Source organism: Acipenser ruthenus, chromosome 35, assembly GCF_902713425.1.
Source record: "Acipenser ruthenus chromosome 35, fAciRut3.2 maternal haplotype, whole genome shotgun sequence".
In the NCBI taxonomy this organism is placed as follows: Eukaryota; Metazoa; Chordata; class Actinopteri; order Acipenseriformes; family Acipenseridae; genus Acipenser; species Acipenser ruthenus.
This window is the reverse complement of record NC_081223.1, coordinates 9,871,227-9,996,492: the sequence shown is the minus strand read 5'-3', so window position 1 is coordinate 9,996,492 and position 125,266 is coordinate 9,871,227. Positions and strand designations below refer to the sequence as shown.

At 40.6% G+C, this 125,266-nt stretch overlaps 3 protein-coding genes across 5 annotated transcripts; all 3 read left to right on the top strand.

Annotated features, from left to right (window-relative positions):
* The first annotated feature begins 6,457 nt into the window (after positions 1-6,457).
* On the top strand, positions 6,458-30,023 carry LOC117970759 (metaxin-1-like). The gene is made up of 8 exons (XM_034918527.2): positions 6,458-6,611; positions 15,301-15,370; positions 17,098-17,177; positions 19,873-19,965; positions 21,867-22,049; positions 27,010-27,086; positions 27,744-27,898; positions 29,048-30,023. Exons 1-8 carry the CDS (start codon positions 6,519-6,521, stop codon positions 29,284-29,286), a joined length of 990 nt encoding a protein of 329 aa, XP_034774418.2. The 5' UTR covers positions 6,458-6,518; the 3' UTR covers positions 29,287-30,023.
* Positions 30,024-42,139: 12,116 nt separating this feature from the next.
* On the top strand, positions 42,140-77,896 carry LOC117395615 (thrombospondin-3a). Its single transcript, XM_059007442.1, has 23 exons — positions 42,140-42,543; positions 46,667-46,873; positions 47,638-47,891; positions 48,617-48,719; positions 49,796-49,822; positions 50,249-50,331; positions 51,086-51,137; positions 51,410-51,558; positions 52,511-52,651; positions 53,074-53,142; positions 53,358-53,510; positions 53,814-53,924; positions 55,489-55,596; positions 57,662-57,821; positions 60,993-61,111; positions 61,712-61,764; positions 63,405-63,598; positions 63,728-63,906; positions 65,158-65,206; positions 67,293-67,489; positions 68,196-68,368; positions 73,541-73,680; positions 74,237-77,896. The coding sequence occupies exons 1-23, from the start codon at positions 42,450-42,452 to the stop codon at positions 74,296-74,298; spliced, it is 2,877 nt and encodes a 958-aa protein (XP_058863425.1). The 5' UTR covers positions 42,140-42,449; the 3' UTR covers positions 74,299-77,896.
* A 5,466-nt stretch (positions 77,897-83,362) lies between these two features.
* On the top strand, positions 83,363-120,163 carry LOC117965081 (mucin-2-like). 3 transcript variants are annotated; one of them, XM_059007668.1, is made up of 8 exons: positions 90,696-90,848; positions 97,267-99,014; positions 99,666-99,739; positions 101,019-101,164; positions 101,724-101,848; positions 104,374-104,526; positions 116,039-116,102; positions 117,086-120,163. In XM_059007668.1, exons 1-7 carry the CDS (start codon positions 90,788-90,790, stop codon positions 116,075-116,077), a joined length of 2,346 nt encoding a protein of 781 aa, XP_058863651.1. In that variant the 5' UTR covers positions 90,696-90,787; the 3' UTR covers positions 116,078-116,102; positions 117,086-120,163. The 3 variants fall into 3 exon arrangements, with proteins under 3 accessions (XP_058863652.1, XP_058863651.1, XP_058863650.1); XM_059007669.1 differs by lacking the exons at positions 90,696-90,848; positions 116,039-116,102 and adding an exon at positions 83,363-83,907; XM_059007667.1 differs by lacking the exon at positions 116,039-116,102.
* The last annotated feature ends 5,103 nt before the right edge of the window (positions 120,164-125,266 follow it).

Genomic DNA, 125,266 nt, shown 5'->3' with positions numbered 1-125,266 from the left:
ATTAACCAATCAGCTGCTATTGACTGACATGTTTTTAACTAGTAACATGACCCAGAAGGCACTGCTGGGGTGCAAGCCTAAAAGAGAATTAGGCATAGAAACTGAAAACTTTCTTTAACCTAAAGTAGTAGCAGATATCCTTTTAAAAAATATACGTGTGTGTTAAAGTGAGTTTCTTTCCAAACTGCACATCTGAGACCCATGTAGCTAATGGAGGTGCAGAGAATGCTGTGGAGTTATTTTGTGAGTTTCAATCACAAACTGAGGTGCATTGGAAGTTGTGGGACAGAAATGATTTACTGAATGCCCTCAATTTATCAAAGTCTGCTTTATCTTTCTGACAGCTTCTTCCCCAAATTTCAAAAATGTGCAAAACACCATGGAGCTCTGTCAAGGATTTTTTTTCTCTTTAAGTTTCCAGTCCTTCCTGAAAAATATTTTTATTTTTTACAACCCTTCAGTTAAAACAAGCCGTGTACTCTGAGCAACTGTCTCCGTCTGGGGAAAAATGGAAGATATCCATTTTATATTATGTTTTTCAGCTCTCTGGTACTGACTAAAAATTAGCCAAGGCAACCAAGCCAAGGATGACAGCTTTATAAGCAATTGAAAGTGACCTAAACTGAATGGAACAAAAACTTTCCACTAAAACGACACGTTCCATTTTCCACTTCTTTGGAACTCTATGATTCCCTATTCTGTTGTTGGATTAGAATGAACGCAACGCACAACGTGGCCACTAGGGGCGCTGTAATTGTATATCGATATCGTGCACGTATTTCGAAAACACAGAAAAACAGAATAACACCATTGCAATATGAAACATATATACATATATAAACATTAACAGATATGTACGCATGAAAAGCAATAACTTACTTTAACTTAGCTTTACTTCACAATATCCATGGAGAAATAAAAAACAAGTCTTGCTATATTGTTTTACTATCCCATCATCAGCCACCTCGAAACCGACATTTCTATACTTCACTGCGCACAGACTTCGGGGCTGTTCACGACACCTCCTAAAAGTATTAATTTCGGTGTCATGCTGAATTTTGCATTACTTTGAGATGTGTTTTGATGTTTTAAAAGTACATCTCATTATAATATCGAAAGTTCACATTTTTAAAATTCATTAATAATAGCGTAAGTAATCTCATGGACAAAATGCACCGCTGGCGCATGCGCATATCTCAAAATAATGCCAATAGTGCTTAATGCAGCATGCAAATAGCGTTTGGTAGCTAAACACCAATCAATGGAATTAAATGGTTAAATAATACTTTAGCGTGTGGTGTTTGCCTATGAGACTGACAATGATAGGTATGTAGAGGGTTTGTTGTATCTCAATATAAACTTGATTATACTGCGTTTGTATTTTTAGCAGTGCTATATTAGCAATGATGGGTATCGCTCTGCGAGCATACGTGATTTTTTTCTTTTTAACCCCACGATATGGAAATTATCGATATCGAGATTATATAAAAATATCGATATTGGTACCCACCCCTGTTATAAACTGAGAAAATGGAAACTTTCAATATAAAATAACAATGGGGACTAAAATGAGTGCTGCACGCCCTCTAGTGGTCCTTTTTCAAACCACAATCTCACTCTACCTTTTTTACAAGTAAAATATACTTGCATTTCCTAGGTCACCTCAGCGTGTCTTCGGATTGCTGGTTGAGCATGCCACTCAATAAGAGAAGCAAAGGAAAGAACACAAAGTGACCATTTCACCCTCCAGGTGACCAAGGAAGTGCAACACTAACCTAAAGCATGTCAAACAAATGTTTCTTTAACCTAATGTAGCACCAGATATCATATTTAAAAACACAAATGTTTACAATAACACGTGTTTCTTTCAAAACTGGACATTTGAGACCAATATAAAATGGTAAGATGTACTGAAGGATTTTGCTAGCTACAAGCACATTCAAATGAAGACACAAACTAATTACAATGAGAAAATGGATGTGAAAAGCTGCTTATTTCAAGGGCAGTGAATATTTACGATGCTGAGTTCTACAGAAAGTCTGCCAGAAGCAATATTAGGCGGGCCATGGATTCCTTAACAAAAACACGATAAGAATTTGCTGTGAATTGTTCTGCAGAACCCCAGAGGCTAAGAAAGTTAACGGGATCCCAAACTGCTGTTAAACATATCTGAACAATTTTATGCTCTTCACAAATATGACAAGGGGGTGAAAAGAGATCTTCTAATTGAACTGTTTTTTTTATTTCTGTCCCCTTACCTTTCTATGATGCTGTGACAGGGTAGATGGGATTATTGAGCTGAAAAGTTCACCTCCCACCAGCAGGGGGAGCAGGGGGACCTGTCCATCCAGCAGGTTCTGGAAACAATGGGGTTAACAAGGTAACAAATGCTTTCGAAGATCACAGAGCAATACCTATGTTGCAGCAGGGATGCCTCATCCTGTGAACAAACAGAGACCTGGTTTAAATACGCTTTTCTACATGTGTGGGCTTCCCTCTTGGGACAGGTGGAAATATTGTAAATAGTCGTCTTTTTGTGAACAGTTTTTGTTTGGTTTGTGTTAATAAACATTTCTGCACCGTTTCAACTAAAAACCTGAACTCTCTCTGTGTGTCATTCTGAGGCCTTCTGTAGAAATGTTCCCAGTATTACAGCACGTTTAGCATAACATGCTGGGTAAACTTCACGGGACAGAATTACAAAGGAGCACCATTTTCATTTGATATTTATAGCCACCAGCACACAGCCTTATTATCTGATAACATGGGATGCACCCAGCAGAATATAAGAACACCCTGCTATGCAAGTAGAAAAACACAACCCAGGTATCTCCTGGCCCCATGCAAACAAAACCAATTTCAACTGTCAGTGGAATTTTACCCACTATATCAATGCATTTTCACATACATTCCCCATTTTGATGTTCCTTATATAGAACATACAAGCTACAGCAGTTAATGTACCCCCCTTCTGCAACTATACAACTTGTTCCATATAAGCTTCATCTTATTGCAAGCTTTTTCTTATCAAGGCCATGCTTATCATTTTGCAGCAGCAAAGGCCATTCAAAATTATCTAGACAGCATTCAGAACTGTTCAGACACATGGCAAATGACATTTAATAGAGAAAAGTGTAAGGTACTGCACGCAGGCAATAAAGATGTGCATTATAAATATCATATGGGAGATACTGAAATTGAAGAAGGAATCTGTGACCTAGGAGTTTATGTTGACTCAGAAATGTCTTCATTTAGACAATGTGGAGAAGCTATAAAAAAAGGCCAACAAGATGCTCGGATATATTGTGAGAAGTGTTGAATTTAAATCAAGGGAATGTAATGTTAAAACTCTACAATGCATTAGTAAGACCTCACCTAGAATATTGTGTTCAGTTTTGGTCACCTCGTTACAAAAAGGATATTGCTGCTCTAGAAAGAGTGCAAAGAAGAGCGACCAGAATTATCCCGGGTTTAAAAGGCATGTCATATGCAGACAGGCTCAAAGAATTGAATCTGTTCAGTCTTGAACAAAGAAGACTATGAGGCGATCTGATTCAAGTATTCAAAATTCTAAAAGGTATAGACAATGTCGACCCAGGGGACTTTTTTGACCTGAAAAAAGAAACAAGGAACCAGGGGTCACAAATGGAGATTAGATAAAGGGGCATCCAGAACAGAAAATAGGAGGCACTTTTTCACACAGAGAATTGTGAGGGTCTGGAACCAACTCCTCAGTAATGTTGTTGAAGCTGACACCCTGGGATCCTTCAAGAAGCTGCTTGATGAGATTCTGGGATCAATAAGCTACTAGCAACCAAACGAGCAAGATGGGCTGAATGGCCTCCTCTCGTTTGTAAACTTTCTTATGTTCTTATGTTCTAATACATTAAGTATTATTTCCAATATATTATTATATCCGTGTTTTACTGGCTCAGTTGAATAAAAGCACTCAAAATTAGTTTGATTAGTATCATCCTTCCATCCACATCCCAGATATGATTTTAATCATCTGGACACATAATTACAGTTAGCCCCTGTCACAAAGATGGCTTGGTGGGGACATCAGACCAGGAAATGATGGATACACAACAGACAGTACAGCGGGTGTGAAGTGCTGGTGCGTGTGTTTATTACAAAACAAAAGGTTTGAACAAAAGAACACTGATACAAAACAAAAACGGCACGTTGGCCAAATTAAACAGACAGTAAATTTAAACAAGCAACATGCTGGTTTATAGCGAGCATGAGTAGAAATTGTTTGTATTCTTACTTTTTATAGATCTCCTGACGTTCCTCCTCTGAACGACCATCCCTGGTCAGCACAAGCTGCCAGTTTTTATATTGTGGCTGAGGGATTAACTGGCCATCAGTTACCTAGTTCATCCCTGGACCACCTTCTGCACGGGTTTTCTCATCTGCGTGGCCGCTGTGAGCTTCATATAGTACAGAATGTTTCAGAACCTTGAAGTATCTCCCCCACGCCTCAGCCTGAAGCCTGTCTGCAAACCGACACATAGCCATGTAAACTTTATTGGTGAGTGCAAAAGCTACCAGGCCACTTTTGACCTACAGTTGTGCACTTCCATTTGTATATAGTTTTGAAAAAAGTTATACTAAACATGCTATATGTTACGCACTAGGTTAGAAAAATCTTGGCTTGCCAGCCATGCTTTTAGTTAAATGTGCACTTCCTTGGTCACCTGAAGGATGAAATTATCCCCACCCCTTTAATGACTTCTTTCCTGTCCTTAATCAATCAGCTGCTGATTGTAGCCACAATACACTGCTGACATAACCCAGGAAGTGCATACAGATAGCCTGAGAATAAGGCATATAAACTGAGAGCTTCCTTTAACCTAAAGTAGTACCAGTTATCATGTTTTAAACTGAAAATACATGTGTGCTATAACTACACATTTGAGAGCTATTTAGTGAATGAAAGTGCAAAACCGGTTAGGTTTATTTATGTATTTATTGCATTTATGTAGCGCTTTTTATACAAAAGTATCACAAAGCACTGTACAGTACATAGCAGAAAAAAAGAACAAACCACAGTACATTTCTATAGCATGTCACACACACAACTGCCACAATCAGACCATTTAAATAACAGATTTAAATAACAGTATACACAATACAAAAGCAGCAATTTTAAAGTTACATTAAAACCCACTAAGATAAGAAAGCCATTTTATAAAAGTGTGTTTTTAGTCTTGACTTGGAAACTGTAATGGTCCCAGCTTCCCTGACAAACGAAGGCAGAGCATTCCATAATTTAGGAGCTCTACAAGAAAAAGCCCTGCCTCCCGTGTTGCTTTTGCTGACCCTAGGAATAACCAGCAGCCTGTAAGGTGCTTTCATCTGAGTTCAGGAACTGCTCTTCAATTCTAGTTGCCTGCTATAGATATATAACATAGCTTAGATCAGCCAGTCTTTATAAAAGTAAGAGCCATTGAGTGATCTGCCACTTGGATCAAGCGTTTTGTTTTACTGGTAATACACACGGATAGGCACTAGATGGCGACAGTGCTTACTGCTGTAGACACTGCCCGCCTAGAGTACATGTGTATACGCAGGCAAATGGAACTGAAGAGCAGCACCTGAACTAAATGTACAGACTTATATATATAAAAAAAAAAACTATATCTGAGTAATTGCAATACACTGAATAATTACAAACATCATAAAAAGTGGACAGAAAAAGCAAGAACGTGAAATTCGGCGCTTACATGTTATGGTTGAAATGCATTTAAAGGGACAACTGGACACTGTCTTAGCAGACACCCGTCAGTTAATAAAAAAGAAAAAAAAACACTTTTAAAAGCTCCTCAACTTTAAATTTAACTACAGAGCTTGCCTTCTAATTAGTTATAAATACACTGCATACATTGCATGTGTTATTACTTATTTTAAAAAAGTGTTCTGTTATTTATTATATTCTTAAGTACTGTCACTTTTCTTTGCTTATTTGCATTTTATTCATATCATTTATTTATTTTGTCTTTTTAGTAAGTGTCATAGTTTATTATAAGGCCACACATCCTGTTTTTTTTTGTTTTGTTCTACACAGCTTTTTCCCCCTTCCATTAGAACTGCACAGATTCAAAATGGGTTATTTTTGTTCTGATGCATCTCAATCTCTCTTTCCTACTTTCAACTGAAGAAGAGACCTTTGAGGTATTGAAAACGTGTGATTAATTATTGTTTAGGTAGTCCAATGAAAAGGTATAGCATCTCCTTCTCCTTGTCTATAATTATTAATTCCTGCCACCCACACAAATGCCAATTCACAGACTGTGTGGGTCAAACCAGACTGTCTGGGTCAGTTGTGCCATTTTTACTTCAAATAAAAAAAAAAAACGTAATGCAATGGAATTAAAACATTTAAAAAAAAATTAAAAATACAAATAATAAAGTAAAATCGTCGAGTGCGGCCTTCCTGGAAGACTGCGGTCGCTAGGGGGCGCGTCCCGTTGCCATGAGCGCAGAGCCGCGAGAGATTCCGGGTGAAGGTTGACATGACTAAAAAGATGTCTGCTCCCTCAGAGCTGTACTGCTGGAAAGGAGAACGGGGTTTACCGTCAGTGGACCCCGACTGCCTCACCGTGCTGGTAAGAGCGGAGAAAACACGGACTGTTTCATATCTGTTTATTTAAATGTATTGTTGTGTGTTTCATTATTTCTCTGAGGAGCGAGCGAGTGAGAAGTCGTGGTTGCGGATGCGGCAATGACCTGTCACCTGGCTGTGCTTTACTACTCATAAATTAAAATAGCTGACTGAAAATAACTACGTGCAGTATTTATTACTGTGTTACCGAACGATTTCTCAATTTTAACACAGACAGCCTCGGTTTGGTTTGGTTTCTTGGTGGTGTGTTCTGTAGCAGACCCAACAACATCCGAGCGCATTTATTTACATGTCTCTAATCTGATATACTGGCTTTATAAAAAATAATACACACAAGATGAGAAGTGTACATGTGTGATGTACATGACAACCTCGGTGATTAAGAAAGTCCAGGGTCTAATATATAAATGTATAATAACTTACAACTGTTATGTAGAGTTTGAGTTTAATTAATACTGTATTATTCTGCCGAACCAAAAGGGACGTCCCTTTCACGTGTTTGTTTTGTAATACAGTTAGTTAATTGTTAATGAATAATGTTCAGAAAGGGCCGTTAAATCAAACAGACCCCTTTGATGTGTTAGCCATTTAGAGGAACGTTATCCTAATAAAAATAATCATTACACAACTAAAACAACGGGACATACAGTAGGCTTGATTTCCATTGAAAGATGCTAGGCTGTGTCAGCCACATAGCAGTGATTGCAGCAGCAGGAGGTTATAATACTTTCCTGAACTATAGTTCATGCATTAAAGCAGACATTTATTTAGTCAGTTGTACTCTTAATATTTTCCTGGTTTATGATCTCGAACAACAATATAGTCTAGTCACAATAGTACCATAATTCAGCAGCAGCATCTGTCTTGATTCACCATTCCATACACTTGTGGTGGACATAAAATTCACACAGAGAGTGGTGAGGAGGGGTTGGAATGGGTTGCCTAGCCATGTTGTTGATGCTGAATCATGTGATCTTTATAACAAGGTTTTGAGATCAGTTGGCTAGTCGGAACCAGACGGTCGCCTCTGGTTGGTAAATTCTGTTCTTGCATCTTGACCATTTCTTTTATGGTTATTTGAATCAATTGGTTCTAGACTATCTACAGCAGGGTCATGGGGACCCCCTGTGTCTGTTTTTTTTATTCCAACTGAGCTCTCAATTACTTAACTAGACCCTTAATTTAACTGATCATTTGTTTAAATAGATCTTTTTTTAAAATTGTTTTCAGCTCTTAAACAGTTGCAGAGGTAAAGTTACTTATCAAATGTTATAGCTAACTTGAAATCTGCAACTGTTTTAATAGCTGAAAACAAGTAAAAAGGTCTAAAGCAAATTCAGTTCAATTAAGGGTCTAGTTGAGTAATTGAGGGCTCAGTTGGAATTGAAACCAGCAGACACACAGAGGGGTCCCCAGGACCAGGGTTAGGAAACCCTGCTCTAGAGGAACATGTTGCCAGTTTTGGGGTATTGCTGATATTCGCATGTTTCTGATGCTCTAAACACAGTATTTTAATATCTGTTATAGATTAAGAGACATTTGGTAGTCAAAAAGAATATTGTTCCTTTCTAACAAAAGCTAATCACAGAGAATTTTCTTGGCATAGTTTGATGTGAGCTACAGAATACATGTAATTGGTTACAGCTCTGTAGCATTATGTTCAATTGCTCCCATAGCCACTAGGGGCACAAAGATTAATTTGAGCACAGACTGGGTCTTTCAGCATGCCTCATGACCTCGGGGGCTTATGGAGAGGCTGAAGGGGACATAAGAACATAAGAAAGTTTACAAACGAGAGGAGGCCATTCAGCCCATCTTGCTTGTTTGGTTGTTAGTAGCTTATTGATCCCAGAAACTCATCAAGCAGCTTCTTGAAGGATCCCAGGGTGTCAGCTTCAACAACATTGCTGGGGAGTTGGTTCCAGACCCTCACAATTCTCTGTGTAAAAAAGCGCCTCCTATTTTCTGTTCTGAATGCCCCTTTAAATCTCCATAAAGTGGTCTAAGGTGCTGTGGAAGGCTGGGTTTAAAACCTATTTTTGACAAGAATTTTTAATTATTTATTTAATTAATAAACATTTTAAAACGTACAAATATCAAGCACTTACTATATTAGATTGTACAGATTTTAAAGAAAGAGGAGTTTAAGGCTCTTCTGTACAGTGTGTTGTTTATTTCAGGTGTCTCTGATACATTGATTTCCTTTGCATGTTATCTGTTGCCTCTTGAGGCCTGGGTTTAAAGCAGGGTGAATTACAATGTAACGATTCATTGTATCAATAAACCTTGATACTTTCTCTGCATGATACATTGTACTGTGTATCCTGTGATAACCAACAGCACTACATATACATGTTCTCTACCAGATGGTTCTTGAATGATAAATAAATGCAATTAAATAATAAATCTTAATTTAATGAACGTAACAAAAAGGTTAAATCACACCAAGGACAAATATCCTCTTTTCTTTCTGATTGCTAAAATCTCAAAAAAACCTTCCCAGCCCTGGGGGTGAGAATTGGCCTGACAGGAGTGGTTGTTGTTCAGTACATTAGCTTGATTCGGTGCAGGAAAACTAAACCAGAAACTACTCACAGTGGAAACTGACAGCAAAAGTGGGTTCACATACCCGTCAACATTTCATTTTCAAAATAAGGGAGCTTTTCTAAACTGAAATCTAGTGGTCTGGATTTAAGTCAATGCCTATGTAACACAAAGGCATACACTGTACACTTTGTGATAGAATGATAGACTGTAATGGCTTTTTATGAGTAAAAAACTGAAACGGATAATAGCAGAGCAATTTATGTTTAAAAAATGGATCTTTGTTTAATCGTTCGGATTATGTGTTTTTTATCGCGTTCAATGATAACACATAGATGATCTATTATTTTCTTGTATCTGGCTTTGTGTACATTTAAGTTTTTGAGATGACAATATAAAGGAAACACTAATACGGTGTCCATGTTAGGACATCCTCAGTCGTCACCCCTCCTCGAGTCAGTCGTCGGGCATCAGTCCTCCTCGAGTGTTTTTTTTTTTTTTCCAGGGAGAGTGAGGGGTTGGACGGAGTCGTCTGATTCCCCCAATCAAACGTGAGCAAAACAACTGTGCTTCCATTGGATGAAACAGATTACAGTGTAGCTGCTGATTGGTGCAACAAGAAAAAAATAAGGTATTTTTTTTTGCTCTTGTTTGATTGGGTGATTCAGACGACTCTGTCCAACCCCTCAGTCTCCCTGAAAAAAACAAAAAAAACCTCGAGGAGGACTGATCCCTGACAACTGACTCGAGGAGGGGTGAGGATTGACTGTGTGTTTGTGCAAATGAGGCTGTGTGGTCCAGTGGTTAAAGAAAAGGGCTTATAACCAGGAGGTCCCCGGTTCAAATCCCACCTCAGCCACTGACTCATTGTGTGACCCTGAGCAAGTCACTTAACCTCCTTGTGTTCCGTCTTTCAGGTGAGATGTAGTTGTAAGTGACTTTGCAGCTGATGCACAGTTCACACACCCGAGTCTCTGTAAGTCACCTTGGATAAAGGCGTCTGCTAAATAAACAAATAATAATATAGGTTTTGAGGTTTAACTCGCTTTAAATAATTCATTAATTATTGGATACTCCACAGCATTTTGTGTTTTGATAGTTAGAGTAGTACAAATGTAAATAAAATAACATGTTCAGTCTTTCTTGAGGTGTTGTTTTTTTTGATAGTTATTTTTTATAAAGTTTTGAAGTTGAATATTTAAATCCAGGTTTGATAGCGCTTACGAGATCCTAGAACACACTATAAATATTTAAATCCAGAATAAATAGAATTCCAAATTTTAAAAAAATCGGTGTGGAGGTATTTTAATTGTGGGTTTTTAAGTTTCTAAATGCAGTGTGTTTACAATTACCATAATGATAGATTGAACAGCAAAAATGAGGTCATCGGCTTGCCACTACTTTCTCTCTTCAGAAGTTGGCATCTCTGCCACAAGTGTCTGAATGGCAGACCGTGTCCTTCACCCTTCATTGAAGAAGTTCATGGGTTTTGCATGCAGGTTTTGTGCACAGTAACTTGTACTGTAAGTGCTGTAGACTCTAAACCCCTGCCTGTGCTGTAGCGCTGTTGCTGTCAGTATCACAGGATTGATTGTTTGAGGACCTCATTGTTCCCCACAACTGTTTAAACAGGACAGTGGCTTGAATAACAGCAGGATGTGTGTTTGCGAAGGGCCCAGGTGCCCCTCTCCCCTCTGCCCTTCCTACCACAGAACACCTTCCTTCTGCTCCCAGATCCCACAAGAAGGAAGTCGGAGTCTCCAGAGCTCTTGTTGTCCTGACAACATCATACATACACATGTACACAGCGGGCCAGAGCTCCTGCTGAAACAATACTGAAAGTTGTTTTTGTGGAAGTTTGTATTTGGGTGGCCGTTGTGGGCTCATCATTTTCTTTTTTGACCCTTTGGACTTGAAGTGCCATAATTAAGGAAAGGACAAGGATCTATAGTTTACAGTGGTAATTTTATAATGACAAAACTAACATTTGCTATGAAAGTTGTTTCATCTTTAATGGGGCTCCTATTGGGTATATCTGAAAAAAATGAATTTGTCTATTCTTGTTTTCTTCGTCTGTATCAAGTCCTATGTAGGCCTGCTTGTGCTATTGGCACTGTAGTTCCATTCAAGATTAACTTCCATAGTAAATATTTCATTTTTGTATGGACTCTTGTCCATTCCACTGTGTCACTCTAGCTCCAGTTCTCAGACTAAAGCTGGTTTTAATCGAACCTGATGCACTCGGACTGTGTTACTGTACCGATCGTTTGATAGTCTAAGACAAGGCTGATTCAGATGTATGCCCTCCTGCAATTCACTTTAATTGCTTCACATTGGCGATTGCATACACTAGCATATTCGACTATTTGATCTGCCCATGAGTATAAATGTAGAGGTAGAAGCATGTGCAGTGTGTGCTTTTACTGTACTGTAATTGCAGACACACTGGAACCTACCCAGGTCCCGACCCATGCCACAGTCCTGTGTAGTGTGGAACCACGTACTTTGCTCGTACCTGGGTTGACCCAAATCACAGCAACCCACCTCAGGATGTGGGTCGACACGCTTTGACCCGGGTCGAGCGAAACAAAATGCATGATGGCTGTTCGTGAGCCGACGCAATAACAAACGGCCACGCCTGCGTGAAGGTTTCACTTCCGCAAGGAACATTTCTGTTTATTCTGTTTAGCCATGTTTGTGTTGATTGAGACGCAACATGTGCCAGATTGCAGCAGGGATGAAGAAACGTTTGCTCTAATCAACATTTGGGCCGACGGTTCAATCCAGAGAAGCTTGGATGGAAGCATCAGTAACAAGCTGCTTCCAGGGCATTGATACGCGTATTGTGTATTTACTTCTGTCACCCAGGTCAACCCTGCTTTATCAAACGCAGTGTGAAATCACGAACCCGACCCACATGACGCCGGGTCCTGACCCTGGTAGAGCATGCCAGTGAGAAAGGGGCTTATGTTAACATGAACCACCACCTCAGCAACATGAATGATGGACAGAAATAAAGGGTAATGCAACATGTTAAATCTGTAGCATTCACTCTGAAAGAACGATGCAAAACGTTTGACAGTTAATCAATCAGTTATTGAGGAACTGATTATCAATGTTGATTTTCCCCTATCAATTTGCTTCATGTAACAAACTAGACACTGAAACAGACTTCTACTCGAAACGTTTGTCATTGAAGTTTCTTTTAGTATTTCAGAATTCAGCACTGTTCAGTGTTTAGTAGTTATAGACAATAAACTATGCACTAGAACAAAAAGCTATAAGTTTGTACAAAGCAGTTGGTGATGATGGAGCATGCTAGCTCTTATTTCACAAATCAACATTTTATTTTAATGTTGGCTCACCTAGTTCTTACCAACATCTCAAAATATCTGTGGAAAAAATGTCCCCTATAACTTCTCGTAAATGAATAAATGCCAGAAATCCTGTAACTATCCTTCTTGTTTTACAAGCACTGCACTAAGTGAAAGGGGTTATTTCAAGTTATATAATTAGTCTGTTTTGCAGACTGTGCTGATTTATATAGACCACAAATCTGTCTACCCCCCCCCCCCCCCCCCCCCCCCCCACCTTCCATTCAGGATTTCCTCAAGGAATGTTCCGATTTCCCTGGAGGGAAACGGGAAAGGGGGGGTTGTCCTGGCAGATCAGAGCCTCATTTTTTCCACTGGATTGCACAAGGTTTATTTTAACTCATTCCAATGAGATCATTCACCACAATTGAAGTATGTTTAGCCCTTGAGGATATACTGCCTTGAGAACAAGGTTTTAAAATCCATCTCCGTAGTACTGTGCCTTACTACTGTATCGGTGAATAGTGACAATATGGAAAGGACAAAGGTCTGCAAGTTGGGATTTTGCCTACAAATGAAAAATTACTGTGCAAGTTGTTTCACATTACATTACTACCATGTGATGTATTTACAGAACTTTTCTATTCAGAACATTCTTTTTTCCATGTGTATAGAATCCTATACGTTGTGTGATTCTAAATGAGTTTTTTCTACTTTGCATTCAGTTATTGAATGCCATCTTTAAACAGTCTGTAGTGTGTTTAGCTTTGAGCTGTGATAAAAACACGAAGATGGTTTAAAAATGACACTTGCATTAAAAATGGTGTGTCGTGATTATCTTAAATCCTGTTCTAACTCGCATTCAGTGTGGATTTTTCTGTCTTTTTTTGCTTTTTAATATGAAGACAGTGGTCTCCTACAATAGTTTTCTGAGGCAGTATTCTACTGGAAGAATTAAGAAGTCAGTAGCAGTGATCAATAAATATTTCATTTTGAAGATATTGAAAAAGCCATTGATTTATTTTGTAAATTCAGCACTATTGAGTGTTTAATAGTTCTGGAAGACTGATCTATTCTTTAGAGTAACATTATACATCCCCACGTGTCGCTACAACTCTTTAAATAACATACTTGTAATTTTCCTTTATATTAACATCTTGACAGCTTTTTACACATAACTTTTTAAAAATCTGTTTCAAAGCTCTTTTCAGAATGGCTTATCTAGTGCACTGGGGTTTAAGATCTGTCCTCTAAATCACTGCAGGAAAAGCGATTTGAAAATCCAAAAAAATTAAAATAAAACATACAAGTGCTCTGGCTTTTCTGTCCCGTACCACATCGTGGATCCTTATTGTGTTACCTGTTTGACAATATGGGCAATAATCCTTACACTATCAGTGCACTAGAGCGGACATTTTGAAAAGAGCTGTAAAAACTATTTTAACCATGAACATATTAAAAAAAAATCCAGACAGCTTTTCAATGGTCCATTAATGCTGGCAGTGCCAGTCTCGTATGTTTTCCTAGCATGGCCGCTGTTAGTCCGATACACTCACAGTGGAGAGCCTGCCAGCTGGCATTCTACTAACTAGACTTAATGTCTGGACACTGTCTATGAAAACTGAACCACTGACCTCCTCAATTCATCAAATAGTTAGATTTAGTATTTACAGTCCTCTTTAGATTTGACTTTTACATGCATTTCAAATTGAACATTGTTTTTCACACAGTATGTAGTTGCAGTGATTTACAGGGCATCAAGATATATATATATATATATATATAAAGTAAATGTTTTTTTTGTAATGGAGCTTGCTGAAGATCTTTCTTTGTTAGCTGGTAGTGTATGGAGGCTGTCTGTCTGCAAGAGTATTTGTTTTCAATATCATCCATCACTATTAAATACTCATTGTACTAAAAGAAACTTGAATTCAGTGACCAACATTTTGACTAGAAGTCTTACTCAATTATATTAGAAATGTTGAGAGACTTTTGAAAGGCTTCTAGCCGAATGTATTAAGTTTTGTTTTTGTACCTCAGCAGGTACCCCAGGAGAGCTCACTGCTTCCTTCCTATGAGACAGTCCAGGTAGCTGACTGGGTGTATCGGACCTGTCTGTGTTTGTGTGTGACTCACTGGGTTTTGAGTCTCTCAGTGTTAATTCCAAGTGAAGCATTTACCTAGGAGACCTGCGTTTTTACATGCTTGGAACAACTTGAGTGTCGTAATGCTGGTGTGTGTGTGTGAGAGAGAGAGAGACAGAGAGCTGTTGTGCTGCTGTGTGTGTGTGTGTGTGTGTGAGAGAGACATGTAGTGCTTTCAATATCATCCACAACAATGCAACGCTTACCCAGTTAAGAGGACTGAAGAGCACCTGTTGTTCCCACTGAGCAGTTTATTTTAAACAGTACCCTTTATGACAACGTTAACCACAGAGCGCCCCACAATAAATCAATTTAAAACTAAAAACATTCAAACCGTTACAGCATCTCCACAAACGTGTCTCGTAACTAGTCTATCATTTGTAATTGGATTCCCCGAAAATATCAATGTAACCACAAGACAGTTAAAGAAAAGCCTGTCGAAGTAGACATGATTTTAAACAGCAGCTGTGATATCCTGGTGCAAGCCAATGTGTGTGCCATGCTGCTTCATGGGTGCAGGAACACATGGAGGCATTGATTCAGACACGCATACAGTATAAAGGCCGCTATAGTAAAATCATTGACTCGGACAAGCCTGTTTTCACATTAAGCAGCAGTGCAGTCTTGCTATCTGTATGAGTTTCTAACTGTATCCCCCTCTCTCTTGCAGGCTTACGCCAAGTTCGCTGGTGCCCCCCTCAAAGTGCACAAGATTGCTAACCCCTGGAGAAGCCCCACAGGTAAAGTGTTTTTCTGAATGCTCTCTTGTAGAATGGCTTTGGGATTTCTTCAGCCATGTTTCTATCTGCACCAGTCTGAAAGGAAAATCAAAGTGCGGCAGCTGCCTGTTCCATCTCCAGTCTACAATCCAGTCTGGCGTTACACAAGTCAAAGATCTGTATGTATCACGTTTTTGTATAATTATCTACTTAACATTTCCTTGACAGTAGATTCTGCCAACATAATTATTTTGTTCTGCAAATTGAAACCTGCCTAAAACCCTGACTTCTGCAATCCTAACTGGCAGACAGACAGAGTCCTGATTGAAATGGATTTGATCTGCTGCCGATGAAAAAGTCTGAGTTCAAATCACTTTCAAGTCAGGCAGATGGAAACGTGGCTTTAGTTCAAATGTTTGGCCAAAAACTTTACCATGAAAGTGAACGCAAAATACTAACTGGTACTGTCTCTAGCACTGACTGAGGCATTAGCCGGAATGTGTGTTTACCTGACAAGAAACGCATCACAAATAGGGAGCTGCTAATCTTAAAAAGATCAGGAGGATGAGTAACTCGGTGTGCTTGCTGTGGTCCTGTGCAGTAGTTTCTGAAAACATTTCCAGGGTTATTCATTTATCAAAACTCTGATCCGTATCTGATTCCCAAGAAACGGAATATTAGACGGTGTTCATTTTACCAATGAAAGAAACTCAATGCTTAAGCACTTTGTAATTAGAATGTGTGTGTGTGTGTGTGTGTGTTGGCTGAAGCTAAGAACACTTCTTACCTATGTTAGTAGTTTATAGTTTAACCATTACTGTTAAATGTTTTTTACTTATATCAAAAATATGTAGGCCATATATAGCTGTTAGCCGTAGTGTTTACATAAGTGGTAAGTGAGACATTCAGTTTTTTTTCATAGTCTTCCATATACAATGAAGTGCTGTACAAATCGTCTCCTATGCAAATGCATATTGCAGTCATTTATAAAAAGTGATAGAAAGCCTCTTAAATGGCTTTTCTAATTCTTTACAAACCTTCCCAATATATTCCACCATCGTCATCGTCATCATCATCGTCATCATCATCATCATTGTCATCGTCATCATCATCGTCCGGTTGCCATGTCCTTGACGTTAATGATCATTTTCCGCCACCTTGTCCTGCCTGCTGCCAGCTGATGTAGTTCACATGCTTTCCATCTCTCTCCTTGGTCCACCAGTATTCAGTCCAGATATTTTTGCCTCTGTCTCCCTCTCGCTCTCTTCCCTTCAGTTTTACTGGTTAGACTCAGGTTTTCCAACCCATTCTTCCTTAACATACATCCTAGAAATGTAAGCTGTCTTGTGCTTATTTGTGTCAAGATGTTCCTGGCGGTGTTTGCTGTGTGAAGTACGTCTTTGTTACTTTTCCGTGATGTCCAGGAAATTCTTAGCATCCTGCGCAAGAACCACATCTCAGCTGCTTCTATTGTACCAATCTGTTTAGACATGTTTAATCCTACTGTTTGGAAACTAGCAGCCAGAAACCTCCCCCATAACTATTCAACAATAGTGCAGAATTAATTTTGAAGACATTGAAAAAGACTTCTAGTTGAAATGCTTGTCATTGAATTTGTTTATTTTAGTGTTTCTTAAGTGTCTTGAAGTGAAGGTGTATGCCGTTAGTGTCTCGCACATTGTATTCACATTTCATGCTGAAGCTGTATGCATGCCATCATAATGCCTGTTTTGAATTTCCCTTGCCAGGTAGTTTGCCGGCTCTGAAAACTAGTGAAGATGGCAGTTTATCGCAGCCTCACAAAATCATCATCCACCTCCGAAAACAGGTAATCTTTTCAAATCTGCCGATGAAATGATGTTGCTGGATTTCTTGTGCCTGAAACTGTGTAGTGTTTGTTTGTGATGTGGAATGCACCAGTAACAGGGGTGTCAGACTCCAGTCCTCGAGGGGCGCAGGGTCTAATGGTTTTTATTCAAACTCAAGCTCTCACTTAACACAATGATCGAATTATTTGTTCAATTGGACATTTCATATTTTTCAAGGTCTTTTTACAGTTGATTTAATAAATGCACTTAGGCCTGGAGAGAAGTGTTACATTTGTCAAATTAATCAAATAATTGGACCAATTAAGTAATTGAGAGCTCGGGTGGAATGAAAGCCAGAAAACACTGCAGCTCTCCAGGAGCTGTTTCACACCCCTGGCTCAGAATGTGAAAAAATGTACAAACGAGAGGAGGCCGTTCTATAGGAAGTGTGATGCAAAACTTTGCCATAACTGTAATGCCCCCCCATGTAATCGGCTAAGAAAACACTGGTTTGTTTATCAGAGTTGTTTCCCTGTAATCTGTATGCGGGTATATGAAATGAGCCATCAACTTGGCATAGAAACATATAATACATTACTGACAGCAAGTAGCCTACTATCACTGAAGTGATACATACACATTTTTACCCTCTCAGCCAGTTATTTAGTAAAAATAGTAGCGAACTACAGAAATAATTTCACCCCAGCTGTGTCTTCTGAGTCATGTTACTGGCTGAAAGTAGGAAAGAAGCCTTTGAGAAGAATTTCACCTTCCAGGTGACCAAGGAAGTGCAATGCGAACTGAAAGCATGGCTTGCAAACACGCATGTCTTTAACCAAGTGTAGTACCGGGTGGGTGTCATGTTTGAAAAGGAAACTGCACACGTGAGATCTATGTGAAATATGGCAGTGCATGACCTGTTCTTTTCCGGTTTTGTGCTCTCTCCACCTGCCATGAGAATGCGTTGCGACCCACTCTCCACACTGAGAGCGACATGAACCTGCTTGCAGAGGGAGGACAGTCAGTGGAACAGCACAGAGCTCAATGGGGTTCCGAACTGGGTGCGTGGCAGGGCTCATCTTCATTTCACAATAGGAAACTGGCCCATCTCTCCAATGAAACAAGCTTACTGTGTCCCTCCCCTACTCTATTTCTTTATGATTTCCATTACGTATCTTGCTGGAATTGGTGGCAAACTGTTGGTCATGCTGCGTTTTTCTTCCAATGCCAAACATCGCAGCACCTGGTCATGACGCCAAGTAAACCGTCCTTGGCTAAGACCCACCTTACATCCTGTACATAATGTAGCTGGCGATGAACACAAAGAACACCACGGATCCTCTCCTACCCATAGATTAAGGTTCTGTGGTGATGGGAGAACATCATATGTTGACCAGATGAGGAAACTGATCCTGCTCTGTTCCATTGTCCATAGATCTCGCCAGCCGATCTTGTGTTGGTCCACACTCTCCCATCTTGTCCATTCTCCCTGCTTAGCCTGGGAAACTGCCTTTACGCATCCTCTCCTCCTGCTTTTGTACCTCGTTGACTACCAGCTTCCTCCGTTGAGCTGGGGCTGCTTTGTGCCATGTAGGAGGAGCTGAACTGAGACCAAGGCCTCCTCTTCTATGCTGTAATTGCCCCATGATATCACCGATACAAAGGGCAGCCTTTGCATCCTCCACAGCTTCATTTGCCGCCCACTTTCTTCCAGTTTTCAACACAGCTGCTGCCTCCCTCACACTCTACCAATGTCATTTCCAATCGAACCTTGGCACATTTAAACTCCTTGGTTAGAGCTGAGACTGGCAGCTGCAGTATCCCTTTACCATACAATCCCACTCTGCTGAGGCAGCGTGGAACTCCTAACCATTTCCTGACGTATGAACTGATTAACGCTTCGAGCTTCTCTACTGTTGTCAAGGAAACCTCATACACAGTGAGTGGCCACAGAAGTCTTGGCAGTAGACCAAACTGAAAGCACCAGAGTTTAAGTTAAACTGTAGCAAACTCATAACTCTGTAAAAAGACCCTCACTGAGATGTCCAGATGGAATCCATCAACACACAATCTGCGTTATTGTCTAGGTGCCAGAAATTGGAACGGGAACAAAAACAATTGATAAAAATGTTGCTGGAAATAATTAAGAGACGTGGGCAATGAAGTCATCGCTGTCCTAGAGTGTGTGTGACTGACTGCCCAATAAATATTGTAATGCACTTTCCAAGCCAGCTTCTGGGGTTTCTGATTATTTACAAAAATGAACTGATCGCTGTCTGGCATGCGCATCCGCAACGCACAAGAACAGCTGCATGGAATTTTATTTCCAACTAGAAACTAAAAGAAAATCTCCAGGAAAGATCTCTCTGATCCCTGACTGACTCCGCTGGTAAAGTGGTGTGTGGATACTCTGCTTTTCTGAGTAATTCTCTGTAATGTGCGTTACGCTGTTAGGTATGAATTTAAAATGCAATAAAGAACACAAAACGAACCTTTCTCTTGTTTGCTCTTGTCTACACAATTACTAAGTGACAATCTGACTGATTTTAAAAAGAACCTATCATGATTAAACTCCCTAAAACTACTCCTGTTTTGACTTGCAAGACCACGTCTGTCTGGAAGTCATGCAATCTGGAGCCTGGTAGTTAAATCCTGGTTGAGCAGATCCTCTACTAGTGATTGACAGTGTTTTTGTTTTGTTTTGTTTTTTTTCAGAAATACAATGCAGACTACGACCTGTCGGCTAAAGAGGGTGCCGATACCCTGGCATTCATCTCTCTGCTGGAGGAGAAGCTGTTGCCTGCACTGGTGAGTTGCTTAATACCATCAAAACTATTCTGAAAATAGAGTCGGCATTATGTTTAGAAATCGAACACTGTGATACAGACAGCACGGGACACAGCAAAGGTAGCATAATGCATTTCTTGAAAACGTTGTAGGGTGTTCTGTAACACTTTAAGCTTGAATTCACTGAAAAACAAAAGTATTGTGCCATATCCATAAAACAAATCTCTCTCGGGAGTAGAATAAACCAGGGGCCCCATCAAATGGCCTTAAAGAAATGCTTTTCTGTACAGTAGAAATGTTATTTCAGACTTTGTCATTTCAAGCTGCATTTGTTACAACATTTTAATACCAGCTATAGTAGTATTGCTGATCACCCTGCAGAGAAACTCATTGTTACCTTTGAGTCCCGTGTTGTCCGTATCGCAGCGTTATATATTTAAACCTATCGCGACTCCATTGACATTTTTTTTTTACCCTACATCATAGGTCGTAAAACATCTGGGGAATACATTTCTCAACATCTACTCGGGAGCGTTCGCCAGGACAGAAAAGAAAAGGATCGCAGTGTATCCAGATCACGCTCCCTCCTCTTGTAACAATGCTGGTGTTCTTTTCCCACAACACGCCACTCATTTCAATCAGCAGCATTGATACAGGAGGGAGCATGAAGTGGATACACTGCGATGAGCAGAAGAAAAATGATCTTTCTGCTGGCGAACGTTTGGGAGTTGGGTGTTTGGGGCGTAATTCCGTAGTTGATTTCAATGTGTGAATAAAACAAATCAATACAATCGAATGTTGAGAAATATATTGCTGCGATACGGACAACATGGAACACAGCAAAGGCAAAGAAAAGCGTTTCTTGTAAACACTAAGGAGCGTGTCCCTAGATCTGTCTTCATATCTCAACGTTCTTCAGTCTGTTTTCTGTTACACTCTGGCCTTTCTTAACAGTAGGGTCGCTTGTCTTCACAATCTGTTCTGCCAGCTTCTATTAATTTTTGCGGTTCTTTTAATGATAGACAAGCTAGTGGTTTCAATAAAAACAAATCTAAAGGGTGCACTTCTTTAAATCGCTGCCAGTTTGCAAAGATTGCTGGGTTACAGGCAGCCCTGTGAATGCACACACACATGCTTCTGTGCAAGAATGCCTCAGGGTCTTTCCTCGTAGCAAAACTGGGAAAATAAACACCACTTAACCATAAGTGTACCCTAAGTGCATGAATGATATCTATCAGCACAGGGATAGGTATTATGTAACCACTGCAATGGAAGTGTTCTGTACACTGTTTGCTGCTTATTGTTTGGAATTGTAATGCTAAATATTAGTGGGATTGTTTATGTAGAGGTTGATGTGGTAAACTTACTTTCTAATCGCCCTGTAGAGTACAGATTGTTAAACTACTTTGAGTACTAACTTTGCAGTACAACACGTATGCTATATACAGGGTGATTTTCATAATTCACACAATATTGTTGTTTTTACATTGTTTTCAGTTCTATCTAAATGCTCACATTATTGAACAAGCCTCTGGTGGCCAAACGGTGCGTCAGTGTCTCTGTCACAGACACTTCCCCTTGCATATCATCATCCACGTACCCTCCGGTTTTCGCGATGAATTGTGTTGTTTTACGCACATACGTAGTACAGGGGTACCAAACATTTTCCAACCTGATAGTTTCTGTTTTTAGAACTAAAAATGTGATCCCTATCGAGTACGAAATGTAACGATTCCAGCATGCGTCACATTCTCTATGAGCAGCTTTGATAGATCTTATTCAGGTTTCAGGTCTTTAAGAGGTAAATACCCATACGGTAATGGTTATTATAATCATCATGATAATAACCTAATGTTATCTGGTGTACACTTCCGGTGCTTTTCATAACATTTGAAATAATTAAGAAGTTTGGTTTGTTTCAGATCTACGCCTTTTGGGTGGATTCCAAAAACTATGTGGAGGTGACTCGGAGATGGTACGCGGAGAACATCCCCTTCCCTCTCAACTTTTACCTTCCCACCCGCATGCACAGCCATGCCCTGGACCGGCTGAGACTCGTCCGGGGAGACAGCGGCCTGGAGCCTGGGGACGAGGCTGAGAAAGAGGTGAGCGAGCGCTGTGAAGGGAGGGGTGAGATGCATCATCCATAACCAGGGCTTCATTAGAGAAGAGTGAGAGATGCATCATCCATAACCAGGGCTTCATTAGAGAGGGGTGAGAGAGACATCATCCATAACCAGGGCTTCATTAGAGAGGAGTGAGAGATGCATCATCCATAACCAGGGCTTCATTAGAGAGGAGTGAGAGATGCATCATCCATAACCAGGGCTTCATTAGAGAGGAGTGAGAGATGCATCATCCATAACCAGGGCTTCATTAGAGAGGAGTGAGAGATGCATCATCCATAACCAGGGCTTCATTAGAGAGGAGTGAGAGATGCATCATCCATAACCAGGGCTTCATTAGAGAGGAGTGAGAGATGCATCATCCATAACCAGGGCTTCATTAGAGAGGGGTGAGAGATGCATCATCCATAACCAGGGCTTCATTAGAGAGGAGTGAGAGATGCATCATCCATAACCAGGGCTTCATTAGAGAGGAGTGAGAGATGCATCATCCATAACCAGGGCTTCATTAGAGAGGAGTGAGAGATGCATCATCCATAACCAGGGCTTCATTAGAGAGGAGTGAGAGATGCATCATCCATAACCAGGGCTTCATTAGAGAGGAGTGAGAGATGCATCATCCATAACCAGGGCTTCATTAGAGAGGAGTGAGAGATGCATCATCCATAACCAGGGCTTCATTAGAGAGGGGCGAGATGCATCAGTGGTTCTCAAACTTTTTTGACCTTGCCCCCACCCTTCCTCTTGTCTGTGATACTTGATGCCCCCCCCCCCCCCCCATATGTACTTATACCGGTAAAAAATATCCAACATGGCTCTGTATCAACACTTACTAACGTACACGTCACGCAGTAAGCCAATAAACAATATGCATTACCAGATGACAGCGGACTTCATCTAAAAATATGCAAGCTAAGAGGCACCAGTCGGATGCACAGCGCCATCTACAGCTTTTGACATGCCTGGAGGTGTGCGCAGAAACGTTTGTTTTAAGTTAATATATGTCGTATAATGGGAAATTGTGGCTGGTATTAAATTCGGTGGATTTGCTACCTTGGGATTTTGACGTTTTAATTTGCATTTTTCACTTCACAAGTTCACAAAGAAAAATGCCACATTTATTATTATTATTATTATTATTATTATTATTATTATTATTATTATTTATTTGCCATTTCTTTGTAACATTATTGTGATCTTAGGCTTTATATAAATTTGACAGCCGGGGTATTGAAACTTTGTGCCAAACAGACATGTTCGCTTCTCGTTCTCATTGGTCAGTTTCCCTAGTTACGCCACGTGTAGCTCCATAATTTGATCCAACATCTGTTTATGATCCGACTCCAGTGAATTCGGATCCGATCCCTTTTTTTGTTCTCATTAGTTCTCAAAGTCATTTCCGTGTTTTACAAGCAGCCTGATAGATATATTATGTTTGGATACTCCAGTTCCAGGTTTTATAGGTGGCACGGAAAAACACAAGAAAAGCTGTGTCGATGCTATAGGCTATAACTCCTGGAAAATCATAACAAAATCCAATCTGTTCAGAATTAACGCTCCTGTGTACCCGACTGTCTTTCTTCCCCTAACGGTACATCACAAGGGCAGCCAGCCCCTGGAGCAGCGGGTAGTCCCGTATGTTATTTAGTGGATGGTTCGGTACTGTACATACTCAAAGATGAAACGAAGAAACCAATCTGTAACGCATTTCTTTCAGAAGAAGCTAACTGGGTAAGAACGTTTAGGGATTGTATTTGTTATATTAATATTGTTTTTCTGCTGACAGTCCTGTGCAATGTGATGTTTATCTGCGATACGTTTTCATAAATCAGTGTTTTTCTTGCGCAGCCCCTCACCCGATATAACGATTCATAGCTGTAGTACTTTTCATGTATTGTATTTGATGCCACGGGCTAGAAAACTTGAAGGTAATTCTATTTATAAATTCACTGTTTGGCAACAGCAGTACTGTTACCGGTGTGTATTTTATTATTTTTTTTAATTGTTTTCGGCATCTTTAAACAGCTTGTTCAGTGGTAACAACACACTGGATACTGAAGTAAACTGCAGCTGCGTTCCAGCATGAATGTGACAGCGTGCCTCGTTCAACCTTGACCTCTGTACACCAGAAGCAGTGTAAAGTATAGTTACGTAAATTTAAAGCAACATTGTCTGTGTTGATGATTATATATGATAAGTAGGAGCAGTGTCAGCACCAGTGTTACCAGTTCCAGCAGTAGCAGCACCAGTGTTACCAGTCCCAGCAGTAGTAGCACTAGTCCCAGCAGTGTCGGCACCAGTAGCAGCACCAGTGTTATCAGTCCCAGCAGTGTCGGCACCAGTTCCAGCAGTAGCAGCACCAGTGTTACCAGTTCCAGCAGTAGCAACACCAGTCTTACCAGTTCCAGTTGTAGCATCAGTGTCACCAGTCTCAGCATTAAGTTCAATAGCAGTGCACCAAACGCATGCCTCACTGCAGGTATAAACCCATCTACTGATTCATATTTATAACTTCTATTCTTCCTGCCCTTTTAATATCACATATTTCTAACAGTGTGAATAGGGTAATTTTAGGTTGGTGTTGTTTTTGATAGGAGATTTGTTTTAAAAAAAAATAAAAAGGTGTAATGAAATTTCAAACATCATCCAAGGTGGGTCACTGGGTAAAGAGTTAGCAACTTATAATTAGTTTGCATTAATAGTCTCCAGGCATCATGAACAGGATATGCAGGGTTTTGTTTTTTTTATAGACAAAAATTAGATTTTTGCCTCGGTAAAAATCTGTTCCTAGTTACGCCCCTAGTAACTGCAGCAACTTGGAGAGCAACAAAGAAGGCCTTATAAAAATCAGTTGAAGTATTTATCTTTCTTATATGGCCCTTTAATTTTAAGGTACCAGTAAACTTTTATGATAAGCATTTGCTATCTCTCAGTTTTAAAACTCGTCTATGGTTCACAACAACACAGTGTAATGATCACAGTATCATGTAGTAATTGTAGGACAGTATTGCCACGTGTGAAAACTTTAACAATAATGCTGGAACTAAAATGCTTTAATTTGCTTTGAAATCATTTTAAACTGGGGAATAGTCTTCAGTAATATTTGTATCTACAGCGTATCGACAGTCAACCATTTTGTTATAGACTTTCTAACAAGTCTGACAGAAGCAATTCTGGCGGTTACTTAATTAAACCCAAAAATGCTTAACATAAAACAGAACAGTCCTACTACAGCAGCAGGCACGGTTTACATTGCCTCTGGGTGTCTGATCGCATCATCAATTCCAGATTTTTTTAAATCCATTGATTGGAAATGTCCGGTCTACTTTTAATGTTTTCAAGCAAATTGGCTTCATCACTGCCACTGAACCTCCTCACGCCCCCCAGAATACAGTCTGCTCCCCCCAGTTTGAGAACCACTGAGATACATCATCCATAACCGTTACACACCCTTGCAGTTTAGTTGCATAGTATTTTCACAGTTTTCACCTTGCATTTCCAATGGCTTGCCATGTTTTTAATATGGTTTTCAAAGCTTACCTATAGCTATGGCCAAAAGTTTTGCATCACCTAGAATTTTAGGATTGAGACATAATTAAAAAAAAATAATAATAATAATATATCAATAGAATTTGTATCTTATTTAATCGGTTATTGGGCAAATTAACCAATAACATTGAATGGGCACAAATGCAATTCAAGCCCACTACATCAAGGAGCGTCTCTGTAATTAAAGGTAAAGTAGTAGATAAAAGGTTCTATATTAATGGTGAGGCAATACCAGCAGTGTCTGAGAAGCCAGTGAAAAGTCTTGGGAGATGGTACAACGGGGATCTGAAGGACACAGTTTGTGTGGGAGAAGTTAGACGAAGCAGTGGAAGGGTTGAAGAGCATAGACAGCAGCGCTTTACTGGGCTTGAGGTGTTGTGGGCTAGTCGACGAAACACTGAGAAAGGAAGGTGCCCACTTGAACACCCCAGAGATGTACCCTACTTGGCTCAATCCAGACGGTTGTCATGCTGATGCGCTGGGGAAACCGCACTGTGGTTGATCCCCGGAGCCAGCATCACAGCCGTTACACTTCAGCCATCAACACCAGACAGAAGGATATCTGCATCATCATATGGAAGGAAACGCAGATGGATGGAGACACAGATGGATCACATTAGTTTACTGTAAAGCTAAGTCTTAGTTGGTGCTTATCTTTGGCGAGAGCCAAGTTCTAATCAGTATGAAGTTTTAACATCTACTCTCATGTAATGGAAATCATAACATCATGTAATCAAAGAAATTACCGGAAGCCATAATAGTAGTACAGTATATTAAATCAACAAAATTATATAGGACAGTATCTTCTGTCAACAAGCAGGGAAGCTGGGACCGTTACAGTTTTCATGTCAAGACTAAAAACGCACTTTTATAAAATGGCTTTCTTATCTTAGTGGGTTTTAATGTAACTTTAAAATTGCTGCTTTTTTATTATGTGTATACTATTATTTAAATCTGTTATTTAAATGGTCTGATTGTGGCAGTTGTATGTGTGACACGCTATACAAATGTATTGTGGTGTGTTCTTTTTTTCTGCTATGTACTGTACAGTGCTTTACGATGCTTTCACTATGCTTGATTACTCATTATTGCTATGCTTTTACTATTGGAAAGGGTCAGTAATACTATATTTAGCAATTCTAAAAGAAACTAAATTGACAAAAATTTTGTTTAATAGTCTTTGTCAAAGTTAAAAATAATTTAGATTCACCTACTTGTATTACTAAATGATGTGGACCCCCAACTGACACATGAGATATGATTGTCCACCGTGTCCCACACTTTTAGAACATGTCGAACTAATGAAAAATGACACCTTAGTCCACATAAATAATGCGTGGTGAGGACATTCTTCGGTTTTGAAATATATTACACACTTTTTTTTTTCCAGCTTTACCGGGACGCATATGAGTGCATGACCCTGCTGTCTCAACGACTAGGAACTCAGAAATTCTTCTTTGGAGATTTGTGAGTCAGTTACGTTTTATTCATTTTATGTTTCTTTGTGTGCTGTGTAAATAAGACCAATTGATCTGTGAAGTACTGTTTTGTTAAGATACAGAATTTATATTGGAATCTGAATCTGATCAATAGGGTGGGCTCCTGTAGCTATTGGTAGGGTGCTCTCCTGTAGCTATTGGTCCACACGACAGCATGTCACATTTGACAGTCTTGTACCAAACTTGCTAGAATGTGTCCAACTCTGACATGTGTTTTGGTCCTTCTTTTCTATTTTATTCCAAACATTTGCACAATGTCCATTTGGGCTTCAGCCCAGTGAAACTCCCTTGTCTACACTCTAGCCTTTTTCTACTCTGTTGGCTAGCCTTTTGATTTTGTGTACGGAAAGCAAGCTTGTGGAAATAATTAAATGTACAATCCGTCAGTCTGACAGATTTGTTTGCTGCGTGCTTGCTACAGTAATGTCAAAGCAGCCACTTTGTTAATCGGGGTAAAATCTCTCATATAATTGGACCAAGCCATCGCATCTTTAGAGCCATTTACAGACAGTCGGTTGTAATGATGTAGATCTCTGTTGTAGCCATTTTAAGATTGCTCCAGATGGCCCCTACTGGTAATCGAGATGAAAAGGTTGAAAGCCATCTCTGTGTTCCCTCGCCTCAGCCCTTCCTCGTTGGATGCCTATGTATTTGGTCAGCTGGCCCCTCTCCTGAAGGTCAAACTGCCCAACTGTAAACTGCAACAGCACCTCAAGTCTCTGGACAACCTGTGCCACTACTGCAGCCACATCCTGGACCTCTACTTCCAAAACGAAGCCAGTGAGTGTGCTTGAAACATTCACACACAGGTTTAGGGTCAGTTGCTTGACGAGCCCAGTAAAGTTATGTATTTGTGGAAACCTTGGCCTGTTCTTCAATGGTGTCTGCCAGGACAATACTTCAACATCTTGGCAGTCACCATTGCAAAACTCCCTTTTTTTTAAAGTTAACAAATATACCAGTAACTGAATAGAAAAAAAGACCTGGTACCGTACCGGGTTTGAGAAAGCAGTTTGCGTGCCTTTCAGGGAGTTGTTTAACCTCCTGCCATTTCGCATGAGCAGTGGGGACAGCATGTCAGTCATGAGGGGAAGCTGCAGGTCAGTGACGAGGAGGCCACATGACCAAGGAGTGCAGTCTTGAGAGCTTTGTTTAACCTAATATGCTACCCGATATCATAAGTGCTGCAGCATACTTTTAAAAACTGCATTTGTGAGACCTAGAAGGTACGATTTTATAGAATGTTTAGCAAGAAGTGCAATAGGTAATCCATTTCCTAATTGAATGACGAGAAATGTATACAAATGCAAACAGAAGAGCCTTAGATTAGCAATGCCCAAAGAAAGCATGTGTTTCTGGGTAGCTAGGGATTGATTTAATCATTTTAATGAATATTTAATTGGAGATGTCAAAATAAAAGCCATGATGATCTGATTACTTGTTCTACTCTTACCTAGAAGCACTTGAAAGTAATTGCAGTCAACAAAACAATACCATACATTATTTTCCCAACATGCACATCTATTCATTATATAAGTCTCAAATGTGCAGTTTTAAAAGAAACACATGTTTTAGTTTACTTCCTGGATCACCTGGAGGGTGAAATTGTCCCCACCCCTTCAATGGCTTCTTTCCTGTCGGGAACCAATCAGCTGCTTCCCCTATTGACTGATATCCTTTCAGCCAGTAACATGACCCAGAAGACACTGCTGGGGTGAAATGACCAAGGAAAGTAAAACATTCTTCCTGCAAGGCAGAACTTTCTTTCAGCTAGTACCAGATGCCTGTTTTTTTTCTAAATTAATCTACACGTTTGCTATAACATGCAGTTTCTTTCCAAACTGCACATTTGAGATCTATTGAGCTAGTGCAAAAGGGGAATTATTTTGTAAGCTACAATTACTAACACGTGTCATCATCTCATCGCAGGTGATGGCCCAGCCAGAAAGGCCCCCACTCCACGAGAGGACGGCTCAGATTTCGACAACGAGCCGCACAAGCGCCGCAACCAGTTCCTATCTGTACTGGTGGCACTGGGAGCCATGGTGGGCTATGCATTCCTAACAGGGATTGTGTCTATACAGAGAAGCGATCCTCACAATGCACTGCATGGGAGGAGAGCTCCGCAGCTGGCAGGAGATGAAGTCGACGATGAGGATGGAGAGTAGAGCCCTGCTAGGGGGCCACTAGGGATGGATAACATAAAATCCAGTATTCCAAGCTCAAACTTAACTGCAGGATTTGAGAGTTCTGGATAAATAAATGTATATTCAGAATATATTTTGCTAAGGAGTGCTTACTAAGTTTTCCAAATCCATTTTCTTATCTCTTATTAACCCCTGCATTGACTGGGATATAGTGGAGGCGGTCTTTCGTACGTCACCCTTTATATTTTTCCATATGTCTGGAAAGCCATTTTTCCAAACTTGTTAACATTATTTTGCAGAATGTATGTGCAGTATCAGGTTGTGGGGGTATCTCTGTCTGTACATAGACATGTCAGTCTTTAATGTTCTGTACATATTGTTGATATACGTGTGTCACACTTAAAACTACTTTTGAATTTACAGCTCTGGCAAGGGATCGATGTTTCTGACAGCAGTAGAATTATTATTATTATTATTATTATTATTATTATTATTATTATTATTATTATTATTATTAGTAATAGCAATAGTATTTTTGTTTTGTTTTTCTTTTAAGTACAATGCTATAGCTGACCCCATCCTATGCTGTGTGGTTTATTTGCAGCTGGCAAAAACTGCAACTCAGGAAGCAACAATTAATCTGTAGTGCTGTATTTAAAACATATTTTGCATTATACTAAAATAAGAAAGATCTTCAGCTGAAGAAAAAGGGGAGCCTGTAATATTGCTGCCAGTGCTAATAAAGGGAATACAATGGATTTGAAAAGCCTCCGTTCACACTTAAACTGCAGCATCAATCATAAGAAAGTAAGAAAGGTTACAAACGAGAGGAGGCCATTCGGCCCATCTTGCTCGTTTTGGTTGTTAGTAGCTTATTGATCCCAGAATCTCATCAAGCAGCTTCTTGAAGGATCCCAGGGTGTCGGCTTCAACAACATTACTGGGGAGTTGGTTCCAGACTCCCACAATTCTCTGAGTAAAAAAAAAAAGTGTCTTCTATTTTCTGTTTTGAATGCCCCTTTATCTAATCTCCATGTGTGACCCCTGGTCCATGTTTTTTTTTTTCAGGTCAAAATAGTGTGGGTCGACATTTGTCAATACCTTTTAGAATCCTTTAACACAGGGGTTCTCAAACCCGATCCTGGGGACCCCCTGCGTCTGCTGCTTTTCATTCCAACTGAGCTCTCAATCACTTAACTAGACCCTTCCTTGAACTAATAATTTGCTTAATTTGACCTTTTTAATTGTTTTCAGCTCTTAAACAGTTGCAGAGTTCAAGTTACTAGTAAAATGCAGACACAGAGGGTCCCCAGGACCGAGTTTGAGAAGCCCAGCTTTGCCACCTTCCAGGATCCCTTTGGAACAGCAGCAAGGTCAAAGGTGCAGCTGTTAGTACAGTAGTTATGACCTCTCCTTTCTATTTGGTAGTTGGTTCTTTCCCAACAGATATGCAGGGTGTTCAATCTGGGATACAACAGTGTTGCATTAAAGTAAATGCAGCTAACTTCATTTCATAAGTCTTGTGTGTTTTGCATTCCCATTCTCTAACATGTACCTGTATTCATTTTAAAACATCTGATACTCCAATCAGGTTAAAGAAAGTTCAGCTTCCTGCTTTACTCTCAGGAATTCTGTTACACTTCCTAGGTCACCTCAGCAGTGTCTTCTGGGTCTGGTTACTGGCTGATCAGCATGTCAGTCAATAGGGGAATTAGCTGATTGGTTACTGACAGGAAATAAGACTTTCAAGTGGGTGATTTCGCCCTGTTGGTGTCCAAGGAATTACAGCACTATGGGAAAGCATAGCTTTCACCTTTTAAAATAAAAATTCATTTGTCTAACATGTGTTTCTTTCAAAACTGCACATTTGAGACTTGTGTGACATGGAATTTTCAGTTCACTGATTCATTCCCTACAATGTGACTCTATCAGTTTGACTGGATGTTGAGAGATTTGTATATTCCAGACAGTAAAACTGCTACTATCAAAAGGTATCGACCAAAACTAGCTGCTGTAAAATTCGATTTGTTTTCTGCTTCTGAATATCCAGTGAAACCGGTAGAAGGTGCTTGCCAGTGGCCTGCAGAGTGCTAGATGTGCTTTGTGATTGCAGGCCAGTTCAGGTAATAAAATGAGTTTGAAAGAAGACCCTGAAAGAGGTGGGGACAATTTCACTCTCCAAGTTCTCCAGGAATCTGGAAACATGGCTTGCAAACAGATTTCTTTATCAGCTATCATGTATATATTTGTAAATGTTTGTGTTTATTTCAAACCTTGCACATTTGAAACAGCCATAGTGAATGAATGTGCATGTATGGAATTATTCAAAAGTGCCATTCTCTTCTGCTCGGCCAGTGCGTAACCTTTATTGATGCAACCACGGTAAGGTTAGGCTAATTATCTCTCCAGTGTGTGTTGACTAATCCTTGACAGTTGTGATAAAACTGGAATGAAGAGGGATTTAAACATTAGTGCCAAATGAAGAGAAAAGCTCTTCAGTGCGAACTCAAGTTCCCTTGCGCTGATCAAATAGAATTAAATGCACTGTTAAACACACCAGTGTAAGCAGTCTGACTGTGCTGGACCAGTTCCTAACTGTGAGAGACATGCACTGCAGTTTAACTGGGAGGAAAAAGTGAGTATTGGATTTTAGAAAAAAAAGTTTGAAAATGTTATTTAAGCACAATTCAAAATTAGATTAAAGGGATTGTAGTAAACAATAATTGCATACGTTTTCTATGGACAGACATTCACTATAGGTTTCTTTTGGAAAGAAACCTGTACTTTCATTACAGAACATCTGGTACTGCACTAGGATGAAGAAATCTCTTGTTTGCAAGTCGTTCTTTCAGATAGTCTTGCACCCTTCAGGGCCTTCGTTCCTCCCAGTAACCAACCAGATACGTCCCCTAATGATTTGACGTGCTTTTCAGCCAGTAACGTGACCCTGAAGATTAGATAAAATTACAGAGGCAGTGTAACACATGTCCTAGAAGGCAAGCGAACTGAAAGCCTCCTTTTACCCAGTGTTGAACCACGTTTTAAAAAGGGTAATACCTGTTTACTATATCATATTCAATAGAACACATTTACAGTGCATTAAAGTGCACCACTATTATTAATTTTTTTTTAATAAGTTTTGTTAGAAACTTTCAAATAGAGGAAACATATAGAAGCAGTAGGAAGTGATTGTTAATGATATGTAGTACAAGTCAGGGACAGCAGAGTCAAGTCTTACAAGTTTTCAGACCCTGAGCAAATTGAAAGTGGGAACGTAGCCAGGATGTGGGTTTAAAAAGCTACGCAGATTAGCTCATTGTTGGCAACAGGGCTTAGCAATGCGTTGCAGCTTTAATATGCTTCACTTGACCAGTTCTTGGATATTATTGGGAGGAAAGTATGCGCCATAGATAATTGAAACTAGTCTGGTAGCAACTTGTTTGTAATCCTGCCTTGCCTCTGTATCGCATAAAATCATACTTTTATTCACACATTATAGGTAAATCAGGGCACGGGTTCCCGACTCCAGTCCTGGAGGGCCATGTCCCTCCTGGTTTTTGTTCCAGCTGTACCCTAAATTATTTATTTTGACAATTACTTACACTCCTGAGTAAATGTTGAGACATGTTTTTTCTCCAGTTGATTTGTGACCCACGATGAATGATTCCAAATTTTGAAAGAGTCTGCAATATGTTTTAAAAATATAATGCTGCAATACGGACAACACAGGACACAGTTCAAGTACCCAAAACTATATCGAGGTTTTTATTTTAAGCATCTATTGTGTTTCTATTGTACGCAAGACAGCTTGCAGACAGCCTCTGAGAATTTAATTCTGTCACCATACAGACCTCTTAAAGAGACCAGTCCTCGATTGTCTCCTGGTAATGGTACAGGCATGTGGTGTGCAGGGGGAGTCATACAGTCAGAGGAGCGCAGGGGTCACCGAGGTTTCCCCTGGTAAAGGCACGGCCGTGTGGTGTGCAGGGGGAGTCATATAGTCAGAGGAGCGCAGGGGTCCCCGAGTTTTCCCCTGGTAAAAGCACGGCCGTGTGGTGTGCAGGGTGAGTCATGCAGTCAGGAGAGCACAGGGGTCACCGAGGTTTCCCCTGGTAAAGGCACGGCCGTGTGGTGTGCAGGGGGAGTCATGCAGTCAGGAGAGGGCAGGGGTCCCCAAGTGTAATTGGACATTCTAAATTGGGAAGAAAACATACAGTAAAATCAGAGCTTTAAGACTCAACACAGCATACCATTTATTGGTGATAGTTTAACAAAATAAGTTTACATCATTGAGTGCAAGTTTTCCCTTAATCCAACGCATCGCAATGCTTTTTTTAAATGCTACTGAATGTATGCTTCTACAGCAAGTCATTTTCTTTTATATATATTCACCTATGTTCCAGTGAGACAGGAGCTGCAACTTGAACTGCTAGCGGTAATGTTAATTTTTGTCTGAAACATACCTGTACTGTCCATCCGTCTCTGTCTGTCACACTCTACATGGTGAACACAAAGACTTTTATCATACACGCCTGGCCTGCTGGACGTTTCAGATTGATTTGACTACAATCCAACACATTTATACATGTGTTTTAGCCAGTGCATGCTCTCTCGTGTTCTTACTTTTGTGATTATGAGGATCCACTGTTTACAAATAAGTGGACACATGCAACTTTATTTATGGAGGACAGCAGCTGGACATGTCATTTACAGGAGGGAGTGGGTGAAAGCCTGACCAAAACTAAACTAAAACAATGCGAAACGTCTTCAACGAACACGCGATTACTCCGTCTCTATAATCTGCATATTAAAAATAATCGTTATAAGAGTTTTCAAAATGTATTAACCCAGACGGGGCATTAAAACAATACAAAACATCTTGAAAACTAAAGCACCCGATTACTCAGTCTCTAGTCTATAAGATTTGTGTGTGCGTGTTATTTTGTAAATCGTGTAGTCATTTATTTAAAAGGGAACACCACACAATAAACAACTTTCATGTTTTTCTAGAAGAAGATGCGGACTACATAGAATCAGAGCAGAGCTATGAAAGACAAAGAAATCAACGTTTAGATTTTTACGTACATAATTTTCTTAAAGGGAAAGGTGTGCACAAATACAGGTGTGTGCATGAGCGATGAGGCAGGTCAAACTAAAAGCTTTAAAATGTACTTCTGCACAAATATAAGCATATGTGTCTATCTCTGAACAAAAAGCAGAACACATATTGGTCAAAAGGCATTTTGTGCTTGTGTTTATATTCACAATAATAGTCTCACTTTCCTTGCACATTTAAATGTCCACTTCTTTACACAGAGATGGATGAATTACCTAGCCATGTTCTTAATGAATCACAGGGATCCTTTTACTGCTATAATCACTCAACAGTGCTGAATTTAGAAATCCTAATTGAAAATTAATTGGAGTTGCTTTCAGTAATTCTAGACAGAATTTTGAGATTAATCAGCTCCTAGGAACCAAATGAGTACTGACGGGCCGAATGGCCTCTCGTTTTATGTAAAGAATTTCAACATAAAAAAGGTGTGCATTTTAAAAGGAACATAATGTTTTAAGATACAGCATCTTTACCATACAGGGTCCTTTCCCAATGCAGTGGAAAGCTGTAAGGTTTCTCTAAAGGAAGGGTTTGAAACCTGCGGTGTCTTGTAATGTACTTTTGATTCCCTCTTTTGAACAGAATTGTAAACGAATCATTATTTTTCTTAATACGAGAATCATAAATGTGGGTTTGGGTATCCTGTTTTATTGATGCTATTTATTTTCAGATGTTCACAATAGAATGATGTATTCCTGTTATAAAAAAAATAATAATTAAAAATCCATTCTGTGTTGCTTGAAGTTCCGTATACGTCTGCCTCGTGCAAATGAAATGTTAAACGTCACGCGATTAGTGGTGTGTCAGGATGCTGTAGTCAAAACGGTCCCTGTGAAAGTTTTAATTTTGAATCAGTCATATGTATTGATTTTTCAGCTCGTTCTTGATCACCTTTACAATAGTTCCTTAATATAAGGCAGTGTTTGCAATGGTAGCCTTCCAATCAAGGTCTTTATACTAACCATGAGTGCTGTTGCTGAAATAGAAAATACTTTTTTGTAAGTGGAATCCCCAGTGAAGAACTTGGCACAGCCAGTAACCCGCGCTCCCCTGACTGTATGTATGTAATTATTTATTTATTTAGCACCTTTCATCACAAGGACTTCAAAGCGTTTTACAACATTTTACAATATTATACAAAATTTAAAAGGCAGAGATAATTCCTGTAAAACAGTTAACAAGACTAAAACGATACACAGTCAGTGTTAAAATTATGGTTAAAAAAAGTCGTTTTATAAAAATGGGTTTTCAATGCGGTTTTAAAAGTAGAAAGATTCCCTGCTTTTTTGACTGAAAATAGTAGAGCATTCCACAATATTGGGGCTTTACAAGAGAAGGCCTCCCTCCAGCACATTATTCACTCGGAACAACCAACTGCCCCACATCCTGTGAACTTAGAGTAGGACTTGGAGGGGAGACCTCCAGGGACCCCTGCGCTCCCCTGACTGTGTGACTCACCCTGCACACCACGCGGTCATGCCTTTACCAGGGGAGACCTCGGTACCCTGGCACATCTAAGTAATACTTGAATAAACTCAGAGTTTTGGAAAACAAAGCCAGTTCAGTGAGCAGTCAAACCAGTCCACGAGAGGAATTAGAAGTTCCAGCAACTTCGATAAGGATCCTGGTGTTCAAAACAGATCAAAGTACTGTCAACATTCGGTATGTTATTATTGATTTCTTAGCAGACGCCCTTATCCAGGGTGACTTACAATTGTTACAAGATATCACATTATTTTTACATACAATTACCCATTTATACAGTTGGGTTTTTACTGGAGCAATCTAGGTAAAGTACCTTGCTCAAGGGTACAGCAGCAGTGTCCCCCCACCTGGGATTGAACCCACAACTCTCCAGTTAAGAGTCCAGAGCCCTAACCACTACTCCACACTGCTGCCCCTATGTGTGCAGCAGATCTCAGAACCATTATAAATATCATAAAAGCATGAGGGGGGGTTAAAAAAAAAACTAAAGATGCCTGCTCTTTAAATGAGCCAGCTGAAGTTCATTATTTCATTATTCATGTTAAAACCTGGAACTGGCTCTCTGATATTTGCACTCCTGTGCAAAACATGTAGTATAACATTGCAGTTCCCCACAGTGTTGCATAATTGTAAATTAATCTGAGTCATGGGTGACTGTTTAATACATTCCTCCATAGAGCCCCCTTCTGTACGCTAGAATTGAGATCTGCTGTTTCTTCCTCTTCTTGAAGGTAGTTTCAGCTGCAGTGTGTGGATACTAGCTCTCTTGTCATTCTGTCACTGATTGGATGGTTCCATGCTGCTATGGTTACCAGGAGGGGGTTCCATGCTGCTAGAGTCACCAGGAGGGGGTTCCATGCTGCTACAGTCACCAGGAGGGGGTTCCATGCTGCTGTGGTCACCAGGAGGGGGTTCCATGCTGCTACAGTCACCAGGAGGGGGTTCCATGCTGCTATGGTTACCAGGAGGGGGTTCCATGCTGCTATGGTTACCAGGAGGGGGTTCCATGCTGCTACAGTCACCAGGAGGGGGTTCCATGCTGCTATGGTTACCAGGAGGGGGTTCCATGCTGCTAGAGTCACCAGGAGGGGGTTCCATGCTGCTACAGTCACCAGGAGGGGGTTCCATGCTGCTGTGGTCACCAGGAGGGGGTTCCATGCTGCTACAGTCACCAGGAGGGGGTTCCATGCTGCTATGGTTACCAGGAGGGGGTTCCATGCTGCTATGGTTACCAGGAGGGGGTTCCATGATGCTGTGGTCACCATGAGGGTGTTCCATGCTACTCTAAACATCACATACAAAGTTCTGTTTTAATAAGAATATATTAGGAGTCAAAAAGTTAAAAATCTTCTTGTTCTTGTTGAAGAGTCAGAACATGTAGTAAAGGAAGGATCTTCATGGAATTGACATGCCTGTAGGGATCAGGGTGAATCAGGGAATGGAATTCAGCATGCTTGCAGGGATCAGGGAATGGAATTCAGCATGCTTGCAGGGATCAGGGAATGGAATTCAACATGCTTGTAGGGATCAGGAAATGGAATTCAGCATGTTTGCAGGGATCAGGGAATGGAATTCAGCATGCTTGCAGGGATCAGGGAATGGAATTCAGCATGCTTGCAGGGATCAGGGAATGGAATTCAGCATGCTTGCAGGGATCAGGGAATGGAATTCAGCATGCTTGCAGGGATCAGGGTGAAACAGGGAATGTAATTTGTTTTTCATGTTGCTGCTCGTTCCTACTGCAATGAAAAGAAAGGTCTTTTACATCTTTACAGGGGTGACCTCTTATAGATACAGTATCGCTATATAACTAGGCCATTATTGTGCATGTGTAAGGTATTGGACTAGAATAGTTCAAGAAAGGCATTGGGCTACAACTGATGTCCAATTTGGCATGTCCAATTTTTTTTCCCCTCACCGCAGCAATTCCCGACACAGCTATGCCCTCCGATCCCACGGCCGAGCCAGCTTCCTCTTTTACACCCTGGAACTCGAGAGCAGATCTTAGCGAGCTACAAAGACCAGCCATGCAGGTGTCCGCTCTGAGCTTACTGGGTGCCTGGCCAGCATGGTTCGCTGTAGCAAATGAGGAGAAGCAGTCCCTGGTTTTGCCTCCCTAACCCAAGGGAGCGCCAGAGCCAATGAGACTCTCCCTCCGGAGTCCCCAGAGAAGACCGGCCACTTCGCACAGCCAGGATGCAAACCCCTACACCCATTTGTTAATGTGAGCGTTCTCTTTAAACAGTATTATCTTTTGCTATGTATTCCATCTCATAATGCTAAACAACGTGCTGAAGTTTAAAGACGGCACTCACATTAAAGCATGGGTGAAAAGCAAGACCTTTAAAATAATTGCAAAGCCTGCATAGGACTCGCATGGAACAATTAAGAATGTGGTGATAAACCCTAACCCAGCAAATACCCGCTATGGTAGATCCATTAAAACTGAAACAATTTCCATAGGAAATATTGCATTTTTTGTCTGTAGCCTTCTAGACCCTTGCCTGTAGGACTTGGTCTACTTTTTTGTTATTGAGGGCTAATGGAAAATAAAATCCCTCAGTCTCCATTCCTAAGGGATCAAGCCCAGACATGCAGCCCTCCGAGCATCGCTGCAGTCCTATAGAGGAGAAAACAACACCTGGGTACACTCACTCAACCTCCCCCATCCATCATAGAAGAAGAATCCTTCAAGAAGCTGCTTGGTGAGATTCTGGGATCAATAAGCTACTAACAACCAAACGAGCAAGATGGGCCGAATGGCCTCCTCTCGTTTGTAAACTTTCTTATGTTCTTATGTTCTTATGTTCAATAACTGTTAGGCAACTGAGGGACTGGGAGGGAGGCAATGTGGCTCTTGTGGTTAGAGCTGGGGGGCTCTAGTGGTTAGAGCTGAGTAACTGGGAGGGAGGCAGTGTGGCTCTAGTGGTTAGAGCTGAGGGACTGGGAGGGGAGCAGTGTGGCTGTAGTGGTTAGAGCTGAGAGACTGGGAGGGAGGGAGGCAGTGTGGCTGTACTGGTTAGAGCTGAGAGAGTGTCAGGGGAGCAGTGTGGCTCTAGTGGTTAGAGCCGAGGGACTGGGATGGATGGAGACAGTGGCTCTTGTGGTTAGAGCTGGGTGAGACAGTGTGGCTCTTGAAGTTAGAGCTGACTGGGAGAGAGGCAGGCAGTGCAGCTCTTGTGGTTAGAGCTGGGGGACTGGGAGGGAAGATAGAAGTGTGCCATTCATAAAATATAACAATGAAGAGTGCTTCTGTATTTAAGCTGACAGTTCTGAATGAACAGCTCTTACAGAGCCTCATTTAGTGCCCGAGGAAGAAGATTAAAAAAAACATCAAACAGCACCTGCTTTTGTTTAATCAAGTTTCCATGGTGACCAGAAATAATAAACGATTTTCAGAGCTGGCATTGAGTAGCAGGGAGGGGACTGTGCTGGTTAACTGAATGTATGCACTCAACACTGAAACCTTTGTACAGGTACACGTGTTGTGAAAATCTTTAGCTTCATGATTTACATACATTGCCTGGTCAGTTTATTAGGACATGTCTAACTATTGGATTTGGTATCACCCGGAATCAGAGATTAAGATTAGGTGAATCGGATGGTGTGATCATTATGAAGCTAGTTTACATTATCATCAAGTCCACCCAACCCTGATGGTTATTTGCTAAAGAATGTGAGGAGTTCCTGAGTGGCTCATCCAGTTAAAGTGCTGCTGCTGGGGGCACAGGATGAGTCACACAGCTTGGATGGCGCCAGTTTGCATTCAGACTGTGCAAAGTGTGAACTTTTCTGGAGACTCCTAAGGGGGGTGTCACATTGGCTCTGACTCTCCCGGGGTGGGGGATGGGAAACCGGCAGGGACTCATTCTCCTCATCGCGCAACAGCGAACCCACCTGGCCAGACATCAAGCACATTCAGAGTGGATGAAAAGCAGGGCTGGTCTCTCTTCTCCAGGATCGGCAGCCCGCCCACCTCTGCTCTGGATTGCTCGGCGTAAAAACGATTCTGGCTTTAGGCTTGTGAGATCGGAGGACGCACACACGCCCTTAGAATGTCTGTGCGGGGACTCGCTGCGGGGAGGAGAAAAAACATAGTTGGATATTCCAAATTGGGGGTGGGGGAGAATTGGTTACTCTAAATTTAAAAAAAGAATGTGAACACGAAGATTCATGTAAAAATGTAAGTGTGACACACACACAGATGTACAGAGAGAGACACCACCATATATCCCCACACTCAGATATGCTCAATAACTGAATGTTTATGCCAACTTTGTACGGTTTTCCAGACAAAATATAAGGATGCGGCTATGCCATACATATGGACAAAAAGACACCCCATATATCTCCAGAATCTAGTACTCCCGATAACTTCCGTTAAGCAATGTTAATACCAGGTTTCATCACAATCAGATAAGTGCATCTCCAGACACATGGAGTGCATCTGCATGACCAGCTCCACTGCAGCCCTTCACTGGGGGTAACACAGCGGTATACTCCTGGTGTACACTGATGGACACAGATACCACTCGTTCAAAGTTTGTTAATTGGTTCTTGTATGCAAGGAGCTTGAGTGGTTTATAGTTAAGTCACTAAAAGCTGAGGAATTGAACCCCCTCCCCCCCCCCCCTCCCCCCCTCAGAACTCCAGCAGATTTCATGTGATCAGAGATGGAGGAAAGATTGTCTTTATCAACATCAAATACTTTCCCCAGCTGTGTGTACACATGTGTGCTTGTGGAAAATGCCTGAGGCTTAAATGACATCAGCTCCTAGCAGTAAAAACAGTGCTCTGGCTCTCAATGGTTTACTTCAAAGTTGATAAGAGACACCTGACCCCAAGCACAGCCCCAGGGCAGAGAGTAAACCGTGTGGAAACGGGGGATATAGGATAAAAGAGAGCTTATACACTTAAGAGTGGATTACATTTACAGGAAATGTGCGCTCATCCTCCTATTCTTTTCAACGCAGTGTATCCGGATCAAACTCCCTCTTGCAACACGCCACTCATTTCAATCAGGAGCACTGCTGCAGGAGGGAGCATGAACTGGATACACTGCGATGGGCAGAAAAAAAAGAAAGCTCTTTACATGAGTTGTTTTCAATTTTAAATGAGTTTGTATATACAGTTGCAGGCAAAAGTATCGACACCCTATGCTTAAAATAATGCAATTCAAGAAAGCACATTAAATAAAAGCATTTAGTGAACATTAGTCACTAATTCATGACAAAATACTACATTTCTAGTAGTTTAACAAGCAATCTTTACACACTTTTTTTTAAAAAAAGAACAAGGGATTTCAAATAGTTGTACATGAAAAAATAATCAGCACCTTGACATTAAAACTCTGCAAAAATGTATAGAACGAATTAAAAATATATATTAATTGATTGAAATCCATTACACAGTAATTAAGCTACATTATAAAGTCAATAGCCAGAAACGTGGTAATTATTTCCAACCTGTAGTGAAAACAAATATAAACAGAATATATCTAGAACCGCTTTGTGGTGAAATGTAGTATTGGAGTTAATTTCAGATTGCATGGAGGTGTCTCTCTGTCTGTATATCAGACTGTATGTACATTTTTACATGTATCATAAGCACAATATCTCGCATACTGTAAATCAGTCGTTTTAATATACTCTACCATGGAAACCCTCATTGCTGACCTAATGACGTTTAGGTCTTAAATACCACTTACCCAATATTATACTATTCATTGGCATTGCTTACGCTTTAGCTAGGAGGCTGTGTGGTCCAGTGGCTAAACCAAAGGGCTTGTAACCAGGCGGTCCCCGGTTCAAATCCCACCTCAGCCACTGACTCATTGTGTGACCCTGAGCAAGTCACTTAACCTCCTTGTGCTCCGTCTTTCGGGTGAGACGGATGTGACTCTGCAGCTGATGCATAGTTCACACACCCTAGTCTCTGTAAGTCGCCTTGGATAAAGGCGTCTGCTAAATAAACAAATAATAATAATAGAAGCATAATCTATACATACCCCGGTGATATACGTCACAGTCATCAACCTTATCATACATTGACAGATCCAATTTTGAATTTACAAAAAGATGTTATAAATAATTAATTACGCACGGGGAATGCTGTTTGTTTAGTAGCCTACGTGTTACTAGAAGGAAGAGGAAAAGCGCCTTTTCATTTCATTCCAATATATTTTTTAATCTCATTTCTGCCATTTCAGTTTCATCCTAGTCCAAGCTCTGTCTCTTTAAAAAAAAAAAAAAAAAACGTTTGGTCGTGTTGTAGCGAATCCCTGAATGGGACGGCTGTCGGTGATTGACATCTCGCTGTGTCTGCCTTTCAAGAGAAGTTTGTCGATGCTGAGTCGGGACGTGTGGAGCGGAGTGGAGAATCATACAGCTCGGAGACGCGCAGAGAGCAGTCCAGGACTCGGCTCAAGACGCTGCACTGTCGGGACGGGACTGAAGGAGTTCGGCTAGTATCGACTGCACAACGGACGAAGAGAAATTAAACACATTTTAAACAGGACTGTTTCAGTCATCGGGACCCCCGTTGTATCTCTGCCAGACATCATCTGTACTGCGCTTCTGATAACATGGAGCGAAGGAGCCTGCCGCTGCCAATTATACTTGCAATCTGTGCGCTGATGCAAACCGGCATTTGCAACATAGATAAGCAAGAAATGCAAGGTAAGGCAAACACACCTTTCAAGATAACCCTAAAATAACGAGTCGAGTAAATATATATGGACAGCCAGTCCAGTTTTTGAGTGGAGTTATCTTTCACAGACTTCAAGTTATGCAGAGTTTAAGAGCTCTATAAACACGTATTTTAAAATAAACAAGTCATTTTATTTAACGGTAATTATTGGAGCTCTTGCTACTACGGTATTGGTTTTGAGCGAACACAAAGTGGTCTGCAATTTTGAAAGAGTTAACACGCATTTTGAAATAAATAAACCATATTAATTGAATTTGTAACTAATTGTATATATCGCGGGAAATATTGGAGTTCTTGTTGACCCGTTATTGGTTTTATTTCGGTAGACAATGATCATACTTTTCAGCTAATTCATGTCTGTATATCGGTGTATTATTGAGAGCTGTCCAGCAAGAATGGCTCCACACAGTCATTCAAATAACAAAGGATGATTTAATTATGAGCTGCCTAGACTGGAAACTACAGAGACGTCGCTTCTATAGGGAACGCTGAATGTTTATACACAAGCGGTGCTGCATTTTGACACAGTGCGCTTGCAGTCCTTTTCAGACTCATTCGGAATTGGTTTTACACGTATCGCCACGAGTTTAGTATGTTCGTTAAACGGTGCTCTGGACTGGCAGATGTCAGGTGGTCTTTGATTCAACGCCAGGTGTCAAAGTTAATAACTAAAAGGTAGCGCTGTGTGTCTGCATTTTATATATGTGTGTGTATATACAATACGACAGCCCTGAGCAAAGAGTTTGTGGAGATTTTATGGAAAACAACTGTATTCTCAAACACCAGATTATTTTTATGGACAAGAAAAAAAAACACCTGCATAAAAAATAACATTCTATATGTAGCACATACTTCTGTGTAAACTTTCGGTCCTCAAATTACTGATTCATTTGTTATGCCAACCTCTGAAAGGTGTTCTCTAAAACACTGGGCCACATCTCCCAGTCAGCATGGGACAGACTTCAGAACATAAGAAAGTTTACAAACGAGAGGAGGCCATTCAGCCCATCTTGCTCGTTTGGTTGTTAGTAGCTTATTGAGCCCAGAATCTCATCAAGCAGCTTCTTGAAGGATGCCAGGGTGTCAGCTTCAACAACATTACTGGGGAGTTGGTTCCAGACTCCTACAATTCTCTGTGTAAAAAAAGTGCCTCCTATTTTCTGTTCTGAATGCCCCTTTATCTAATCTCCATTTGTGACCCCTGGTCCTTGTTTCTTTTTTCAGGTTGAAAAAGTCCCCTGGGTCGACATTGTCAATACCTTTTAGAATTCTGAATGCTTGAAATAAGATCGCCGCGTAGTCTTCTTTGTTCAAGACTGAATTATTTTAGCCTGTCTGCATACGACATGCCTTTAAAACCAGGAATAATTTTGGTCGCTCTTCTTTGCACTCTTTCTAGAGCAGCAATATCCTTTTTGTAGCAAGGTGACCAGAACTGAACACAATATTCTAGATGAGGTCTTACTAATGCATTGTAAAGTTTTAACATTACTTCCCTTGATTTGAATTCAACACTTTTCACAATATATCCGAGCATGTTGTTGGCCTTTTTTATAGCTTCCTCACATTGTCTAGATGAAGACATTTCTGAGTCAACATAAACTCCTAGATCTTTTTCATAGATTCCTTCTTCAATTTCAGTACCTCACATATGGTATTTATAATGCACATTTTTATTGCCTGAGTGCAGTACCTTACACTTTTCTATATTAAATTCCATTTGCATGTGTCTGCCCAGTTCTGAATGCTGTCTAATTCATTCTGAATGACCTTTGCTATTGCAACAGTGTTTGCCGCTCCTCCTATTTTTGTGTCGTCTGCAAATTTAACAAATGTGCTTACTAAACCAGAATTTAAGTCATTAATGTAGATTAGGAAGAGCAGAGGACCTTATACTGATCCCTATGGTACACCACTGGTTACCTCGCTCCATTTTGAGGTTTCTCCTCTAATCAGTACTTTCTGTTTTCTACATGTTAACCACTCCCTAATCCATGTGCATGCATTTCCTTGAATCCCTACTGTCTTCAGTTTAAGAATTAATCTTTTATGCAGGACTTGTCAAAAGATTTCTGGAAATCTAAATAAACCATGTCATATGTTTTGCAATTATCCATTGTCGATATTTCATCCTCCAAAAAATCAAGCAGGTTAGTTAGACTTCTTCTTGACAAATAAAAAAAACATTTGTTCTCCATCACCACACCAAACTTTTCAAATGTTCAGGATTTTTTAACTAAACTAAAAGAAATATGAATTTCTGAGGTGGTTTTAAAAATGACCACAAGGGGGTGCACAACTGTAGAGCTTGGAGAGCTGCAGGTAATGACAGGGTGCAGCGTTGGAGACCTGAGGTAGCGTGTAGACCAGAGCTCAGGGTAATTACTGTATTAAGGTGCAGGATAATGACAGTGCCAGAGAGTTGAGAATGGGATGTTTAGAGTAGTGCTCATTATTATTAAGGTGCAGGATAATGTCAGTGCCAGAGAGCTGAGAGTGGAGTGTTTAGACTAGTGTTCATTATTATTAAGGTGCAGGGCAATGACAGTGTCGGAGAGCTGAGAGTGAAGTGTTTAGACTAGTGCAAATGTGCAGTTTTGAAAGAAACACATTTTATATTAAACTACAGTTAGTTAAATAAACCATTTAGTGTTGCACTTCCTTGGTCATTTCTCTTCACTGGCTTATTTCCTGTCAATAGCCAACCAGCTGCTTCCCCTCTTGACTGACATGCGTTCAAACAGTAACATGACCATGAAGACCCGGCTGGAGTGACCCAGGAAGTGCAAGCAAACAAATATTCAGCCCATCAGGGCTCGTCCAGTTCCTAGTAGCTGATTGACCTCTAAACTTTATCAGCTTGGTTCTGATTGGGTCCAAGTGATTCTGCATCAACAGCATGACGAGGTAACCAGTTCCATCCCCTCAGCACTCTCTGAATCACATCACAGTGATAATATCCCTATTCCTACAAAACTATTAAAAGATGTTCTTGGTGTTATTAATACCCACATTTTAAACATTATAAATGGTTCACTTTCCTCCGGTATAGTTCCCTCAGCACTTAAGGTAGCTGTGGTAAAGCCTATGCTAATGAAATACAATTTGGACCCTAAAGTCCTCAATAACTATAGGCCAATCTCCAACCTACCATTCTTAGATAATGTTCTAGAGAGAGATGTTGCAATTCAATTACAAACATTTCTAACTCTTAATGGTATATTTGAGAAGTTGCAGTCTGGTTTTCGTGCTGCACATAGCACCGAGATGGCTTTTGTCAGAGTTGTGAATGATCTGCTGATAAGCTCCGACTCGGGCTTTCCATCAGTTTTAATTCTTCTAAATCTAAGTGCTGCCTTTGATACTGTAGACCATTCCATCCTACTGAATCGTCTTGAAAGCACAGTGGGACTGTCTCGCCTGGTCCTATCCTGGTTCAAAGCTTATCTTTCTGATAGGTTTCAGATCGTCTCTATTGGGGAGGTAAAATCTGCATTATCGGAAGCTGTCTGTGGTGTTCCACAGGGCTCCGTTCCAGGTCCCTTGCTGTTTTCATTATATATGCTACCGTTAGGTGACATTATCTGCAGACACGGAGTGAACTTCCATTGCTATGCTGATGATACCCAGCTATATCTGTCCCTAAAGCCAGGAATTTCTTCTGCCTGGGTGTTATTAGCTACTTGCCTTACAGACATCAAGCATCGGATGTCACAGAATTTTCTAATGTTGAATTCAGATAAAACAGAGGTTATGCTAGTGGGATCACAGAACCAACTAAAAGGAAATGTGGGATTACATGAGCTTGACCCTTGCAGTCTCTCATCAAAATTTAAACTAGAAATTAAGAGATTGCGGGTCATCTTTGATCCTGATCTCTCATTTGAGACTCATATTAGGGAAGTTACTAAAGTATCTTTTTACCATTTGAGTAATATAGCCATATTTAGACCAATTATTTCCGTATCTGATGCCGAGAGACTAATGCATGCCTTTGTTTCAAATTGATTAATGTTTCATTGAAAATGTAAGCTATGGCAGTCAATAATGGATTGAAGTGAAGGTCCTGTTTTTGTTCTCTCTTGTGGTCAGTGATCGACCTCCTAGGCCTGCAGGACTCTAAGCAGACCGCAGCCGCTGTGGAGAAAGTGTCCTCAGAGATGGGGAGGGTCGACGATCTCTACGTGGTGTCCAGCTTCAGACTGCCGGCCAAACTAGGAGGGGTTCTCATGGGACTCTACTCCAGACAGGACAACAGCAAATTCCTGGAGGTCGCCATCATGGGCAAGATTAACAAAGGTAACCTACACCCCTTGTATAGTCAAGCAAAGCAAAGTGTGAGAAAGCAGTGAAAGCATGGTAAAGCACAGAGAGAACATGACTGGGTAAGCTATGGTCAGTGAATTGTACACTTATCATTGGAAAGGACAGAGAGAACATGAAAGTGTCCATGGAGATGGGGAGGATCAACGATCTCTATGAAAATTTGACAGTGTGCTTATTCCAGATTTGTGTTTGGTTTTATTTTCCAGAGGTTTCATTTTTGATGGTTTAAAATCATGTAATTATAATAGGCGTTATGATTATAACAGATGTTATGATAATGAGGCTCGACAAAATGCTTGTCAAATGAACGTCTTGATTGTTGGAAAGTAAATGTGCCAATTATAGAATGCCTTTAATTAGCACATTTATTGTTATTTATTTCTTGGCAGACGCCCTTATCCAGGGTGACTGACAATTTTTACATTATTTTTTACATACAATTACCCATTTATACAGTTGGGTTTTTACTGGAGCAATCTAGGTAAAGTACCTTGCTCAAGGGTACAGCAGCAGTGTCCCCCACCTGGGATTGAACCCACGACCCTCCGGTCAAGAGTCCAGAGCCCTAACCACTACTCCACACTGCTGTTATAAATTTATGTTGAGATCAGCCAATAGCTTTCGTCTTTACGAAGACCTGGGGAGGACGGAAACCAATAGGGAGCTGACGCAGGGCCTGTATAAGGGACACGCAAGTCCCCCCAGCTATAGCAATGACCCTGTTCAATCCTCTCCAGCTCTAGTGCGCTATGTAAGAGAAGATGGAAAGCTCCACGCTGTCAACCTGCAGAACCCTAACCTGGCAGACGGGCAGAGCCACTCTCTGATCCTGCGAATTGGGGGCCTGCGTCGAGACACCCTCACCATGGAGATGTACGTGGACTGTCGGCTGGCAGACTCCAGCCAGGGTCTGCCCGGATTGGTCAGGCTGCCTGTAGAGGCGGAGTCAGTGGATATACGAACAGGATACAAGTCCTATGCAAGGCTGCAGGTGAGTCCCTGAGTAGCAAACAGTCATTTAAAAACTGGTATGCACTTTCATTAACTGTAGAGGTCTCCAATGTGCAGGTTTGAGAGAGATATGTCACGTTTTAAAATGTGGTTTTATCAGTTTGCCAGCCATGCCTTCCAGGAAGTTACTGCTTCACTTCCTTGGTCACCCCAGCAGTGTCTTCTGGGTGAAAGTTGCTGGCTGAAACCATGTCACTCAATAGGGGAAGCAGCTGATTGGTTAAAGAAGGTCCGGAAGGGGTGGGGACAATTTCACCCTCCAAATGACCCAGGAAGTGCAAGACGATCTAAAGCATTGCTTTTAAACCCAGTGTAGAACCAGACACCATGTTTAAAATGAAAATACATGTTGGCTAAAAAATGTGTTTCTTTCGAAACTGCACATTGACACCTCTATAATGAATAGATGTGCATGGCGGAGAAAATGTAGCTACAGTTACTTTTAATATGAATATTTCATTTCTTACCCGTCAACTCCATGAGAAAGATTCATCGCTGACAGCAAACACACAGTGCAGGGAATCAATTCAAAAAACAAATGCTTGGGTATATAGTGAAGAGTGTGAAGCACAAACAGAATGCTTGGATATATAGTGAAGACTGTGGAGTACAAATCAAAGGATGGGGTTGCATTGGTGAGATTGTTCAATTCTGATCATCACAGCAGTATAACAGACCCCTATGCCTAATGTCTTTTTTCTGCAGGGTGGGGTGGACATTCTGAAGCTTGTCCTAGGGGGGACAGTGTCCAAAGTGGGGGTTCTCACTGACTGTCCATTTCAGGGGGATGCATCAATACACAACACAGGTATGTCCACAGAGATTACCACCTGCTTTTCTTGGTTTTGAAAAAGAAAGTGCTTTAGTGATGGCGTTTAAAATGGGTGCATAAAATTCAGTAATTCTGTTTCAGTTTTTCATCACATCCTTAAAACGTATTTTTAAAAAGTTCAGCAAGGTTCATAGCAATATCTGCTAAAGCCCATTACAAGATGCCTCTAGTTAGTTCCACAAGGGCTTTTTGTGTCATCAATGAATGTATAAAGGTAAGAGAGTGGGTGATAGTTAATTTTGTGGACCCTGATGTATTCTACTTTAATAGCTGTATAACCCAAACTGCGTGTGCCACCTTCAATCTGGAGCTGAATGTTTGCACTGAGCTCCAGTGAACAGGCTCCCTGTTAAATCTGGAGCTGAATGTTTGCACTGAGCTCCAGTGAACAGGCTCCCTGTTGAATTTGGAGCTGAATGTTTGCACTGAGCTCCAGTGAACAGGCTCCCTGTTGAATTTGGAGCTGAATGTTTGCACTGAGCTCCAGTGAACAGGCTCCCTGTTGAATCTGGAGCTGAATGTTTGCACTGAGCTCCAGTGAACAGGCTCCCTGTTGAATTTGGAGCTGAATGTTTGCACTGAGCTCCAGTGAACAGGCTCCCTGTTGAATTTGGAGCTGAATGTTTGCACTGAGCTCCAGTGAACAGGCTCCCTGTTGAATTTGGAGCTGGATGTTTGCACTGAGCTCCAGTGAACAGGCTCCCTGTTGAATTTGGAGCTGAATGTTTGCACTGAGCTCCAGTGAACAGGCTCCCTGTTGAATTTGGAGCTGAATGTTTGCACTGAGCTCCAGTGAACAGGCTCCCTGTTGAATTTGGAGCTGACTGTTTGCACTGAGCTCCAGTGAACAGGCTCCCTGTTGAATTTGGAGCTGAATGTTTGCACTGAGCTCCAGTGAACAGGCTCCCTGTTGAATTTGGAGCTGACTGTTTGCACTGAGCTCCAGTGAACAGGCTCCCTGTTGAATTTGGAGCTGAATGTTTGCACTGAGCTCCAGTGAACAGGCTCCCTGTTGAATTTGAAGCTGACTGTTTGCTTTGTCTATTTTGCAGTGAATGGTGCTTTGAACTCAATTCTGGGTAAGTATCTTATGGACTGAGCTCAAGTAAATTGTATTAAAAAATAAACAGGACAAGAGTCTTTCAAAAAACAAATATTTGCATTTACCAGTCAATACAGTACTACTGTTATAATATGACCTAGTTTATAATTTCTAGTTGGATACAATCCTTTTGTTTAAGAAGGGGAGAGGTACTGATGAAAGATTTAAGTTACTGTTATACTAAACCTCCACTAGAGGGCACATTATGCCATGTAGCAGTGTGGATGCGCTCATACAGAGTTCTTCAGTAAATTACCAGTGTGGTGTGCAGTCATTACAATGCAAATGTTATTTGGGATCCTCATTGGTGGAATAACGACAGTGCTCCATGAACATTCCGGTTCTATGTCAGCTCCAGTACTGTTGAAGAGAAGTGAGGTAATCGCCTTCTTATGTCTCTTAGGTGACCAGACGAAGGCTCTGATTGGTCAGCTCATCTTGTTTAATCAAATTCTGGGGGAACTCCGAGAAGATATCAGGGAACAGGTAACAATCTAGATAAGACGTACTGGGGTCCCCGAGGGTCTCCCCCTGTTCAAGGCACGACAGCGTGGTGTGCAGTGGGGAGTCCTACAGTCAGGGGAGCGCAGGGGTTCCCCGAGGGTCTCCCCTGGTAAAGACACAGCCAGTGACGGCACTAGGATTTACTGGGCCCTGGTGCAAGACTGTGAAGTAGTAATACATCCGCAGCAAAATTTGAATTGGTCAAAAAACTTATTTTAATGTTATTTTAAGATGAACAAGACAAGTAATCAATCAAGTAACAGTATATCGATTTAGTTAATATTGAAACATATTAATCAAATTAGTCACAAACATATTAATTATAGGCAGCAATTTTAAAATTGTGTTATCAAGTACAAAAGTTAGTAGGAAAAACGCCTGCATCTCAAAACTTCGCCCACACTTAACAGAAAACAGAACACTCACGTTACAGAAATACATTTTTTTGTTTGTTTGTTGTCTTTTTCTTCTGTTTTGACACCCAGATGTGTGTTTCTTTTTATTTGGAGCTGGCACAGAAATAGTGCATCTATTTGCAGTTTTATTTCTGAATGTGTGTAGGCCCCGCTCTTGCGTCGTACAGTCAGTGGTCTTCACTGGGGATTCCACAGGGAGAGCTGGGTTCTGAGCTGGGTTCTGAGCTGGGTTCTGAGCTGGGTTCTGAGCTAGGTTATGGAGGTGCTTTGTCACTTCATGACGGATGGCTGTACTGAGTTTTGTTTACTTTGCCCCGCAGGTGAAGGAGATGGCACTGATCAGAAACACTATTCTTGAGTGCCAAGTATGCGGTAAGACTTAATGGGGGGCTAACCAAGACCAAGTACTGGTTCTTGTCCGAAATAAGGGTAGAAAAAATGCTAATCTGACAGAATAGTATAGCAATCGCAAAAAGAATTAGTTTTTTTTCACGTATTACATTTAGACAGGAAACCTATTAAAAAAAATATTTAAAAAAAAATAGAATTGACATGATATTTACCAAAACTGAAAAAAAAAGATATATTAAAAACTATTTAACTATGGACTTGGTAAAGCAGGGTCTTGTCCCCCCTCTCCCCAGGTTTCCACGAGTCGCGATCCCGCTGCACCCCCAGCCCTTGTTTCCAGGGGGTCCCCTGCATGGAGACGTACGAATACCCCGGGTACCGCTGCGGAGCCTGTCCAGAGGGCATGATGGGAAATGGAACACACTGCAAAGACATTGACGAGGTACAGGACCGCACTGCATAGCAAACACAGAAACCTGGACTGGAGTTGGAGAGAGGGGGTATGTGTCTGACAGGGGGTTATACACAAAGCTAAGGACTGAGGGTGGTATTGTCCCCAGGAGTTCACTACATCAACACGAGAGGACACAGAACCCTGAATATCCAGCCTACACACGTCTTATGAAACCCCTGTCGGAGAGACGTTCGGGTCTGGAGGCTTGTGTTTCTCTCAGTCTTTCACAGTGGAGATACTGCTGAATAGATGTTTTTTTCTATAACCTTTTTAGCGTCTTTTTTTATTTAGAATTTGAAGCTTGTATTAAGAAAGTTGAGGAAAACTGAATTATGCAATATCTTTTTCTTTCTGCGCCGTGGTGTGAGCGCGTCATTGGTCAGAGCTGTTGCTATGTATGTGTACCGTTGCTATGGACGGTTGCTATGTATATGTACCGTTGCTATGGACGGTTGCTATGTATATGTACCGTTGCTATGGACGGTTGCTGTGTATATATACCGTTATCAAGGACTTCTGAGGCTATAGTGCAAACTAAAATATGAAGGCATTTAAAAGACAAATTTAATAAAACAAGGTTTGAGAGATCTAGCCTTGAATAAATAGCTTTTTCATACACGGTGGTCCTGAATTATTATTATTATTATTATTTTTTTTTTTTAAATCTCATTTTTGAATTTTCCAGACTAGGCTGCTAAGCTTCTAGGAAAGTGATTCTCTGAATTCAGCTGTTTAATTCTGTCTTAAACGTGACCCTTCAGGGACTCATCCAGGTTATTCATCTCTCCTGCAGTTCTCTGTGATTCTTCAGGGTGTATCTTGTATATGTTAGGTTGTAACCCAGTCTTCGCTCTCTCTCTCTCTCTCTCTCTCTCTCTCTCTCTCTCTCTCTCTCTCTCTCTCTCTCTCTCTCTCTCTCTCTCTCTCCTCCTCTCCGCAGTGCTCTCTTGCCCAGCCCTGCTTCCCCGGGTCTCGCTGTGTCAACATGGCCACTGGCTTCCGCTGTGAGGCCTGTCCACCTGGGTACTGGGGACCAGAACTGAGTGGAGTGGGAGTGCAGTTTGCCAAGACACACAAGCAGGTGAGGACAGAGAGACAGACACACAGGTGAGGACAGAGAGACAGACAGAACAAAAAACACAGACAGAACAGAGAGACAAAGAACAGAGAGGCAGACACACAGGTGAGAACAGAGAGACACACACAGACAGACAGAACAGAGAGACACACACAAACCTGCAGACAGGCAGACACACTGGGAGACTGGTATAAGCAAGCAGGACAGACAGACAGACTGAGCGGTCGTAGTTCTTCCCTCCCTCCCTACCCTGTCCTGCCCGAGATAGTGTGATTAATATTGTTCTCTCTCTCTCTCTCTCTCTCTCTCTCTCTCTCTCTCTCTCTCTCTCTCTCTCTCTCTCTCTCTCTCTCTCTCTCTCTCTCTCTCTCTCTCTCTCTCTCTCTCTCTCTCTCTCTCTCTCTCTCTCCCTCTCCCTCTCTCAGGAATGCGCGGATATCGACGAGTGTAACAATGGAGCCTGCGTCCCAAACTCTGTCTGCTACAACACTGTGGTGAGAAATGCACTGCCATGCGCACAGTAATACACAGAGCACTGCAGTGCACACAGTAATACAGAGAGCACTGAACTGTACACAGTAATACAGAGATCACTTCCCTGTGCACAGTAATACAGAGATCACTGCAAACCAGACACGTCACACTGACACTCTCTCCCTCTTTACACTCCTCTCCCTCTCTCCTCCTCTGCACCTCTCCCCTCTCTCAGGGCTCGTATAAGTGTGGTCAGTGTCTGCCTGGCTTTGTTGGCAATCAGATGGGGGGCTGCCTCCCGCAGAAGTCCTGCAGCAGCCTGACCTTTGACCCCTGCGATGTGAACGCCCACTGCGTGATGCAAAGGAACGGGGAGGCGTTGTGTGCGGTGAGCGAGACCCCCACTCCACTCCGAGACCCCACATTACATACTGCTGTGATACACAATCTGATTATGTTGATATATATTCTATTAAACAATGACAAACGTTTATTTTAGCACTTGTAAATTCTTCAGACACTGAGAAAGACTTCTAGTTGAAATGCTTCTTTTAGTATTTCTAAAGACAGTGAAATGACAGCACTTGTCTTCAAAGGCACTCAACAGTAGCAGTTGTGTTCTAGTTTGGATATGCAGTATATAACTTGCTTTTCTCTGTCGCTCTCCCTCTCTCCTCATCCCCTCTCGCAGTGCAACGTGGGCTATGCAGGTAACGGACACACGTGTGGTCCTGACACTGACATCGATGGCTATCCTGACGATGCCCAGCCCTGTATAGACAACCACAAGCACTGCCGGCAGGTGAGCCCAGAAGGAGCAGACACGCCTCCTCAGAGATCGCTGTGTTCCCAGGGAGGGAATCTGCTCAGCTCAGCTCCGTTTAACCCTGTTTGTTTTTCCCCACAGTAAGGGAGAACCCTTCTAAAAGTTTTTAATGGTACAAGCGAGTGTAATAAAGCACATTGAAAGCATGGTAAAGCACAGCAAGCATTGTAAAGCCCAGAGATATGGTAAAGAATCTACAACAAAATGGCAAACTATGGTAAATGCATTATTTATTTCTTAAGACACCCTTATCCAGGGCGATTTACAATTGTTACAAGATATCACATTATTTTTACATACAATTACCCATTTATACAGTTGGGTTTTTACTGGAGCAATCTAGGTAAAATACCTTGCTCAAGGGTACAGCAGCAGTGTCCCTCACCTGGGATTGAACCCACGACCCTCCGGACAAGAGTCCAGTGCCCTAACCACTACTCCACACTAATGAGGCGGACACAGAGCAGTGCTGCCACTAGGGTATCAGCAATGGTAGCCCTAGGGTCAGATTTAAAAGAAAAGACAACAAACCAAAAATGAAAAGTTTGCCACACAAATGGTGAGCGCTAGTCTCACTAAAATGGAACGTCCCACTCCAGGAACCTGCTATATTTCGCAAACCCTCTCTATAGTGTTTGGAATCCTCATCCTCTAAACTGATCTATTTCTGGGCTCCCGGAGTCCCGCCATCATCGCGGCGACCCCAGCCTCTTCAAACGGCCTCTGGGGCAGTGCTTTCACAAGCAGCGTCTTGCAGTGGAAGGGTTTCCTGTAGTAGTTCTCTCCATGGAGTGGATGCTCTCCTCCTCCATGTCAACACAGCAAGCTTTCTCTCAGCGCCCGTCTGTATGGCTATGACCATGCATTATCCTCGAGCTGTGTGCGCAGGCTCCCTGGGCACGCCCCCCAGCCAATCAGGACCTCCCGATCCGCTCCACATCGGGCGAGTCTACCTGCTCAATTAGTTGCTTAGCAACGCGTCTCCTGCTGCGCGTCCCAGCTGCTTCCATAAAGGCACACATGCACCCAACAACCAGAGACAGAGTCTCCCTGGGACACGGCCCCTTTACCTTTTTCTGATGTTTGCAACCATCCAGATTGCTTCTTATTGCGTTACTCAAATCATTTTATATTAATATCCAATTCCTCCACTCCTATCAATATACTGCAACTACATTTAAACAGTTACATGGATAGAATCAGTGTTCTGTAAAGTACAGTATCAAGTATGGCATATCACTAAAATCTGAATTATACATTTAACTTTAACTGTCTCTAATAAAGACACTGTCTGATACATGCAGTATATCGAATTAAACTAGAACTGAAGAGCAGCTCATAGCATCTTCGCACAGGCTTATAAATAAACACACAGTATTACATTTGATATTACCTACCTGGTTTTGAAAATATACCGTATATTGGCATTGTTAAACAGTCAACTATCTTCTTGCTCTAATGAAAACTCTTTAATATAATTTCGAACTCTGTTCTTCCACTCCTTCAGTGCATAACCCGGGTCTCTCTCTTTGCCCCGCAGGATAACTGCCGTTACACACCCAACTCAGGGCAGGAGGACGCGGACAACGACGGGATCGGGGACCAGTGCGACGAGGATGCAGACGGGGACGGCATCAAAAACGTTGAAGTGAGCGACTCCCTATGTGCTGGACTGAGACTCACAGGCATTCAGAAAGTCAAACTGTACAACTCTGTGTACTAGACTGAGAGTCACAGGCATTCAGACATTCAGAAAGTCAAACTACAACTCTGTGTACTAGACTGAGAGTCACAGGCATTCAGGCATTCAGAAAGTCAAACTGTACAACTCTGTGTACTAGACTGAGAGTCACAGGCATTCAGACATTCAGAAAGTCAAACTACAACTCTGTGTACTAGACTGAGAGTCACAGGCATTCAGACATTCAGAAAGTCAAACTACAGCTCTGTGTACTAGACTGAGAGTCACAGGCATTCAGACATTCAGAAAGTCAAACTGTACAACTCTGTGTACTGGACTGAGAGTCACAGGCATTCAGACATTCAGAAAGTCAAACTGTACAACTCTGTGTACTAGACTGAGAGTCACAGGCATTCAGGCATTCAGAAAGTCAAACTGTACAACTCTGTGTACTAGACTGAGAGTCACAGGCATTCAGACATTCAGAAAGTCAAACTACAACTCTGTGTACTAGACTGAGAGTCACAGGCATTCAGACATTCAGAAAGTCAAACTGTACAACTCTGTGTACTGGACTGAGAGTCACAGGCATTCAGACATTCAGAAAGTCAAACTGTACAACTCTGTGTACTAGACTGAGAGTCACAGGCATTCAGGCATTCAGAAAGTCAAACTACAACTCTGTGTACTAGACTGAGAGTCACAGGCATTCAGACATTCAGAAAGTCAAACTGTACAACTCTGTGTACTGGACTGAGAGTCACAGGCATTCAGACATTCAGAAAGTCAAACTGTACAACTCTGTGTACTAGACTGAGAGTCACAGGCATTCAGGCATTCAGAAAGTCAAACTGTACAACTCTGTGTACTAGACTGAGACTCACAGGCATTCAGGCATTCAGAACGTCAAACTGTACAACTCTGTGTACTGGACTGAGAGTCACAGGCATTCAGGCATTCAGAAAGTCAAACTGTACAACTCTGTGTACTAGACTGAGAGTCACAGGCATTCAGGCATTCAGAAAGTCAAACTGTACAACTCTGTGTACTAGACTGAGAGTCACAGGCATTCAGAAAGTCAAACTGTACAACTCTGTGTACTGGACTGAGACTCACAGGCATTCAGACATTCAGAAAGTCAAACTGTACAACTCTGTGTACTGGACTGAGAGTCACAGGCATTCAGACATTCAGAAAGTCAAACTGTACAACTCTGTGTACTAGACTGAGAGTCACAGGCATTCAGGCATTCAGAAAGTCAAACTGTACAACTCTGTGTACTGGACTGAGAGTCACAGGCATTCAGACATTCAGAAAGTCAAACTGTATAACTCTGTGTACTGGACTGAGAGTCACAGGCATTCAGACATTCAGAAAGACTACCTTATTTAGAGCTTTTTTAAATTAATTGTGGAACATGTTTTTTTTCTATTTAACACATTTCAGTGCTCTGTGTATTACTATACGCAGGGTAGTGCAGTTCTCACCACAGTGTTGTAGCAGACAGAGTTTGCGACGCAGGCTCCGTTGTTACACTCATCGATATCGGTGCATTCCTGAGAGAGAGAGAGAGAGAGAGAGAGAGGGAACAATATTAATCACACTACCTCGGGCAGGACAGGGTAGGGAGGGAGGGAGGAACTATGACGGTCTCTGTCTCATCTGTCTGTCTGTCCTGCTTGCTTATACCAGTCTCACAGTGTGTCTGCCTGTTTGCAGGTTTGTGTGTGTATCTCTGTTCTGTCTGTCTGTGTGTGTCTCTCTGTTCTCACCTGTGTGTCTGCCTCTCTGTTTGTTTGTTCTCACCTGTGTGTCTGTCTCTCTGTTCTTTGTCTCTCTGTTCATATTTCTATTTGATGGTATTTAATTTAATCTAATTTGATTCTATTTAATTAAATGTTCTTCTATTTACTGTAGTCCCGGTAGAGTCAGCAGTCAGGTTAATGGCGCATGTTTAGAGTTGACTGCACTGCATGCTTCACAGACACTGCAGTGTCTTCACTTTGGGAATGTGCTTGTCCTGCCCTCATAGGATAACTGCCGCCTGGTTCCCAACAAGGACCAGCAGAACTCCGACACGGACTCGTTCGGAGACGCGTGTGACAACTGTCCCAACGTCCCCAACATCGACCAGAGAGACACGGACAGCAGCGGCCAGGGGGACGCGTGTGACAACGACATCGACGGGGACGGTGAGCTGCTGTGGAGAAGAGGACCACTGGCTAGCGCATAGATTATTTATTTATTTATTTATTTAATTTTATTTTATTTAGTCATCACCAATGGTTTTTTTACCCTGGTTTTCTCCCCAATTTGGAATGCCTAATTATTATTTTTATCCCGGTTCACCGCTGCAACCCCCCGGCGACTCGGGAAACGGAGGCTGAAACACGCGTCCTCCGAAACCGTGTTCCTGCCAAGCCGTCATTTTTTGCACTGCGGATCCACAGCGAAGCCACCAGACCTACAGTGCCGGAGGACAACACAGATCTGAATGGCTCCGCTGCAGAACCGCAGGCACCCTATCAGCCACAGGGGTCGCTGGTGCGCGGTGAACCGTGGATTGCCCTGCCAACCTAAGCCCTAGAGATGTGCGAACCGGTTCCTTTGAAACCGGGTACCTGGTTTCTGCTTTGGAACCAACGATACAAATATCAAGGATCCGGTTCCAATGAGAACTAATTATGTTTAATAAAACTGATTATTCAAAACATAAAATCATTAAAATGATCAAATAGTTTACATTTCTGTCAAATACATTTGATAACGATAATGGACCCGTTCACAGTTAAACATGCAACTAGACTATATTTGCGTTTTGTTGTCCTTGTTTTGGACAACTGACCGATCGCGGCTGTGATGAGTTTAGTTTGACTTATTTTTTGCTCTGTGATTGCTGTGGTCTTTCTAATGGCTTTTATGCAGACGTAGATCTGTAGCACTGGTGCTTGTTTATATGTATGTAAGACCCCCCCTCGCACATTGACATACTGACATGTTTTTCTAAATAGTTTGGGAACCGGAATCAGACTAATAACACTCAATTACAAAAATCTCTTAAAATGCACATCATTCCAGTTCACGCTGCCTCCTGCATCCACGCTGCTGATTGAAGTGAGTCACTATTGTGGGAACAGAAAGCAAGGAATCTGAATTATGTGCGGAAAACCACTCTGGTGACATTTAGCACCACGGTAACTGGCATCGCACTGAAATATCTTGGCATGGTATGGAGTGATCGATAGTGAATTACGTTTGTTCTATCTATTATGGAGTTCGACATGTATAGAAAAAATTGCTTTATGACATCCTTAATGTTTTAAGAAGTAAGCCACTAGGCAGGTATCGATTTTTGCAGTCAGAACAAGAGTTTAACAGTTTAAACGTTTGGGAATTTTACGGTATTTTGACAGTAACTACCAATGTTAATAAAATATTGTAATGACTCTCTGTCTGCTGTAACCGGGTTCGGGAAGGTTCTGTGACCGAGGCTACTAACGGTTGTCGTGGCAGTCTGGCACTTCCAACACTACCGCGTGGCCTTCCCTTCACCATGCGGACAGACCACGCAGCGCTGCTGTGGCTCCTGACCTTCAAGGAGCTGGAGGTGCACGTCACCCGCTGGATTGAGCAGCTCCAGCCCTTCCACTTCAAGATCCAGCATCGGGCTGGGGCTCGCCACGCCAATGTGGGCCGAAGACTGGCGGCAACAAAGGAGAGGATCCTGACCTTCGGCCTGTCCTACAACGGCTGGTGGACTAGCAGCTACCCATTGGTGGACCCATGGAGAGTGTTGGGGTCGACATCTTGGGCTCATTCCCCCACTCAGACAAGGGGAACCGATCCGTCCTGGTAGCCCTCGACTCCTTTACTAAGTGGCCTGAAGCCTATGCACTGCCTGACCGTGGCTGAAGCACTGCTGGAGGGATTCTTCAGCCGATTCGAGGGTGTTCGCGGAATTGTGCCTGGTTCGGTTTTGTCTCCCTTTCTGTGGATCGGTGTTACGTTTGCAATTCTCCAGTCTGTCTCTACAAACCGTGTGTCAAGAGACTGTTGCATGATCTTAGTTAGCGATTGATAAATAACTTCTTTCGTTTCTTTGAGTACTATTGGGAGGATCTCATCCGACCCAGGGGATTTGTTTATTTTAAGAGCTCCTAGTCCCTTTTAAGAACTCCTGCGCATACAGACGTCGCTTGCTGCCTTCATGTTTCATAATACATGCTTACCCTCTCTGCTAAGTTTTTGTATTTTCAAAACGTACATTACATTGGGAGTGTGTTCTTTTTAATAGTGTCATGTAAATAGTTATTTTTTCACCTGAGATAAATTTTTGTCTCCCAACAAGTTCCATCAATTGATGGCACAGATTGTTAAGTTGTGATCCATAATGTGTGCTACTTAAGTTAAAAAGCTCTATCTTTTTGGTCTGCTTAGCTTATTCTAAGATTAGTATCTGTCTTCTGCCCCGCAACCTAAAGCTTTAAAATGGTTATTTTCCCTATAGTGTTCGTCTGTAAAATAGCAAGAAAAAGCTCATTTGCAATATCAAAGGAATGTTAATGCTTTTGCCAAAACATTAATTTTCAACCAGTACAGTTCGTTTCATATTACATTGTAAAATAATGACGTTATTGAAGTTATGAAGCAGTCATTTCCAAATCCCATATGGGAAATCTAGTTTAAAATCTGTACGTGGTCCGTACGATCAAAATGGAAACCAGGTTATATAGGAGCACACAGCGATTGCTCAATACAAGCTGAATCAAAAACCTTTTGATTTTAAAAATAAATAGAATAATCATTACCGGACTGATGTAAGGGTGCCGTGCTAGGCTTTGCAGAGCACCGACCCTGGGTACCCTGCGATGTTTAGAGGAAATAATCTCTTCCCTGGTAAACGTAAATGTTCAAAAACATATTTCCCAGTTGATTTATGAACCATAAGGTGCGATTTAAAAATGAATCAGAAATTTGGTTAAAAAATATAACGCTGCGATACGGACAGCACGGGACACAGCAAAGGAGATGGAGAGCCTTTCTTGTGAACCTTTGCTGGTTGTTCTGAAACCATTTCATGTCAGTGGATATATAGAACACATTCTTCTCCTACTTGTTTGTTGAAGTGGCAAAACATATTGTAAACGAGATGGGTCTTCCTGAAACTCGGTGTACTTGTAGGGACTGAGCTGAACCAGGGAATGGAAGTTGTTTTGCAAACGGGGACCCCACTTTTTGTTGTTCTCCTTGCTACTAGTTCCTACCCAATAGGAAATGGGGATCCCCGTTTGTGTCTTGTTTCACTGTTTCTGAGGTCCCACAGTTTGTGTGCTTAGTTCTGCTGAACCCCCTCTTCTCCGCAGGGATCCCCAACGTGCTTGATAACTGCGCCAAGGTACCGAACCCCATGCAGACCGACCGGGATGGGGATGGGGTGGGAGACGCCTGCGACAGCTGCCCCGAAATCAGCAACCCAACCCAGGTGAGAGCGGCTCAGCACCCCTCTAAACACCTCCAGGCTTCTTAGTAAAGACTGTCATAAGCACTGGCTTACAAGTGACGGGCAAAAATGCAATGTTTCCTGTGGGAGATGTTTTACCTTTAGTGGAACTGCCACAGGGCGTGTATATTTGCACTACATTTTATGGTTCTGCTTTGTATCCGTTTTGTATTTTGCATGTATCCCTCATTCCATTCACATCATGTGACAATGTGACCTCCTAACTCTGTTCCACTCTCTGTGGAAATGTAGGCGGGGCTGGCAGAGTTGAAAGGTCACATTATCACATGATGTGAATGGAATGAGGAGGGAGGGTAGGGGGTAGGTCGGCCAGGGTGTCCTCGGCTCACCGCTCACCAGCGACCCCCGCAGGCTGGCCGTGTGCCTGAGGGCTTGCCTGTAAGCTGCCCAGAGCTGCGTTGTCCTCCGACGCTGTAGCTCTGAGGTGGAACTGAGCCTAAAATAATAAAAATGGCTATTTCAAATTGGGAGAAGAAGGGTAAAAACCAATTGGCGACTACTAAATTTAAGAAATATATATATTTTTTTTTAATTGCTAAGGAGGAATGTTGTCTCTTTCAGACGGACGTGGACAATGATCTCGTGGGTGACATGTGCGACACCAACCAGGACCTGTGAGTAACAGCCAGCAGCAACAGGCAAACAGGCAATACAGAGTCCTCTGCACAGAACCCACAATCAGCTTGCAGCCCGTGTGAGAGTCAGGCAGAGATTACACCACCCTCAATGATCAATTAACTCGCTTATGCAACTCAAGGTGGAGATGAAAAAGTATGATATTTTGACATTACAGATGCACCCATCAAATTTTGGTAACCTTCAACAGAGAATCACAAAAGGTATGAAATTTTAGACAGTTGATCGGCATCCATCAAATTTTACTACCTTCAATAAAGAACATGATCAAAGTCTGATAAATTTTAGCTATCTATCAATTAGTAGACCTAGAACAATTACCAAAATAGTGCATTTTACATTTTTACAACAGTTTCACAACAGGATTGGGTACATATGAGAACTATTATTTATTTATTTATTTATTTATTTATTTATTATGATTACTATTATTACAGATATTTGCCTGGTGTGAGCTCCCATATTCTTTGTGATGTTGCTGTTGATGTTAGTTTGAAAATAAGTAATGTTAATTATATTGCATTATTTTAGTTCTGCTATATAATTTAGAATCTTTTTAAACTACTCTCTAGATGGGGGTTCCCGAGTGGCGCATCCAGTAAAGGCCCTCCGTGTGGAGTGCAGGATGCGCCCTATAGCCTGGAGATCGCAGGTTCAGATCCAGGCTATGTCACTGCCGACCGTGACCGGGGGTTCCTAGGGGGCGGCGCCGCCCGGGTAGGGAGGGATTAGGTCGGCAGGGGAATCCACGGTTCACCGCGCACCAGCGACCCCTGTGGCTGATAGGGCGCCTGCGGGTCTGCAGTGGAGCCATTCAGATCTGTGTTGTCCTCCGGCACTATAAGTCTGGTGGTTTCGCTGTGATGATAATAAAAACAATTGCTAGTGGGCAATGATAACACCCCTTCACAAATGGGAGTACTGTAGTCCTTCGAAATTAAGACGTAGCCCAAATTTTCCACCCTCAATTTGAGAATTTTTTTTCTAAAAATCTAATAAATCTGCATTTACAAAGATACAACCTCATATGGAGGCAGTTTGCATCCGTCTATCACACAGAGCATTACAGTTATGTGCTGCTTCTCATTTCCAGTCGGGATTACTCACACCTGTTTTTCTCCCAGTTTTTGAACTGTGGTATTGCTTGGCATGTCGAAAAATGCAGGGATCTGATCAGCATTTCCGATCTGTCCAAGCTTCTTTTTGAATTCCTGTGTAGTATGACTCTTCTTTGAAAATGGCTGCCTGTATGTCATGGATGATTCGAGATCGGGCAGTGACGTCTTTGTTCGTCTTTTCTCGGCAGTCAGTGACGTTGTACATGTTTTGTGTACTCGGATAGTCACGTCTTGGCGATTTTTAATACACACATCACTGTACTGTACTCGAATTTAAGACGCAGGCTATTTTTGAGAAGCAAAAAATTGATAGTGTGTCTTAAATTCTAAAAAATATGGTAGTCCTTCTTTAGTGAGCCAGTAAAACAGCAATAATATATTTGTTTCAAAGTCTTTAATTATAATAATACCGGTTAAAGCTGTAAAGGAAACTAGAACAGCTTGAGCCAACATGACTGACGCAGGGCCGCAGTTTCATACCTGTCTGCTCCGCTCCGCAGTGATGGAGACGGACACCAGGACACGAGGGATAACTGCCCAGAGATTCCAAACAGCTCCCAGCTGGACTCGGATAATGACGGCATCGGAGACGACTGCGACGATGACGATGACAACGACGGAATTCCGGACTTTGGAACGCAGGGACCAGACAACTGTCGCCTCATTCACAATCCCAACCAGAAGGACACCGACGGTACAGTGAGCATGGAATAAACTCTCGACTCAGCCATTCCCATGGTTGTACGGTGTTGGTGGTGTCTGTGAGAATGACTGACTGACTCTCTCCTCTCCTCTCTCTCTCTCTCTCTCTCTCTCTTTCTAGGTAATGGTGTTGGTGATGTCTGTGAGAATGACTTTGACAATGACACAGTGATGGATGTGTACGATGTGTGTCCTGAAAGCGCCGAGGTTACCCTGACAGATTTCAGAGCCTATCAGACAGTGGTGCTGGACCCCGAGGGCGATGCCCAGATCGATCCCAATTGGGTGGTTCTCAACCAGGTCTGTGTTTCCATGACAACCAGCCTCCGTCTGGTTAACTTCAATAATAATTATTATTAATATTATTATTATTTATTTCTTAGCAGACGCCCTTATCCAGGGCGACTTAGTCGTAAACAAAAATACATTTCAAGAATCACAGTACAAGTATTAATACAATTAAGAGCAAGATAAAATACAATGACTTCAGTTCTAGCAAGTACAAGTATATGACAAAATACGATTCAATAACGGAGCAGATAACAGTGTCAGTGATAGTTACATCAGGATATAATTAAATACAAAACTACAGATTAAATAACACTTGTGACAGATTACAGTACTCTAAAGAACAGGAATAAATGCAGTAAAATAGGGAGCAGATAAGAGTAAGTAAAGTGCATTAAGGAAGAGTGATAAAGTGTCCAGAGGGAAAAGAGGAGTTCTACAGGTGCTGTCTGAAGAGGTGAGTCTTGAGGAGGCGCCGGAAGGTGGTCAGGGACTGGGCAGTCCTGACATCTGTAGGAAGGTCATTCCACCACTGCGGAGCAAGGGTGGAGAAGGAGTGGGCTCTGGAGGCAGGGGAGCGTAGCGGAGGTAGAGCTAGTCTTCTAGTGCAGGCGGAGCGGAGAGGTCGAGTGGGGGGTGTAGGGAGAGATGAGGGTCTGGAGGTAGCTGGGTGCAGTCTGGTCAAGGCATCTGTAGGCGAGTACAAGAGTCTTGAACTGGATGCAAGCGGTGATCGGGAGCCAGTGGAGTGAGCGGAGCAGTGGAGTTAATAATAATAATAATAATAATAATGCAAAACAAAATGTATCTCCCCTATGTATCATTCATGTTATTAGGTTTCTAATTCTGTTTCCGCTTGGTTCACAGCAATATCTACTGAAGAGCATTACAAGACAGATAGTGGCACACAAGGGCTTTTTGCATCATCAATGTGAAAGTGAGAGAATGTGAAATTTGATGAGCAGTCTCGCCTTCTATACCTGTGTGAGCTTCTTTGCTGACAGTTGTGTGATGGGCTGGCTGAGTTAATTGCTGCTGCTAACGAGATGCGAGGAGTCTGATGGTTTTTTTTTCATTACAGGGAAGCTAAAAATCAAATTAGCCTCTTACCTTTAGTCTCACATTGATGATGTAAAAAGCCCATGTGGGGACCTAGGTAGAAGCATCTTGTAATGGGCTTGAGTAGATTTTACTGTGAAACTAGTGTAGTCATGTTTTAAAATGAAAACACATTTTCCTAAAATGTATTTTTGGATTTTCTAGGGAATGGAAATTGTTCAGACTATGAACAGTGACCCTGGACTGGCCGTAGGTAAATGTTTTACATTTCAAAGCCTCTTTTCAAGCATTTTTATAGGCGTGGTACAGTATTAACATTATGAAGCGTGGTGCAGTATCAACATTATGAAGCATGGTGCAGTATTAACATTATGAAGCATGGTGCAGTATTAACATTATGAAGCATGGTGCAGTATTAACATTATGAAGCATGGTGCAGTATTAACATTATGAAGCATGGTACAGTATTAACATTATGAAGCATGGTGCAGTATTAACATTATGAAGCGTGGTGCAGTATTAACATTATGAAGCGTGGTACAGTATTAACATTATGAAGCATGGTACAGTATTAACATTATGAAGCGTGGTACAGTATTAACATTATGAAGCATGGTACAGTATTAACATTATGAAGCATGGTGCAGTATTAACATTATGAAGCGTGGTGCAGTATTAACATTATGAAGCATGGTGCAGTATTAACATTATGAAGCGTGGTACAGTATTAACATTATGAAGCATGGTGCAGTATTAACATTATGAAGCGTGGTGCGGTATCAACATTATGAAGCATGGTACAGTATTAACATTATGAAGCGTGGTACAGTATTAACATTATGAAGCATGGTGCAGTATTAACATTATGAAGCGTGGTGCGGTATTAACATTATGAAGCATGGTGCAGTATTAACATTATGAAGCGTGGTGCGGTATCAACATTATGAAGCATGGTACAGTATTAACATTATGAAGCGTGGTGCAGTATTAACATTATGAAGCATGGTACAGTATTAACATTATGAAGCGTGGTGCGGTATTAACATTATGAAGCGTGGTGCGGTATCAACATTATGAAGCATGGTACAGTATTAACATTATGAAGCGTGGTACAGTATTAACATTATGAAGCATGGTGCAGTATTAACATTATGAAGCGTGGTGCGGTATTAACATTATGAAGCGTGGTACAGTATTAACATTATGAAGCATGGTACAGTATTAACATTATGAAGCATGGTACAGTATTAACATTATGAAGCATGGTACAGTATTAACATTATGAAGCGTGGTGCAGTATTAACATTGTTATAGGGGTCTCGGATAGTTCCATACATCTCTGCCATGCACATCCATTCATTATAGGGGTCTCGGATAGTTCCATACATCTCTGCCATCTACATCCATTCATTATAGGGGTCTCGGATAGTTCCATACATCTCTGCCATGCACATCCATTCATTATAGGGGTCTCGGATAGTTCCATACATCTCTGCCATCTACATCCATTCATTATAAGGGTCTCGGAAAGTTCCATACATCTCTGCCATGCACATCCATTCATTATAGGGGTCTCGGATAGTTCCATACATCTCTGCCATGCACATCCATTCATTATAGGGGTCTCGGATAGTTCCATACATCTCTGTCATGCACATCCATTCATTATAGGGGTCTCGGATAGTTCCATACATCTCTGCCATGCACATCCATTCATTATAGGGGTCTCGGATAGTTCCATACATCTCTGCCATGCACATCCATTCATTATAGGGGCCTCAGATGTGCAGTTTTGAAAGAAACTGCCCTAGGTTAAATACACCTCTGTCTGCAAGCCATGCTTTTAGACTGTCTGCACGTCCTGGATCATCTGGAGGGGGAATTTGTCCCCACCCTTTTAGTGGCTTCTTTCCTATCATTAACCAGTCAGCTGCTTCCCCTATTGACTGACACCGTTTCAGCCAGTAACATGACCCAGAAGAGAGTGCAGGGGTTGACCAAGGAAATAAAGCAGTAAAGAGACTTCCTGCAAGGCAAGGCAATCTAACTGAGATCTTTCTTTAAGCCAGCGTAGTACAAGATGTCAGTTTTAAAATGAAAATACTATAACATGTGCTTCTTTCAAAACTGCACATTTGAGACCTATGTAGCTAAAATGGGTAAGGTTTCGGGAATTATTTTGTACAATTACTGTAATAAATTCGATGGCAAGCGTTTCAACTAGAAGTCTTTTTCAATGTGGATTTGTCATTGAACCGATTGAGTTTCTTGTCATTTCGAAAGGGTTTGTGTGTACAGCAGGGCATGGAAGCCTCTGACCTGCACTTTTGATTTCCCAGGGTACACTGCGTTCAACGGCGTGGATTTCGAGGGCACCTTCCACGTGAATACGGTGACTGACGATGACTACGCAGGCTTCATCTTCGGCTACCAGGACAGCTCCAGCTTCTACGTGGTGATGTGGAAGCAGACAGAGCAGACATACTGGCAGTCTGTACCCTTCAGAGCCGTGGCTGAGCCGGGGCTGCAGCTCAAGGTCTGGATCCTGCTGGGGCTGCGATAGGAGTGTAACCATGAACCAGGATATAATACATCATGTAATATAATATAATAAGTGTGGGCTTCTATCGCAATACATACATGATTTTGTGTATGGTACTATAAGGAAACTAATTCATTTGATGTTTGTAAAGAGTGCACACAATATCAATTGCTATGTTCGTAAGTTTCCAGTTATTGATTCCACTAGTCAAATGTTACACCATATAGCTTAAACATTTAAAGTTAGACACAACAAATGTGGCAACTAGTTCTAAACAGAAATAATGATCATTTACCTGATGTTCTGGGAGATAGCTCAGATACGGAGATGGTCTGTCATTAGGAGAGGATTCAGGTAGCTTATCTCGCTCTCACTAATGAGTGCCTGTCTTGTATATCTTGCCTAACTGCGTGTGTGTGAAGCTGAACTTTGTGAACTCTGCTTACACTCTGCTTTCCTAACAATATCTATTCATTTCTTGGTGTGAGTTACAATGTTGTTCCAAACACAGAACATACACAAGGTCCAATGTGCCCCAGTTTATCGATTTCTTGTTCCTGTGTCCGGGTCTGGAAAATATCCTCCCGCAACTGCAGCTGAGCTTCAGTGATATTTGTTCAGCTTTCATTGATCCATACAGGACTGATTCTCCTGTCTCCTCTCCTTTCCTCTCCGCTCCCCTCTCTCTCTCTCTCTCCAGGCAGTGAAATCGAAGACAGGCCCAGGAGAGTTCCTCCGAAATGCCCTGTGGAACACGGGACACACTGCGGACGAGGTCCGCCTGCTCTGGAAAGACCCTCGAAACGTGGGCTGGCAGGACCAGACCTCCTACCGCTGGCAGCTCAGCCATCGACCGCAAGTCGGCTACATCCGGTAAGCTCGGGAGAGAGGAGCGCTTGGCTGTCCTGGGCTGCGGTCACCAGGACTGGCTGAGTGCGAGTTCTCTAAAATAAGCAGTCATGGCCAATATGCAGACTGCGACCCACTGATGGATCGTGGGGCAAATCTAAACAAGCATCCACACATACTGTAAGCATACAAGAGTTTTGGGAGCTGGTTGCATATAGAGAGTCCCTGACCTAAGAATGCATACATTAAGGGCGGCAGTGTGGAGAAGTGGTTAGGGCTCTGGACTCTTGACCGGAGGGTTGTGGGTTCAATCCCAGGTGGGGGACATTGCTGCTGTACCCTTGAGCAAGGTACTTTACCTAGATTGCTCCAGCAAAAACCCAACTGTATAAATGGGTAATTGTATGTAAAAATAATGTGATATCTTGTAACAAGTGTAAGTTGCCCTGGATAAGGGTGTCTGCTAAGAAATAAATAATAATAAATACCGATGGTTCTATACTGTATGCAGGCTGTGTGGTCCAGTGGTTAAAGAGAAGGGCTCGACACCAGAAGGTTCCCGGTTCAAATCCTGGATCTGCCACTGACTCACTGTGTGCGACCCTGAGCAAGTCACTTAGCCTTTTTATAATTTTGTTTTTGGAGAATGCAAAAGGGAACACGCTTGTCTAGTTGACTGTGAAGTTCTTTTCATTTTAATTATTTAAATGTTCAGTGTTACTGTTCTAGATGATTTTTATTGGACAAAAATGTCACAAAATATCCACCAGCTTTCCTGACTTCCTTTTCCTCAAATGAAACAGGCTAGTAAGTTTTTCCATTTTATTTGAAGAAGTATTTTTGGCCGCTGCTTCCTTACCGTATCAGCCACCACTGGCTTACCACCCGATAATAATACATGATCGAAAAGGTTCACCTTCTTGTCCTCTTGTTCACTTCATTGCTGGTGGCTCGCAGTGCCACTGAGTCATAGTAAACGTTTGCATTTTAAAACATGCATCTGGTACTACACGAAGATCTCAGTTTGCTTGCCTTGTCTGTTACTGCTTCACTTCCTTGGTCACCCCAGCAGTGTCTTCTGGGTCATGCTACTGGCTGAAAGCATGTCAGTCAATAGGGGAAGCAGCTGATTGGTAGATATTGCTGTGAACCTTGCTGAACTTTTTAAACACGTTTTAAGGATGTGATGAAAAACAAGAACTGGAAACGAAGTACCAGAAGCAGGTGAGAAGACTCTCTTGCTGCAGTACCTCAAAGTGCTCGCTAGATGGCAGTGTGTAACAGCCAGTGGAAGTGAACGAGAGGTGGTCTTTTCAAAACTCTACAGTGACTTCAAAAAGAGTCCGGGCCCCAACCGGGCATTGTCCTGGTCGCCATGACAACCTAAATCCTTGGCTGGAATGTTTCGGCTCAGAGACTTCATTCAAATGGTGATAAGGCTGCCTGGAAACGGGGTGGGGGGTCCCTGAAATGAGGGGGAGGGGGGAGAAGGTCATTTTAAAAGTGAACAGGAGCATGTGACCCTTTCAGGCAAACTGCTCATTATCCACAGCTAGTGCTGGGACAAATAGTCAAACAGACACTGCTTGAAATGTGATGCAAACATGACCATTCTTTCATATAATATTGAAATGACCAATGACCAGTGCAATGAGGTCTGGAATCAATTCCACCCATTCTACTGCACAGAGAGTTTAAAGAGTGAGTTGCAGGGTTCTTGAAAATACAGCGTTGCATGTCCCCAGGTGTTGCTACAACTGTTTAAATAACGTACCTGTCATTTTTCTTTTCATTGTTAACATCCTGACAACTTTTTACACTTCTAACTTTAAAATCTGTTTCAAAAGTCTTTTAAAAATGGCTGCTCTAGTGCACTGGGGTTTGAGATCTGTCCTTTAAATCACTGCAGGAAGAGCGATTTTGGACCACATCATGGATCGTTATTGCTGTGTTACCTGTTTGACAATGTGGTCAATAATCCAGACCCTATCAGTGCACTAGAGCAGACATTTTGAAAAGAGCTTTGAAACAGACTTTAAAGTTATAAGTGTAAAAAGTTGTCAGGATGGAAAAGAAAAATTACAGGTACGTTACTTAAACAGTTGTAGTAACACGTGGGGATGTGTAACGCTGTATTTAAACAGGTGTCGTAACACTATTTTTCAGAACCTGTCTACTTTCTCTTCAATCTTCTTTGATAGGGATGGCGTGTCTGGGGTATTTTACTGTAATATGGTTTGAATTATACTTTTGTTTTCCAGTTCGTTCAGAATGAAAGAATATTCAAATACTTGTTTAAATTCTGAAATAAAAATGTTAACACGAAAAAACTATTTTCATAGTTTTATGGTGTTTGAAGTTTTTTTTGGATATGTATAATTGATAGATATTACCACTTAATATTATTGACAGAATATCTGTAGTTTTATTTATTACAATATAGTTATGTATTCAACTGAACATCCAAAAATATATTATTTTGACCAATATTAACAGAAATCAAATTAATATTTAAACACATTTTATCCAGCGTAATAATTATCAATTTAAGGTAGACAAGTGTTTTGGTTGGTGCCTACATCAGTGTGATTGAAACTAGAAGAAATTGAGTCAAACAGACAAACGTTTGGGCTCTAGTGCCTTGATATTCTATTACTGCCCCTTTATCTTTTTCTGATGTTTGCAATCATTCAGAGTGGTTCTTATTGCAAATAATTAAATACTCTGTTTTCTTTCATTCTTTTCTGTGTTGGAGTGCTTTGACCGAATTCAGGAGCAGCTCTTCAGTTCATGTTGCTGCCATAGGCTGGATTAGTCTTTAAAGAAGAGACAGTGCCATCTAGTGTACAGCTGTACAAAAATAAACTAGATTTTTTTTGTATCTGTGGCGCTGTCTTTTCAATGAAGACACTGGCTGATCTAGCCTTGGTTTCACTATGGCATGATGATTTATAATGATATATGATTGCAAACAGTATAAAAACTTTCAAAATGCAGTTTAAAGCTATTTTATGCCAAATTTGCTAAAACAAACAATTGTGCGTCTCTGTGAATTTGTCAGGTTATTTGTGTATGTGTTTCCATGGTTGCTGGAGGTATTGTGTGTGTGTGTGTGTGTGTATATATATATATATATATATATATATATATATATATATATATATATATATAAATTATTGAAATATGCTTTTCCATGTTTACAAGAGCAGCTTTGTCAAAACGATCTCGAATGATTGTTTCATACGTTTAAAACTTGTTCTGAATTTGAATTGGAGAGACGTAGAAAAAAGAGAGGCAATTAGCATATTGGCAACTTTCCTACATTTTTTGACCCTTTTCCCTTCCCTGAAATGGAATGAGATCATCGTTTGAGGGGAGAGAGCGAGAGGAGGGGGGCTAATCTGGGATGCTTTGCCCTGTACTTTAGCCTGAAGTGTCTTTAGAATACGCACAAAGACTAAACAGATTTTATTTAGTTATAAAAAAATATATATATATATTTCTTTTCCAAGTAACAAATCACAATGGAGTTTACAGTTAAAAGCAAAATCACATCACCTTTTCTGTGTGTCCCTGTACAGTATAGAAGCCTCTACATTGATTTTTAATGAACACTTTTGTTATCAGTGCCTTGCATATTTAGCTCAAAACTTGCTTAGAACCTTCTTTAGCACAAGTTACTGAGAGTATCCAGAGGTGTGTGGAGGCTGTCTGTCTGTCTGTCTGTCTGTATTTACAAACATGATTTCGCTTCTGATGCTGACACTGTACTGTGTTGGCGTACCAGTTTGTTTACATTCCCGAAGGTAGCTGCAGCCGCATCCCCGCAGCAGTAGGGGTTCAATAAGTCCACTCTGTCTGAGGAAGCAAAACAATTCTGGAAAACACAAGCTTTGTAGCTTCTAAACATTTTATAAGAAAGCCCTGTGAAGCTCAACATGATCCGTTTGGCAAAACAAATTTATTAAAACAAAATGCCTGTTCAGTTGTAGATGGCTTATTTTCAAGCCTCAATTGAACACGCATTAATCAACATGGGTGTTCCCTTATAACAATTCACCAAACTAATTTAGCATTTTCCCTTTGCTTTTCCCATGGTTTTAATATGCACATATTATAACCAACTCCCCAGTAATGTTGTTGAGGCTGACACTCTGGGATCCTTCAAGAAGCTGCTTGATGAGATTCTGGGATCAATAAGCTACTAACAACCAAACGAGCAAGATGGGCCGAATGGCCTCCTCTCGTTTGTAAACTTTCTTATGTTCTTATATACCAGAATTTACCATACCTCTCTGTGCTTCACCATGCTTTCACTATGCTTTACTACTCTTATGTTTTTTGGGGGTGATCGTTGAGTATTTGTGGCTGTTAAGAGCAGAGAGTGGGAGAGGGAGGAGGGGAGAGAATTGAATAGAAAGGGAAAGTGATTTGGAGGAGGGGGGTGGGATTTCCTGGCAAATCCTGCTTCAGAATGTTCCTTCAGCACTGTGAATGGCTTGCGCTTTTATTGCAAGTAGGGTAAGCTAGTATAGTCTCTCTTGCTATTCTCCACTCAGAAATATCCCAGCAGCGGCTCAGCTCCTGCACTTGTAACCCTCGAGATGCTTTGGAATTATCAATGTAGATTTGCACTACAGTGTCCTGAGTGAAAACGTGTGTCGCTATCAAAGTAAATACCTACATCTGAAATATGTTGTAGCAAATACGTGTTTTCATTATTATTATTTATTTCTTAGCAGACTCCCTTATCCAGGACGACTTACAATTGTTACAAGATATCACATTATACATTATATAGATATCACATTATTTATTACATACAATTACCCATTTTCACAGTTGGGTTTTTACTGGAGCAATCTAGGTAAAGTACCTTGCTCAAGGGTACAGCAGCAGTGTCCTCCACCTGGGATTGAACCCACGACCCTCCGGTCAAGAGTCCAGAGCACTAACCACTACTCCACACTGCTGTCATGATATCTGGTATGAGGTTATGGCTTGCAAACAGATTTCTTCAAGTGCGCACAAGATTTATGGAATTCTCTTGTTCGATCAATCATTTTAACAGCAGGAATTAGACCATCACCTGTTCACTTGCAGTATTTTAAATAGTCTAATGTTTGCTGCACAGGAAGTTTCAAAAGCGTTGTCAGTGTACTGGTTGAGGCTCCTAACGCTGTGTTTCATTGGCAGGATGAAGCTGTATGAAGGCTCGGGATTGGTTGCAGACTCTGGCGTTGTCATAGATACCACAATGCGAGGGGGCCGACTCGGGGTCTTCTGTTTCTCTCAGGAAAACATTATCTGGTCCAACCTGCGATATCGCTGCAATGGTAAGAGGCTGTCAAAGCAATACTGCCCACTGAGGAAACTGCACTGCTTCATTGTGAATGACCACATATTACTGATGGGCTTAGTAACTTATAGACCTTGGCACATTTAAGCTAGAACTTCAAGGCACATGGAGTGTACAAAGAGCAAATGGTGTGGATAGAATCAGAGATAGAGTCAACATTTATATAGTTTATCTCAAAGTTCCCTCATGTTTACGTTTTTCAGTCAGCTGCTGTGCTGTCAATGAGAACCTTTGTGACATTGTTTCTTCTGTTTTGATGTATTGGAAAAGGTTTTGTATGGAAGTAGCTGTGCAGTTTGTAAAAGAAACCAACAATATCAAATGTATATGAGTTTTGTGAACTGAGTGTAATATATTTAACCACTATAAATTCTGTGGTCTCTAAAAAGTTTCTGCCCAGAGTAAGATAAGCAAGGCAGTTGTTGCATTGAATTCCGTGTCTTGGCAGCTATAACTGAAGAATTCCATTACCAAACTCTTACTATTTCATTTGATAAATTCCCAATAACTAACTGAGATTTGCTTTAATTCAGACACAATCCCTGAAGACTTTGCGCCACAGAGACAGCAGTTCCAGCAGAATTACCAACTCTGAGAGAGGAAGTCGACACAAAACCAGAAACACAAAGACTTTCTAGTGAAACCGTCATTGTCATTGGAAACCAACAAAACTCCCTGCCAGGCTACACGTGTGTGTGTGTGTGTGTGTGTGTGTGTGTGTGTGTGTCTGCGAGAGTGGGGTGCATTGAACCATATGGAGTGATCGAGTCACTTAGCAGGGCAAAGCTCCCATCACAAAAGAGGTTAATGCGTTGTACTGTTAACCTGTTAAACGTTCATAAAAGCAACTACCCTGATCATTTACCTCCCTTTTAAACCATGTTCGGTCTACTACTACAGCACACAGAGCTAATGCAATAATTTAAGTAAATCTGAGCTAATATGTATTGCCATCACTTCAGATCTTTTCCTCTATGGAAGAGACTGTGTATTTGATTTTTAACAGTAGTGTTTCAATAGCATTTTTTTTTTTATCAATAAAACTGGCCCTTGCACTCTTTTCCACGTCCTGTTGATGGAACGCAGCTGACACACTGAGTTGCTTCTGGGAGTTTGAGTCCTTGCAGGCAAAACGATTCATGACGTCTTAGTATTTTTGCAATTTAAAAAAAAAAAAAAATACAGTCAACCCCATTTACTGCGTACGTGGGATATAACGTACCCACCGATATAAAGAACCAGTATCATGGAACCAAATAAAATGGTATTAAATCCTGTTTAAATGCTCCTTTTAGTGCGTACTCTGATAGTACATACCTGTTATTACGCACGCAGTGGTCTGTGCTGCGCGGATTGTGTACTCTTAGGTCTACTTGCTGTTTGAACTTGACCTTGCTCTTTGTAATTTACGCAGTATTATCACGGCCAGCGCTAAACTATCGTCAATTTCACTCAAGGACAGACTGTACATTGTTGGATAAATCTTAAAGAGACGAAAGCAGTCAGAATTATGTTGTCAAAGAGCTCAAGTTTAAAAAGCGGCAGTCGTCTCTAAGGCCCTGTCCACATTAGAGCAAAAAAAAATCGACAACCGCGTTCAAAAACGATTTACTTTGAAACCTAGTCCAAGAGTAAGAGCGTCCAGATTGCCGTAATGAAACCGGGTTGGTTGGAAAAAAACACTTAGGTGGATGACTGTATCCCTGAAACCACTGTGATGTATACACCTTCTTAACTTTCCACCCCTCGTAAATGTTGTTTATTTTCATTGAACACGGGAGCAGAATGCAGGAGCTACGAGAAAGTACTCAAGGGGAATAATTCGTATGGGGAAAAATTGCCCACTCCGTAGTAAATGAATTAGATGAGCATTTACACAAAGGGAACATCTGGGGCGGATAAGGCGTTGTTTAATTTAATTTAATAAAAAGTCGAAATAAATACCTTTAACTTGCTAATATGTGATGTAAGATAATTTAAAAATGTTTTGGACACATTTTAAGTTTTTATGTACTACAGTACAATAGCATCTCTGACTGTACCAATGCAATATGACAAGAATAAATCCTCCTGTATTTTAATTCGGGTTTGTCTTTTTATTCTCGTCTCATTAAACCAGGGGCATTATGGCAACGTACTACCGCAAAGCACTGTGGGATATCGGAGGATACTGTGTAACCCGATTCGAACACGGTTCACATCCAGATTACAGTTAAACCAGTTTATCTAACCCAGCTATACCGACAGCCGAGTTCGGGACTACCTCCTGAGTAGGTTTCAAACTCGGTTGTTGAACTCAGTTATGAACCGTGTTTAGTGTGGATGCAAATCGATTTAAGCACTGTTAAACAGGTTTGAAACCCTTAACTCGGTTCTGAAACGCTAATGTGGCCCTAAAAGACTTCTTAAATTATTATTATTGTTATTATTATTAATTATAACAGTACAGTAATAATTTATTACTGTACTGTTATTTTTTTGATTAATTCGTTTATTTTGCTGATTACAGTACAGTATTATTCAATTATGTTTTTTTTTTGTTATTTTGTATAATTCATTTAGCTGACCACCTTTATCCAAGGCAACACAGAATTACTGTATTCAATAATTAAAATACAGATTGTCACATACAATATAGTAAGGTACAGTACTAGTTACATTGTTTCATATCGTTTCTTCTGTTATAAACCTTTATACTACATACATTGTATACGTACATTAATCAATTAGCACTGCACTGGGTTTTGATTTTTGTGCTCATTTGGCAGGTATGTGCATGTATCTGGTTATTACATACCTCGGTTATAACATACTGTTTTTAAAGTCCCAAGGCAGTACGTTGTATCAGAGTTTCACTGTATACATTTCTCCAGAACAAAATGGTGTTGCCATAGTTCAGCCATGCAACCTTACGAAACAGACTGAAGTGTAGTAGTGAACTTTCTGCAAAGGAGTGTTCAATAAATATTCTTCACTAAGAACTTCAAATAAATTACTATTTAAAAAAAATCTAATAATCTTTAGCATGTGTGCGTATTTCATATAGGAAAATCTGAGACCTAAGAAATGATGGCAATGTATATATGGTAAGATCTACTTGAATTATTTTGTTAGCACTGTGTAATTAGCAAAGATTGGTTGTCAAAATACACATCGTCAGTGAGTAAGTACTGTAGTTCCAAATGAGTTAGTTCCAATAATATTAAACAGAATATAAAATTAAATGGCAAATATTTATATTTGAAGTATTTCCAACAATTATGATGTTTAAATTCAACCTAGTGTTTGCTATTGGTTGTCTCGTTCTGATACATACCCCCTTTCTGATCTTGAAGGTCTGTTTGGTTCCTTGCTTCCTTATTTGTAATATTAAAAGCTGATTCTGCTTCGTTGTCGCAGACAGGAAATGTATTTTACGCAAGAACCACAATGGAAGAGTGCCATAATATTATTGGCTAGACCCCCCCCCCCCCCCCCCCCCTTCCCTTCCCTTCCCTTGTGTGTGTGTGTGTGTGTGTCTGTAGAATCTCAAGAATAAAAACCTGGCCAACAAATAGAAATGATATCATTATTTTGTATTGAATTGCAATCAAGAGCATTTGTATGCTGAGCAGATCACAGTCCAAGAAGCAGAAGCAGTGCTGACCAGACCTGATGCTTTTGGGAGGTATTCCAGCAGGTCAGCGGAGGACAGGAGACCAGTGGAAGCCAGACATACTCCTAGTGATGTTTTAGTTTTTGGAGTCAGTGGAAGCCAGACATATTCCAAGTGATGTTTTAATTTTTGGAGTCAGTGGAAGACAGCCATATTCCAGTTAACCTCCCCAAATCCTCCCAAAAGTAATTCCTGGAAGAATTACCTTACCTAAAACTTTTCTTACCTTTTCATTCGCACTGGAAGCAGTGTATTATAAAGGTAGAATGGGACATAGAAAATTAAACAATTTCTTAACATCGTTCGTGGTATTTGGTTTCCAGTTCTTGTTCCATTTGGTTCAAGGTTCATAGCAATATCTACTAAAGAGCATTACAAGACAGTTCCACACGAGAGACTAAGACTAATTTGCTCATCAGTCTCGCCTTCTACACCTTAGAGAGCTTTCTTGCAGACAGTTGTGTTGTGATGGGCTGGCTGAGTTAATTGTTGCTGCTAACGAGATACGAGGAGTCTGATGTATTTTTTTTTTTTTTTTTTCATTGCAGGGAAGCTCACCCTGGTGTAGAAGGCGAGACTAATAATCAAATTAGCCTAATACCTTTAGCTCACAGTGATGGTACAAAAAGCCATTGTGTGGAACTAACTAGAAGCATCTTGTAATGAACTTCAGTGGATATTGCTGTAAACCTTGCAGACCTTTTTGAAAAATAAGTTTTAAGGGTGTGATAAAAAATTGAAACAAAATCTGAAACTAAACACCATGAGTGATACACAGGGGAGAAAACTGTTGAAATTTGTATTTAGGGGAGAGAATCGATGAATTTTGTATGTAGGGGAGAGAATCGTTGAATTTTGTATGTAGGGGAGAGAATCGTTGAATTTTGTATTTAGGGGAGAGAATCGTTGAATTTTGTATTTAGGGGAGAGAATCGTTGAATTTTGTATGTAGTGGAGAGAATCGTTGAATTTTGTACACCCCATTTGTTCTATTCGCATTACACAATGAATCAAATTGTGAATTGCTTTCTGATTCATAAAAATATGCATTTTCTAAAATGGTCCTGTTCAACTTTTTAAATAAAAGTACTCCAATCTTCAAAGTTCAGTTCTGTGTAGTTTTATTTACAGACAAATCAGACAACTTCTTTTCAATATTCAAACAAAACAGACAAATGCGGTTTCATTTTTATATATATATATATATTAGCAATTGCCTTAAGAGCTGGCTGCTGACCTTTCTGTAGATCAGTGGCAACAAAAAATATTGAGACAAGTTACTGCCATTTTCAACCCTTCAAGATTTTTTACATTGATCTACGGGTTAAATATCTCTAAACAAGTGCACAGTAGGATGAATAGTAGAATACTGCATCAAATTAACAGTTTATCGGATTATAACCAAATGCATTCCGGTCTGTAGGCAAAATCAATACAGTATCTTAGATGTGGTCTCCCGTGATAAAGGCACGACCGTCTGGTGTGCAGGGCGAGTCATAGTTGGTGGACGCAGGGGTCCCTGAGGGTCTCCCCATGTAAAGGCACGGCCGCGTGGTGTGCAGGGAGAGTCATACAGTCGGAAGCGCAGGTTCCTGCCTGTGCCAAGTTCTCCAGTGGGGATTCCACAGGGAGCATTGGCTCTGACACAAAGTTAGGGAAGCAAAACAGGCAGGGACCGTTTCTCTTCATTGCGCTACAGCGGCCCCTACTGGCCAGGTGCCCAGAGAGCTCAAGCAGACACCTGCAGGGCTGGCCTTTATCCTCCAGGGACTGGTAGCTCATATCCGCTCTTGAGTTCCAGGATGGAAAGAGGTGACTGGCTTGGGGATCGGGGGACACCCACTGACCTGTGCTCTTCTGATGACATGGTATTGGTGCACCATTAGCATTGACATGCTGAGACGTCAAAGAGAGACATCAAAACTAGACACACATGAACATACTTAAAAATAATCGGAGAAAATTCATCCCAAATATTTACATTGTGTCTTTCAATTCAATTTTCTAAATGTAACAATGCGTGGGGACTGTTTCAACAAATTGATTTTTTTTTAACCCTATAACTGCAAACCAAGTCTTTTTTTCTTGACTCTTATTAGCTCTAGTGACATTATCACTGCCCTGTCCTGGTTTTTATTTATTTATTCATTTTTTTAGTGCTGTAGATTCCTGCTGCCTAATCACTTCCTGTGATGTGGGTCACATGGTCCAATTTCAGTTAGACCATTGAATCTGACCTACAACAAAGGAAGTGCTTCTGTACAAGTTAAAAGCAGCAACAGTGAATTTATAGTGTTGTATTTCAAAACAAATTGCAAATCTGCATTGGAGTGAAAGGGAGTAGATCATGAGGAACAGGGGCAGTAGGGATAATGCTGCCTGTGCTGAAAGCACATGCGTTTTCATGCTCAAATTACCTTGCTCAAGGGTACAGCAGCAGTGTCCCCCACCTGGGATTGAACCCACGACCCTCTGGTCAAGAGTCCAGAGCCCTAACCACTACTCCACACTGCTGCCCCTATATCTATTACACACAATATATAATTGCTTTCTAAACTACACATTGGAAAGCTATAAAGTGACATGCGTGGATGTGTGTTAGATACAGTCACTTTGAGGGGTCATCTCAAGCTGCAATGGCTCCTAAGTAGGTTCACAAACCGTATCTTTTTGAAAGTCCTGCAGAGGAGTCCATAGAGACTGGGAGGCCGGGACGAGTGCAATATTGGGTGGGGATCGTACAACAGTGCACCTGTCCCATACCTGCCAGGCACTCGGACTGACCAACTCCTCTCCTGCCTGTCCCGGGATGCGCAGCGCTGCTTCTCTGGGCTGCGGAGAGGCAAGCTCTTTTTTTTTTTATAATACATTAGTGAAGCATTTCAAGGATAACCACATCTGAAACAGTGTTAAAGGGTGGGTCACGAACACCAATAGAATACACATTATGGGTTTCATTTACCACTTTCCAGAAAAGAGCACACTTAACCCTCTTTATGATCTTTGCAATTACTCTGAGCGGCTGTTCTTGCCATTACTCCAATACTGCTCATTATTCTGTTATTGCCATTACTCCAATACTGCGCATTATTCTCTTATTGCCATTACTCCAATACTGCGCATTATTCTCTTATTGCCATTACTCCAGTACTGTGCATTATTCTCTTATTGCCATTACTCCAGTACTGTGCATTATTCTCTTATTGCCATTACTCCAATACTGCACATTATTCTCTTATTGCCATTACTCCAATACTGCTCATTATTATTTGATAAGTCTGTGTCGAGGTGCTCTCGGTTCTAGTTGCCTGCACAGAAAATTGCTTGATCAGCCAAAGTGTCTTTACAAAAGAGACAGCGCCACCTAGTGATCTGCCCCTTTGATTAGCTGGCAAAACACTGCTGTGCACTTACTAATAGAAAGACACTCTGGCTGATCTAGCCTACATTACATGTGTCTATGGCAGGAAACTACAACTGAAGAGCAGCTCCAGATTCCTAGTCAAAAACACCTGAACACAAAACGGGTTACAAAATACCTCACGGTGTTCACTTAGGAGTTCCAGCACACCTCTGTTTTTTTTTTTTTAATATTTGAACCAAGCAGTTTTTGTAGTGTCAAGAAGAAATCAATTTCCAATTTTTGAATGCAAAGGAGTATTAATCCGCTTTCCTGCCTCATACAAACCAGCCTTTTCTCTTGCCTCAGGGCAACGTGGTTCAATGCTTATAGGTGTAAAGCTGCAGCTGCTTCCTGGTACGCAATCACTTCCTCTGCTGTAGGTCAGTTTCACGAACATCAAAATTTAAACGATTATTAAAATATACTTTCATTTAAAATTACCTGGGAAACAAAAGTATAATTTGTACCATACAGCATACTACTCTAGAGTTGAGTGTGTGTTATTTCATTGTAACATCTTTTTGATCACACTTATAAATTCTGTTACACGAGTGACATATTTGTCCCAGCACGCTATAGTTATGTATTCAAATACATAATGCTGCGGTACATGTTTAATACATGCAATCCATAAGGTCAATATATCTTCATTTTAACTAGTATTGCATTCACCTTGTCCAACAGCTTTCAGTATATTTTCAAATCGCGGTTCCGCCAAACCAATCACCGGGCCTCAAATCTGAAGTGTGCTGTACGGCCCTCTCTTAGTTTTCATTGTATTAAACTCCTTGTGTTTATTATCCCTAGGTTTTCTAAAACTACAGCCATGAACAAACATGAGCTACTGAATAACTGAACGGCATTAAACAGTTTCCACGGAGACAGTATCCTAGCGACCGAGTAGAATCTGCTGAATAGCTTGAACGATGGGGAAAAAACACAAGCAGACTCACACAAAAACTTTACAAAAACACGGTGAAAATAGTTCAGTTTTTATCTCAAATACGTATGTCTTGAAAAAAACAAATACTGATTTACAATTTACTCGTACCGAGATACTTAAACAGAACAACCTGTTTTTAAACTCCGGCATTTTTAATAACTTTCTTTTGAATCACTCACCTTACCTCGGCACCTGTGGAAAATTGAATTTCTTCTAAAAAAAAAAAGTTTGTTTTCAGCAAATACTTAAGACTTGCAGGGTAAGCAGATAAAGTACGTCGGTCGTATTGTTTTGTGCGCTTTGTATTGTTGTTTTTTATTCGGTTTTATAGCGTACCCCGTCCACCCCGAGCTAATTCTGTTTGGCACAAACCGCCGCTGCTCGCTGTCTGTCTCTCTCTCTCCGAGATGTTTGCGCCCACGAGTGTCAGCGCTTCGTTTTCTCAGCCTTGCAGCACAATAGTTCTCCCAGACTTGAATAAAGACGCTTTGCCAGGGGCGGCCCCTCCTCCGCGGCCACAATAAACAAAGGCAGCTTTGCGAAGCTCGCTGAGGCATGCACAGCACCGTGCGCCTCTCTTAAAGGGGCTACGGACACCTCAAGTCTCGTCCTGCTGCAAGAAAATTACCTTTTCTATAGATATTGCAATACAATCCCTGCAAAGTTTGGAACTACCGAACGTGTACTGCATCGAAAGTGCTAACAGTATAGTTTTTTTTTAACATTCCCCAGGTCTTTGTTGCTTACCACTTCCCCCCTACAGCAACGCTCCAACTACAGCATGGACTATGGGACTCAAAATGTTTACATCGGGAAGAGCGGCTCCTAAACTCTTAGGCAAAGCTACTTAAGAGAAACTTGCATTAATGTTATAGAAATCTAACGTTTAGAATAGTAGGTATGGAGCACCTTTTTTTTAGAGAGCTATAAATGCATGAACTAGCAGGGGAGGTATCTAAAACACTGGGAACATTAAAAACAAGAAAAGATCAGATGATACCCTCTAATCGGGGTGAAAGAATACTGCGCTAGGGAGGAGTCTTGCGAAGCCGGGACAGCCTCTTGTCGCTCCCAAACTTTTCTTATGTATTCAAAAGTCGACGGCAACTAGGATTCTACAGACAATGCCATGTGATGCAAGAAACATCACCAATAGGCTGCCATTCACAGCACGGCACAGCCTGCCGCTGAAAGACACCAGGGATCCGAACTACAAACTCCTCTGTTTGTATCCTGGGACACTATCACCCTTCATGTAAATGTGCTTTATTTTGCTCTTATCTGCCCCCTATTTTACTGCATTTAATCCTGTACTTCAGAATACTGTAATCTGCCAAGTGCTTAACCTGTAGTACTTTGTATTTAATCATACCCTGATGTAACTATCACTATTATCTGCTGTATTATTGAATTGTGGTTGTCGCACTTATACTTTGCTTGAACAAAAGTTATTGTATTTCTTGCTCTTATTGTATTACTTGTATTGTAACACTTGAAATGTATTTGCTTACGATTGTAAGTCGCCCTGGATAAGGGCGTCTGCTAAGAAATAAATAATAATAATAATAATAATAATAATAATAATAATAATAATAATAATAATAATAATAATAACTACAGCATCAGAACTACAGCATCACTGACTAACACGTTATTAACCATGACTTACGTCAACAGTATGCACAGAACCGTCGTAGCTAGGGGGTGGTTTTAGAAATGAATTATTGAACTACGTGGGAAAATGTTTTTAAAAATCGGGCATGTGCAAAAATCTCGGTGCATTTCGTCATGCGTTGACTTTCGACACCACCCGCTGGCGCATGCGTATTTCGATCACCGAGTGATGTGCTGTTGAAAGTAAATTTCATAATTCTGAAAGATGTCCTCTTTCGTTTCGTGGAGACAATGGCATTGAGCAAACCCTCCACGAGTAATAACGAAAGGATGAGGCTTATTTAAACCAGACTGGAAGAGTTTGCTTTCACTGAAAACAGTCGCGTGTCACCTGCAACAAATCGCAGTCACACACACTAGTCTCAAACGTCATTATGAAACAAATCGCAACACATTTTCATCTGAATATCCTCCTGGATCAGACTTCAGACAGATGCTCCTGTCGGAGTTCAGTAAAGAAGCTGATTTGACGACTCAAGCGAGTTTTGTATGGCAAGGAATATCGCGCGTGCCAAACGTCCTTATTCAGGTGAATGAATATTTTTTTATATAAAATTGGAGTGTTGGCACTAGGCTAGAGAATGCATGTTTATTATATTGCAGGTCTAAAAGGACATATGTAAACGTCTTGTCATGAGCAGGTACTGTAATCCGTTTCAAAGTAAGGGCAGCAGTGTGGAGTTGTGGTTAGGGCTCTGGACTCTTGACCGGAGGGTTGTGGGTTCAATCCCAGGTGGGGGGACACTGCTGCTGTACCCTTGAGCAAGGTACTTTACCTAGATTGCTCCAGTAAAAACCCAACTGTATAAATGGGTAATTGTATGTAAAAATAATGTGATATCTTGTAACAATTGTAAGTCAGCTAAGAAATTAATAATAATAAACTACAGTGCATTTCTCAACCACAAAGCTCTCAAAGGTATTTATACACGCAGCGCAATGTTCTATCCCTTGTGTTTTTGTGTATTTTGCTGCCATCAAGAGATCGCGTAACAGCTACTGTACTGCACAACAATGCTGGTATTTAAAATGTCTTGCTCGGTAAACAATTCATGTTTTACAGTATGTGTCTTGCAAATTTTGGTATGCGGCTCGGGTCAAGTTTGCCCCCCCCCCCCCCCCTCCGGAATACTGTAGTACGTATTGTAATATTCCCTTGCAATACCTGCAGTGAACAGCAGGTGGGGATGAGCACCTTTGTTATCATTCCAAATTGGCCTGATGCAGGGAAGTTTCTTTCTTTCTTTCTTTCTTTCTTTCTTTCTTTCTTTCTTTCTTTCTTTCTTTCTTTCTTTCATTCATTCATTCTTTCTGTCTTTCTTTCTTTCAATGCTCCCCTCCCTTCCAGTCCCTCTTCTCTAATCACTAGAGCCACACTGCTTCCCTCAGTCCCTGAGCTTGGAAGATACAGGATACAGTGTTAAAAATTTGCATTCACAAGCTATGCATGGATCCAGGTTTTAGGTTTGCTATGATTTGCATGTGCGCAAAAGCAAAACAGATTCAAATTGTAATTCAGTATGTTAAGGTACAAGTATTCAGCAGATTTCATTTGACTTTATGAAGCAAAATGACGAGTTAATTGTATATAACACGTTTTTAATTGGTAAAAGCTGATCTAATTTTCCTAATCTGGTGTTTTGTACACTTACATTTGAGTTGGTGATATGACCATAGAAATAAAGCAATGAATTACGACCTACAGTAAATATCCGATTTTGAATACTTAACGAGATGTGGCATTCATACTTCATTTTAATAAATACACTACGACAAGTCCAGTAATTTCCAAATTAAGTTTCCATCGTTGATATTATACAATACTAATCAGAAATAATAACTACGAAGACTAATTTGAGATAAGTTTCGCAGAATTTATCAAAGCTCACATTCTAACAATGTGGACATTCTAAGAATGGTTCCAATAACTGTTATCTCTGTAAGATTTCATAGATATATCTATCTATCTATCTATCTATCTATCTATCTATCTCTCTCTCTCTCTCTCTCTCTCTCTCTCTCTCTCTCTCTCTCTCTCTCTCTCTCTCTCTCTCTCTCTCTCTCTCTCTCTCTCTCTCTCTCTCTCTATATATATATATATATATAGGGTGCCTTGCAAAAGTATTTAGACCCCTGACCAATTCTCTCATATTACTGAATTACAAATGGTACACTGAAATTTCGTTCTGTTCAAAATCAATTATTGTAAGGTGACATTGGTTTTATGTTGGGAAATATTTTTAAGAAAAATAAAAAACTGAAATATCTTGCTTGCATAAGTATTCAACCCCTGTGCTGTGGAAGCTCACAGTTTACCACCTTTCTAAGCAAAGTTATCATACTGTGGCGTTTGCGGAAATGAAGGCTGACTCACACAGGTATTTAAGGTTCTCCAATGCAGCTGTTATTAAGCAGGTGTGGCGCCCAATTCGGTATCCCCTCAGTAGCCCTGGCGCATTGCGCATGCGTAAAATGAGATCGTCCCACGGGCAAGGCTGATTCTTCTGCTCGTGTGTGAGGTAAAGTACGAGTGATGTGCACGCGCAGCATTTTGCAATCATTTACTAATGTTTTCGACAAGACGACGTGATTACTTTGTGATGTGTATAGTCAGCAATGGTCTATTTTCATTAAAAACGTCTTTGGTGTGTTCTTTAGTACGTAACTTATCACAATGATCTTACTCGAGCAACCTGTTGAGTTTTGTCTTGGTTAAAAAAAAGAGTGTATATACAGTAAGAAACACAGCGGATACCAAATTAGACAGCCCACAATATCATAGTCTATGGCTGTATGATGTGGTGGCCCCTATATATTTCATGCGGTGGTGCTGCTAGAAGTGTCAAACTCACAAAATACGGGTATCCATGTCCTCACACATACAAATTGTTTCATATCAAAAGTATTTACAAGTATAAATTAGAGTTTTGCAGGACAAAACCAAAGCGTCTCCAGTACTATAATCTAAGGGTTCTGTCCTATCAGATCAAATGGTTTGTAAGCATGAAGCAATATAGAAATGAGAAAAGATCTGTATCATTGATATGCCAAAAAAAAAAACAATCTGGCCCGATAAATTTCAACTGAACACTGTACTGTAACTTAATTAAGAGAATCACAGAATGCAGCAGTAAAAACGCTGAGGGGTCTGTATCATTTACATAGTTAAAGGCTAAAAGAATGTGATATAGAAACTGTTCATTTTTACAGTAAACCACCTGCAATGGAGCTGTATAGAGAGAATCATAGGAAACAACTGGGTACCAATTCTGATTAACGAAAACAAACAAAAACAATTTAAAAAAAAAAAAAAGTTTCCTCCTACAAACATTACAATGATAGTGTCAGCGTCGCTCGGGTCTGGCTTTCCCACACAAACAAGGCGGAACCAGTGATTACAGACAATCTGGAAAATACAAATTTTACAATATATCACATTATTTTTATATACAATTACATTAATTTTACATTCAATTTACCCATTTGGGTTTTTAGTGGAACAATCTAGGTAAAGTACCTTGCTCAAGGATACAGCAGCAGTGTCCCCCACCTGGGATTGAACCCACAACCCTCTGGTCAAGAGTCCAGAGCCCTAATCACTACTCCACACTGCTGCCCTGTTAGCAATACTGTGTTTGAATGTTAAGTACTGCTGTTAACAAGTTGCATTGAGGTGTGCAAACTATAGAGAGAGATGTAAGTGTATTATATTTTAGTATAGTATTGAATCTCAAAAAATTCTCTTGAATGTTCATATTAATGTGCCCTTTGTGGTTCAATGTTAAAATAAAAATAATAACATAATAATCCATTATGTTAACAGTAGCAATGGCAGAGGGAAGGTTACAGTTGTTGAAGATGAAACTAATAACCAATAGCCAGGAGTCTCACACTGATCAAGCAGAAAACTCTTTTCATTCTACCTTTCAGTCTTATACTTTAAATGGATGTTGTGCATGGAATCTTCAGGCAAGTGTCAATGGTGAGCAGGTTTTAAAGCCTATACAATCTTAACAAAGTATGTACAATTAAACTATGAAGGCTGCCCATTGCTCGTGAGATGTTTGATCTTCTTCCTCGAGTGTGTCCTTCTCTCCACAGGTAAGGCACATGTCTCTGAAACAATTTTATAATGGTTAAATGCGCTGTAAAAAGTTATATTTTAAACTGGGTGGAAAAGTTTCTGAAAAAAAAATGGCAGTAACTCTTTTAAGGGAAACAATTGCAATCCATTCAAAACATACTTCCTTCAAAGAAATGTCAGTAACTCTTTCTTTAAAGGGAAACAATTATAATCCATTCAAAACATACTTGACTTGTATTGTAACACTTGAATGTATTTGTATTTGCTTGCGATTGTAAGTCGCCCTGGATAAGGGCGTCTGCTAAGAAATAAATAATAATAATAATAATAATACTTCCTTCATAACTCGGGGCCCCTTGAAACACACGGGAGAATTAGAACGACGCGACTAAGCTGCAATTCAGTCCTAAACCTCCAGATGTCTCTGTTGTCACTCCAGATAAACTGATCAAAAGCATTCTTAAGGAATCAACACATTCAATTCTGGCTAACTCGAAAACCCCCCCGTGTTTCTCTCTGTAAATACTCCCCAATATCAATCAAACCATTTGTGTGTGACAACGGGGCACAGATACACATACTGTGTGAGTTTGACATTTCTAGCTGCACCACTGCATGGAATATATAGGGGGTACCAAATAATACAGTCATAGACAATGATATTGTGGGCTGTCTAATTTGGTATCCCCTGTGTTTCTTACTGTATATACACCCAATATCAATCGTGTGTGTGCACTGTATATAAAATAAATATATAAACAAATATCTGTAAACAATGACGTCATATCTAATACATTATGCATTTTAAAATAATTTACACGACTCGTGTTTATTCTAGACATAACAGCACGAGGCACGGAGCCACATTAAATTCATTCTCACATTACTCATTAGAAAACTTTCGTGATCATTTACTAAGTATATTGTTTTAGCTGCGAGTAATAGAACGTAGGCTTGTATTAACAAAACAAAAAGACTCGTTTTTAACCAAGACAAAACTCAACAGGTTGCTCAAGTAAGATCATTGTGATAAGTTGCGTATTAAAAAACACGTCAAAGATGTTTTTAATGAAAACAGACCATTGCTGACTATACACGTCACAAAGTACTCATGCGGTCCTGTCGAAAACATTAGTAAATGATTGCAAAATGCAGCTCGATTGCAGAATCAGCTGTGCCCGTGAGCCGACCAGGGATACAGATTTTTGAATGGACACTGAACTGGGCGCTGCTCCGGGACTCTACACTTAACAGTACAACAACAGTATAACTGTAGTACAACTACAGCTGAGCAGCGTAGTGCTACTCAGACTGTGACAAAATAATACAGGACAAAATAAACAAAATAATCCGTGCGCTATACAGCCAATAAGCGCAGGCTCTAGTTTCTTCCTTGGTTCTCTTCAGCCTCGCTTCTCTCTGGCATTTTTTTCAGTTTGTGGCAACTTTGCCAACCTTAAAGACTGCGTCATCAAAACGATAGTGGGTGCGTTCACGGAGGTCATTCTTAGAAGATCATTGGCTAAATTGGTCAGATTCTGCACAGAATCTGCGCAAAATGATCTCCCTGAACGCTCCCAGTTATTTAACGACCGATCAGGAACATGCATGATGTTTGAAGTATAATATCTGTTTTTTTTCTGCATTTTAATACAGCTAAATAGTTTACGCTACCTATGTGTGGGCTTGCCTTGGAAAGAAAAAACACATAAATAAATGAAACAAACATGCTGATTTTCTAGCCTTCGTGTGTGAAAAACACCAGTCCCATAATTCGAGCACTACTCCGAGTCCAGCAGCTCTAACAACTGCGCCACTCCGAGTCCCTCAGCTTTATGTTTATGAAATGCGTCTTTGTGTTTACAAAATCAAATATTAACTGCAATGAGAGAATTTGCCATTAATAGAGTCCACTCATTTGAATCACGGGTTTTCACGAGGTTAAGACAAAGGGTTGTAGTTAGAACCGTCAGCACGACAGTTTTGTTTAGTTTTGCATGCGACTTTCACGTGATAACATTTTATTGAAACATGTCACGCTTACCTATAGACGATAATAATTGCAGTCCATGTCTAGCCAATGAGGTATATATAATAACGTATAGGCCAATAATAACATTATATATATATATATATATATATATATATATATATATATATATATATATATATATATATATATATAAAGGTAAAGGTGTCAAAGCGAGTCTCCACGAGTGACCTTACCCTGAGTGTGTGGGAATCAGCTTGTATCTCACATAGGCTGTCACACAGCACCCTGTACTATAGTTTTATGAGACACAGTTAAATAATAAACTAGTATAGCTAAGGTAATTTCCAACTGGTAAAAAGAAACAAACAATTTTCGATGACTATGACATCAGTATCAAAGTCTATATATTATTACAAATGAATTCTTCACTGTATTCACAGTATATTAAACATTTACACAGACTCCAGGGATCAAAGTATTGTGCTATGTGTGGTAATATTTTTAAGTCACGTATTCAAATGTTTCGATGGGTTTTGATACCGGTGTATGGCTAGAAAGTGGTATGACGTCAGAATGTGGTACTGTACCGTTTAACGTCAGAAAATGGTATGCTGTCAATGACGTGATTGATTACTGCACAAATCACTAAAAACAATCAGTTAAAGTCACATATTTCCTGAATTGTGAAAAAACGTAATTAAATATAACTTTAAGGGCAAAACTCAGTCGATCGTACCCGTTCAGATAGGTCTTTTCAGAGGTAAAATCATTTACGCATGTTAAAAAGTATACAAGGGTACAACATTCAGGAAATGTAATATTTTAATATGATTGGTTTATTTAGCAGACTCCTTTATCCAAGGCGACTTACAGAGACTAGGGTGTGTGAACTATGCATCAGCTGCAGAGTCACTTACAACTACATCTCACCCGAAAGACGGAGCACAAGGAGGTTAAGTGACTTGCTCAGGGTCACACAATGAGTCAGTGGCTGAGGTGGATTTGAACCGGGGACCTCCTGGATTCAAGCCCTTTTCTTTAACCACTGGACCACACAGCCTCATGAGGTAAGTGTGTGACAAATTAAAATGTAATGTGGGCATTCTCATCACACACTACCCCATCCATTTATGTAATGCGGGTGCGTCCACCCTAGATAAGCTGCACCTGGCGGGGCGGAGCCGAAATGCTTACCTGCTCTCGCAAGGTGACTGAGATTCCAGACAGCGCTTAACACACAACCAGCTCCCCGGCACCGCTACAGCGGACACTGCTAATACGAACAATACTCCAGGGCTGTACACCTAAATACAAGTTTTATTTAGTTCCAAAATGGTACGAAATAATATCTTTGGGATTACAGGGTTATTGGTCCTGGTGCTGGTATGTTCTGGTAAGTTATTTATTTATAACGTTATAAGCTTTTTATAATTTATAGCAGTATTTTATTTTCTTTTTTTGCTTGCTTGAAGTTTTTTTTTTGTACAGTATGGTAGGCTGGTTTGTTAAATAATCATTTTTGCAATTATGCTCACTTAAACTTGTAGTTCTACACCTTCTATAGCGTTCAAATGTATAGTTTGACAGGTGCTTGCTCATTCACTAGCATTTAAAAAAATATAAGCTCTCGTTTACTGATCCTATAGGCTATAGCTGAAATTATCCTTAAAAAATCTTTTAAACAAATAATATTAAGTTTTGCTGTCTTATAATAATTGTAACTCCGTTTTTGTCACAAATAGAATTAGCCACAAAATCTGAATTAAAAAAAAAAAATCCTTGATACTTATTTCCGAGTTCCTTTCTTTTATTCATAACATATCTTATTATTTTTAAAATATTTATTTAAACCCTAATAAATAAATAAATAAATTCGTAGGTATTTTTGTTACCTACTTTCAAACAATGTGTAAATCATACTATTTTGTGTTTGCGTGTAAATAAATGTTTATCTTTTTCTAACAGAATACTTTCATGTCGTAAAGGTAGTGTTGCTTCGTTGATACCTTCTCTCAATTAGCTTAATATTATCCCTACCTAAAAATTATAAAGGTTTTGATAAAAGCCAATGGAGGTTCCTAAATCCCCGTTTGGCAGCAGCTTGCCTGCCCGACTCCAGACTGATCTGCTTGGCATACTTGGAGTCTCAATTGCCAGCTAGTGGTGTGTGCTTTTTCAGCACTATTTCACAACGACATATTAAATACATTGCTGTGAGTCTTCTGAAGAGCGGGGCGGGAAAGGTTCAATGCTCGAGGCGCTAGTCTCTTCTCACAGACCCGTTTTGTTTGAAATAGCAGCGGCCCAAATGCTTTCCCTAGGGTGTTGGTCGGCTTATGTAGTATTGGTGGTGCGTCATCAGGACTGTAACTAGCCATAATAAATGACCGAGCCACGGCTATTAGCCCTGCCGCACCCCACCCTCCTAAAGTTTTTTATAACGGAAGAAAAAACATGACGACGATGTGTGTCGTTTATTTAAATACAAACGTTTAGTTGACAGTTTTTTGGGTTTTTTTTCTGAATAACATACTATTATACAGTGTGGAGTAGTGGTTAGGACTCTTGACCGGAGGGTCGTGGGTTCAATCCCAGGTGGGGGGACACTGCTGCTGTACCCTTGAGCAAGGTACTTTACCTAGATTGCTCCAGTAAAAACCCAGCTGTATAAATGGGTAACTGTATGTAAAAATAATGTGATGTAAGTCGCCCTGGATAAGGGCGTCTGCTAAGAAATAAATAATAATACAATATCTTTGTGGTTTTGTACAGTGCAGATAAGTAGTTTGGCAAATTCAATATAAAAGAAGGTAAAAATGTCCTTATCGATTCAACTTGAATTTTAACAGTGATGTAATTATTCAAATACTATTATTATTATTATTTATTTCTTAGCAGACGCCCTTATCCAGGGCGACTTACAATCGTAAGCAAATACATTTCAAGTGTTACAATACAAGTAATACAATAAGAGCAAGAAATACAATAACTTTTATTCAAGCAAAGTAGAAGTGTGACAAACCACAATTCAATAATACAGCAGATAATAGTGATAGTTACATCAGGATATGGTTAAATAGTGATAGTTACATCAGGATGTGATTAAATACAAAGTACTACAGGTTAAACACTTGGCAGATTACAGTATTCTGAAGTACAGGATTAAATGCAGTAAAATAGGGAGCAGATAAGAGCAAAATAAAGCACATTTACATGAAGGGTGATAGTGTCCCAGGATACAAACAGAGGAGTTCTACAGGTGCTGTTTGAAGAGGTGAGTCTTAAGGAGGCGCTGGAATGTGGTCAGGGACTGGGCAGTCCTGACATCTGTAGGAAGGTCATTCCACCACTGTGGAGCAAGGGTGGAGAAGGAGCGGGCTCTGGAGGCAGGGGAGCGTAGCGGAGGTAGAGCTAGTCTTCTAGTGCAGGCGGAGCGGAGAGGTCGAGTGGGGGTGTAGGGAGAGATGAGGGTCTGGAGGTAGCTGGGTGCAGTCTGGTCAAGGCATCTGTAGGCTAGTACAAGAGTCTTGAACTGGATGCGAGCGGTGATTGGGAGCCAGTGGAGCGAGCGGAGTAGTGGAGTAGCGTGGGCGAAGTGAGGCAGAGAGAACACCAGGCGAGCAGCAGAGTTCTGGATGAGCTGGAGTGGACGGGTGGCGGACGCAGGGAGGCCAGCCAGGAGGGAGTTGCAGTAGTCTAGGCGGGAGAGTAGCAGGGCCTGGGCCAGGAGCTGGGTAGCATAGTTGGTGAGGAAGGGTCGGATTCTTCGGATGTTGACAAAAGTGCTTGCGTACATAATGTTTGGTGTGATACTGACGCTAAAATCGCATTCAGCAATAAAATGAGGTTAAGCGGGTTGACAACACAGTGAGAGTAGCTCGGTGAGCTGCAAGCACGTCATAACCAATGAGGGCTGAAGCTGCAGCTTTTCGGCTGATCAGTCAGTTGATAAACTGTATGGATTTCTGACTTACACTCTCTATTTATTTATTTATGTATTCCTGAGCAGACTACAGTTGTAGCAAAGTATCACATTTGATTTCTATTTTCGTGTATTATTTCTGAGCGCTATATGCACACAGCGAGGGATGGAATGCATTTTATCGTGTTGCAAAGCAACGTGTGAAAGGGCCTAAATCAGGGGTGCCCAATCCTGGTCCTGGAGGGCCGATGCCCTCCTGGTTTTTGTTCAAACTGTACACTAAATTGATTAATTGGACCAATTAAGCTTCTAATAAGGGCTTGATTGGTTTAATTAAGTAATTTAGGGGGCAGTTGCAACAAAAGCCAGGAGGGCATCGGCCCTCCAGGACCAGGATTGGGCACCCCTGGCCTAAATAAATAATTATATGTATGATTTTAACCGAGGCCCGTGGCTCATAGCTGAACTCAAGTTAGAAAATATAAATGAGCTATCTTAGCAATAAGAGACGACAGGGTGGGCAGTATTGGGCAATACTGGACCGGCCAAGTCTTATAGGCCCTGGAAGATATTTCTCAATATCGCCCACCCTGTCGGGTCTTAGAAAATGGGTGGCGCAAGGATATGTGTCCATTGAAAAGCTGATACGTTTTATTTCCTACCCCCTGCCAAAGGTACTAACCAATGAGATTCCAGGAAATAAAAAGCCAATTTTCTAATAACATTTCAACATGTGATATACACATAATCAGAATGATTGTTTATTTTATTTTTGAATGGCGCAACCTAATAAATAACTTGCTGAGCACACTGATACAGTTTAGTACTTAAAAAAAAAATTTGAATACAATAGCAAAATAGGAATGATTTAACAATTGTACTGTTTCTGACCGGGACAAAAATGGTTGAAACTGGACCAGTCCCATTTTTTCTAGGAAGTCTGGTGACCACCGTAATCCAGCTATTTGACATTTCTTACTATAATTTGGTTTGTTTTTATATTCATATTTAGGGTATAGTTATTTCATATTTGAAACTTTAAACATAACATTTGTACTGTTTGGATGACTTGCTTTTAAATTGTAGGTAGCGTTTAATGTTGCATGTAATCCGTTCTTTGTGGGCAATAATTTACAAACAAAACTGTGAAGTAAAAATGAAGGGACTTCCCCTTAGACAGCTAACTATAACTGGGGGGGGGGGGGGGGCTATAGCAGAACATTAACTGTAGGCCACACTCCCAGTCCCTCAACTTTAACTGGATGAGCCCCACTCAGGGACCCCTGATGTTGCCACTGTAGCTCTTCTGTAGGGCTCTTCACACAGGCCATTAAGATGGGTCTGTGCCATCTCTGAAACATCACATTTTTCTTCTCAAAAATAGCCTGCATCTTAAATTTGAGTACAGTGATGCGTGTATTCAATTTGAGTACAGTGATGCGTGTATTCAATTTGAGTATAGTGATGCACAGATTTTGATACCACTGGCCATTCAATTCTGCTTCTTGGGAATCTTGTTGGACTGTAGTGTTTTATCATGGTTTAAATCTTTTAAATAGGTTTCAATCTGTTAGAATTGATTCCTTTGCTTCATCAGAAGTTGAATGTGGCGTCCCACCAGGTTCTGTTCTTGGGCCAATTTTGTTCCCCCTCTACATGCTGGCTTTGGGTGATGTCATCCATAGACATGAGGTCAATTTTCATTGCTATGCAGATGATGCCAAATTATATTTATCCCTTTAAGCAGATGATGTAGTGGAAAAATTAAGCTGACAAATGTTTTTTGATTCAAAAAAACTTTATATACAAGAAAGGTATACCTCCAGTACAATTGTATAAGCGAGATTCAAATTGACTTTGAACAAGGCCTCAGTACAGCTCAGTGCATGATATGTTTGTATCAGTACGCACGGATATCCATGGAGTCAAATCGAAAGCACAATGTGTGATATTTATACCTTTGTAAACAATTGTTGACTCCCGTTCAACCCTGGTTTCTGTCCTGTAATTGAGGTAGTCTCTCTCTCTCATCACACACAGCAAGCCTACCACATACTTCCTCTGTGGGAAAGAGGGGTGGTGCTATCTTACCTTATCTTACCTTATGGTCTGCCATGTACCACATTGAGCAGGGCGTGTCAATTTCGTCTTTTGATGTACCTTCCCCCCATCTGTGACTTTGAGTCGTGTTAGGCTGTGCAAAACTGCACATAGCTGGTTTTGCCGATGGGAAATGAAAGAACTCAAAACTTACACAATAGTCTATAAATTTAATATAAAAGCATATTTAAGCAACTGAATTGGTAAGCACATTAAAACGACTATAAACAACACATTCACACACAATTTAAACATAATGATTAAAAACAACTTAACTATAAAAGGCACACACATAATGGAAAGCTTATAATTAATAACATAATTTATACCTCATGCAGAAAGCCATTACTACAGTGACACATCAATCGCAAATATCCTTACTATCTGTCTGGCCGACATTAAGCAATGGATGTCAAAAAACTATTTATTGTTAAACTCTGATAAAACAGAGCTAATGCTATTGGGATCAAAAAATCAATACAACAATACAAATTCAGATGTTCTGGCAGTTGACAGCTTCCCATTTAAGTCTGAAATGAGAAATCTGGGTGTCATTTTTTATCTCTCATTTGAACCTCATATTATAAAAATAAGTGTCTTTTTTCATTTAAGAAATAATTGCTAAACTAAGATGCTTTCTTTCCATGGAAGATGCAGAGAGGGTGATGCATGCTTTCATAACATCCAGACTAGATTATTGCAACACAGGATCTGCTTACTGTTCCTAAGGTGTAAGCACAGGTGGTAGAGAATTTGGCTTTAGGCCCCCTGAGGTATGGAATAGGCTGCCTGTTCCCATAAGGGAGTCACCAACTGTTGCAGTTTTTAAAACACGACTGAGGACACACTTTTATAATCTATCATTCACATCTCAATGTTAAGTAATGTTTTTACCCTGTATTGTATTGAATTTGAATTGTATTGTATTCTGATTGATTTTGTATTGAATATTTTAATGTTCGTTATTGCTTGTATAGAATTAATAATTACTGTTGAATGTTGTACCTGTGAAGCGCCTTGCGACAATTTATTGTGAAGGGTGCTATATCAAATAAAGATTGATTGATTGATTGATTGATATTAAATTTGGTGCAGTGGTGCATGTATTAAATTTGAGTACAGGGATGCATGTATTAAATTTGAGTATAGCGATGCATGTATTAAATTTGAGTATAGCGATGCATGTATTAAATTTGAGTATAGCGATGCGTGTAGTAAATTTGAGTATAGCGATGCGTGTATTAGAATCGCCAACAGAGTACAGAACAGGAATGTGACTGACTACCTCAGAAAAGAGAAACCAAAACGTCACTGCCTGATCTTGACTCATTCATGACATACAGGCACCCCTTTTCTTTATCAGCAATGGCTTGTGAACAGCGATAAACAAGCGCTGCCAAGTGTACGCATGCGGCGGTGACCTGGCCCTCAGTGTGAGTGGATTATTAAAGCGAGTGGTGCACTCCTTCAAAAAATGGTACATACCTAACCAGCCTGACCGAACAGATGATCAGTGTCTGGGAGATGTAGTTATAAAGAGGACCCCTCCAACTCAGGGGATGATGACATGATGAGAGATTTGTTGTTGTTACAGGCATGTTAATTTACTTTATGATTTACCAATATGCCTAACAGACGAGTTTGTAGCATTTCATTGTAATTCCTCTGTATAAATGGCTCTTATGTGCAAAATTGATGTTGTTGTTTTTTGTAAATGCATCTTTATCTGATTTTGGATTTTTGGGAAATTAATTCGAAGGAATACGGTAAATATATTTTCTTTTTTTAGGCAATGCTTCTTCAACAAACGACACCATCAGCACGATTCAAACAACTTCATCATCTACCACAGCTGATAATACAACTTCTATTTCTCCTACTCCAACTACTCCACCACACGCAACTGACAGCACCACAGAGCATAGCACCAATGTTACCACTGGCACAACTACTCCACCACACGGAACTGACAGTACCACAGAGCATAGCACCAATGTTACCACTGACACAACTATTAAACCACACGTAACTGACAGCACCACAGAGCATAGCACCAATGTTACCACTGGCACAACTACTCCACCACACGTAACTGACAGCACCACAGAGCATAACACCAATGTTACCACTGGCACAACTATTAAACCACACGCAACTGACAGCACCACAGAGCATAACACCAATGTTACCACTGGCACAACTATTAAACCACATGCAACTGACAGCACCACAGAGCAGAGCACCAATGTTACCACCGGCACAACTATTAAACCACATGCAACTGACAGCACCACAGAGCATAACACCAATGTTACCACTGGCACAACTACTCTACCACACGTAACTGACAGCACCACAGAGCATAGCACCAATGTTACCACTGGCACAACTATTACACCACATGCAACTGACAGCACCACAGAGCATAGCACCAATGTTACCACTGGCACAACTACTCCACCACACGTAACTGACAGCACCACAGAGCATAACACCAATGTTACCACTGGCACAACTATTAAACCACATGCAACTGACAGCACCACAGAGCATAACACCAATGTTACCACTGGCACAACTACTCCACCACACGTAACTGACAGCACCACAGAGCATAGCACCAATGTTACCACTGGCACAACTATTACACCACATGCAACTGACAGCACCACAGAGCATAACACCAATGTTACCACTGGCACAACTATTAAACCACATGCAACTGACAGCACCACAGAGCATAGCACCAATGTTACCACTGGCACAACTATTAAACCACATGCAACTGACAGCACCACAGAGCAGAGCACCAATGTTACCACTGGCACAACTATTAAACCACATGCAACTGACAGCACCACAGAGCATAACACCAATGTTACCACTGGCACAACTACTCCACCACACGTAACTGACAGCACCACAGAGCATAGCACCAATGTTACCACTGGCACAACTATTACACCACATGCAACTGACAGCACCACAGAGCATAACACCAATGTTACCACTGGCACAACTATTACACCACACGCAACTGACAGCACCACAGAGCAGAGCACCAATGTTACCACTGGCACAACTATTAAACCACATGCAACTGACAGCACCACAGAGCATAACACCAATGTTACCACTGGCACAACTACTCCACCACACGCAACTGACAGCACCACAGAGCATAACACCAATGTTACCACTGGCACAACTACTCCACCACACGCAACTGACAGCACCACAGAGCATAGCACCAATGTTACCACTGGCACAACTACTCCACCACACGCAACTGACAGTACCACAAAGCCCATTACCAGCATCAGCCCTGGGAACCATTCTACCACCCCCATTGGCACAGAGACGAGTACCAAAGTGGTAGCAGAGAGTTCAACCAGCGCTGGAGGCACCACAGTCACAGTGGCACCCAATCCATCTTTCTACATCTCCTTCAAGATCACAAATAAGATATTCAATTCCTCACTCACTGAAATCAACTCAGACTACTACAAGGCTTTGGAAAACCAAGTTCTTCAAGTGGTAGGTGTCCATTCTTGCATTTTTATATTATAGTGCTTGTAGCTAACAAAATAATACCCTATATTTTCCACACCATGCCCATCTATTCCCTATATAGGCCTCAGATATGTGGTTTAAATATAAGACATGTGATCCTACATTCGGTTTAAGGAATACTCTGTTTGCAAGCCATGCTTTCAGTTAGTGTTGCACTTCCTTGGTCACCTTTGCAGCCAGTAACCCTAAGACATTGCTGACCTAGGAAGTGAAGGAGTAGCAGATTCCCTGCCCGACAAGCAAACTACAGCTATGGCCAAAAGTTTTGCATCACCCTATAGATAAACTAATTTTGCTTCATAAAGTCGCATGAAACCTGCTGAATATTGTTACATTAACATATTGAATTGTAGTTTTCTATACTTAACGAAAAACTGACATATTGAAAAATTGGAAATCGAGTATGAAATGCTGTAATGCTATTATGGCTTCCAGTAGACTTTTACAATATCGTTTTGTAGTTTCTTTTGATTACAGGATGTTAAATAAAATATCTAAATTATGTTCATATATTTTTTTTTTGTAAAATTATGTCTCAATCCTAAAATTCTAGGTGGCGCAACACTTTTGGCCATAGCTGTAGTGTTAATGAGGCTTGTCTTCTTTTTCTAACAGTTGGGTAAAATCTATGGGTGTACAAGTTGCAGCACTTCCAAGACCTACGACGGATCAACAGTTCTGAGATTCAGGTAAGCTTGGATTTTAAAAACAATATTTTATATTATTATCCTCCACAAGAGATGACATCCCAAGCGACGGAGATATTATGGAGGAGATCGTACATATATCCAGGGTTGGGGTCAATTGCTGATTTTCAATTCCGATTTCTTTTTAAAAACAATTCCAAATTACAGTTCCAATTCCATTTCCAGTTCCAGTTCCAGTTCCAGTTCCAGTTCCAGTTCCTTCAAAGGAATTGGAATTGTTTTTTTTGGGGACATGATAATTGTTGTGATGGTTTAACTGCTTTCATTTCAAGCCAATTTAATTGACTAACAGTAACTTCAATGTAAACTCATTTGAACAGAATACTGCTAATTTTACACTCCTTCATATATCTGGAAACTGCTTATGCAATTATGAAGGGTTTTAAATAGGGATACACATTTGTCCTATCGAATTGTGCATGTCTGGGATGAGCTTGAATGGTTTGAAATATGAATGAGTGAATGGATCCCTTGAACACACTCCGGCACCTTGTGGAGTCATGTCAAGACTGCGTTCAGGTCAAACGATATTAGCTTCTTATTCAGTGGCCAGGCAGTGTACATTTCCACTCTGTTACAAACACTAACGTTGAAAAAAGGGCTGCTGGCTGAAGTCAATGTGTAGGTTTTGTAGATGAGCTGTCATTTCAGTTAGTTTCTTTTTCAGTTTCCTAATTTACTTGAATTTGTTTCTGTAGTAAAATACACTAGTGTTGTTCAGAAGAATCTGACCTTCAGACCATGGAAATGAAACCTTATTATTCAGAAGCAACCAAATTAGGGGCTATATGAATATGTAGATGATTACATCTATTTGCTGTTTCCTGTATTGTACCTAAACCATGACGATATATTTGTCAACGTAAATGAAGGATACAGCATGAACTATCACAGAGTGCATTCCCAGCCCCCTATATGCATATTAGAGGATACAGCACAGACTTTCACAGAGTACTGTAGCTATTCCACGAGTGGGATGAGACTGAATCACCCAGACGAGCCCTGAAAGGGTTGAGTGGGAGGTTTATCCTCAGGAGTGAAATAACCACAGCCCTGTGAACATCCAGGAGTGTTTCTATAACAAGCATCATTACGGACAAGAAAATGAAACTGCATTCTGAGAATGACTTGCCTTAGATCAAGCTCCGCATCGGCTTTGTGACGTAGTTTACATGAACGAATGCTAGATTCCGTGGAGGAGGATGAGTGTCACTGACATGCATGTTCTGACACTGTTTTGTGTTGTTTTGATTTTTTTTAGTCAAGGTTCTGTGGTCGCAGACACAAAATCGTATTTCAAGACAAATGACATCAACGCGGCAACTGTTCAAAAGCAATTTGAAAATTCACTAAAAAATAATGGAGATACGATTAACTCACTTCAACTGAGTGCAGATTCTATTAGAGGTAATCTATCTATCTATCTATCTATCTATCTATCTATCTATCTATCTATATTTTAGGGCTGTGCAACTACTCTGATTTTCTGAGTAATTCTCTTTAAGATGTTTCTGGTCTATAGGTATTAAATAAAACCAAAACAAGCCCATTAATCAAGTAATATATGTGAGAATATTTTAATTAGTTAAATGTTAAATTTGAACACACCAGTCCTATCGTTACAATATCTATTTATCTATCTATCTACACACACACACACACACACACACAGTCAGACACACACACATAGACACATGACAGACACACTCATGCACACACACAGACACACACACACACACACACACAGGCACACACACAGACACACACACACACACAGGCACACACACACAGACACAGACACACACACACACGTATACTGGCTGTAAAGATGATGTCACCAGAATGAGCAGGATTTTGAACAGGTTTCTTTTGAATGCATACCTGTGAATACCTGTTAGAGACCCTGGCTGAGCTGTGCAGTAACCAGTCCAGTAACCCGCCGCCCCGGCTTGTCCTTTCTTTGCAGTGACTTCGACGGATGCCACGCCCCCCCCCAGTCAGTCTGACAGTCAGGTCCCTGGCTGGGGGATAGCCCTGCTGGTTCTTGCTGCTCTCATCCTCCTCATTCTCCTCATCATCCTGATCCTGATGGTAAGCCTGTATCACATCTCTCACAGAGCGCTTGTCAGGATAGTATTGTAACTACCTCAACTTGAAAGAAGTCCAAAACAAAAAAAAAAATCCCTTTCGTGCATTGCAGTGCTTCAGTTTACACAGAGGTGCTGACCAATATAAGGTAATGTCCATAATATAAGCAGTTGTCTCTGTTGATTCACGCCAACCAGCTGGGAATGGTCAAACCAACCTTTTTTCCTTATGGTTCAGGACTGTAAAGTCAAAATTTGGTCGCACACTTTTTGATTTTCCTTAAAGGAGACTGTGTGGTCCAGTGGTTAAAGAAAAGGTCTTGTAACCAGAAGGTCCCCGGTTCAAATCCCACCTCAGCCACTGTGTGACCCTGAGCAAGTCACTTAACCTCCTTGTGCTCCGTCTTTCGGGTGAGACGTAGCTGTAAGTGACTCTGCAGCTGATGCATAGTTCACATTAGCCTCTGTAAGTCGCCTTGGATAAAGGCGTCTGCTAAATAAACGAATAATAATACTCAGAAGTCCAAAATTAATTTCATATACATTATGATTCAGAACTGTTGTGATTCAAAATATTGACGATTATGTTTCGGAAGCACTCAGACAGTTAAATGATAAAGTTTATTACAAGCCCCTATCTGCAGAGCCAGTAATACGTTTTAAACAAGTGATATTTTAGACAGAGCCAAGGCTAGTGATAGCACAGAATCAGATTGATTTCCTCAAAGTAGAATATCCGAAAATGCCAGTATTTTATACATTACCAAAAATACATACAAAATCCCTGAAACCGTCTGGGAGACCAATAGTTTCAGGCAATGGTTCTGTTTCGGAACCTTTAAGTCAAGTTATTAAAGAGATTGAAAATAAGTTACCTAATAAGTCTCACCTTTCTGATGCTAGAGATGTGATCAAATTACTAGCTCAATATACTGTTCCTGCTAAAGCCTTTTTGGTTACTTTCTTTAAAAAAAAACAATGATTTACCTGTACAATTTGTGTTGGAATTAACTGCATTTGTATTAAGATCTAATTATCAATCAATCAATCAATCAATCAATCAATCAATCTTTATTTTATATAGAGCCTTTCACAGTGGATCACCGTCACAAAGCGCTTTACAAGCTGCAGTTACAACAAGAAAATCCATAATACTTTAAATGCATAATTCATGCTATATAGTACAAAAGTTATTTCCTATTTAACAATAAGTATTATCTACAAACTCAAGGTTCAGCAATAGGGTAGTCATTTGCACCCAACTGTGCAAATCTATATATGGGCTATTGGGAAAGCCTACAGGTAGTGGACAAAAAAATGGAAACACCAATGTAAAGTCACTTAATTGGGCGTTGGGCCACTATGGTATCCCGCTCTGTGGAGTTCTCAGCGGACCGTTTTTGATGAAACTGGCTGCTCGTGCCCCAGGTTGAAATTTGCAGTCAATTGATCTTCAGTTGCTCGCCTGTTTTGCCTTGCACTTCGAATTAATGCACGGATATCACGATCCTGGAGTATGCACTTCCGCCCGCTGTTGCCCTTCGCTGATGATGTCATTCCCTCTGAGTTCCATGCCGACATCACCTTAGACACCATTGTTCGTGAAACATCAGCAGGTTGAGCTGTCTTGGTCACTGAAGCTCCTGCCAAACACTCCCCAAAAATCACCCCTCTCAAAGTCACTGAGGTCTCCTCTTGCAGCCATGCTAGCCATAATTATAGGAAACCAGGCCTGTCCAGCATTTTTATACAAGACCCTTTAAAAAAAAAAAAAAAAGATTTAAGCCCTAAATTGATTTCTTATGATTAAATGTGATTAACAATGAGATGTATAAATAGAGATTGTGTTACAGTCAACCATAATATTCACCACCTGACGAAGACTCTTGTAGGCGAAACGTGCCATGGACGTGGATGCGGCAGGTTTTATATTTTTTTAAATGTCTGTTTAATAAAAATGAAATGAATTTTGGACTTCTGAGTAGTGTGGATCATTAAGAAAAATGACAGAGTGTGCAGCCAAGTCTTGGCTTCACAGTCCTAAACCATGAGGTGACCTGCTATGATTATCCTCCCTGCTTTCTAGAAGTCTTTCTTGGGCTCCTTGTCCTTACAGGATAGTTTAAACTGCTCCCCCTAATGCTGGCCAATATTACTACAGCTTTCTTTATAAAAATAAATATTATTTGCTCTTATTTCACTGGTCAATTCACAGTTATTTTGATGCTGTGGTTCCTTAAACATTCTTTTCAATTCAGCAGGAAAATAATCGTAGTACCAGAACTCCAATAAATATCTGATATATTGTATTGCACGTGTCGAATTACATGCACTAAAATATTAACAGTAAATCCCTTGGTAAAAAGAACTCAAAATGTGTTTTAAAAGGCCTAAATTGAATTTCTTACTAATACTTTAGATTTGAGTGATAACAATGCTAAGATATTTTTCTATTGTGTGAAGATATATTCTGAGCCACATCTTATTCTGTATATACAGTTTGTAAAACATTGCCTCTGTTCTGTTTAGATTATCTACTGCTGTATGAGGAGACGGCGCGGTCAGTTCAATGTCTTTGGGATCGGAGGTTATTATTCCATGAATGACAGCGCTGGCTACCCCATGTACTCCACTCATGCACACTACGAAGTGCCAAACGGAGGGAGCGCCCCCTACAACACAGTAAGAAACAGACCTCTCCTACTGCATTGCTCAACTCACAAGGAATAATCACAAGGGACTTAAAAGGTGTTGTAATAGACTTATCGCTGTCATCAACCAGGCAGTGCGGGGAAGCGAGTAACAGAATGTGTGCCTCTTTTATCAAAAGCGTAGAGTACAAATTAAAAGAGGCTACTGTGGGGTTGTATCATGGTGAGACTTAGAACACTGTGTTTAATTCTGGTCACCACAATAAAAGAGCATTGTGCCCTGGAGAGAGTCCAGCGAAGAGCGACCAGACTAATACCAGCAGGGCTTAAAGGAATGAGATGACAGGAGGGATTGATTGAAGCCTTTCATTTGAATTGCAAAGTATGGTATATCTGCTAGGTGCACAGGTACACAGGGTTCAATACTGTTTTACTGGGAGACGATGAAAGGGATCTAGGAAAGCAGTTCTGACGCACGCAAGCAAACCAAGAGAACATTTCTGTTATTCTTTCGTTTCCTTGCTTGGTTTCTGTGTGTTTTAACAAATTCACAACATTCTGCAGAGCATTCCTCATCCTTCCTCTTCTCTGAGGAATTTATTAATGAAACAAATAAAAACATACTTTGCCTGCTTGCTTATTAAGGGGAGTTCAGTCTGTCAAGACTGCCCTGGACTGGAGGGAGCACCCTTTCTCTTAGGGGGTGAGGGAGGAAGGGAGGGAGGGAGCAGTTCAGTCTCCATGCCTCAAGCCTGCCCTGGACTGGAGGGAGCACCCTTCCTCTTAGGCCTATTTTAATTCCTAAGTGCTGTTCCCATGGTTTCTGTGACCTAAGCTATGGAATCTGAGTAATAGCTGGGAGTCACTTAACTTGAGCTCCTGTGAGCTCCTGTTCCTACTTGAATTCAGTCATCCCTCCCTGAAGCTAATCTTAGCAGCCCCACCAGTCTTTGTTAATCATTGACAATGCAGGAGTTGTGTCAATAAGCATAGCTTGTAATCACCACACTTAACTAAACACATACTGCCCTCTATAAATGACAAGGTTATAGCAGCTACTTCACACTTTTAAAAGCCATTTAACCTAAAAGTAGTCCATTAAATTGACTTTATGTTCTCTCAGAAGGTTTTTTTTTTCACCAAACTAATTTTTTTTTCATGAAACCCTTTTTGTTTTAGCGACGGTTAGAAGTTCGTTTTTGAAGCTAACAAAATAATTCCAGTCAATCTTATCTAATATGTATTACCATTTCTTTGTACATCTGACGTTCATACGAAAGGTGTAGAAATACTGGCTTTTCTTTGAAGACTTTGACAAAGATTTCTAGCTGCACTGTGCCATTGAATATATAATGTGTGTGTGTGTGTTTTGTTTTTTTTGTAGCACTATTGAGTGTTTGGTAGTTGACAAAACATGTTGAACGTGGTTCATTTTAAATGGTATTTTTTCATAGCATTTGTAATTAGTAAAACTGGGGAATGTATTTTCTACTTCTCTCATAGTTGACCCGGATGAGTTGCTTCTGGGAGTTTGGGTCCTTGTAGGTCCTTTTTAGAGAATGATTCTTCGCAATATTGTCTCCGCCCCTTGAGGGCATAAACCAATCAGCTGCTTCCCCTAATGACTGACTTACATTCAGCCAGTAACATTACCCAGAAGACATTGCAGAGGTGAAATCACCAAGGAGGTGAAGCAGTAACAGAAACTGAGAACTTTATTTACCTAGCACCAGATATCATATTTTAAAATGCAGTGATTGGCTGGACAGGATCACATGACCGTACAGTAAGAACTGTCTTATACACGGCTAGGGGGCGGAATCAACTCTGAAGATCAAAGCGCCTCTGTGCTTAAAAAACAAAAGCTTGACGGCATGCTGGCAGTTAAGGACTTCAGGCCACAGAGATAGTATTGTTTATATTTCTATCATAGTGAAACACTAGACACAGATATCAAACAGAATTGTAAAAAATCGAAACTGAACTTTAAAGAAATAACCTTGAGTATCGAAAAAAACAGAAATGTGCTCAGAAGTTTTTTCAGCAAATCTCCCAGAAGTGCAACGCATTGGCTTGAGTACAGATCACTGCTTTTCCTGTGACCAACGTGCATTCAGTGTTATTTCTTCATGCGACGTTACAAAGTTGAAGTATGGGGAAGGAGTATTGGATAAATATTCTTCACTGACAGCTTCAAATAAATTACCATTAAACATAATGTGTGTGTGTTTCTCAAATGAATTACCATTAAACATAATGTGTGTGTTTTTCATATAGGAAAATGAGACCAATGAAACAGTACCTAGATATATATAATTGTAAACTGACTCACACCACTCCCGGTTCTTTGCCCCTTTTAAAATAGACCCAGAAACAGGAAATTGAGTTTTTAAAGCGTGGATGCGCTATTTTTAATTCACCAAACACAAACTCAAAATAAACAAAACAAACACCTAGCTCCACTGAGTACTAACTAAACACGCAGGAACCTCAACTAAATGGCAGGACAGCTAAGCCGTTTACCTGCTAAACACCAAAAACACTCTTCTTCAAACTTACTGTCTGTCTGTCTGTCTGTCTGTCTGTCTGTCTGTCTGTCTGTCTGTCTGTCTGTCTTTTTCACAACTGCTTGGAAGCAGAGCACCCCTTCTGCCTCTTTGCCCTCAGCAGCCCTGAGCAGACTGACTGCCTGCCTCTCTTAAATACCCTGCACCTGGTCCTAATTTACAATTACTACCCAGGTGCAGGTGATAGTTAAACAATAAAACAATTAACAAATTAAATTAAAACAATGTGCAATCACACATATTGTTCATGCAGGGGAGGATTAACCCCCTCCCTGCTGTGTTACAATATATAGAGAGATAGATAGATAGATAGATAGATAGATCTAGATATAATATGTGTGTGTGTGATGTAGTGGAAATATTTTGTTAGCATTATGTACTGTAGTTTGTATTGATTTAGACTGTTGTTAGCTTGCAGATGGAAAAACAGCTGATATAATCTGACCAGAAAATCCAGGGCAGAAATCCAAACTACTCCTGCTGGCTCATTAACTAACTCCTGTCCTATTACTGCTTCACCCAGCCTGCAGAAACCTTCCTTTGTGCTTTTCCAGGCTTTAGACAAGGAAATACGAGTCGTGGGAAAAAAAAAGAAAACTCTTTCCCTAGCTTGTCCAAGCTAAGATTACCACCTATAAACAGGGTCCATTCAGCATGGTTTAAAAGTGACTGTAGCTAACAGAATCACTGCTTAAATCTTACCTGTCATTTAATTCCATTCACTATATGGTTCTCAAATGTGCAGTGCATGTATTAAAGGTAAGAGGCTAATTTGATTATTAGTCTTAATACCAGTGTGAGTTTCCCTGTAAGGAAAAAAGAACATCAGACTCCTTGCATCTCATCAGCAGTAAGCAATTAACTCAACCAGACCATGTGTTCCTAAATATTTAAATACTTACCAGAAAAACAGTAATTGTCAAATTGCAGAATATTTTGTTTTTTATGGCCGCCTTTTAAAGATTTCCATCACCATTGAATGAATAAATGTGAATTTTCACGGCAATGGCATATTACACGGTCATAGGTACATTTCACGGAAATCATGAAATCCTTGATAACTGAATTAAAGTACAGCCTTAATGATGTGCTCAGATTCCATAGTTGAAGTGCAGGCTGTGCAAACTCATAATGCAGCTCTATTGTCAGACAGCACTGCATGGAATGCAGGACACCAACAGAGAGGTCTGATGAAATCCCTTTCACAGAGAGGCAAGCTAGATCTGTCTTTCCAAACACGCTGCTTTTGAAATGTATCTCTTGAAACATATCTCATGAAACATATCTCATGAAAGATATCTCAGGAAGCACATCTCATGAAGCATATCTCATGAAACATATTTCATGAAGCATATGTCATGAAGCATGCCTCATGAAGCATATCTTATGAAGCATATCTCATGAAGCATATCTCATGAAGTATACCTCATGAAGCATACCTCATGAAGCATATCTCATGAAGCATATCTCATGAAACATATCTCATGAAGCAGATCTCATGAAGCATGCCTCATGAAGCATATCTCATGAAGCATATCTCATGAAGCATATCTCATGAAGCATATCTCATGAAGCATATCTCATGAAGCATGCCTCATGAAGCATATCATATGAAGCATATCTCATGAAGCAGATCTCATGAAGCATACCTCATGAAGCATGCCTCATGAAGCATATCTCATGAAGCAGATCTCTTTAACATATTTCTTAATTTGGAATTAACTGCAAAACAAAAGTGTAATTGGGGCCACATTACAGTAAAACAAATCTCAGGGGAGTAAAATACACCCAGCAATATCCCATCCCTATTAAGCAATGTGTGTTATTTCCATTATAAAAGTTTACCACAGTCATTTTTTCCAATTGTTATACTATGCATTACCATAGTTTATCATTGTTTTTAATGTGCTTTACCAGACCTGTGTTTACAATGCTTTATGCTTTCACTATACTTTATTACACTCTGTCATGCTTTCACTATACTTTATTACACTCTGTCATGCTTTACCTGTACTTTATTACACTCTGTCATGCTTTACCTGTACTTTATTACACTCTGTCATGCTTTACCTGTACTTTATTACACTCTGTCATGCTTTACCTGTACTTTATTACACTCTGTCATGCTTTACCTGTACTTTATTACACTGTCATGCTTTACCTGTACTTTATTACACTGTCATGCTCTACCTGTACTTTATTACACTCTGTCATGCTTTACCTGTACTTTATTACACTCTGTCATGCTTTACCTGTACTTTATTACACTGTCATGCTTTACCTGTACTTTATTACACTGTCATGCTTTACCTGTACTTTATTACACTCTGTCATGCTTTACCTGTACTTTATTACACTCTGTCATGCTTTACCTGTACTTTATTACACTCTGTCATGCTTTACCTGTATTTTATTACACTGTCATGCTTTACCTGTACTTTATTACACTCTGTCATGCTTTACCTGTACTTTATTACACTCTGTCATGCTTTACCTGTACTTTATTACACTCTGTCATGCTTTACCTGTACTTTATTACACTGTCATGCTTTACCTGTACTTTATTACACTATGTCATGCTTTACCTGTACTTTATTACACTCTGTCATGCTTTACCTGTACTTTATTACACTGTCATGCTTTACCTGTACTTTATTACACTCTGTCATGCTTTACCTGTACTTTATTACACTCTGTCATGCTTTACCTGTACTTTACTGTGGTATCATTTTTGTAAGGGTTATTTCAGACCTCATGTATGCATTGGTTTCCTCTAAATGGTTTGTGATGCAACCAAAACAAGTGAAATATTGGAACCAGTGAATTAATGAAGGTCTATAAGACTTGCTGTCAAAATGGGTTAACAGTGAATTAACCAAACTTGTGAAATATGGAGGGAGTGCTGTCTTTCAACTAATACAAACACATTTCAAAAAGACAACACGCAATTGGAAAGAAAATACAGTGGTTCTTCGTAGGTAACACAAATCTAATCGCTTTGTGAGGAGACTAATTATTACCAGCTAGAAGAGTATTGCATTACTATTGAATGAACACTACAGAACAAAAATTGTTTTGACATTTTATTCAAGGTAATAATGATAGTGGTGTTACCAACATTAGCTTCCGAGACCTCAAAAACTCAAATAAAAAATATACCAGTGACAAAAACCCTAATCTTATTCATCTCCTCTCTGTCACACTACATTATCCCTTAATGTACTTCACAGTCGGTTACCTTTGAGTTAAACTACGGTATCTGCTTGTCAACAGAAGTAGGCCATATTGTGTTTCACACTGACGTTTTGGTTGCTAGGTTACGGGCTTGAGGCCTGCACTTATAGCTCAGGTGGGTCCGGCATCGTAACCAGAGCTGACATTCTACCGAGGTCACACTTCGGTTTCAAGCTACAGCTGGCAGTATTTATATTACTGCTTGGTATTTACTATTCAAACCTCCAAATCTGTGTTACACGGCAAAGCAACAGAGAAAATGAAGGAGCCTTTTGTACTCTACCAGAATTTTTACATGAGCATCAGCATAATGCAAAAAAAAAACAACCAAGGACAAGGCCTCAGTGTCCTCATAGCTAGTGACGGCCATGGGTGGGCCTCCTTTGAACCTTCTTCCCAGACTTATAAATAGAATAGAAATAAAAGAACAACTTGACCAGAAGAATTAAATTGTTTGTATTGCCTGTGTGTTTGTGTTTGTTTAGGGCCCATATTTTCATTGCCTTGCTGTGCGTTTATATCTACGACTCCTTTAGGCCTGTGTTAACCTATTGCACTGTTTCCATGACAACAAGGGTCTAGAAGATGGGAATTGTGCCTACAAGTGGTGGCCACAAGTAATATATTATAAGTTATACTTAAAAGAACCAAGGACCAGGGGTCACAAATGGAGATTAGATAAAGGGGCATTCAGAACAGAAAATAGGAGGCACTTTTTTACACAGAGAATTGTGAGGGTCTGGAACCAACTCCCCAGTAATGTTGTTGAAGCTGACACCCTGGGATCCTTCAAGAAGCTGCTTGATGAGATTCTGGGATCAATAAGCTACTAACAATCAAACGAGCAAGATGGGCTGAATGGCCTCCTCTCGTTTGTAAACTTATATACTTGCAGAACTTGTCTGTTGCCTTATTTTTTTCCAGGTGTATCAAATCCTATGTAGGCTCACTTGTGCAATGTCGCTTTTAAGGTCTAACTTGCATCCATTTTGTAATGTGAGTGCCATCTTTGAACAGTCTTCGTGTTGTTTAGCCTTTTGAGACGGGATGGATATTAAAAGATGATATTGTTTAAAGATGGTGCATTGGTTTCTGACTGTTACATTGCTTCTTAGTTTATCCTGTGCACTGTACTTTCTCCTTGTTGGCTTTCCGGTTTGTTTACCTCACCTAAAGGTGTTGTATTTTCTGGTACAAGCAGCAGCAGAATTTTCATTAGCTTAGCTGTATCCCAATAATGCAAACAGGTGACATTGGAGAAGTCCTTTGTGTTTTACTCTAGGCTACTTCCTTATCAAACATCATGTGAACTGAGTTTCTGTTAATAACTCACTTGCGTTATATAGATGAATATCAGAATTCTGGAAATCACCGTGCATTGTGGTATTAAAAAATGCAAAGCCTTTATATTCTAAATGTATCTATTACTGGGTATAATGGAAAGCTTTTTTTAATAAAATGACAGAACAACTGTTATGAACTTCAGAGACAATGCGGGCACTGTAATATAAGAAACTGATATCAATGAAACAACAAATGCAAGAACAACAACAATTCACATTTCTATAGTGCCTTTCATCACAAGGATCCGAAAGAGCTTCACACACACACACACACACACACACACACGCACGCACGCACGCACGCACACACACACACACACACGCTCACACACACGCACGCACACACACACACACACACACACACACACACACACACACACTCACGCACACACACTCACGCACGGACACACACACACGCACACACACTGAGACACACGCACACACACACACTCACACACACACACACGCACACACACTGAGACACACGCACACACACACATGCACACACACACACACACGCAGACTGAGACACGCACACACACACACACACTCACTCACGCACGGACACACGCACGCACGCACACTCGCACGCACGCACACACGCACGCACGCACACACACACACACGCACACGCATACGCGCACACTCGCACACTCACACACACACGCACGCACGCACGCGCACGCACACACACACACACACACGCACACATGCACACACACACACACACATACGCACGCACACGCACACACACACACACACAAAATGAACAATTAAACCATTAAATTAAAAGCTGTCTAATACAGAATTTTATCAAACAGAAATTAAAAAAAAAGAGATTAAAAAATGTGGTTAAATTGTAAAATTTGAAAAACTAAGATAAAAAGTTAGTTTACAGAAATAGAACAGTTAAGAGCCTAACACTAAAATGTAATATTTAAAAAGATATCAAAAATGCAGTTTTGATTGGAAAATTGGAAAACTAAGATAAGACTATTTTGTAAAAATATGTTTTCAATCTTGATTTAACAGTAAGAGTCCCAGCTTCCCCGACAGAAGAAAACTGATTCTATCCTTTAGGAGCTTTACAATAAAACTCAGAATATAATTAAAAAATGGAATTAGAAAGATTGAAAGCCTGTCAGTAACATCCACCCCCCATTGCTGTAAACTCCACATCCGATCAGTCAGCGTGATGAGCATGATAGCAACTGTATGTACAGATAGACTGGAAGAATTAGCAATAACATGTGTCAGCACAATTCGACAAGCAATTCTGAAGATGTAACGTACAGACAGAAGGATGTCTGAATAGATAGACGGATGTACGGACAGACAGATGGATGTACAGACAGACAGACAGACGGATGTATGGACAGACAGACAGACAGATGTACGGACAGACAGTTGAATGTACGGACAGACAGACAGACGGATGTATGGACAGACAGACAGACGGATGTACGGACAGACAGACGGATGAATGGACAGACAGACTAATGTCTGGACAGAGACGACTGGACAGACAGATGGATGAATGGACAGACAGACTGATGTATGGACAGACAGGCAGATGTATGGACAGACAGGCAGTTGTATGGACAGACAGACTGATGTATGGACAGACAGGCAGGTGTATGGACAGACAGATGGATGAATGGACAGACAGACGGCTGTATGGACAGACAGATGGATGAATGGACAGACAGACTGATGTCTGCCAAGACAGACGGATGAATGAACAGACAGACGGGTGTCAGGACAGACAGATGGATGAATGCACTATATCCTCACTCTCAATTGCTTCAATAGCTCAGTAGGGTTAATACCACGTTTCATAACAATTGGATAAGCGCTTCTCCAGATAGATGCACAGAAGTGTGTGCTTAAGGACGTTGCTCATTTTAAGGCCCTACTTTGCATCCATTTTGTATGTGGGCGCCATGTTTAAACACACTTTTCAGCACATCTTGTTATATATACTCAGCATCATATATTAACTCAACTGTTTAAAGATGATGCTCACATTAACAAATTAATGCAAAGTAGGACATTATAATGAGCAAAATTACAAGGATTCGTTACGTGGAAAAAATAAGACAATAGACAAGTTCTGCAAATTTATCCCCTATGGTACTGTAGTTCAATTACAGGTAGCAGTGTGGAGCAGTGGTTAGGGTTCTGGACTCTTGACCGGAGGGTCGCTGTACCCTTGAGCAAGGTACTTTACCTAGATTGCTCCAGTAAAAACCCAACTGTATAAATGGGGAATTGTATGTAAATAAATAATGTGATATCTGTATAATGTGATACCTTGTAACAATTGTAAGTTGCCCTGGATGAGGGCGTCTGCTAAGAAAATAATAATAAATACTGTATTTCATTTTTGTAGGCAAAATTCCCATCTTATATACCGGTACCCCTGTCCGTTATGAAAAAATGCACTTAGCAGTGCTTTTTCAAGCAGCACAGAACAGCTAAAAGGGCTACTGCAATATGTACTGCTGAGTTAGCTGCATGCAAACCAGACAGACAATTTGAATCCTCGTCATAAATGTCGTAAACAGAGCACTGAAGCAGCTAGCATGAATAGGATACAGCAGTGGGAAGATTTACATATTTCAACATCATGAAGCAAAACACAATTGCTGGTAATGGATTGCAGTACGAGACAGAAAGACAGTGTGCTGTCACTGTGTCAATACTGTATCCACTGTGTTGTCATTGCTTCTAATGATGTGGTCTGCTAATGGCTCTTAATGGTAACAAGCAGGAGGGCTCCTGAGTGGCGCATCCAGTAAAGGTGCTCCGCGCGGAGTGCAGGATGCGCCCAATAGCCTGGAGATCACGGGTTCGAATCCAGGCTATGTCACTGCCCACCGTGACTGGGAGTTCCCAGGGGACGGCGCACAATTGGCCGAGCGCCACCCGGGTGGGGAGGGCTTAGGTCGGCAGGGAAATTCACCAGCAACTCCTGTGGCTGATTGGGCACCTGTGGGTCTGCAGTGGAGCCATTGAGATCTGTGTTGTCCTCCGGCACTATAGGTCTGATGGCATCGCTGTGGATCTGCAGTGTGAAAAAAGACAGCTAGGCAGGGACACGTTTTTGAGGACGCTCGTGTCAGCCACTGTTCCCCGAGTCGCCGGGGGGTTGCAGCGGTGAACCCGGGATTAATAAATTGGCAGTTCCAAATTGGGGAGAAAACTGGGGTACAATCATTGGCGATGACTCCATTTATAAAAAAAAATAAATAAAACAAACTTAATGGTAACAAGCTAGTATTCTGTGATCTGTACGTCACACTTACATTTTTCCATCTATCTGGAGAACCACGTATCCAATTGTCCTGAAATTTACTATTAACACTATTTAGCCTAAGTTATTGAGAATGTCAGAGTTTGTAGATATATGGAGTGTCTGTCTGTCTGTCATCTGGGCGTCTGTATGTCACACTTACATTTTTCCATCTATCTTGAGAATTATCAATTGTGATGAAGCTTGGTATTAACCCTTTTTAGCCCTATTGGGAGTATCACATTGTGGGGATGTCCTGTATGGGGGTGTCTGTCTCTATATCCGTCAGTCTGTATGGCACACTTAAGTACATGTATCTTGAGAACAAAAGAGGTTATTCCACAAACTGTAAATCAGTCAATATACTTACCATGATACTAACACTTCCTTTGCAACGTCATGTTGGGCTTTTTCGTCATACTGATGGCTCTGATTTTAAATTCATAGCTGTGGAGGGGTATGGATGTTACTCAAATTGTTTTAATATAACAACACATTACCTGGCCACTTTAATAGGACCCCCATCTAATATCACAGCCTTGACATGGCATAGACTCCACAAGGCGCTGGAAGGTGTCTCAAGGGATCCATTCAGTCATTCAGATTTCACTTGATAGGTGTGCCAGGGCTGAGGTCCTCTTGTAAATAGTGTATGGGTTATAGATGCAGTTTATTTTGAATTTAAGCTTGGCTGGGATGGGGTTAAAATCCCATCCCTGTGAAGACATGAGGCCATTCCCCAGATTGGTTAATTGATTGCCAATTTGGGGATGGCCACCTGTCAAAAAGAGGAGCTAGTCTTTGCTTTGTGATTCTGTGTTTTGAATTTAATTTATTTTGATTGCTTAAATATTTAGTTTGGCAATAAAAGTGTGCAGGAAGAGCCTTGAGCTGCAATCTCCTGCTTCTGGTGTCTGCTGATCCCATGCTTGCCTTGCCTGCAGCGCTACCATTCCCTTTAGATAGAAAATCTCATGCACGTTCTGCAGTCCCTTTACATGGAAAATCTCCTACACGTTCTGCAGTCCCTTTACATGGAAAATCTCCTACACGTTCTGCAGTCCCTTTACATGGAAAATCTCATATACTGTTTCTGCGCAACAGGTCTCAAATCGTACTGGAAGTTACACTGTACAGAGATGAGGACAGGAAGTAAACTACCAGACATGTACGTACAAAAACATGATTTAACATCAAGTTTAAAGTAATTGTAGCTATAAAATAGTTACATACATTTTATCTACAATGAACATTGGTTCAGTATATAGACCTCAGAGCAGTTTTATTTATTTATTTTATTTTATTTTATTTTATTAATTTATTTACATTTATATAACGCCTTTCATCACAAGGACCTCAAGGCGTTTTACAACATTTTAAAATATTATACAAAATTTAACAGGCAAAGATAATTCCTATAAAACAGTTAAAATTTAACCTAGTGTTTTCTACACTAGGTTAAATAAATCTGTTCTCAAGCCACTCTTTTAGATTGTCCTGAACTTTCTGGGTTAATATCACCTGCTGAGTGAAATTGTCCTCATCAAAAAATCAACTTCCCTTCTTTACTGACATACTTTGAGCCAGTAACATATCCCGAAGACAGTGCTGAAGTGAAATGATCAAGGAAGTACAGCAGTAACAAACATCCTGGAAAGTACAGCAAGCAAACTGAGAACTTTGTTTAACCTAGTGTAGTACCAGATGTCGGTTTTAAAATGAAAATCTGTGTTTGCTATAACATGTGCTTCTTTCGAAACTGCACATTTGAGACCTATGTAGTGAATGGAATTGAAAAACAGATCTATGGAATGATTTTGTAGCTCCAAGGTTTTAATGAAGACACTGAGATAGACTTCTAGTCTGTCTGTCTGCCACACTAACATGCTGTAATGAATCTGAGTTAATAATACTGACATCAGCATAACACCTGTGCTTGCTTCTCGGCTACAGAGCTTGCTCTTCAGTTGAATGGTAATTAGTTTGTCTGTGAACTGTGTGGTTTGCGGTTTGCATCCAGCCTTTGTTTTCCATTCAATTCAACGAGTTGAGATACCAACTCATTGCAGTGTTTCCATGTGATATCTCTGTGTTAGGAGTCACTCACAAAAATCTGATCCAAAAAATCCTCATTTTTTTCTCTCATAACAGAATCAAAGAAACGGAGGGGGCTACAGCAACAAAGCACTGGACACCGACAACTTGTGAAGAGTGACATCAAAAAAGACCTTCCGACGCATACATACACGCACACACACACAGAGACACACACACACACACACAGACACACACACACACGCACAGAGACCACACACACACACACAGAGACACACACACACACACACACATCTGGATAAAATCTCAAGAGATCAGCTATTGGAACATTTCTCCTTCTCCCCTTTAAAAAGATCTTCTGATGACAGCTCTGGGATGTACAGAGAATACTAGATCCTGGGATTCCTTTGTAAATGTCTTGAGATTTGTGTGTGTGTGTGTGTGTGTGTGTGTGTGATGTACTGATGTTTAATCCTGATCACGCATATTTCTGTGCATTTACTACATTAACTTATGGCAATAGCGTGACTTGCCATGCCAGTAAAAACCATTTGAATTTGAGAGGGGGACTTTTTTAAAAACTGTATTCTTTTAAAAAACAATATTAATTTAAACCACAAAATGTGCAATATAGCTAATGTAAAATCTTTGACAAAATACTGTATTTTGACTTTTAAAACGCTGTGAATGTAGAAGCCGTTAGGCAACTTTCACGCAATTTGATTGGCTCTTGTAATGCTTTATTTGCATATCTCCCTACAACCCATTTGTTTTTGAATTTATTACTTTCACTCATCTTAACTCGAAAGCTACTTGTTTTATATATATAAAGAGAGAGAGAGAGAGAGAGAGAGAGCGAGAGAGAGAGAGCGAGAGAGCGAGAGCGAGAGAGAGAGAGAGAGAGAGAGAGAGAGAGAGAGAGAGAGAGAGAGAGAGAGAGATGGTAATGGTAATGATTGTGGACCAGCAAGGGTACTAACTATGATACAAGTGGTTAAAATGGTACCAAAGCTAAGGGTAGAAAATGGATAATCAAAATTATATCTAGAGTATTTATTTTAATAACCTCAAAGTCACCCTTAAAGCAAGTGTAGCTAATAAAATAATTCCATAATTATAGCTCTCAATTGTGCAGTACTGAAAGAAACACATGTTTAGCAGCACAAGTCCCATGCCTTACTGAAGTCATTGACTGGGCGGGACAATTTCCGCCTGCTGGGGCTGGTTTTTCAAAACTTTGAATCTGGATAACAGTGATCCTCATTTCCTATATTTTGTGATCGAAATTACTTCGATCTCGATCCCAAAATACAGGATTACAAAATCCGGATAGCTGTTATCCAGATTACCTCTGAAGTGTGCCACTAACTGAAGGCACGGTTTGAACTCAGTACCAGATAACATTATTATTTGTTTATTTAGCAGACGCCTTTATCCAAGGCGACTTACAGAGACTTGGGTGTGTGAACTATGCATCAGCTGCAGAGTCACTTACAATTACGCCTCACCCAAAAGATGGAGCACAAGGAGGTTAAGTGTAACCTCCTTGTGTTAACATTACTGTACCATTCAAAACTGCACCTTTGCCAACCACAATGAAAGTGCCCCAGATTTATGGCATCATTTTGTTAGCTACACTTTCAAACATAAAAGACAGGGGTAGCTAAATATTAATAATTATAAATGATCTGTAATTAAAGATAAAAAAAAAATCGAGACATATATTTTGTTAGCAGTTATTTTCAGTTATTACACTGTAACGCTTTTCTTGTATAAGAGATAATGTTGCCCTTCACTGGAACTACAAAGAGTATGGTTGAGAGGACACTCACTTTATACAATGAGATATTATTAACTTAGGCTTTTAGAGTTCTCAATATGGATGAACAGATGGACTTTATCATGCCTCACTAGACTTTACAATGCTTACCTATGCTTTATCGTGCTTTCACTGTGCTTTATTACCCTTGTGAATGTATGTGTTGATACAATTCTGGGTGATTACCCAGTGCTGTACAGTGCTCTAAAAATATGTAGCTTATCAGGTATACGTTGATCAAAAGTCTATGTAAGTTCCATTTTTATGAAAATATTGAACTCTATTTAAAAATTCTAAGTTCTGGAATTTTTAGCTAAAAATGCTGGCCAGCTGTCCGTTAGATGCTGACTTACAGAGAATAGTTTTGCATGGATTGTAACTTGCTGTTTTTTGCTCTGCACTTGTTTTCATGTTCATTCAGCTATGTTCCATGCTGCCTCTGAGAGTGCTGAATGCCCAGGCATGCGCTTTGATTTCATCATTTCAGAAAGTTGCTTGAAGCTGTTATCTTTCAATGCTCTACCAGCCCTATAATATTCCATAGTATAGTATAGCATTATATTGTATTGTGCACACTGCCCTCCAATAATAAATGCAATATTAATGCAGTATAATGCAGAAACACTGTGGAAGCACTGGAGCCCAAACGCTGGTCTGCTTGACTCAGTTTAGTTTCAGTAACACTGATGAAGGCACTAGAGCCCAAACGCTGGTCTGCTTGACTCAGTTTAGTTTCAGTAACACTGATGAAGGCACTAGAGCCCAAACGCTGGTCTGATTGACTCAGTTTAGTTTCAATAACGCTGATGAAGGCACTGGAGCCCAAACGCTGGTCTGCTTGACTCAGTTTAGTTTCAATAACACTGATGAAGGCACTAGAGCCCAAACGCTGGTCTGCTTGACTCAGTTTAGTTTCAGTAACACTGATGAAGGCACTAGAGCCCAAACGCTGGTCTGCTTGACTCAGTTTAGTTTCAGTAACACCGGTGAAGGCACTAGAGCCCAAACGCTGGTCTGCTTGACTCAGTTTAGTTTCAGTAACACTGATGAAGGCACTCTAAATTAAGATCCCATTCTAAATTATAGTTGCAAAAAGACAATTCTGAAATTAGCTACTTACTGAAAAGGTCACTTACTGGAATGAGGAAATTAAACAATAATGTTAACTAAATGCAATCTAAAAACAATAACCAATGCTTGTTACAAACTACAAATGTAATTGTTAAATTTGAGACCTTAATGAACCCTAACTCTTTGCATCGTGGGAAAAAAAAATCTGAAGAATTAATGATTTTTGTGAGAGAAAAAAACAAATCAAATTTTGTAATCTATTTTTTATTTTTATAAAATGTATATATAAACACATGTGTTTGTCTTTATTCTCTTGTTGTTGAGTTAATTAAGTGTGACACAATGGATTTCTAAATGCTGAGAGGACCCAAAACTGAGGCCTACTTCTCAATTTCTGTGTCAGTTCCCCAGCAGGTTGCCATGGAAATGGCCTGACTTGCTTCCAGTCAGACCTGCGTGGTTGCTATGAAGACTGAGAACCTTTATTTGGGCCTGCACCCTCTAGATAATCCTTAATAAAAGGTGAAATAACAGAATTTGTGGCTATGCTGCCAAGGATACAAAAGCTTTCTCCAAGAGACTGCAGTACATTCCAAAAGTAAATGTTCATAGGCTTACCTCCTTTACAGATAAGCCTCAATCTCCTTGATATCTAAACTGCACATCAACTGTACAGTCAAACCCGCCTAATGTCACACTCGGCTTCATCAAATTGAAATGTCCCGACCACAATATAATGGGAGTCGATGGAAAAAAAGCTCCTGATAACTTTGGTTAATATCACACTTAATATGAAGGATATGTAACAGTCATACAATTGATTTCCACCACACTTAATATCTCTTCAAAATAGCTGCATCAACTGTCCTGTATTTTGACACGTTCTGTATACACTGTAATCAGGGCCATAATCAGGGATGATTCTATCGAGGTCAATCTTATGTTTCAAGCTATAGCTGCCAGTATTTATATACCTATACATAGGGCAGCAGTGTGGAGTAGTGGTTAGGGCTCTGGACTCTTGACTGGAGAGTCGTGGGTTCAATCCCTGCTGGGGGACACTTACCCTTGAGCAAGGTACTTTACCTAGATTGCTCCAGTAAAAACCCAACTGTATAAATGGGTAATTGTATGTAAAAAATAATGTGATATCTGTATGATGTGATATCTTGTAACAATTGTAAGTCACCCTGGATAAGGGCGTCTGCTAAGAAATAAATAATAATAATATACTAAACCATTTTACATTTCCATACCACCTGAGTGCTTTACAATGGAACGATAGATATCAAATCTGATAAAAGCTATTGACTAAAAATCAGGTTTAAAAAATAAGCCTGGATTTAAAATGCTATTGTATGTGCTTCCCTAACATTGTGAGAAAAATAATTTCAGAGACGAGGGGCAAAGTAACCGAAAAGCCCTGGTACCATATGATATAACATCCACTCCTGTATATGTCACTGCCTACTTCTGAGATCTGTTTCAGAATATAGAGCCCAAAACCCCCACTGCATAATAATGCAAAACACAACCTTCCAGTTATAAAGTACAGATAACTGCAGTGTTTATTATTAAGTACCTTTATTTTTTTACTAACGCTAATAATAATATATTTTATTTATATACCCACTTTAATTTTATGACGGCACTTTGAGATGCGAGCAAATAAAAACCAAGGCTAAATGAAATTCAGAAGAAAACAACAGTTCAAAACGAAACCAAACTAAAATGAAACAGTACGCAGCTCTGGCAGTCTCTTTCTAAAGTATGGTCATGTAATTAAAGCAAAGTGGCTCGTCACTGTTTTTTTTTTTTAATTTATGTGAGAAAAGATCTTCTGTTCTGGCTTTCATTTTTCATTCCCTAAATCACACAGCTGCCCCTCAGCCTTATATAAGAAAGCACTCTATAGGTAGATGGATGTACATTAAGATATGTACAGAGACCTGCCTAAATCAGCACGTTTCCAAAGTGGCTTTGGCTTTTGGTTTAGCTACACTACAAGCAGGAAAGCAGGTGTGTGTGTCAGCGTTTGAACAGGGAACCTCCTAGGTACAATTCCTTTCCTTTAATCACTGCACCACACAGCCTAGCATGGCACTGCAACTGGCCTCTTATTTTACAGGAATCAACGTCAATCTCGGCACCCGACGTTGTTTTATGTTTAAATGAATCATATAATAGCGTAAGGAATTCATTAATTTTGGAAAGTTTAGTAGCCCTAAACTTCGGGATAGTGTGCCCACAAAACGGAAATGTATTGTTTTTGAAACACTGATTCCATACATCCGACTATAAATACTGACAATATTACAAATGATTGGGATATAAGTACGATATTCAGCAACGATATGCGTGCTACTCGTATTACAGGAGTGAACACATCCCAACTCTTCTAATTTGATTTTTAAAAACACAGCCCCCTCCTCGTAATGTAATAATATCAAAGTAATTATTAATTATTACATAGCCCTTGCTCCTGTCCCGTGGATTAGCTATAAGCACAAAAAACTTTAACTTTTCCATCTCAATGTTTAAAAGCCCTTTTTTGTTTGCGATCAGCTTTTTAGTGTTGAGAAAAGTACAATATATGTATATTGTAAGTGTATGATGTCATAAAACCTTTAAAAAATAAAAGACAAAAACCTCAAGAACACTGCTTTCTTTACTAAATGTATTATTTGTGGACTGATGCTAAAAAAAATATTAAAAGTCCTGATTTGACTACCACAGTCCGTTAACATATCTAAAAGCTAGAAACTACAATACTGAATCCCCAGTGGAGGACACTGCTGCTGTACCCTTGAGCAAGGCACTTTACCTAGATTGCTCCAGTAAAAACCCAACTGTATAAATGGGTAATTGTATGTAAAAATAATGCGATATCTTGTAACAATTGTAAGTCGCCCTGGATAAGAGCGTCTGCTAAGAAATAAATAATAATAATAATAATAACTTAGCAAGACATGCTTCTAAATTTAGTTCCACAATCAGTGAAAATATTTTAATAATGATTCTTTAGCCACACCTTAACGTCTTATCAAGCACACACGTTTCTATTGACTTTTTCAGCTACCTATGAAACTGATAAACAATATTCGTGATGTCACTGTTTATTGGTATAGCTCAGAATAGAATAATTTGAATGGACAGAGTTGCGACACTCCGGGCTACAGTGATTGGAGAGCTGGTCCCTGGACAATGCATTATCTTTAGTTTTGTAGATTCCAAAACACACCCTTGCAATGATGTCATTTATGACCCCTCTTTCCTCTACCTATGTACTCGTGGCAGCTTTCCAAGCCTAACAAACATTCTTTTTGAATCTGTTCTCTGAGATTCACCCCCCCTCCCATGCAAGCAGACAGACATAGGCCCCCTCACTCCTCACATTGCAGAACTCAAAGTACCACACCCAGCTGCTCTGTTCAATTTATTACAGAAAATTACATATTATAAAAGAATAATTAGTTCTAATACAAAAACTATTACAAATTCCTTACACTGCTTTCGAAAATCAATTAAGCATTTCTTCACCATTAATCCCCCTTGACATTGTTGATAGACCAACCCCCCCTATCAGAAGGAAGGTAAGTGAATGCCTGAACCTGAGGTCGGGGAAGTGAGATTCACTTGCCCCCCCAAAGGACGGACCCCCGGCTCTCCGCGAAACACCTGCACCATGAGACAATGACAAAGAACACATGCCGAAGCATAACATATACAAAAGACTAGAAGGACAAACAGAGGTGGTTAGGAATTATTAGTATGTGTGACTATGTGTATACCTGCCGCTCAGTGGAGAGGAAAAAAACCCTTGAGGCCGATTAGGGGAAAACCTCTGATGGCCCCGGCGGACAGGAAGCCCCTTCTCCAGGCATACTAGCAATTTCAGAATGGGCTGCAGCTATATCAGAAGAGGATGAATGACAGTAAGAATCCACCGCAGAAGAAGACCAGCTCCCCATATTCTTGATCAGGCTGTGATTGATTCTGGCCCTCGCAGCGGAGGTGGCTGCACCTATACAGAATGAATGGGGGTGTAGAGTCGAGGGGGGAGGCCTGCTCTGGAGATGAGGGTGGAGGGGTGGGTTGAGAACCAGTGACGAGTGATAATAGAGCGAGAGGAATCAATGAACATAGGGTCCGAGGGGGGTGGGGTGGGTGGGGGTCAGGGTTTCCTGCTGGGGAGAAACCCTGACCCCCGTTGAAAAGAAAGGGTGATAGGGGACTCGATGCTTGACGGCTGAATGAACTGACCACGCTGAAATTGATCTGTCTTGGAGGTACGCAACCGAATGATGATGTAGGAATCTGAAATAGAAGAAAGGTCACAGAAACGAATACCTGCCGCAAGGAAACTAGAAGGAGAAGAAGCAGTGAATTCAAAGCTTCTGAGAAGACCGAAGGTTGAGAGGCAGATGGTCTCCATGAGTAGATCCTCGTAGGGGGAGAAGCAGCCTTTCCGAAGAGTAGAAATGAGCGAATGGAGAATGTCCGTTGATATAGGCAGCAGGAGGGTGAGGCAGAGTGAAGGCTCTTAAGAATCCCACGGAGGGTCAGATGAACTGCTGGTATGGAGAGAATGGAGGGAGAAGACATAGACATGATACAGAAGTGATATTGGATCCCAGAAATGTAAGATTTAATAGATACTGTGGAGAGATGTAGAGAATCCCTAGAAAGATGACCCCCAAACTCTTAATTTCTAGTTTAAGTTTTGATGAGAGACTGCAAGGGTCGAGCTCATGTAGCATATATAACAAAAACAACAAGGGACCTAGAATGGAGACCTGTGGAACACCACAGACAACTTCTGATAATGCTGATTTTACCTCCCCAATACAGACGAACTGAAACCTATCAGAAAGATAAGATTTGAACCAGGATAGGACCTGGCCAGACAGTCCCACTTTGATTTCAAGATGATTCAATAGGATGGAATGGTCTACAGTATCAAAGGCAGCACTTGGATCAAGAAGAATTCAAACTGATGGAGGCACAGTGGCGTGGTGGTTAGCACTGCTGCCTCACAGCTCCAGGGTCCTGGGTTTGATTCTGGCCTGAGGGGTCTGTGTGGAGTTTGCATGTTCTCCCCGTGTTCATGTGGGTTTCCTCCCACAGTCCAAAGACATGCTGACATGATTGGACTCTCTAAATTGCCTCTTAGTTGCTCTACGATGGCCTGGCGTACCATCCAGGGTGTAGTCTCGCCTTGCTCCCTGTGTCTGCCAGGTTAGGCTCCAGCTCACCGCAACCCTCCATAGGAAAAGCGGTTACAGATAGTGGATGGATCGATCGATGGAAAGCCAGAGTCAGAGCTTATCAGCAGATCATTCACTGTCTCGGTGCTATGTGCAGCACAAAAACCAGACTGAAACTTC

Coding starts and splice junctions, on each gene's coding strand:
- LOC117970759 (XM_034918527.2), top strand. CDS start 6,519: ATGACTAAAAAGATGTCTGCTCCCTCAGAGCTGTACTGCTGGAAAGGA. Junction 6,612..15,300: donor CCGACTGCCTCACCGTGCTG/GTAAGAGCGGAG, acceptor TCTCTCTTGCAG/GCTTACGCCAAGTTCGCTGG. Junction 15,371..17,097: donor CCCCTGGAGAAGCCCCACAG/GTAAAGTGTTTT, acceptor TTCCCTTGCCAG/GTAGTTTGCCGGCTCTGAAA.
- LOC117395615 (XM_059007442.1), top strand. CDS start 42,450: ATGGAGCGAAGGAGCCTGCCGCTGCCAATTATACTTGCAATCTGTGCG. Junction 63,599..63,727: donor CAACCAGAAGGACACCGACG/GTACAGTGAGCA, acceptor CTCTCTTTCTAG/GTAATGGTGTTGGTGATGTC. Junction 65,207..67,292: donor TGACCCTGGACTGGCCGTAG/GTAAATGTTTTA, acceptor TTGATTTCCCAG/GGTACACTGCGTTCAACGGC.
- LOC117965081 (XM_059007667.1), top strand. CDS start 90,788: ATGGTACGAAATAATATCTTTGGGATTACAGGGTTATTGGTCCTGGTG. Junction 99,015..99,665: donor AAAACCAAGTTCTTCAAGTG/GTAGGTGTCCAT, acceptor TTTTTCTAACAG/TTGGGTAAAATCTATGGGTG. Junction 101,849..104,373: donor TCATCATCCTGATCCTGATG/GTAAGCCTGTAT, acceptor TGTTCTGTTTAG/ATTATCTACTGCTGTATGAG.